This window comes from Cetorhinus maximus, chromosome 1 (assembly GCF_964194155.1).
Source record: "Cetorhinus maximus chromosome 1, sCetMax3.hap1.1, whole genome shotgun sequence".
Taxonomy (NCBI): Eukaryota; Metazoa; Chordata; class Chondrichthyes; order Lamniformes; family Cetorhinidae; genus Cetorhinus; species Cetorhinus maximus.
This window is the reverse complement of record NC_135879.1, coordinates 1,005,784-1,149,962: the sequence shown is the minus strand read 5'-3', so window position 1 is coordinate 1,149,962 and position 144,179 is coordinate 1,005,784. Positions and strand designations below refer to the sequence as shown.

At 44.3% G+C, this 144,179-nt stretch overlaps 3 protein-coding genes and 1 long non-coding RNA gene across 7 annotated transcripts in view; 2 read left to right on the top strand and 2 right to left on the bottom strand.

Annotated features, from left to right (window-relative positions):
• Nucleotides 1–23,438: 23,438 nt before the first annotated feature.
• Nucleotides 23,439–93,568, top strand: bdh2 (3-hydroxybutyrate dehydrogenase, type 2). Of its 3 annotated transcripts, none has more exons than XM_078564255.1 (11): nt 23,439–23,579; nt 39,350–39,429; nt 39,725–39,803; nt 60,484–60,580; nt 66,110–66,218; nt 70,581–70,641; nt 74,032–74,145; nt 75,453–75,511; nt 78,909–79,001; nt 90,057–92,016; nt 92,052–93,568. In XM_078564255.1, exons 2-10 carry the CDS (start codon nt 39,358–39,360, stop codon nt 90,108–90,110), a joined length of 738 nt encoding a protein of 245 aa, XP_078420381.1. In that variant the 5' UTR covers nt 23,439–23,579; nt 39,350–39,357; the 3' UTR covers nt 90,111–92,016; nt 92,052–93,568. The 3 variants fall into 3 exon arrangements, with proteins under 3 accessions (XP_078420381.1, XP_078420294.1, XP_078420467.1); XM_078564168.1 differs by lacking the exon at nt 23,439–23,579 and adding an exon at nt 24,526–24,882; XM_078564341.1 differs by lacking the exons at nt 23,439–23,579; nt 75,453–75,511; nt 92,052–93,568 and adding an exon at nt 24,526–24,882 and having other exon boundaries at nt 90,057–90,822.
• On the bottom strand, nt 79,018–100,435 carry LOC144694231 (uncharacterized). The gene is made up of 3 exons (XR_013579697.1): nt 100,384–100,435; nt 80,284–80,334; nt 79,018–79,506 (listed from the first exon to the last, which is right to left on the bottom strand). It is a non-coding gene; the product is annotated as an uncharacterized LOC144694231 (long non-coding RNA).
• A 7,160-nt stretch (nt 100,436–107,595) lies between these two features.
• nansa (N-acetylneuraminic acid synthase a) lies at nt 107,596–117,939 on the bottom strand. The gene is made up of 6 exons (XM_078562862.1): nt 117,691–117,939; nt 115,608–115,823; nt 113,922–114,021; nt 113,694–113,848; nt 108,768–109,034; nt 107,596–107,986 (listed from the first exon to the last, which is right to left on the bottom strand). The coding sequence occupies exons 1-6, from the start codon at nt 117,820–117,822 to the stop codon at nt 107,798–107,800; spliced, it is 1,059 nt and encodes a 352-aa protein (XP_078418988.1). The 5' UTR covers nt 117,823–117,939; the 3' UTR covers nt 107,596–107,797.
• A 20,612-nt stretch (nt 117,940–138,551) lies between these two features.
• LOC144694060 (clathrin light chain A-like) overlaps nt 138,552–144,179 on the top strand; it is a 49,850-nt gene continuing 44,222 nt past the window's right edge. Inside the window, exons 1-2 of one of the 2 annotated variants that reach the window (XM_078564456.1) lie at nt 138,552–138,765; nt 138,957–139,223. In XM_078564456.1, coding sequence (XP_078420582.1) covers nt 139,055–139,223 — 169 coding nt within the window. In that variant the 5' untranslated portion in view covers nt 138,552–138,765; nt 138,957–139,054. Of the gene's footprint in view, nt 138,766–138,858; nt 139,224–144,179 lie in introns of those variants that run through there. The other variant, XM_078564516.1, reaches the window with a different exon arrangement.

The window sequence follows — 144,179 nt, the reverse complement described above, 5'->3', positions numbered from 1 at the left end:
GTAGCTATATGTGCTTACACTAAAGCTTGCAGTAGAAACATGTTTATCTATTAACCTTACAATAGCCTTACACGATTAACCATATAAAGGAACTGCATGGGCTACTGGAGTTATAGCCAGAGGTTCCCATGGCTCACTCAACCACTGCATGTTCAGCAGCTTTAAATACCTCATCATTAAAGGGTTTATAAGTTCCTTCCTTTGCATTGTTATGACATGGCAGATGATGTGTGCCAAGCAGACCAAATCCACAAGGGAAACTTGGTCGTGCTATCACAACGGCTTTGCAATTTGTATTTATTACAAGAAGATGTGTGCACTGAATTCAGAAGTAATGAGTCCACCAAGACCTTTAGAGATTTTTTTAAAAATTAAATTAAAATATTTATTAACAAAATAAAAGATTTCAAACACATAAAAAGACTACAATTACTTGCTACTATAACAAATCCTAAAATTCCTAATTGACCTGACTCCTAGTTGCAAACTCCCTTTAAGGCCATAGTCCAAAACAGATTTTAGATTTAAAATAAACCCAGCAAGTTAACACAGTAGCCACTTGACAGTGGAATTCCAAATGGCTTTTTGCTAGCTTCAGTTTCGTTACACAGCTGACTTAGACACAAATGGCTGGAGGCTTCTTGAAGGCTGTTTCCCACACTCATGTTAGATCTTATATAGCCTTCTCTTGCATAGCCATTCATTCTCCTTTATATATGTTTCTCTCTCCTTAATATGTAAATTGTATTGCTCCATATGTCTTTGAAACTGTATCTTCCTTATAATATAAAAATTTTCATGTTGTCAATATTGTCAGTAACCTTTGGGAAAAATAAATGCACTCCTTAGCCTTGCTTATCTGGCTAGTTGTAAACAGACTGAGATCCCTTTGAAATCCAAACAATCCCTTCATTTATCTAAAAATGCAAACTCCCTTCACACCTTACAGGCTAAGCCAGCATCCATGTTTACTCATTAGCATGTCAAGCACATTTCTATACCTAGCTTCTTTTGATGATTTCAAGCACGCAGTCTACTTGACTCCAAATGTAACTAAATCACATAGACAGACCCAACTATAATCACACCCATAAACCTACTTCACAATAAACCAGAAAAAATTATGAAAATTATTCTACTTTTGTCAAAGCATAATCGTTCACTGGAAGTCTTTGAGAAGTCTACATAGTCTTGCTTGTGAGTAATATTGGTAACAGTCTCACGAGCGCTGCATTTAATGGGTTGTATTAATGTGATTATCAATAAATGTTATGAATCAGATGCTTCTATGTCTCGAGTCCATGTGTCTGTATCTTAAGAGAAGGACAGTGAATATACAAACCCTTGCCCTGTAGTAATTTGTTCTGATTCTAAATTTTTATGCATGATGCTCACCGAATAGTTATCTTTCTGGCAAGCAAGTGGTTGGTCAGTGCCAATGGGAGGCCATCAAGTGTGTAGCTTTGTTCCAGTCGTTCAGGAACTAATAGTTGCTATTTACAGTCTGAAAGTAAATGACCATACAAAGGAAACACCTTATAAACCCTTTATTGATGAGGTGGCCAAGGAATTCTCTTTGCTCATCTTGATCAAGATGCTCTTCTGTTATTAGAGGCCTCTGCTACCCTTCACCATGAGCTCTTTTGTGCCATTCATGATGTTTCTTCCAGGGAGTTCCATACTTAAACACTGTGGCCATAGTGGAAGGAAGATATTTGTGACAATCTGATAGATGGACTTCCTTTGCTCACCACAACCGCGATCCTGTAAAAAGCAGTTATTGCTCCCCAGCTAAACTTCTACAGAGCCCTGGGAATGAACAAGTTTCTTTGAGGTGGTGTATGCCACAGATCCTTGATAGTGATAATGGTGTAGCATTTGTGGGTCAGGTGATGAAGGAGATGCGTATGATGCCAGGGATAGATGACGAATTCCACATTCTGTATCAAATAGGGTCAGTAAAACAATCTAACTGATCTATGAAAACAATAGTGAAGAAGGTGGTTGTAGAGTTAGGGTAAGATTGAGAGTTGAAAACCATCAAATTAGGCTTTTGCTGATCTATGGAGCCTCCTGCAAGAACCTGCTGCACCAAGCAATGCCACAGTGACCCTGCACTCCATTACCTCCAAATTGTTCCAGGATGCTACTGGGGACATCTCACACACCATAAAAATCAGTGTCCACAAGTGGATCAAGGAGGTCACCAATGCACTATTTGTCCAGGTGAACCACAACATTTCCAATTGATGACATCAGTTAATAGGAGAGTGTCTTAGGTTTGTGGCAATGGCTAGCTTTCCACAATTGCAGGGCTGTTATGACAGCCACTGGGAGACGTCAAAACCAATCAGGAGGTTTTGTAAACTGCAAGGGATTTCATTTAATTAATGTGGAGGACAACAAATGAATCATGCACATCTGTCATGACAAATTCATCTTGTGGCAGTCAAATATTCATGTAGTTTTCTAACCTGCCAGGAATGTTCAATGATAGTTGCTTGGAGGCCATGGTGACCCCATCACACCTGAGCACATTAGGAGAGCCAAATCACCATAAGGAGGATCATTGAGCTCACTAAAGCTAAGGTTCAGGTGCCTTAATAGATCGAGCAGCTCCCTGCAATACGCTCTAGAGAGAGAATCTGCTGTGTAATTGTGGTCTGCCGGGTCTTGGCTTTGGCTATCCAGAGAGGATTGGAGGAGGCAGATGGGCAAAAGAGTTTTTGAATGAGGAACAGATGGGTGAAAGAGAGGAAGTAGCAGAGGAAGGGGACCCACCATCACACCATTCAGGCAGATGTAAGCATTCATTTCTCAATGCTTCAGCTGATATGCTCAGTTGGTCATATGCAAACTGAAACCAAGCCCTTTTGCAGTAAGAGTCTTGGTAACTTCAGTAATCATGCCCTTAATTCTGCATTGTATAACATTGAAACAATTCAGACAATTCACCCCTCTTCCCAACCTCACCCCCTGCAAAAACACCCTCTGGCAATTCAGACAACTCTCACATTAATGACCCACTGACAGGTAGGCACAAGACACAACAGACTAAAATGCTAAAAGTGATGAAGGTTTTAATGTGCACTCAAGCGCAATCAGTTGCATCAATTCGTTAATCACCTGTCTGTAGTGCCAACCCATGGTGTTACTTTTATATATAAAAAAGGTTTGTCCACTTTGCTACTTCTGAGAGATACTTTCCCAGTGGCTTCAGCAGAACTGGGTGCTAGGCTTGAGTTCTGGGGGGAGCCCATGATAGCAAGGCTGCAATCTGTAGTTCCTTGGCTACTGTTGAGGCTGTCTGGCCCAGCAGCTTTTAGGTATATTTGTGGCTATTGGTTAGGGATTGTAAGTGAGCAGATGTGCTAACGTCCTGTAAGAGGCCAACATTTGCCTATCTAGAATATCTATCCAAACCCTAACTACTTGCTGTGTGAATAAGTTTTTTCTCACCTCGCATTTGCTTCTTTTGCAAAACACTTTAAAACTGTGCTTGCACAAGACTTCAAAAGACCCTGCAACACACACACTTCTATCTCCAGGTTCACTCCTGGTGCAGCTGAACTGCTACTGGGGTGATGTTGGTGTGGCATGGAAGTGGTGAGGGGGAAGGTGGTGGGGGTGGGGGTGAAATGCAGGGGGAGGACTCGCAAAGCCTGTAAATGAAGCTGAAAGATAACATTACATGTTATTCAGTGAAAGTGAATATATTTTCAGATTATAAAATGACAAAATGTGTTCACCCATGCAACCACTTGTCATCAAAATTTCTTAACTTTTCTAGCCTACCACTTCTAGGTGCTACCCTGACATCCATAGCAGGGGTGAAGACAGCCTGTGCAATGGTGACAGAGGATGAGGTTGAGGGGGGTCACAGGCAAAAGGGAGTCAGGGAAGTGCAAAGCCTTTGAGATTTCTGAGTGGATGACCCAGGGGCATCCAACTGCCATTCCTCCTCCCCTTGGGTGCCCAAGGACCCTGGCCTGACACCTTGAGAGGAAGGAGCACCTGGAGTGATGAAGGAGCCCTGTTTCCCCCTCGTGTTGCCACTGTAAGAACTCACCCATGGCTATCCAATGGAGTGCACATCTGTGGGCATCTCCACGTTTTGCTGGACCAGGGTCTCCACGGTGTCTGCCATGCTGTCTTTCAGGAAAGACGTCTGCCTACCGAAGTAGTCACGAAGCATGGCATTCACTTTTCCAGGAAGAGTAGGGAGGTCCCTTGGTGTTCTGGCCAATGTTGTCCCCTCAATCAACACAACCAAAACCTGGTTAATCAAGTATATGTTCTCTATGCCTTGCTGTGCACACATTTCCTATGGCATTTACAGCAACTAAATCCTTCATTTATGTAGTGCCTTTAACATAGTAAAATGTCCCAAGGCACTTTACTTCCATAACAACAGTAACTGTACTTAAAAAGTAATTGTACAGAGGCTGTTAAAGAAGCTCTTTCCTTCACAGAGAAATAAGGACAAGTAATATATAAGGAGACAGACATAAATGCAGGGAGTGACATAAGATAAATACAGAGGGATAGAAACAGAAAAACATGAGAAAAAAAGCAGAGAGGGAAATGAATTCAGAAATAAAATCAGCGAAAAGTAGTGGAAGAGAAAGAAAAATTGAGAGATAAATGCAATGGGAGAGAAGCACACATATAGGCCAGGATTTTCAGCTTGGCCCGATACATCCGAGCGTGCGATATTTAGGTCGGGCGCGCGTGAGAGTTGGCAGTGCGCCCACCAACAATTAAGAGGCCTATTAAGGCCCTTAAGCAGCTCATTAAGTAGATTTTTCACTGCCTGTCCAACCTTACGGTTGGCGGTCAGATGAATAAGCCCAGCATTTGCATTTTTTGTGAAACCTCATCCACAGACGGGATGAGGTTTCCAGCAATGAATAATAAAACAATAAAAAAAAATTAAACTCATTATTAACATGTCCCTCTTCATGTGACTGAGTCACATGTAGGGACATGTTTATATTATTTGTGAAATCTTCATTTTTCATTTCAAAAATCTTCAGCTCCCTGGTGCAGCTCTGTGCCTTCAGGGAGCTTTCAGTGCACGCCCCCCCCGCGCATGCACAAACTTCAATGCTCGCACTCCTCCCGCCCGCACCCCAGCAGCACTGAGGCGCTCAGCGCGCGTTTCACGCTGGCTGGCCATTAATTAACCAGCCAGCCTGACATTGCAGTCGGGGCCCAATCATGGGCAGTGGACCATTTCATGGCTGCCCCTGGGCACCCCCCTTGCCGTGCCCGCCTGACAAGGGGAAAATCCTGCCCATAAATACAAAGAGAAGCAAGCAGACTCAGCGCGATAAATATCGAGAAAGATAAGTACCTCAGGCACATTCTGTCACTGTGATCTCACATTAGCGACATCACGTGATTCTGTGTGCAATTAAAAATAGGAGCTGGGCTTACTGGGTATTGTGAGTTCATCTCACAAATAGCATTTAAATAACTTCAAATGAAAGAAAAAAATGCTGGAAATACTCAGCAGGCCTGGCAGCATCACAATGGGTTCTGATGAAAGGTCACAGACCTGAAACATTAACTCTCTTTCTCTCTCCACAGATGCTACCTAACCTGCTGACTATTTCCAGCATTTTCTGTTTTTATTTCAGATTTTCAGAATCCACAGTATTTTGCTTTTGATTTAAATAAACTCCCTACACCACTGATATCTTGCACAAAGAATTTGAAGGAAGGAAATAACATGAACAAGGGGCTCAGTTGGCTAGAGTGTGGTGCAGAACAACATCAACAGCATGGATTCAATCCTTGTACTGACAGTGGTAGTTCAAGGAGGCCTGCCCTCTTGCCTTGCCCCACGCTTGATGTGGAGTGGTGCCCCTCAAGCTATATAACCACTTGTCTCTTACCACTTGAGCAAGATGCCTGTGGTCCCTTGTGGGCTATGGCTAATTACTTTACAGAGTAGACAGGAAGAAATTGTTCCCACTCTTGAAATGATTGAGAATGAGAGGGCAAAAATTTTAAGTAATTGGCAAAATAAGCAAAAACAACATGAGGAAAAACTTTTTCATGCAGCGAGTGGTTAGTGTTTGGAATGCACTGCCTGAATGTGTGGTGGAGGCAGGCTCAATTGAAGCATTCAAAAGGGAATTAGACTCTTATCTGAAAAGGAATAATATGCAGGGTTACAGGGAGAAAGCGGCGAATGGCACTGAGGGAATTGCTCATTTGAACAGCCAGTGCAGACATTGTGGGCCGAGTGACCTCCTTCTGCACTGTAACAATTCTGTGATTCTGTAAACATGGAGCCCCTAAAAGGCTGCTATTCAAAATGAAAGTTAAGTAACTATTTAGAGAGCCAATGCCAATGGTGCTGTTATGCGCTCAGTACAGACTGCAGTGTAGACATTAGTTCAACCTGTCCATGCCACCTTTGACCAATATGAGCTAATTGACATAGATCTGCTTTTCTAACATCCTCCTTTGAAGATCAGTCCTCCATTAAGAACTGTATCTTCATGCACACAGAGCGTGCTGCACCTCTGTACTGTTAAGTGTTGACCATCATCAGCTGCCCTTTGACCGCACGTTCCCTAAACATTCTTAGCCACATTACATCTAATTCTCTCATGTATTTCTGCCTCAGTTGGTTTTTGGTTTGTGATTGAAAAAGCTGTGGTTGCTGGATCAGTTGAAATTTAACAAAGAACAAAGAAAAGTACAGCACAGGAACAGGCCCTTCGGCCCTCCAAGCCTGTGCCGATCATATTGCCCGTCAACTAAAACATTTTGCACTTCCAGGGTCCGTATCCCTCTATTCCCCCATCCTATTCATGTATTTGTCAAGCTGCCTCTTAAACACCACTATTGTACCTGCTTCCACCACTTCCTCTGGCAGCGAATTCCAGACACTCACTACCCTCTGTGTAAAAAACTTGCCCCGCACATCTCCTCTATAGTTTTCTCCTCTCACCGTAAATCTTTGTCCCCTAGTAATTGACTCTTCCACCCTGGGAAAAAGCTTCTGGCTATCTACTCTGTCCATGTCACTCATAATTTTGTAAACTTCTATCAAGTCGCCCCTCAATTTCTGTCGCTCTAGTGAGAGCAATTATTGTGAACAAGATTGTGATCAATAGATTTGTGTTGGGTAATACTATTAAGGGGCATGGAACCAGGTGAGTAAATGGAGTTGAGGTACAGAACAACTTTTTTTTAATTGATTCATGGGATGTGGGCTTCGCTGGCTAGGCCAGCATTTATTGCTCATCCCTAGTTGCCCTTGAGAAGATGGTGGTGAGCTGCCTTCTTGAACTGCTGCATTCCATGTGGTGTAGGTACACCCACAGTGCTGTTAGGAAGGGAGTTCCAGGATTTTGATCCAGCAACAGTGAAGGAACGGCAATATATTTCCAAGTCAGGATGGTGAGTGGCTTGCAGGGGAACTTGTGGTGGTGTTCCCATCTGTCTGTTGCCCTCATCCTTCTAGATGGTAGTTGTCATGGGTTTGGAAGGTGCTGTCGAAGGAGCCTTGGTGAATTTCTGCAGTGCATCTTGTATGTGGTACACACTGCTGATATTGTGCATCGGTGGTGGAGGGAGTGAATGTTTGTGGATGTGGTGCCAATCAAGCAGGCTGCTTTGTCCTGGCAAGTGTCATGCTTCTTGAGTGTTGTAGGAGCTGCATTCCAGGCAAGTAGGGCCTTGTAGCTGGTGAACAGGCTTTGGGGAGTTAGGAGGTTAGTTACTCATCGCAGGATTCCTAGCCTCTGACCTGCTCTTGTAGCCACAGTATTTATATGGCTAGTCTAGTTCAGATTCCGGTCAATGATACCCCTAGAATGTTGATAGTGGGGAATTCAGTGATGGTATTGCCTTTGAACATCAAAGGATGATGGTTAGATTCTCTCTTATTGGAGATGGTCATTGCCTGGCACTTGTGTGGCACGAATGTTACTTGCCACTTGCCAGCCCAAGCCTGGATATTGTCCGGGTCTTGCTGCATTTGCACATGGACTGCTTCAGTATCTGAGGAGTCGTGAATGGTGCTGAACGTTGTGCAATCATCAGCGAACATCCCCACTTCTGGCCTCATGATGGAAGGAAAGTCATTAATGAAGCAGCTGAAGATGGTTGGGCTGAGGACACTACCCTGAGGAACTCCTGCAGTGATATCCTGGAGCTGAGAAGACTGACCTCCAACAACCACAACCATCTTCCCTTGTGCTAGGTATGACTCCAAGCAGAGAAGAATTTTCCCCCTGATTCCCATTGATTCCAGTTTTGCTAGGGCTCCTTGATGCCACACTCGGTCAAATGCGGCCTTGATGCCAAGGACAGTCACTCTCACCTCACCTCAGGAGTTCAGCTCTTTTGTCCATGTTTGAAACAAGGCTGTAACAAGGTCAGGAGCTGATTGACCCTGGCGGAACCCAAACTGGGCGTCAGTGAGTAGATTATTGCTAAGCAAGTGCTACTTGATAGCACTGTTGATGACCCCTTCCATTACTTTACTGATGATCGAGGGTAGACTGATGGGGCGGTAATTGGCCGGGTTGGATTTGTCCTGCTTTTTGTGTCATTTTGGGCAATTTTCCACATACCTGGGTAGATGCCAGTGTTGTAGCTGTACTGGAACAGCTTGGCTAGGGGCACAGCAAGTTGTGGAGCACAAGTCTTCAGTATTATTGCCAGAATATTGTCAGGGCCCATAGCCTTTGCAGTATCCAGTGCCTTCAGCTGTTTCTTGATATCACATGGAGTGAATCAAATTGGCTGAAGACTGGCACCTGTGATGCTGGGGACCTCTGGACGAGGCCATGAAGGATCATCCAACCGGCATCCTCTTCAGTCTATCTAACTGAATGATGGAAATGGCTCAAAGAGTTAGTGATCTATTCCTGTTCCATGTTCCTAAGTGTGTATAGTAACAGTTGATGCTGTGATGCTCTTCCTCTTCTTGTTCTGTGTAAAGAGTAGGTTAGGACATTATCTGGAAGATAATGTGGTGTGATGGACCCAGAGCATACCAAGACCTTGGGCTGTGGAACCCTAGAATCAAAGAATGTTTACAGCACAGAAAGACACCATTTGACTCATTGTGCCCATGCCAGCTCAGCTAGCCCCAGTCCTCTTCCTTTCTCCATAGGCCTGCAAACATTTTCTCTTCAGATAATTATCCAATACCCTTTTAAAAGTCACAATCGACCTCACTCTCAGGCAGTGCATTCCAGATCCTAACCGGTCAGTGCTTTTGGTTCTTTTGCCATCCACCTTAAATCTGTGTTCTCTGTTTCTCAATCTTTTTACCAATGGGTAGAGTTTCTCCCTATTTATTCTGTCCAGTCCTTTATGATTTTGAAAACCTCTATCAAATCTCTTCTAAGGAGAGAAGCCTGAGCTTCACCAATTTATTCTCTTAACTGAAGTCCCTCAACCCTGGAGCCATTCTTGCAAATCTTTTCTACCCTCTCTAGTGCCTCCACATCCAAATAGTTAAAATGCAGTACCCAGAATTGGACATGATACTCCGGTTGAGACCAAACCAATGTTTTATAAAGGTTCACTATAGCATCCTTGCTTTAGTACTGTATGTCTTTCTTTATAAAACCCAGGATGTAACACTTTATCAAAGGGCGTTGATAAGTGTAATGCGGTTGATGTGGTGTACATGGACTTCCAAAAGGTGTTTGATAAAGTGCCTCATCAAAAATTGAATCAGATTAGATAAACATGATTTGCTCCTAACAAATCCCTGCTGACTTTCCTTAATTAACCTACATTTGTCCATGTGACTGTTAATTTTGTCCTGAATTATCCCTTCTAAAAACTTTCCCACCACTGTGGTTGAATTGGCAAGCCTGTAAACACTGGGCTTTATACACTTTTCTGAACAAATGTGTAACATTTGCAATTCTCCAGTCCTCTATCACCACCCTTCTATCTAAGGAAAATTGCAAAATTATGGCCAGTAATATCAGACATAAAAATGACTCTACAATGAAAATAAAAAGTATTACAATCCTTTCTCACCCTGGGATCAGGTGACAGTTTCCGTTCTCCCCAGGTAAAGGTGATGAGAGAAAGTATGGGAGACAAACAATGAATAAATGTAAAAAAAAGCGATTATGTGCATAAAAAAGGAGAATTACAGAATAAGAATGTGAATCAGTAAGAGGTTGGGATTGTGAGCGAATGAGGGAAAATGTAATTGAGTAAAAAACTGAGGAGTATAAGTAGAATGTGAATGTGAGTGATCACCTGAGTATCAAGTGAGTGAGCTCAGGAGAGTACTGAATAGTTGTATGTAAGGCAGTAATTGAGCATGGGAGAAGGTGTGCGAGTGAGTGATAAGCGGAGTAAACCAGGGGCCTGCTTGGATTCAAAGTTCAAGCATCCCACCCACCCGCCTCATCAAACACTACCTGCCCCACCTGCGGCAGAGTGAGCGGATCCAGCATTGGACTTTTAAGTCACCTCAGGATACACAACCCCTGAGTGGAAGAAAATCATCATCAGTCCCAAGGGACCACCTAAGAAGAAGATGAAATCAGGAGGCATGAAGCAGTCTGCAGCAGGCTCTGAACTCAGAATATACAAGATTTCATTGCACCTAAAGCATGAAAAGATTGTTTACAATTTATCATGCATAGATGATTCAATATCTTTCTATTTGTTCAGTGGTATTCCCTTGTATTATCTGCTGATTGTATGTTATCTGTTGCATAGGAGGATGAGTGAGTCGGGGCCTGCGCTCTTTTGCACATGTGCGCGAGGGAGTGCAGAAATCTCCCCGAGGCACAGAGCTGCCTCAGGGAGATTAGTTTGATTTTGAAAACTTGAAAAAAAGAATTAAAAAATTATTCAGACATGTCCCCTCATGTAACAGTGTCACATGAACTGGGACATGTTAATGAATTTTAATAAAAAATGTTATTACAGTTATAAACCCTTCATGAAACTTCATCCCACCCATGGATGAGGTTCCATGAAAAATGCGAAGGCCGCCTGGGCTCTCCGCCTGTCCCCCGCCAACCTTAAGGTTGGACAGGCAGCCCTGACAACTACTTCAATGGGTTAATGGCCTTAATAGGCCTTTGACAGTTCAGTGGGCGCGCAGCCGACTCCAGTGGGCGCCCGCTGAACTGAAGGTTGGAATGACACGCGGTAACGTCGGGATGCACGCCCGATGTCTCTGCGCATCAGTTTACGTGTCGGCGTGTGGGGCCCGCCCCTGCACGTCGACCAGAAGATTTTGCCCTAAGAACTATAGTAGATTTTCCAATGGTCCTTCTAATGGTAAATAGGAAAATTGGCACTTGCTGATCACAGCAGGTACCTGCTCATAATGTGCATTGGTATTTCTGTTCTTCACATTGTCCACTGAACAAGGACCTTCAATATGGATACACAAGCAATATTAACTAGGGCACGGAGTTGCAGCCCGTGATTTTCTGGGTTTCAGGTGGAGACTGACCCAGTACTCACCCAGCCATTGAAAATAGCCATTAAAAATTAGGAGGAGGAAGGTCTTAAAGCTCCAGAGCAATTGTTTTAAATGCCTATTTTATTTTTACAAACATAGAGTTTGATTTGAAAGTGCCCCGACCACAGAGTTTCAACTTTAAGAATAAGGAAACTCCAAGCAGGCATGCAAGGAAGAGAAATTGGTGCCAGAGCTGGAGTGTTGTAGCCACTATTGCACCATCAATCATACCAACTTACTGAGTTATAAGGGATATGATCCACAGGTCCCAGGACAGTACAGAAACAGAGTTTGTACAAAGTCCTGTAAGAAAAAGTGAAGTTATTCTCAACCATAGAGATGTTTAAGCCAAGTCACCTCCTTTCTCAGTTGAACCTGACCTCACCCAAAACTCTATTTTGCCTTTACCGAAACTTTCACCAAGTCCTGTTCACCCATTGCCCCTCCAATTTCAAATCTTTCCATGGCCTTGACCCTCCTTATCTTTTTAACTTCCTCCAGCCTTACAACCCTCAAGATCTTTGTGCTCCTGAAATTCTGGCCTCTGGCACATCTTTGATTTTAATTGCTCAATAATTTGTGGCCATGTCTTCAACTGCCTGGACCCTAAGCTCTAGAATCCCTTCCCTAGACCTCAACTTCTCTCTTACTCTCTTTCCTTCTTTAAGACCCACTTCAAAACCTACCTGTTGACCAAGCCTTTGGTTGTTACCTGGCCTAATATCTTCTTATAAAGCTTTGTGTCAAATTTTGTTTGATATCTGCAATGTTAGCCATCATGCTCATTGCAGCCTTGGTTCAAACATGGTCAAAAGAGCTGAACTCCAGAGGTGAGGTGAGAATGACTGCCCTTGACATCAAGCAGCATTTGACCAAGTGTGGCATCAAGGAACCCTAGCAAATCTGGAGTCAATAGGAATCGGGGGAAAACTCTCCTCTGGTTGGAGTCATACCTAGCATAAAGGAAGATGGTTGTGGTTGTTGGAGGTCAATCATCTCAGTTCCGGAATATCACTGCAGTAGTTAGTCAGGGTAGTGCCCTAGGCCCAACCATCTTCAGCTGCTTCATCAATGACCTTCCTTCCATCATAAGGTCAGAAGTGGGGATATTTGCTGATGATTGCACAATGCTCAGCACCACTCGTGACTCCTCAGTTACAGAAGCAGTCCATGTTCAAATGCAGCAAGACACGGACAATATCCGGGCTTGGGCTGACAAATGACAAGTAACATTTGCACCACACAAGTGCCAGGCAATGACCTTCTCCAACAAGAGAGAAGCTAACCATCGCCCCTTGACATTCAATGGCGTTACCGTCGCTGAATCCCCCACTATCAACATCCTGGGGATTACCATTGATCAGAATCTGAACTGGACTAACCATATAAATACTATGGCTAAAAGAGCAGATCAGAGGCTAGGAATCCTGCAGCAGTAACTCATCTCCTGACTTCCTAAAGCCTGTCCACCATCTACAAGGCACAAATCAGAAGTGTGATGGAATACTCCCCACTTGCTTGGATGAGTGCAGCTCCAACAACACTCAGGAAACTTGACACTATCCAGGACAAAGCAGTCTGCTTGATTGGCATCTTATCCACAAACATTCACTCCCTCCACCACTAACGCACAGTGGCAGCAGTGTACACCATCTACAAGATGCACTGCAGGAACTCACCAAGGCTCTTAGACAGCACCTTCCAAACCCATAACAAAAACAGAATTACCTGGAAAAACTCAGCAGGTCTGGCAGCATCGGCGGAGAAGAAAAGAGTTGACGTTTCAAGTCCTCATGACCCTTCAGTAGAACTGAGTAAAGTTAGGAGAGGGGTGAAATATAAGCTGGTTTAAGGTGGGGTGGGGGGGGGAGTTGGGGGGAGATGGGTGGGTGGTTGTAGGGACAAGCAAGCAGTGATAGGAGCAGATAATCAAAAGATGTCACAGACAAAAGAACAAAGACGTGTAAAAGGTGGTGATATTATCTAAGAGAATGTGCTAATTAAGAATGGATGGCAGGACACTCAAGGTACAGCTCTAGTGGGGGTGGGGTGGAAAGACTGACAGGGCATTACAGTTATAAATTTAAAAATAATGGAAATAGGTGGGAAAATAAAAATCTATATAAATTATTGGAAAAAACAAAAGGGAGGGGGAGGAAACGGAAAGGGGGTGGGGATGGGGGAGGGAGTTCAAGATCTAAAGTTGTTGAATTCAATATTCAGTCCGGAAGGCTGTAAAGTGCCTAGTCGGAAGATGAGGTGCTGTTCCTCCAGTTTGCGTTGAGCTTCACTGGAATGATGCAGCAAGCCAAGGACAGACATGTGGGCAAGAGAGCAGGGTGGAGTGTTAAAATGGCAAGCGACAGGGAGGTTTGGGTCTTTCTTGCGGACAGACCGCAGGTGTTCTGCAAAGCGGTCGCCCAGTTTACCTTTGGTCTCTCCAATTTCTCCTCTACATTGGAGTTTTTCCAGGTAATTCTGTTTTTGTTTTGGATTTCCGGCATCCGCAGTAGTTTTTTGTTTTTATCCTTCCAAACCCATGATCATTACCATCTAGAAGGACAAGAGCAGCAGATACATGGGAACATCAGCACCTGGAAATTCCCCTTCAAGCCACTCACCATCCTTACTTGGAAATATATCGCCGTTCCCTCACTGTCGCTGGGTCAAAATCCTGGAGATCCCTCCCTAACAGAACTGTGGGTGTACCTACACCACATGGACTGCAGTAGTTCAAGAAGGCAGCTCACCACCACTTTCTCAAGACCAACTAGGGCTGGGCAATAAATGCTGGCCAAGCCAGCAATGCCCACATCCCATGAATGAATTTTTAAAATGCTGCCCATTGACTTATCAAACAATTGAATGATGTGTTGTTCAACAGGGCTGGTATTTTTATTCCCTTTGACATTACATAGCAATAGCAGTAGAAGTGCTGCCCAAATTCACCACGCTGTTGCTTTCATTAACTTCGGGGAGTGATTACTGGCAGTCATGTGGTTAGTATGGGAACTTAAAGTTGTGAAATGAACTCAAGATCCATATGTTTTCCCAGTCTCTCTGAATTTCAGTAATTTGAAATCCTTTGCTGTGCAAAGTTGTTCTGGGGTCTGCACAATACAAAAATCTATCAAGCCCACAGAGAACAGACCTTTCAATTACAAATTGGTTACTTCTCTTCTGATCTTTTACCTTCATTGCTTTAATGTTTCTCTAGGTTTGTTTACTGCATTTTTCACTGTTTATGTTTTACTGCTGAAGAGTTGCTTCTCACTTGCATTTATATAAGAAATAGGAACAGAGTAAGCCAGCTTCTTAATTTAGTATCCACAAATAAACCCGCACGGCTAATGAATTAAAGCCTAATACTATCTCGTCTATGATCTTGCTGTTCTATCTCTATAAGCTCCTCCATCCCTATAATACCCTCCCAAACCTCCTGTTCCTCTGTCTCTGACCTCTTGTGGATTGCCAGAATTGAATGGCAGAGCAGGCACGAGGGGCCTATTCTTCTGTTTCATATTTTTAAAATCCTGTATCCTAGTGAAATATTCTGTGCTTTCTCTTGTATCTATTTAATTTTACTTCTTAATAAACTTGATTTGTAGTCTGTACAATGAATTCCTTTACTAATGAGATACACATTAGAAATAATAGATTACCACTGCATAGTCTTGATAATGGCTATTGATGAACAAATATAACCATTACAGACTATATCGCTCACAATACAGACCACAAATCAGGTTTATTAAGAAGTAAAATTAAATAGATACAAGAGAAAGCACAGAATATTTCACTAGGATACAGGATTTTAAAAATATGAAACAGAAGAATAGGCCCCTCATGCCTGCTCTGCCATTCAATTCTGGCAATCCACAAGAGGTCAGAGACAGAGGAACAGGAAGTTTGGAAGGGTATTATAGGGATGGAGGAGCTTATAGAGATAGAACAGCAAGATCATAGACGAGGGAGGTACGTAGACAAGGGCAAGAATTTGAGGCATAGTGGGATTGGGAGGCAATTTATCAGTGAGGTTGATGGATGAGCAGGACTTGGTGCAAGATAGGAAAGAGGAGCTTATTTATTCATTCACAGGATATGGGTGTCGCTGGCTAAGCCAGCATTTATTGTCCATACCTAAATGCCCTTGAGAAGGTGGTGGTGAGCCGCCTTCTTAAACGGCTGCAGTCCGTTTGGTGTAGGATACCCACAGTGCTGTTAGGAACAGAGTTCCAGGATTTTGATGTAGCAACAGTGAATGAATGGTAATAAAGTTCCAAATCAAGATGGTGTGTGGCTTGGAGGGGAACTTGCAGGCATGCTGTTCCCATGCATCTGCTGCCCTTGTCCTTCTAGGTGGTAGAGTTTGCTGGTTTGGAAGGTCTGTTAGATGAGCGCATCTTGTAGATGGTACACACTGCTGCCTCTGTATGTCGGTGGTGGAGGGATTGAATGTTTAAGGTGGTGGATAGGGTGCCAATCAAGTGGGCTGCTTTGTCTGGGATGGTGTTGAGCTTCTTGATTATTGTTGGAGCTGCACTCATCCAGGCAAGCGGGGAATATTCCATCACACTCCTGATAAGGAGGATGGGCGACTGGCAAAGAGAGCATTGGAGTAATTGGGGTTTTAAGTGAAGAAGGCATGTAAGAGAATTTCAACAGCAAATTGGCTACAGTAGAAACTGGGGCTAGATGATGTTATGGGGATTTAAGGAGATGGGCTTGAAACTCAGGGTTGAATAAGATGCCAAAGTTGTGAAGAGTCTGATTCAGCATAATACAATGGCCAGTCAAGGAATAGGCTCAGCAGTGAGAGAATGGAATTTGTGTGGGGTCTGCAGATTATTGTTTGAATCTTCCCAAAATTAGGCTAGATTAAGTTAAGATTTAACTAAAACATGATGTCAGACAAACTTTAATTTCCAGGCAACAAATTAGTATTCTGACATTTTCAGAATTGACATTTGCACCTATTCTGTATAACTTGATCAAGCTGCTGGGTGTTTTCAAAGGATTTGGTCTGTGAAATATGCTTAAAATTTCAATAAGATAATCATTTAGAATGAAACATGGTATCCTACCATGGTGCTGTATGGGCATGCATGCTAAGCATTAAATAGAGTGTAATGTTACATTAAAAGTTTGGAGGGCAAGCAATGATAAGTAAGTTCTGAGAACACAATTTCTGGCATGTGTACTGGGGATAGATTCTTGAGTTACAATTCAGGAGGGCTCCAGGTTCTTAATTTAGTAAAATAAACCCATATGATTAATGAACTGAAACCCAACACTGTGGTAAAATCACCTGGAATAGTCACCACAAGTTGTGAAATGAACTCCTTTACTGATGAGATACACATTAGAAGCAATAGATTACCACTGCATAGTCTTAATAACAGTCATTGATTAACAAATAATACTATAACAGACTATATCGCTCAGGATAGAGACTACAAATCAGGTTTTGTAGGTAAAATTAAATAGTTGCAGGAGAAAACACAGAATATTTCACTAAGATACAGAATTTACAAAAGTCCAGAAAAGGTTTAATAGGTTGATCACGGGTATGGAGGGATTTTCTTATGAGGAGAGGCTGAGTAGGTTGGGCCCGTACTCACTGGAGTTTAGAAGAATGAGAGGCGACCTTATTGAAATGTATAAGATTCTTAGGGGGCTTGACAGGGTAGATGCTGAGAGGTTGTTTCCCCTTGTAGGAGGATCTAGGACCAGAGGGCATAATCTCAGAGTAAGGGGATGCCCAGTTAAAACAGAGATGAGGAGGAATTTCTTCTCTAAGAGGGCAGTGAATCTGTGGAATTCTCTACCGCAGAGAGCTGTAGAGGCTGGGTCATTGTATATTCAAGGCTGAGATAGACAGATTTTTAATCAGTCAGGGAATCAAAGGTTATGGGGAAAAGGCAGGAAAGTGAAGTTGAGGATTATCAGCTCAGCCATGATCAAATTGAATGGCGGAGCAGACTCGATGGGCTGAATGGCCTACTTCTGCTCCTTCATCTTATCGTCTAAGAAACATAAGAACAGGAGTAGGTCATAGAACCTCTCGAGCTTGCTATTCAATCAGTTCATGGCTGATCTTTGACTTCCATTCCACTTTCGTGCCCTATCTCCATGTCCCTTGATTCTCCTAGACTCTAAACATCTTTCGATCTCAGCCTCAAATTTGCTCAATGAATGACCCCTAACCAGAACTAACTGCGAAAACCAGAAATTTGAGGCTTTCAACAACTGAATATAGACTAAGACTGCACTCAATACTTTGTGCTATTTCTTGATCTCACACTGATAGGTTTGGTGATGCAGAAGGATGCAAGCTGGTCATCCAACCATCTGGTTCCATTTTGCTATTGCTACCTTCATTTCCTGTTTCTGACTCGTGCTTAGTTCTTCACCAGATGCTGCTTTTCCAACCTGACTTGCTTAATCCCCAAAGCTTGAGCTCATACCAGCACCAGGAGGAATTAATGCTGCTGTAGGTTAAGCGGAGATTTAATGGAGATAACCAGATTTAAAGTGAAAGCAAAATACTGTGGATGTTGGAAATCTGAAATAAAAACAGAAAATGCTGGAAAAACTCAGCAGTTCTGGCAGCATCTATGGAAAGAGAAACAGAGTTAACGTTTCGTGTCCCTATGACTCTTCTTCAGAGTCCTACATGGGCACCCTCTTTCTTCGGTACATCAATGACTGTATCGGTGCTGCTTCATGCTCCCATCTGGACCTGGAAAAGTTTATCAATTTTGCTTCCAATTTCCACCCCCTCTCACCTTCCATGGTCCACCTCTGACACTTCCTTTCCCTTCCTTGACTTCTCTGATTCCATTTCTGGTGATAGACTGTCTACCAATATTCATTATAAGCCCACCAACTCCCAAAGCCACCTCGACTACAGCTCCTCACACCCTGCTTCCTGTAAGGACTCCATCCCATTCTCCCAGTCCTTCCGCCTCCATTGCATCTGTTCAGATGATGCCACCTTCCAAAACGGCGCTTTTGACAAGTCTTCCTTTTTCCTTAACTGATTTTTCCCACACTGTGGTTGATAGGGCCCCTCAACCATGTCTAACCCATTTCCTGCATCTCATAGAAGAGATTTATGAGGATGTTGCCAGGACTGGGAAATTGCAGTTATGAGGAAAGATTGGATAGGCTGGGGTTGTTCTCCTTGGAACAGAGGAGGCTGAGGGGAGATTTGATTGAGATGTACAAAATTGTGAAGGGTCTGGATAGAGTGGATGAGTGTAGTAATTATGGTTTTATTTAGTGTGTAATATACCTTTAAGAATAATACTTGTTAAGGAAGATCACATGACCTGTAGTAACCAATAGGAGAGTAGTGCGGGCTAACTCCACAGTCGGTGTAGAGATAGAGTTGGAGTTGAAAGCACACGTTTAATTGCTGTTGAGTATATTGTAAATAAACATAATGTTTCCACCCAAGAAGTGTCTGCAGATCAACTTTATTACTAATAGTACAACTTGGCAACCTTGCAACAAACTGGTGATGAGAATAAAACAGGATTGAACAGAAGAAATCAAGTTAGAAAGACATCAGTATTGTACCTCACCTAGTGATTGTAAGTAGCAAGCTCTGTTAGAATTGAAGAAGTTATCCTCTCTCAAGATGCCACAATTTGGGAGAATTGATCTTCTTGAAGCAGCCACAGATGATTGGTCTCAATACATAGAACGCCTCACGTTCTTTTTTCCAAGTGAATGAGATTACGGGGGAAGAGAAGAGGCGAGCGATCCTCTTGAGTACTTGTGGGGGCAAAACCTATGGTTTTATTTGAAGTTTGCCAGTACCCAGTGCCCCAGATTCAAAAAATTTAGATGAATTGGTGGACCTCATGAAGGGTCACTTTAAACCCAAGCCCTCAGACATGATGCAGAGGTTCAGGTTTAATTCACAAAATAGATCCCTGGGTGAGACAATTGCATGCCATGTGAAAAGTTTGAAGCAGCTAACAAAACATTGTGAGTTTGGTATGACTCTGAACGACATGCTCAGAGATTGTTTAGTGTGTGGTGTGAAAGAGGATGCTATTCAGAAAAGATTATTGTTGAAGTGAATCTGGATTTCAAGAAGGAGCTAGAGATAGCACTGGCCATGGAAAGCGCAGTAAGAGATTCACAAGCAATACAGGGTGCACAAAATGGCGCCATCCTCCACATTGGGTGGGAATCCTCAGCCGAAATTGGCATGAAAAAGTGAGACTCTGCCAAGAGGCAGGAAACATCCCCTACTAGCTGAAGAATAAAGAAAAATAACTTAGCAGTAAAATCGAAAAATAATTTTAATAGAGGGAAACAATCAGTCTTTTAGCGATTAGCAGTTTAAAAAAAATCAGTGCCACTATGGTCACAGAATGGACATATAATGAGGCAGTGCAAGGAAAGATTCAAGCAGGTTTGTAAACAAAACAAGAAGCCCAATTAAATCTACAATGTAGAAGAGCCTGAAACAACAAATTCTGACATTTACTCATTGTTTAATCTGAAAGTTCGAAAGACTGAACCAATATTTGTCATTGTGAAAGTTAATGGCTAACTTGTTAAAATGAAAGTAGACATGGGAGCTTCCACTACAGTAATCGGGGAACATACCTTCAGATATTTGAATAATGGTGAACATCAATTAAATTTGGAGTGAACAGCAGCCAAGTTAAAAACCTATACAGGTGAAGACATTCAAGTAAAAGGCATAAGCGGAGTAACTGTCCATTATGGAAGCCAATCGGTAAAGCTATCAGTGTTAGTATTGAGAGGCAGAGGACCAAGCCTTCTGGGGCGAAATTGGCTAAGGGGAATTAACCTTGATTGGCCACTGAGATTCCAAAAGGAAGCTGGAAGTGTGCCTGTTCTGAAAAAGAAGTGTGTAAGGACTCAACAACCTGAAGAAATGCAGGCTGTCTTAAGCCAAAACCTGGAAGAACAGCAGAAGAAACTGAAAGAGACCCTGCTTGATGACAGAGTTTGAGACGAGTTGAACAACCTTTGCAAGGAAAAAGAAAACTTGTTGAAAGACCTTCACACACTGCAAGATCCCCTCAGGTCAAAGTTTATACCTCTGGAAAAGTATGAAGAGAAACAGAAAGAATTCAGCACCTCTTTGAACAAACTGAAGAATGAGTTGGCAAAGAAGACACAACAATGCTCAATTTCCCAGGAGGCAGCAAATAAATACAAAAAAGAGATGGAAGAGCTGAAGAATTAGACAAATGAAGCCAAAGTAACTTTGGAAACAAAATTCGCAGAATTTTCCAAGAATCAGACAGGTAATGAAATTTTGGGAGATTCAGCCACTGAGCTCAGACAAGTTGAGCTTGCATCTGAGAGAAATCTGACCAATAATGAAGTCAAAAAGAAGGCTGAGATTAACTGCACTAGAAAGAAGGCACGTAGAAAGAAGATACAGAAATACTAATAGGGCCTTCATTCTGGCAACATGCGAATACGCTTTCATACATAGACCTGGCAATCAAATTGCAAATGCCAACGCCCTTAGTCATTTAGCTTTACAAAAAAATGATGAGCACGTCCCAGTTCCAGAGGAACTGGTTTTATTGTTAAATTTCTTAGATTCCTTGCTGGTATGTGCTCGACAGATCAGAGACTGGATAAGTCGGGACCCAGTCCTATCTCAAATACGAGAACAAGTGCTACGTGGTTGGTCTCAGGAGCCCATATCTGATTAAATGAAACCGTACTTCAACAGAAGACATGAAATAACCAGCCAGGATGGCATCCTATTGTGGGGAGCACAAGTGATAGTTCCTCCAAAGGGAAGGGAGCCACTTTTTATTGAACTACACAGTGCCCACCCAGGAATTTCCTGAATGAAGACCATAGCATGCAGCTGTCTATGGTGGCCTGGGATGGATGGCGAAATAGAGAGTTTAGTAAGGACATGTGTACAATGTCAGCAACTGCAAAAGTTGTCAGTAACAGCTTCATTACACCCATGGGAGTGGCCAGGTAGACCCTGGGTGTGGTTACACTTTGACTACATTGGACCTTTCCTGGGAACAATGTTTCTGCTCATTGTTGATGCCCATTCAAAATAGTTGGATGTATATGAGGTGAAGTCACTAACGTCGGGTGCTACAGTTGAGAGACTACATCAGAGTTTTTCAATTCAGGGGCTACCAGAAGTAGTCGTTTCCGATAACAACCCGGCAATTACGAGCGCTGAGTTTCAACAGTTTATCAGCTTGAACGGTATCACTCATGTGAAAACTGCACCGTACTACCCTTCCTCAAACAGACTGGCCGAAAGGGCATTTCAAATGTTCAAGGCAGGCATGAAAAAGCTAACTGGTGATTCCTTGGCAACCAAGCTAGCACGCTTTCAGGACTACCCCTAATACAGGTTATTAACTGCCAAGCTATTGTTGAAACGCCGTCTCAGAACAAGATTGAGCCTAATAATGCTGAATTTAGAGGGGAAGGTGGAAGGAGTCAGGGAAGCCAGAAAACCAGATACGACTGGCATAGTCGGAAGAGGAAATTTACCGTGGGAGAGCCAGTATACGTGAAAAACTTTGGGGAAGGACTAAAGTGGTTACTGAGTGAAATAAGTGCAGTGACTGGACCCCTAACTTACTATGTGGAGGTGGAAGGCTGGATCATCTGTAAATATGTGACCATTTAAGGAAGAGAGAGACAAATCACCAAGATTTGGTTCCACCAGTGGCCATGACCGGGTCTGTGTTTCCTGTTGAGGATACTGAACGCAGGACAGACATGTCTGATGTTCCTGTAAGAGTTGAGGATACAGAACTGCATGTGCCCACCAAAGCACCTGAAGTTCAAGCAACTCCAGAAAAGGAGATTCCGGACGAAGAATCTGAAGTTGTGGAGCTGCGCCATTCCACACATACCAGGAAACCACCTGAAAGACTGAACTTGTAAGCTCCTTACCCAGTGCAAATACTATGTTGTCTTCAAAAATATGTACCTGTAAATATATGTATAGCCGAGTTAAAAGGTGAGGAATGTAGTAATTATGGTTTTATTTAGTGTAATGTACCTTTAAGAATAATACTTGTTAAGGAAGATCACATGATCTATAGTAACCAATAGGAGAGTAGCACAGGCTACCTCCATAGTCAATGTAGAGATGGAGTTGGAGTTGAAAGCACATGTTTAGTTGCTGTTGAGTATATTGTAAATAAACTTAATGTTTCCCCTCAAGAAGTGTTTGCAGATCAACCCTATCATTAATAGTACAACTCGGCCACCCTACACCAATGGGAAGGCCCATTTACTTTAGTAGAGAGGCCAGCAACTAGGGGGCACAGATTTAAAGTGATTGGGAGAAGGATTAGAGGGGAAATGAAGAAATATTTTTTCACCCAGAGGATTGTGGGGGTCTGGAACTCACTATCTGAAAGGGTAGTAGAGGCAGAAATTGTCAACTCCATTAAAAGGTGTCTGGATTTGCACCTCAAGTGCTGGAACCTCCAGGGCTACAGACCAAGTGCTGGAAAGTGGGATGAGGCTGGGTGGCTTGATTTTTGGCTGATGCAGACATGATGGGCAGAGTGGCCTCTTTCTGTGCTGCAAATTTTTCTACATATTCTAAATATCTGAACAGAAGGAATGTGGGGAGAGGCCTGAGGAGCGTCAGTACGTGAATTGCTTCTTAGGAGAGCCACGGTGGGCCGAATGGCCGCCTCCTGTGCTGTAAGGATTCTATGGAGAGAGAGAGAGATGCTTTTTCAGAGAGCAGATAAGGCCGAATAGCCTCATTCTGTGTTGTATGAGCTGATAACAAAGCTCTCGTCCCATCCAGGGCAGTGGTTCCCCCGCCGCTATTCCAGGTTGTAGCTTCTGCAGGAAGCTAGTTTGAAGAACACAGGCTTTGGCAGCCGAGTAGCGATCTTGGGTCTAATTTTTATAGGATGAAGTTTCAGGGAGCATTACACAGCAACGTCTGGGAGCGGATGCGGGTGCAGGGACTGGTGGGGTCTGTAGTTCGCACAAATCTGCTTCCTCAATAAACCCACAGTACAAATTCCACTTAAGTCCTTGAGGGAAGAAAGTTGGAAAATTGAGTTACCTTTTAGACCGCACGGTAAGGAGTAGGGAATGTTCTTTACCGCACTGGGAACCTCGGCTGCAGCTGAAAAGAGCAGCTACCCTTTTAATTATAATTAAGTGTTGAGAGCAAAATGCTCTCCGCAGCCTATTTTAGCGCCGTGGTGACTTGTAAAGTCTGCCGAGTGTTTTAAATAAGAGTGCAGCATTTATTGATCGATGCTGTCCCTGATGATTTGGCCAATGAGTTACTGTATTACCCTAGGGCGTAGACTGGTCATTTCTTCTGCAATACTTAGTGTTGAACTGACAGAAGGGTGAGACGCGTTGTTTTGCACGGGCACTATCGGTAATAAAAAGAAATAAGACTGTGTCAATGTCCTAACCCAGGAAGTGATTCCGGGGATGTGATAATCCGACATTGCTTTGCTGCTTTCACCTTCAGCCTAGGGGCCTTTCTGATTATTTCCAGTGATGCGAAAGATCTGTGGAAAATGCATACTTCCTTTGTGTTTTATTGCGTATATAAAAAAGGGTTTACAATCTATTTATGTAAAATCAACTTTTCAGTAATCAGATTAAGATAAAATTTGGAGTGTTTGCATTTTACTTATAAGGAATAGGTTATCGGGGTGGGGGGGGGGGGTGGGATGCAGATTTCAGGTTACTATCAGATCAGCCATGATCTTACTAAATGGCGGAGCAGGCTTGAGGGGCTGAATGGCCTACTCCTACTCCTTGTTTGTATAGGAATCCTGTCAAAAATTCACGTGATAAGTGGTTATATATTGAGGTGCATTCCATTGAAGATAACATAAGACTGAAAAACGCGTTGGAGGCAGCTGCAGTGCCTGAGGTTACCAGTCAGGTTACCACTGTGGCACAGGGATTAAGGGTGCAAACTGGAGTATTGTGTCCAGTCCTGGGGACTATGCTTTCGGAAGAATGTGAAGACTTTGTGCAGAAAAGATTCACGAGAATGGCACAGGGGATGAGGAACTTCAGTTAATGGATATATTGGAGGAGCTGGGACTTCTCCTTGGAGAAAAGAAGATTAAGAGGAGATTTGATAGAGGTGTTCAAAATCTTGAGGGGTCTGGGAAGTAGATAGAGAGAAACTATTCCAACTGGTGGTAAGGTTGAGAAACAGAGGTCACCAATTTTAAGGTGATTGGCAAAAGAAGCAACGATGACATGAGGAAAATCTTTCTTACTATGCAAGTGGTTAGGATCTGGAATGGACTGCCTGAATGTGGTTGAGGCGATTCAATCAAGGCCTCAAGGAGAATTGGATAATTATCTGAAAAGAAAAAAAATTGCCAGTCTACAGAGAAAAATGGGTGAGTTGCTCTCACAGAGACACAATGGGCTGAATGGCCTCCTTCTGTGCTGTAAACATTCTATGATTCTATTCTAAAGCTGGGGCTAATTTTAGTTCTGCTTTATGGCCAGTGTACATCAGTTCTAGGCTGTAATCAAAAACAATTTGCATTAAATAGCACCTATAACATAAAACATCCCCAGGGGGTTGACAGAAGCATTATAAAAAAAGCTGCTGAGCTATATAAGGAGATATAACAGGTCATAGTTATTTACGGCACAGAAGGAAGCCATTTGGCCCATTGAGTTCATGCCAGCTCTCCCTAAAACCAACCAGTCAGTTCCATTCCCCCGCTCGATGCCCAATGCCCTGCAAGTTTATTTCCTTCAGTCGCCCATCCAATTTAATTTTGAAACCATTGATGGCCCATGAGGGTGGTGCAAGCAGAAACAGAGAGTTCCAGGTCACCACTCGCTGCATAAAAAAGTTCTTCCTTCACATCCCCCCGCATCTCTTGCTCAAACTCTTAAATCTGCATCTCCTAGCCAGTGTACCATCAGCTAATGGAACGAGCTTTCCTTGTCTACCTGATCTAAGCCTGTCATAATCTTGTAGACCTCTATCAAAACTCCCCTCAATCTCCTTCACTTGAAGGAAAAACCCCAGCTTTTCCAACCTAACCTCGTAACTAAACCCCCCCACCCCCTGCCCATCTCTGGAACCATTCTGGTAAATCTCCTCTGCACCCTCTTAAGGACCCTTACATCTTTCCTAATGTGTGGTGACCAGAACTGGATACAATGCTCTGGTTGGGGCCTAACCCGGAATGGCCAGGAGTCTCCTGGAATCGGCATAAATCTTCTGGTGGCCAGAGAAAACATTGTGGGAGATTGGAATGCTGTTTTCTCAGTACATATATTCTGTATTTTCAGCATTCTCTGTTCTTGGTGTGTGTCACATGGACACATCTTCCAACTCAATTTGTGGCATGCTGCATTTTACTGTGCTTGTGCACAGAAACATGCAAGATTCCCTTCTGGTAGGTCCTGGCTAGAAATCCTTTCTTCACTGAATTTCAGTTACAGGCGTGCATGTGCTCGTGAGTTCTGTCTGCATTATAAAACAAACAGGTTTTAGTTGTGGCTGTTTTAGATTTATTGTGTGAAAAGTAACATCTTTGTCTCGCAAGACTTCATTTCCACTTTTAAAGTTCTCATGGAGCTTTGACTTCAGCAAGGTTTATTTGTGTACAGATGTGAAGGGCTTTTGAGAGTCTGTAAAAGAAACTGAATCATGTAAAAAAAACAAATTAAAAGTAGCTGAGATGATGAGAGATGTCAACATTTATAACATGGAACAGAAATGAGATCAGAAAAGAACAACATGCATCTGCAAGTTTTAATAGTTAAGGTGTTTATCTGTTTAGTGTGGTGAATAGTCATTGTTTTTGCTACTCTTTAAATGTAGCAAGTTGCAAATTCATTCTGTTGAGTGGATAGTTTTCAGATGCTGAATTTATTTCTCAATAAAATGGGTAGGTGACCTGCCCATTTTGAAGAGTTACTCACCGCCACCCCAAAACCGCTCGCACCACACCGCCAGGTTTCCGTGATGATACTGCTGCCAATATTTCCTGGAATGTGTCCAGCCTGGGTTGGCGACCCTAATAAAGGTTCAGGATAATTTCCCCACTTTAGTACTCAGTGCCTCTTTCTATGAAGCCCAAGATCCCATATGCTTTGCTAATCACTCTCAATATGTCCTGCGACCTTCAAAGATTGATGCACATGCACCCCCAGGTCCCTCTGTTCCTGCACACTTTTTAGAATTGTGCCATTAAGTCTACATTGCCTCTCCCGATTCCCTTCTGCCAAAGTGCATCATCTCACACTTCTAAAATGGTCAAAAGCTTGGTCAGAGAGAGACAATTTAAAGAGCAACTTAATTTATTCCCAAAATAGAATGTGCTTCTTATGTTAATGACTTGCTATAATTCTTTCCTTCCTAATGGTCTATGCATGAAGTGCTGTAATACTTAATCTTATGATGCTTTCAGTACTACTCTTGTAATTGAAATCTGTGAGACAGCCACCTCTCTTTGAAGTGGTCCTTAATCTGTCTTAACACCTAAGAACTGAAGTAGGGCATTCAGCCCTCAAGACTATTCCAGCATTCAATTAGATCATGGATGATCCTGTACCTCAACCCCATTTACCCACTTTTGACCCCTTGATGCCTTTAATAAGCAAAAATCTAATAATGAACTCAGTCTTGAAAGCTTCAGCTGACCCCAGCCTTTGGGGGAGAGAGATTTCCACTCGTGTGAAGAAATGCTTCCTGATTTTATGCCTGAACAGTTTAGCGCTAAATTTAAGATTCTGCCCTCTTGTTCTGAATTGCCTCACCAGAGGAAGTAGGATTGATGCAGCGAAACTATCAATCACTTTATGATTTTAAAAACCTCGATTAGAACAGCCTTTTATTCTCAAGGGACTACAAACCCTACAGCAACACAAACAAAATACTGCAGATGCTGGAAATCTGAATTGAAAACAGAAAATGCTGGAAATACTCAGCAGATCTGGCAACACCTGTGGAGAGAGAAATAGAGTTGACATTGCACAGAAGCTTCTAGACCTGCTGAGTATTACCAGCATTTCCTGTTGTTTATCCTAGTTTATGCTACATGTCCTCATAATAAATCCCTTTGAATCCTGGTATCATTCTGGTGGATCTGCACTATAATCCCTCCAAGGTCAGTACATCCTTCTTAAGGTGCAATGCCACATGGGCTTGCTTAGATCCAGTTTCATCTGTTTCCAAGATAGTAAAGTCCCAAAAATATTATTGAGATGAAAGAATTAGAGTGGAAATTGCCCTCCCCCTGCAACCAAACCAACACCCCACCACAAACTCTTAACTCCCATAACCAATCTGGTGGCTAACTCAGTGTTCAGCTATCACTGAGGAAGACCGTGCAATCACTGCAGGAGAGGAATTTGCTTGAAAGGTTTTCTCAGACTGGCTGGTTATGTACTGTTTGTGGGAAATTGTTCTGTGCGCACTGACTGTTACATTGACATCGTCGGCATCCTTCCATCTGTGTGAGATGGATGTGCAGCAAATCAAATCCATGGAGGACTTGCTTCATATGGTGCATTTTTGCTGATGGCTGCAGAGACTAATCCATGAGTGGCAGGTTCTGCCACAAGTTTTGCATATGCAGTGGTTAGTAGGTGCCCTTGTGAGTTGTTTTGGCGTTGTCATGTTGGCACATGCCAGCCCATAGGTGATGTTGCCATTTTCCTCTGTCATCAGCTAGTGTCCCCCAGATGTGAAAATCAGTGTTTAGCGTCTTTGTGTCACACTTGCAAGCATCCTTGAAACGGAGCTTTGGGCATCCTACTGGTCATTTGGCTCCAGCTACTTCTCCATATAGAAAATCCTTAGATATTGCACCATCTTTCATCCTGAGAATGTGCCTGAGCCAACAAAGCTGCTTCTGCTTGCTGAGCGTCAACAAACCTGTGAGCTTTGCCCATGAGAGGACTGCCATATTCAGCTACACAATGATGGTCACTGCACAAATAATTAAATGGATATGAATTGCTTTAGGTTGTCCTGCAGTTATAATGAGGCATTGTATAAATTTGCATTCTGTTATTCTTATATTTCCCATAATTACAAGGTACAGCACTTAATAAATTCAAGACTTTTCGGGGTAAATTTTGATATTGTCCCTGTGCCCAACATAAGTTTGCACGTGTACAATTTGAACCATGCTGAACTAAACTATATTTATGGGTTCAGCTTTTTGCATGATGTGCAATCACAGCTTCAGAAGGTAACTCAGAGCAAGTCCAAGTACAAAGCTGAGGAGTAACAAATAATGGCAGAAGAATTGCTGGCCAGATGGCAGACAGCTATAAGCAATGGTCCTCCCGTTTTGGGGAATGCTGGAGTTACTTTGGGCAGCTTTGTCATGTTGCTGTGGCTGTTTGTTAGGAAGAGAGATTAAAAAGCTGAAATAAAAACAGAACATGCTGGAAATACTCAGCAGGTCAGGCAGCATCTGGGGAGAGAAACAGAGCTAACGTTATTGTAAGGTGTTGGGAGTAGTTTGGTAGATCTTATTAAGGTATTCCTAGGTAATTCAACAGTAAATATTTATTAACTACTAGAAATTATATGCATAGGTAAAGGTCCAAACTAGGAGCTGTCTCCATGCTTGCTCCTACACATGGCTCTGTCCAACACATTAACTCCTAGGTGTGGGTCATATATAGAGACGAGCTCAGAGTTCATCTGCCTCGTAAAGAGCGAGAATAACCAACCCCCATCTATTACTATAATCAGGGAATCAGCAAAGAGCGATTCAATGCCAAAGAATGGAAAGACACCCAGATGCAAAAATAATCTCTGATTCAACAAAGTTTACTTGTGGTGATAGAGCCCATCACTCCTCCTACAGTCGTGAGAACAAGATATGGAAGGGTCATAAGGCCTCCGGACCGCCTGAACCTATGAACTCAGAGACCTGAGGTGGGGTAGATTGGGTAGTAGTAATGATGTAATACATGGGTTAAACTGGGATAACTTGTAAATACATTGGATAAAAACTTGGGGGGGGTGGGTGTATCATAATGGTCTGGCACAAAAGGGTTTACGTGGGACTGAGTACAGTACCTCCCACACGGTGATGTAAGTGAACACATGACCCACACCTAGGAGTCAGTGTCGTATTGGACAGAGCCATGTGCACAAGCATGCATGGAGACAGCTCCTAGTTTGGACCTTTACTGTGCCTATGTATATAGTTTCTAGTAGTTAATAAATATTTACTGTTGAACTACCTAAAACTATGAATACCTTAATAAGACCTACCGAACTTTGCCCAATACCTTACAGTAACCATCACTCTTCACTCTGGTGCTCTTTGGCCACTGTAACTTTCAAAGGATTTTGCCACGGAAAGCCAAAATGCTGGCCTGTTTTGGGGCAGTGCGTCCTTTTAATATGCAAGTCATGGTCCCATGATGCACATTGGACCACAAATGCCATTTTAGGCCAAAACAGGGCGGAGTATGAGCAGCCTGTTTCAGCTGGTAGTCCAATCGAACAAGAGCTCAAAGATGGTCCGAAGTAAATAAGGGGCTAGGAGGAGCCTCTGAGCTGGGTAGTACTAACCTGGGTTGCTGCAGCCTGGAGTTCCCTCTAACCTATTCTGTGAATCAGCGAGACCTTTCTCAGAGCTGATATTGGACCAGCCCAGAGGCGGGGGATGCTCCAGGTGCTCTTTTACTGCCCGCATACTTAGCAGGTATGGTAACGAGGCCCAGATCTCAAATAGACCAAGATTTCCTTTGGCATCTGCTGGTCAATCACTCAATAGTCAGAATCTAACCATTATGATTATTTCCACCTGCACCCACCCCCGCAACCAATGGCATAAATCCACATAACAATGACGTTCTCACTGTAACTGCAACACACACTGGACAATAGTCGATCACCAGTCAATACCATTTTGAGAGCTTTGCTTCACACCATCTTATTAAAATCTGGTTGGTTAAAATGTGGTTTTGCATGAATGTACAAACCCAGAAATATAAGCATAGGCCAGAACAAATCTATATTTTTATTTTGAAAGGTGTTTCATCAGTGACAGATGCAGATTTCAAACACTCTGTCTCAGCACTAAATAGACCTTAATTATAAATGGGACACATCAGCCCAGTACTCTGAAACTAAGGCAGTCTAAGCTAGTTTATAAAGAGAAATGCGTTCTGACTTTGGGTAATTCTGGGTTTAATTTGTTTAGATGCAGCAACATTTCTGCTCAAGTGGCTCTCATTTTCTTCCATTTAATATTTTGATAGTTAAGCTTTTCGAAAAAAATATTTAGCAATTACAATTCCTTCAGAAAGCCAATGTACTGCACACTAAAGGAGAGATTTCCATCATTGGGTTCTTCAGCCTGTAAGATTTTACACTTGCCAAAGCAATATCTCAGAGCAAATTCTGATGTTCCAATGAATGAAGCAATCAAATTACCAGAATTCGATAAAGCTGTCCTCAGCTTTACAAAGTCTATTTAATTCCATTTCTGATTCTAGCATTGCTGGCACAGTGTCAGTAATGATGGCAGTATAGCTTTCTGTAATGATACCTTGGTTTGTTGAATAACAGACATCGGGGTTTTCTTGATCTGCACACCCAGGGCTAAATGGTAGAATGCTAGGCAGTTCTTCATCAGACACCGTGTTTAAAATACAACCGGCTGAGGCTTGTCCGGACCATGCAAGATTTAAATATGCCACCTCCGGACAACTGAATTCAAGATTATTTAGATGAGACCTGCAGATTACTGCATCACAAGACAGATCTGAAATGTACTTTTCCATAGAGCTATAGAGGTCTACAGCACAGAAAAAGGCCCTTCGGCCCATCGAGTCTGCGCCAGTCAATCAAGTACCTAACTATTCTAATCCCATTTTCCAGCACTAGGCCCATAGCCTTGTATGCCATGGCATCGCAAGTGCACATCCAAATACTTCTTAAATGTTATGAGGGTTTCTGCCTCTACCACCCTTTCAGGCAGTGAGTTCCAGATTCCCACCACCCTTGGGTGAAAAAATTCTTCCTCACATCCCCTCTAAACCTCCTGCCCCTTACCTTAAATCTCTGCCCCCTGGTTATTGATCCCTCCACCAAGAGGAAAAGTTCCTTCCTGTCTATCCCATCTATGCCCCTCATAATTTTATACACCTCAATCATGTCCCCCCTCAATCTCCTCTGCTCCAAGGAAAATAGCCCCAGTCTATCCAATCTCTCCTCATAACTAAAACTCTCCAGCCCAGACAACATCCTGGTAAATCTCCTCTGCACTCTCTCTAGTGCAATCACATCCTTCCTATAATGCGGATTCCAGAACTGCACGCAATACTCTAGCTGTGGCCTAACCAGCGTTTTATACAGTTCCGCCGTAACCTCCCTGCTCTTATATTCTATGCCTCGGCTAATAAAGGTAAGTATCTCATATGCCTTCTTAACCACTTATCTACCTATCCTGCTACCTAAGGGACCGGTGGGCACACACACCAAGGTCCCTCTGACCCTCGGTACTTCCCAGGGTCCTACCATTCATCGTGTATTCCCGTGCCTTGTTTGTCCTGCCCAAGTGCATCACCTCACACTTTTCCGGATTAAATTCCATTTGCCACTGATCAGCCCATCTGACCAGCCCGTCTATATCCTCCTGTAATCTAAGGCTATCCTCCTCACTATTTACCACCCCACCAATTTCCGTGTCATCCGCGAACTTACTGATCAACCCTCCTACGTTCAAGTCTAAATCATTTATATATAACACAAACAGCAAGGGACCCAACACCGATCCCTGTGGAACCCCACTGGACACAGGCATCCAGTCACAAAAACACCCCTCAACCACCACCCTTTGCTTCCTGTCACTCAGCCAATTCTGGATCCAATTTGCCAAATTGCCTTGGATCCCATGGGCTCATACCTTCATTATCAGTCTCCCATGCGGGACCTTTATAAAAAGCCTTGCTGAAATCCAAGTGGACTACATCAAATGCATTGGCCTCATCTACACACCTGGTCACCTCTTTGAAAAATTCAATCAAATTGGTCAGACATGACCTCCCCTTAACAAAACATGCTGACTGTCCTTGATTGATCCCTGCTTCTCCAAGTGTAGGTTAATTCTGTCCCTCAGAATTGCTTCCAATAGTTTCCCCACCACTGAGGTTAGATTGACTCGCCTGTAGTTCCCTGGTTTATCCCTTCCTCCCTTCTTGAATAACGGTACCATATTGGTTGTCCTCCAGTCCTCTGGCACCTCTCCTGTGGACAGAGAGGTATTGAAAATTATTGCCAGCACCCCTGCTATCTCCTCCCTTGCCTCACTCAACAGCCTGGGATACATTTCACCCGGGCCTGGAGATTTATCTACTTTTAAGCCTGCCAGACCACTTAGAACCTCTTCCATTTCTATGCTAATTTCTTTAGCTCTCCTGTGAACACAAACTTCATAACTGCACAACTCAAATAACAAGATGGGAGAAATGGAAGAGGAAAATAAAGTTTGAGGATGAGAACATCGATGCATTATCAGTGCGGGAGCTTTTCTAGAGTGTAATGGGAAACGTTTTTGCTTATTTTGTTGAGTTTCTTTTCAGTTCAAGTCTTGCTGTCATTTCCATGCTTGCCTTCAGCCCACTGAGAAAAACTTCCAAAAAATTCTGGAGTTCATTCTTTAAAAGTTAAAGTTTTGAAAATCATTTTGGAAAGCAGATACTTTCAGTAAATTTGTTAACCTCAAGCTGAGACCGTCACTGTAGCTTTGAACAAGGATGTGTGTGCTGCTCCCTGTGCACAAATTGCAAGATTGATTGTTTTCTGAGAATAGAAAATATCATTGATCTACATTTTCACTAAATCACCCTTGGAGTAAAAGCTTTGTGCACAGGGAGCAGCACACACATCCTTGTTCAAAGCTACAGTGACGGTCTCAGCTTGAGGTTAACAAATTTACTGAAAGTATCTGTTTTCCAAAATGATTTTCAAAACTTTAACTTTTAAAGAATGAACTCCAGAATCTTTTGGAAGTCTTTCTCAGTGGGCTGAAGGCAAGCATGGAAATGACAGCAAGACTTGAACTGAAAAGAAACTCAGCAAAATAAGCAAAAACGTTTCCCCTTACACTCTAGAAAAGCTCCCGCACTGATAATGCATCGATGTTCTCATCCTCAAACTTTATTTTCCTCTTCCATTTCTCCCATCTTGTTATTTGAACTGTGCAGTTATAAAGTTTGTGTTCACAGGAGAGCTAATTAGCCCTCTTCTTTGATTGCCAACACAAGCAATTCAGAACCAGGGGGAAAAGCCTTAAAGTTAGATCCAGGTAAATTAGGGGTGACGTCACAAAACACAGAAACCTGGAACCCTGTCACCCCAAAAACTGTTGAGGCTGGGATCAATTGAAAATATTAAAACTGAGAGGGATATATTTTTATTAGGCAGGGGTATTAAGGGTTACAGAAACAAGTCAGGTAGATGGAGGTTAGATACAGATCAGCCATGATCCAATTGGATGATGGAACAAATTCAAGGGGCTAATTGTCCTCCCCTGTTCCTATCTTCCTAGTTCCAGGTAGAAGACTAATTGTAGCTTCCAACTTCAAAGAGAAACATCAACTACAAAAAATATTAATTATGAACATTTCTCACGTATACTGTCATGCTAAAATATAATTCATGACAACATTAATGTGCATCTAAAAACACAACTAAATCAAAATTTTGGTGTGGTGTGGCACTCTTTTTGGACTGCATAAAAGATAAACTTCAATGTAAACTCAGCATTTTTGGGATAGTGAAGTAAATGAGCCTGAGCCCTGAACTACGCAAAGCAGAGACTCCAACATTTTGCTGATTATACATATTGCATAGGGTTGTGAACAGTAGAAAACAGATAAACTAGTTGACTGGTAATTGGGGAAATGACTGGAAATAACATGAGAGAGAGCACAGAGAAGTATCAGGAGAAACAAACATATTAGGATTAAAAAGTAGTCTACTTGGTTTTACATGTTTTAAAAAAAGGTGCTCATCAAACCTAGGCCGTGATTTTTCGGCCGGTCACAGGCGGGACCTGTCGTGGGTGAGGCGGTGCCTCAGCCAGATGTCCATTAACTTGTGGTGGGACCGGAAGATCCAGGTGGTGGGCGGGTGCAGAAAATCCTGCCCCTAGGGTTCTGAGTTACTGAACAGGGGGATCTCAGTAGAATTAATACACCCGGCTGTATTTCCTACCACTGAATTCAGCATCTGGTGATTTTTCTGCTCACTAAAATGAAGGGGGTAAAATTTGTGGGATGGCAAGTTTTAATAAAGTCTCACATAGAAAGCTACAAAGCACAACGGAATAGGAGGGAAGCTTTTTAAATAGATAAGCGTTCTCTGACTTAGTTATTAAGGGAGAAACATCAACAGGGAGCGAGGTGTCTAGAAGAATACCACAAGTATTGGCTCATGTTTTTTGTTGTATATTAATGATTGAGATGAAGTTTGCTATGATATCACATTGCATAAGGTTATGAATAGTAGAGAACAGAAGACCAGTTACATCGAGGGTCAAAAGTGAGAAATGCCACTTTTTAAAAAAATTCATTCATAGGATGTGGGCGTCACTGGCTGGGCCAGAATTTATTGTCCATCCCTAATTGCCCTTGAGAAGGTGGTGGTGAGCTGCCTTCTTGAGCCGCTGCAGTCCATGTGGTGTAGGTACACACACAGTGCTGTTAGGGAGGGAGTTCCAGGATTTTGACCCAGCGACAGTGAAGGGACGGCGATATATTTCCAAGTCAGGATGGTGAATGACTTGGAGGGAAACTTCCAGGTGGTGGTGTTCCCATGTGTCTGCTGCTCTTGTCGTGGGTTTGGAAGGTGCTGTTCAAGGAACCTTGGTGGGTTCCTGCAATGCATCTTGTAAATGGTACACACTGCTGCCACTGTGCATCGGTGGTAGAGGAAGTGAAATGAATGTTTGTGGAAGGGGTGCCAATCAAGTGGGCTCCTTTGTCCTGGACGGTGTCAAGCTTTTTGAGTGTTGTTGGAGCTGCACTCACCTAGGCAAGTGGAGAGTATTCCATCATGCTCCTGACTTGTGCCTTGTAGTTGGTGCACAGGCTTTACGGAGTCAGGAGGTGAGTTACTCACCACAAGATCCCGAGCCTCTGACCTGCTCTCATAGCCACAGTATTTATATGCCTAGTCCAGTTCAGTTTATGGTCAGTGGCAACCCCCAGGATGTTGAAAGTAGGGGATTTCCCCCTGATTCCCATTGGCTCCAGTTTTGCTAGGATTCCTGGATGCCACACTTGGTCAAATGCGGCCTTGGTGTCAAGGGCAGTCACTCTCACCTCGCTTTGGGAGTTCAGCTCTTTTGTCCGTGTTTGAAACAAGGCTGTAATGAGGTCAGGACCTGAGTGACCCAAACTGAGTGCCGGTGAGCAGATTATTTCTAAGCAAGTGCCACTTGATAGCATGTTGATGACCCCTTCCATCACTTTACTGATGATGGAGAGTAGACTGATGGGGCGGTAATTGGCTGGATTGGATTTGTCCAGCTTTTTGTGGACGGAACATACTTGGGCAATTTTCCACATTGCTGGGTAGATGCCAGTGTTGTAGCTGAACCGCAACAGCTTGGCTAGGGGCATGGCAATTTCTGGGGCACAGAAGTCTTCAGTACTATTGCCAGAATATTGTCAGGGCCTATAGTCCTTGCCGTATGAAGTGCCTTCAGCCATTTCTTGATATCACGTGGACTGAATAGAATTGACTGATGACTGGCACCTGTGATGCTGGGGACCTCAGGTGGAGGCTGAGATGGATCATCCACTCGGCACTTCTGGCTGAAGATTTTTGCAAATGCTTTAGCTTTATCTTTTGCACTGCTGTGCTAGGCTGCTCCATCATTGAGATTGGGGGTATTTGTGGAGCCTCTTCCTCCAGTGAGCTGTTTAATTGTCCACCACTATTCACAACTGAGTGTGGCAGGACTGCAGAGCTTAGATCTGACCCATTGGATGTGGGATCGCTTAGCTCTGTCTATTGCATGCTGCTTATGCTGTTTGGCACGCAAGTAGTCTTGTGTTGTAGCTTCACCAAGTTGACACCTAATTTTTCGGTATGCCTGGTGTTACTCCTGGCAAGTTGTCCTGCACTCTTCATTGAACCAGGGTTGATCCCCTGGCTTGATGGTAATGATAGAGTGGGGGATATGCCAGGCCGTGAGGTTACAGCTTCTGGTTGAGTACAATTCTGCTGCTGCTGCTGATGGCACACAGTGCCTCATAGATGCTCAGTGTTGAGTTGCTAGATCTGCTTGAAATCTATCCCATTTAGCACGGTGGTAGTGTCACACAACATGATGGAGAGTATACTCAATGTGGAGACGGGACTTTGTATCCACAAGGACTATGTGGTTGTCACTCCTATCGATACTGCCATGGACAGATGCAGGCAGGTTGGTGAGGTAGAGGTCAAATATGTTTTTCCCTCTTGTTGGTTCCCTCACCACCTGCTGCAGACGCAATCGAGCAGCTATGTCCTTTAGGGCTCGGCCAGCTCGGTCAGTAGTGGTGCTACTGAGCCATTCTTGGCGAGGGACATTGAAGTCCCCCACCCAGATTACATTCGGTGCCCTTGCCACCCTCAGTGCTTCCTCCAAGTGATGTTCAACACGGAGGAGCACTGATTCATCAGCTGAAGGAGGGAGGTACATGGTAATCAGCAGGAGGTTTCCTTGCTCATGTTTGACCTGATGCCATGAAACTTCATGGGGTCCGGATTCGATGTTGAGGACCCCCAGGGCAACTCCCTCCCGGCTGTATACCACTGTGCCACCACCTCTGCTGGGTCTGTCCTGCCCATGGGACAGAACATACCCATGGATGGTGATGGTGGTGTCTGGGACATTGTCTGTAAGGTATTATGACTATAGGAGTATGACCATCTCAGGCTGTTGCTTGACTAGTCTGTGAGACAGCTCTCCCAATTTTGGCACTAGCCCCCAGATGTTAGTAAGGAGGACTTTGCAGGGTCGACAGAGCTGGGTTTGCTGTTGTTGTTTCCAGTGCCTAGGTCAATGCTGAGTGGTCTGTCCGGTTTCATTCCTTATAGACTTTGTAGCAGTTTGGTACAACTGGGTGGCTTGTTAGGCTATTTCAGAGGGCAGTTGAATGTCAACCATGTGCTTTAGGGCTGGAGTCACATGTGGGCCAGACCAGGTAAGGACGGTAGATTTCCTTCTCTAAAGGACATTGGAGAACCAGGTGGGTTTTTACAACAATTGACAATGGTTTCATAGACATCATTGAACTTTTAATTCCAGATTTTTATTGAATTCAAATTCCACCATCTGCTGTGGTGGGATTTGAACCTGGGTCCCCAGAGCATTAACCTGGGTCTCTGGATTACTAGTCCAGTTACAATACCATAATGCCAGTGCCTCCCCTTTAATATAGAAAAGTGCATGGTTAGAAAGCCAGGAAAGGGAAATGAAATAGCAGAAATACAACATAAATGGAAATAGATGGACAAGAAACTACACAGGAGCAGCATCTGGCAGTTTAACTGGAAAACACTCTTAAAACTGTCAGCACAGTGTGCACTTGCCATGAAGAGTGAAATAGGGGCTTCAAATGTATTGTTGGAGAGAGAGAACACAAGTCCCAATGAACACACCCCTCTGCTCCCTGACCTACACTGGCTTCATCAGTTTTAAAATTCACGGCCTTGCTTTCAAATCCCTCCATGGCCTAGCCCCACCCCCACCCCCCCAACTCTGTAACCTCCTCCAGCCCTACAACCCTCCGAAAAATCTACACTTCTTTAATTCTGGCCTCTTTAGCATTCCTGATATTAATTACTTCACCATTGGTGGTCATACCTTCAGCTGCCTGGACTCCAAGCTCTGGAATTCCCTCCCTCAGTCTTTCTGCCTCTCTACCTCTCTTTCCTCCTTTTTAAGATGCTCCTTAAAACCTACCGCTTTGACTAAGCTTGTTCATGTTATGCAGGTTATAAAGTTTGTGTTCATGGGAGAGCCTATTTGTTCTCATTTTCAGTTTGCTAATGCAAGCAACATCTTGTGGGGGAATTCAAAACCAGGGGGTCACCTGCCCTAATATCTCTCTATGTGGCTTGGTGTCAAATTTTGTTTTATAATGCCTCTATGAAACACTGTGGGACATTTTATTATGTGAAACTAACTATAAATACAAGCTGTTGCTGTCCTAGAAAATAACGTTTGTAGAAAGCACTGGGTCATCACCTTGAGTAGTTGCTTACATTACAATGATTGCGTTTCAAAATACTTCATTGGCTGTAAAGTGCTTTGGAACGTCCTGAGGTCATCCAAGGTGCTACATAAAAACAGGTTCTTTCTTAAGTATGTAAAATACTGGGTACCATACCAGCAGGGAGACATCCAGGCCTTGGAAAGTAAATAAAGAAGAGTGATTAAGTTGATGGATCAGGCAGCTAGCCTCATGTATGAGGAAGGAATAGGAGCACTTCAGATATTTACAATGGAAAAATGATGGCTTAGAGGCATTTAAGATCCTAAAGGGATAGATAAACTGGATCTCAGTCAGATGTTCAGTATTAACGCAGAGTACAGTGAAAAGAAACATGGATTCAAACTTGAACAAATACGCTGAAAACATAATTAAGAAGTAATTCCTTCACACAGAGGGTGGTAGAAATGTGAAACATCCAACACATGGGGGGAGTGTAAGTGCAAGAAATTAAGGTGCAAGATTTTAAAATGGCTTATTTTGGTCAAAGACTAAGCGTTCACTTTAGACAGAATACATTGTTGTACAAAGGTACAGTGTTCCATTGACAAGAAGAGAAGTTTTGCTGCGTATATAATTTCTTGTTTTCTTTAGCCATTGTGATGGGTCGACTTGACGGAAAAGTGATCGTTGTCTCAGCCGCAGCACAAGGCATTGGGCGGGCATGTGCAATTGTAAGTTTTCAGTTTTAATGTGTACAATGTTGGAAGTTGTCCTGCTGATTTCAGATTTGAATACCCATGCTGAGATCAATATAATGTATTCTTAGTGACAGGTGATGTCCATTAAATAAGAACCAGGGCGCATATGGATCAAATGATAGAGCTGCTATCTTTTAGAAGTCATATTCATACATTTTAAAAATTGCTTGTGATTTTAGGACAACATCAGGTAGAAAATAAAGTAACTTGTAATTCATGTAAAACTCACGTCAAAATGACTTTCCTGTTTTCTGTCTTTAATTTTGAGGCATTTGGAAAAGAAGGTGCTAAGGTAATTGCTACCGACATAAATGAAGAGAAGCTAAAGGAATTGGAGCAGTATCCAGGTAATGAATCTGTTTGCTATTTACTGTGTTGTTACATAGAATCTACTTTCAAAACTACTTTGAAGTAGAAATATTTTTTTCTTTCTTTTCTGGTACCTTGGATTACTCACCAAGATAAACTCTGACTGTTTTATTTCTTTATGGGATGTGGGCGTTGCTGCATTTATTGCCCTTGCTGCTGCAGTCCATGTAGCATAGGTTCACCCACAGTGCTGTTAGGGAGGGAGTTCCATGCTTATGACCCAACAACAATGATGGAACTGTGATATGTTTCCAAGTCAGGAGGGGAGTGGCTTGGAGTGGAACTTGCAGGTGGTTCTGTCCCCTTGTATCTACTGCCCTTGATCTTCTAGGTGGTAGAGGTTGCAGCTTTGGAAGCTGCTGTCAAAGGAGCCTTGTGGAGTTGCTGCAGTGCATCTTGTAAATGATGCTGCTGTGCATTGGTGGTGGAGGGAGTGATGTTGAAGGCGGTGCCAATCAAGTGAGCTGTTTTGTTTTGGACGGTGTCAGGCTGAAGTGTTGCTGAAGCTGCACTTATCCAGGCAAGTGGGGAGTATTCCATCACACTCCTGACTTGTGCCTTATAGATGGTGGACAGGCTTTGGGGAGTTAGGAGGTGAGTTACTCTCTGCAGAATTCCCAGCCGCTGACTTGCTCTTGTAGCCGCAGTATTTATATGGCTGGTCCAGTTCAGTTTCTGGTCAATGGTAACCCCAGGATATTGATAGTGGGGAATTCAGTGATGGTAATGCCATTGAATGTCAAGGGGAGATGGTTAGATTCTTTCTTGTTGGAGATGGTCATTGCCTGGTACTCGTATGGCACGAATGTTACTTGCCACTTGTCAGCCTAAGCCTGGATATTGTCCAGGTCTTGCTGCATTTGGACATGGATTTCTTCAGTATCTTCAGCAAATAGTGCTGAACATTGTGCAATCATCAGCAAACATACCCACTTCTGACCTTATGATGGAGGGAAGATGAAGCAGCTGAAGATGGTTGGGCCGAGGACACTACCCTGAGGAACTCCTGCAGTGATGATTGACCTCCAGCAACCACAACCATCTTCCTTTGTTCTAGGTATGATTCCAGCCAGAGGAGAGATTTCCCCCTGATTCCCATTGACTCCAGTTTTGTTAGGGCTTCTTGATGCCACACTCAGTCAAATGCGGTCTTGATGTCAAGGGCAGTCACTCTCACCTTACCTCTGGAGTTTAGCTCTTTTGTCCATGTTTGGACCAAGGCTGTAATGAGGTCAGGAGCCGAGTGTCCTGGCGGAACCCAGTCTAAGCGTCAGTGAGCAGGTTATTGCTAAGCAAGTGCTGCTTGACAGCACTGTTGACGACCCCTTCCATCACTTTACTGATTGAACGGGTTGGATTTGTCCTGCTTTTTGTGGATGGGCAATTTTCCACATTGCCGGGTAGTGCCAGTGTTGTAGCTGTACTGGAACAGCTTGGCTAGGGGCTGGCAAGTTGTGGAGCACAAGTCTTCAGTGCTGTTGCCGGAATATCGTCAGGGCCCATAGCCTTTGCAGTATCCAGTGCCTTCAGCCATTTCCTGATATCATGTGGCATGAATTGAATTGGTGAAGACTAGCATCTGTGATGCTGGGGACTTCAGGAGGAGGCTGAGATGGATCATCCACTTGGCACTTGTGGATGAAGTTGGCTGAAGAAGTTCTTCAGCCTTATCAATTGCACAGATGTGCTGGGCTCCTCCATCATTGAGGATGTGGATATTTGTGGAGCCTTCTCCTCTAGTGAGCTGTTTCATTGTCTACCACCATTCACAACCGGATGTTGCAGGACTGCAGAGCTTAGATCTGAGCCATTGTTTGTGAGATCGCTTAGCTCTGTCTATCACATGCTGCTTCTGCTGTTTGGCACGCAAGTAGTCCTGTGTTGTAGCTTCACCAGGTTGACGCTTCATTTTTAGTTATGCCTGGTGCTGCTCTTGGCATGCCCTCCTAAACTCTTCACTGAACCAGGGTTGATCCCCTGGTGGGACAGGACATACCCAGGGATGGTGATGGTGGAGTTTGGGACATTATCTGTAAGGTATGATTCCATGAGTATGATTATGTCAGGCTGTTGCTTGACTAGTCTGTGGGACAGCTCTCCCAATTTTGGCACAAAAATTGATGTTACTCAGGAGGACTTTGTAGGGTCGACAGTGTTGAGTTTGCTGTTGTTGATCCTGGTGCCTTTTAGATCATTGCTTTTAGACTTTATAGCAGTTTGATACAACTGAGTAGTTTGCTGGGCCATTCAGAGGACAGTTGTGAGTCAACCGCATTGCTGTGGGTTTGGAGTCACATGTAGGCCAGACCAGGTAAGGATGGCAGATTTCCTTCCCTGAAGGACAATGGTTTCTTGGCCACCCTTAGACTAGCTTTTAGTTCCAGATTTATTCATTGAATTAAAATTCCTCCAGCTGCTGTGGTGGGATTCAAAACAGGTCCCCAGAGCATAACCCTGGATCTCTGGATTACCAGCCCAGTGACAATACCGCTATGCCACTGCCTCCCCCTTTACTGGCTGCTGCTCTTTAAGTGCAGCCTCCACTCGGCCCTTTACTGGCTGCTGCTTTCTCAGTGCAGCTTCCACTCAGCCCTTTACTGGCTGCTGCCGACAGGTTTCAACAAGAAACAGATAAACTTTATTACAGAGAGCTTTTCAGATGCTACATGCTCAATCAGGACTCTCGTCAGGAAGCCCCACCCCTCGGATTGTCCACGCTTAGGATTCATTGGTCGGAGCCTCTCCGAACATCATGGGACCCCTGATAGACAGCAGGAGAAGCTGTACCTTCAAGTTACTACATTTCCTCCCTCTTTACTGTTTTACAATTTCTATTCACAGGGATACATTTGAATATCCAACAACATATACATATATACAACTTGAGGTGATTAAAGATCAAGTATCTGAGGTGCTGTCTTTATACAGCTAGAGCAGTGTAGCTCTACCCCTTGATGTTCCTCAACAGGATCGACAGGATCTGGAAATGCAGCTCGAGACACATCATTAGGAAGTGGCAGTTCTGGGTTTGGCAACTCTACAGAGACATTGGGCATGTCTACTCTAGGTCGACCTGTCACCTCAAGGATTGACAGTTTGACATTAATCACAGGTAGAATAGTTGGTTGTTGGAATGTCTCTCTAGCATGAATATGATCTACGTGCTTATGAACAATTCTATCTTCTACACTTGTACTTGGAAAGATAATGGACCAGTCTCTGAGACAATGGCTCCAGGAACCCAACAAGCTCCACTTCTGAAATTTCACATGAATACTGTGTCACCTACACTGTGTGAGCTTTGCTGTGTATACTGTGTTTCAATTTTTGATTACTTTGATTTGGCTCTGCCTTTCCCTCTAAATTTGGAAACACCAGGCTTAACCGTGTACATAGGTGGCATTTCATCAATAATTCAGATGGTGTTGAATCCGTAATCGAATGTGGCGTTTTACAATAACTGAGAAGAAAGTGGGAAAGTCGAGATTCTAGGTTACCTTCTAATAACCTTTTCATACCAGACTTGAAAGTTTGTACAGCTCTGGGTCATTCTCCTTTCACTATTATCACAGGAAGCTGGGCTGCCTGTTGCCTATAAGACACTGGTACTGTGGCAATGCCCTTTACCTGAATAGATTCTCCAGCGTATGTCTTTAATTTAGCGGTTGTCTGCTCCAGGTTTATTAGCTGTCTACCTTCAGTAAGGTATTTGAAAGTGTGCTCTCCCACCACTGTAGTTGAAGCACCCGTATCCACCCCAATTATTAGTGGCTTCTCATTAACTTGGATTGTGACAGTGATAGGTTCATTTTTTTACAGCAGTGATGTTATACAGGGAATAGATGTCGGTGTCAGCAGCTTCGGGTTCTGCTGTATTTTTCAAGTCGATCATTAGTCATGTTGGTTTGCTGTTTTATGGGCTGTTTCAACTTTGCCCTGCATTGCCTTACTATGTGACCTTTCTTATGGCAGTAATTGCATTCTGCCTCCTTGAATTTACAGCTGTCTGTGGTCACCTCTGCATCTATAAAACTTTTTCTTGGAGTCGCTGCTGAAATGTCTCTACTAGGCCTTTTCGTGTTTCTAAAGGTGGACATTGCATCTTGCTTTGATGCTGTGGGTCTGGTTTTTGCGTCACACTCAGTGGTAAGCTCCCGCCCCACATAAAAAACAGCGCCATGTTGTTTGTGTTGCAAAGTCTGCAAATCTCTCGCAGAACTTTCCATGGCGAGGGAGATTTCTAGGGCATGCTTAAAGTCAATGTTGACCTCAGTGAGTAAATAGCGCTGTGTGGCATTGCCCTGAACTCCACAAACTAATCGGTCCTGCAGCATATCATTTAATGTGCCTCCAAAATCGCAGTGTTCTGTCAACTGCTTTAGGTTCACTACATAGGTTGTGATGGACTCTCCCAGGGCCCTAACTCTGGAATTAAATTTAAAACACTGCATTATTACGGATGGCTTCGGATGGAAATGTGTTTTCACGAGGTCCACTAATTAATTATAGGACTTTGAATTGGGCGCGCTTGGGGCTGTCAGGTTGTGAAGAGATTGTATGTCTTACTGCCACATACACATAGAAGGATGGCTTTCTGCTTTTCCTCTGTGGTAATTTTGTTTGCTACGCAATAAAATCCGAGGCACTGTACATACTGGCTCCAGTCTTCCATAGTCGCATCATAAGGATCAATTCTGCTGAAGAGTGGCATGACTGCTGAGTATACTTTTCTTTTTCTTAAGATTTGATGCACTCAGTAACAAGGTGAGGTGCAACGTCAGAGCTATTTTACCCTTATCGCCAAATGTAATGACTCGATGGAGCAGACAGGTTTCAACAAGAAACAGATAAACTTTATTATAGAGAGCTTTTCAGGTGCTACATGCTTGATCAGGACTCTCATCAGGAAGCCCCACCCCCAGGTTGCCTGCACTTAGGACTCATTGGTTAGAGCCTCTCAGAACATCATGTGAGCCCTGATAGATAGCAGGAGAAGCTAAAAGTTCAGTTACTACACTGCTGCTTCCACTCAGCCCTTTACTGGCTGCTGCTCTTTCACTGCTGCTCCCAATCACCATATTGCTGCTGCTCTCAGCCCTGCAAGAAATGCTGGGCCTCAACCAAATTTCCATTCATGCCTTCCACCCCCACCTTCCCTCTTTCCTGTTGAGCACTAATTACCCCCATCCAGTGCACAGTCTCCTTTGCTCCCAATCACCAGAACTCTAACCTCCCAAATCCCATGTCCTATTCTTCTCTCCCCACAGGCCCCCATCTTTGAAACCCATTCTCCAGTCTTTCTCGTCCTCTATTCACCCTGTGGGAGGATTGGTACCCATTCCGAGTTACTTACTAAGACTGTGCATTAGAAGGGGAGAGAATCCTCATTTTCTAGAAGAAGGAATGGCTGCAATTTATGACCAATGTCTTGATGCAATTTACATTCCCTAGAATGATCACCATATTGTTTGTAAAATCAGGAGATGGTGACATAGGTGTACATGCCTCATTATAAAAGAATGGGTGGGCTTTTAAATGGGGAAGGCAGTGAATATAATGTATAGGAAGTAGATCTGTACTGAGAACCTGGGTAACAGGTTAACACAAAGACTGAACACGCAGAGCAGGTGCATTAGCAACAGGAAGCTGGGTGAACACTTCGGTTGCATCCCTTTATCCAAACATCACACCACAGTGCTGCAGTCACCATGTAGGTGTTCATACAGAAAGTTATGTATATTTAGTATCCTGTAATTAGACAGATTATTTGTCATCTTTAATTATTGAACAGGGTGGATAAAGTGCCACAGTGTGCAGTCATTTGTTCTGTTTCAGCAATCTGACTTTGTTTTGTGAGAACAGGCAGGCTTTGGAAATTCTGAACTGTACATTTTTCTAACATGAAAGTTCAGAATCTAGGAACTAGATTCTAAGGTATACAAATAACTGTTTGGTAGTACAGAACTTGGGTATTGCTGAAAAAAGAGACATGTTGAAGTTTTTCATCTTGCACTCATCAGGACAATTCACAAGAAAATACCAATGTCGGGGAAACAACATATTTATACTGATTTATGAGAAGAGAGTGATGATTGGTTGATAAGTCATAATTGGCAACATCTCCACCAATCAGAGGCCACTTGCTAACCAATCAGCCCTCTTTTCTCATTCAGTATGAATATGTTGTTTCCCCTGACATTGGTATTTTCTTGCGAATTGACCTGATGAGTGCAAGATGGAATACTTTGACAAAGAAGTCTGTCTTTTTCAGCAATAGCTATATTCTCCTTCGATATGCAGGCTGTTTTTGATTGTTTTGGGATGTTGAGCTCTGCTGGATTTTAAAAAAAGAAAGCAGGGGAATTTTTCTCCAGGAACAGCGCTCATCTTCTTTTCCCTCTACAGATGTAGAGCCTAACCTAGCACATTTCAAATAAAACCATTGGGCATGGTTAATACTCCCTGCTCCATCTCCCCAACTTCTGTCCACAACCAACCCTAACTATTCAAAAACAGAAAATGCTGGAAAAACTCAGCAGGTCTGACAGCATCTGTGGAGAGAGAAACAGAGTTGACATTTCGAGTCCTTATGACCCTTCTTCAGAGCCTGACTAGTACCGCAACTAAAAAAATGGGGTGTCCAAGCAGTGCAATGATATCACTGAGGCATTATGGCCATTTTGTTTGCTGAAGCTGAAAGATTATCTTAACTTGCTTCTATATTGATTTTAAATGTTTGATGCTCTTGCAATTCAGTCAAGCCAGTTATTGTTCTGTTTAGTCAACTATGTAGAGACCACAGTTATAGGTGGATTTCCCAGAGAGAATCCCTCTATTACTATGTTTTGAGGGGGATGGGGTTTGGAAACATCTTAGACATCCTACAGACTCTTACAGAAGGGGAGAAATTCCACCTGTCGTTGCCTTTTCTTTGAGTGTAAAATGTTCACTGGGCCTGTAGGTTTTTCAAGTGACAACCTGCCTTGTCTAACCTGACGTGCAGCTGCGCTGGTCACCATGTTGCAAGTGGTCACCTTTGAAGTCTCCATGATACTAGGCCATGGTATGGGTTATAGTTACACTGATGGATGGAATCACCTTGAAAGAGAAGGGGTTATTAAAGAAGATGTTTAAAAAGGTCTTACCCCAACAACTTGCTTGAATTTTTTGAAGAAGTTACCAGGTTGGTGGTTGTTGGAAGCTTGGCTGACATTGTTTATCTTAGACTTCTAAAAACTTTGACAAATTGCTGCACAAAAGGCTAATAAACAATGTTGTTAATTGCATTCCTGTACACAAAGTACTTACTAATAGCCAAAGTTGTGGGAAAGATACCAGCAAGTATGCAGGTCTAAGTGGCTTACATTATAAAAATAAATTTCAGGTGGATCTGGGTGCAATGGGTTAAATAGGCCTTTTTAATTAGTAACGGATTGAAAGGTTATGGGGAGAGGGCGGGAAATTGGAGTTGAGGCTGAAATGAGATCAGCCATGATTGGATTGAATGGCAGGGCAGGCTTGAGGGGCTGATTTGCCTACTCCTGCTCCTAGTTCTTATGTTCTTATGTCTGGCAGATGTCTTTTAATGTAGATAAATCTAGCATTATGTACCCTAGTAAGGGCAACTCCAAGCATGCATACACTAGGTAGGATTGTGTGCTCAAGGCTGCTGAGAAGGATAAGGATCTGGGGGTTATAGTGTATGAAACAGTGAAAACTCATGACTAATGCTGAGTTAAAAATATATTACCTGCACAATTAAATATAAAGCAAGAAATATTATCCTTTACCTATATCCTGAATCAGGCTATATCTAGAATACGGTGTACAAGTTTGTTGTCTTCCTGTGATGCGGTCAGAAAAGGATCAATGGAGAGCCCGTAGATTGATACCTTTGTGAAGGACTCTTAGCTAACAGAACAAACGAACGGCAGGAAAGCTGCCCTTTGGAAAAGCATAGGCTTCGAAGACATTTAATTGAGTTCTTTTAAAATAACAAAAGGAAATAGATTTGGTTCAAGTGGATAGGCTATTCATGCTGGATTGATTGTGGTGGTATAAGAGTGATTAAGTATAAATTATGAATGCAAAAATTAGGATAGATGTTAAAACTTTTCAGAAAATTTCATTAATCTCTGCAAAAGTTGCTACCGCTTAGCAGTGAGTGCAGATCCCTGCAAGTGTTCAGAACAGAACTGGATCAGTTCCTGAATGTGGTCAAGATATTCAAATGTAAAAGTTAGATGGGTCCTTGAGTTGGGGTGGGGTGTGTGGGTGAAGGAGTTGCCTAGTTACCATGATCTCCTGGAATTTGCTTAATTACGTTTTGCTGGGTGGTGGTGGGTAGCGGGGGTGGTAGTTGGAGGGGAAAGTAACAACGTTTTTTTCCTAAATAGGCCTATAGATTTTTTCCTGATGTTTTTGCCTGTCCGCAGAGATTCTTCCCCGCTAGGGCAGGGGGGGGGGGGGGGGGGGGGGGGGGGAGAGAGGAGGAGGGGGGTGGGAGGGTGGGGGGTGGGGGGTGTTACAGTGGAGTACCAGGATGGGACAGGCTTGATAGAATTTTTATCTCTCCTATTTTATATGTTTATATGTTAAAAGCTTATTTTCTGTAGCTATTAGCATAATGTGGGGGTGTAAATCTCAGCAGAGACTTGTCGTTTTTGTAAAGACGATGTAATGTCTGTATCATTGCCACTTCCAGAAGAACCAAAATCAATCAACCTTATCCATTAAAACAACAAAACCTTAGTTTGTACAACACTCTTACTCCTGATGTTTGTCTCTATCAAATTGCTCAATCGTTAATGTCAAGAGTCCATTTGGTTATTTTAACACCTGAGAGTTTGTGGAATTGGAAAGGTCAGAGTGGAATCATATCAAATGGAGTAAGTTAGAAATGGAATCATGTTAGTTGAATACCCTTTGATTTATTCTGAAGGACATTTTAATAAACTGTTTGAAATAGAAATGTCATCCCATTTTACAAAGCTTCAAAGTATTTCCTGCTCTTTGAGTAGCTGTTCATGTTTAATTTGAGCTCAACATTGCCTGGGTCTCCCCTTGTGAAGAGCCTTGGGATGCCCTATAATAAGGGTGCTATAGAAATGCAATTTGTTGCTGATGTGGTACATTTTTTTCATTTATATCTCTTTTAGGGTAGCATTTGATTCAGCAAACGATTAAGTGCCATAAGATTAATCAATGCTTTGTAGTCAATAACAGTACTAACACTAGAGGGTGCAGTTGCTTCATAATCACTCAGCTGTATAGGTGCAGAACCTGAGGCGTTGTTAGAAATCCAAGCAGGAATGCCGGGCTGAAGATCAGGGGGAAGTTCAGAGGGAAAAAGGAAATAAGAGAAGCAAAATAAGAAAATGAGAAGAGAAGGGTAACCCCAAAGCCTTTTAGAGGCATATAAATAGTCTTTTCTCCTTCTTAGGCAGTCCCTCGGGTTCACAGATGACTTGCTTGCCCTTCAGTTTGGGGTCTGGTGAATGTTTATAAAACACTGGTTGGGCTTCAACTAGAGTACTGTGTCCAGTTCCGGGAACCATAATTTAAGAAGGATGTAAAGGCTTTAGAGAGGATGCACGAAAGGTTCCATGGATGAGGAACTTCAGTTAGATGGGTAGATTGGAGAAGCTGGGACTATTTTCCTTGGAGAAGAAAAGGTTGAGAGGAGAATAGAAGGTTGAGGTGTTCAAAATCATGAGGGTCTACATAGGGAGAGACTATTCCCTTTGGTGGAAGAATCAAGAAGCAGAGAGCACAGATTTAATTTGATTAGCAAAAGATCCAAAGGTGGCATTAGGAAATACTTTCTTGCACAGCGAGCAATTAGGATCTGAAATGCAGAGCCTGAGTGTGTGAAGGAGGCAGATACAATCGAGGCTTTTGAAAGGGAATTGGATAAGCACCTAAAGGTAAAAAAAAAAATTGCAGGGCTACAGGGAAAAGGCAGGGAAACAGGACTAGCTGAATTGCTTTTGCAGAGAGCTGGCACAGATATCATGGGCCAAACAACCTCCTCCTGTAACTATTCTATAATTAAATGAGGCTAGCAACAAGGAAATGCTCAGTACAATAGAATAAACTACTATCATTTTACCTTTAGTACTTGTGTTTAAACACAGCCTAAATTGGTTGATAACTTTCACCTTCTCTTGTGTATTCACTTTCTCTTCCTTTTGTTTCTCTCTCTCTCTCTCTCTCCCTTGGCCTCTTTCTCTGGTTCTCTCTCTCTCTCTCTCTGTCTCTCACTCCAGTGCAGGTGTTGTGAGATGAGCTTGGGTAGTCCCACCCCAATTCCTCTTAGTGTGTCTGAGCCCATAGCTGCATGCACCACTTAAGGCCTTCCTATTTCAATCACATGCATGAAAAAACTCTGCTTCCTTGGGAGGCCAAAGACAAATTGTTTGCTCTCCATATCTCGACATTGAGCATGATGGTAAAGGTAACTGCCCTCCTTTCGGAGTTATTTCCGGCTATATCAGGGAACAGTTGATATCAGTCAATTTGCTGTCCTAATGGACATTAGTCATCAGCAAGAGAGGAGGTTCATTTTTACCAAATGTCAAGCTTTCCAAGCAGGCCACAGATCACAGATAGCGCTCACTCTGCCACAGAACCCCATTTCCAGTATCAACCTCCTGAAAAGATAAGGCTTTGATCAATAAGCTGTCAATGTCTTATTAATTACATTGTTCAGGTTTAATGGCAATCACATTGTTAAACAGGTGATGGGTATTTGTACATCTATAAATGGGGATAGCTGGGACACTGGTGGGCTGGAGTAGTGTTCACTGTGAACTAAGTCAATAAACTCCCTCCAGCAAAGAAAGCTGCTTGTCTTAGCCTTAACTTCACCAACCGGCATGGATCCAGTTAACACATGCAGCTGGTTCATGATCCCCAACACATCACTTTGCAAGTAAATTCTGGGTATGATCTTTCATCCTGAGCTAGTCCACCATTTGACCTTTCTTTTCTGCTGAAAGGCAGGTGTCTGAATGGGAAACATGGGCTAGTCTACAGCGGTGACTCTATTGTGGCTGCTTAAAATCCCCCCTGAACATTGACATAACCAGGGTCATGGTGTTCTTTAGCTTAACCTGAATTAATCAGAACCTCTCACAACATACAAACAATGAGCAGGAGTAGGCCGTTCAGCCCCTCGAGCCTACTCTGCCATTTAATAAGATCATGGCTGATTTTATAGTAACCTGAAATCTGCATCCCACCTACCGCTGATACTCTATCACCTCCTTGCTTACCAAGAGTCCATCCACCTCTGCCTTACAGTGTTTATAGTTGCCAAAATTAGTATCTGCCAGTTTGTTTCAGTGTTGAACGGAGTTTCAATATAAGTCAATGGCAGAGGGAACAGGGCACATTAAATTTAAATTCTGACATTTGTTTATTGGTTCAACAGTGCATGATATTCTGTTGCAGGTATTCGTGTGTGACCATCAACACTCTGCCCCTTCCAACTCCACTAGTTTCCCACACAAACACTGACCCGATCCTTCAGTTCCTTGTCTAAGCTGATTAATCAACCTGGCTTGACATTCCTGGCTTCTCTTGGCTCATATATCATCAGTCTCACCTAACCTTTTGAATTTGTGTACACTAGATCAGCTAGGCACACCTTCAAGGACTTAGCATTTTGATTGGACATTGCTTTGTGGAAGGATAGCTGAGAGTAGGGGAGTTCACGCATATTGCAGGATGGCCAATGACTTGTCCGATTTCTAGATGTGCTGCCATGTTCTGAATCTGTATTCATTCAACTTATGAACTTGAGTTCAGCTCAAATGATGCTATGTTTGCCCAAATAGATGGTGTTGCCATGCGATTCCTTCTAGGCCCAGCTCTCACTAACATTTATGTTGGTTTTGACAAGAAACACGTTTTAGATGGAATGACCCCTAACCTCATACGCCTGCCCATTTCTGTTATGTAGATGATGGGAATAGAGGGATACGGACCCCGGAAGTGCAAAATGTTTTAGTTAGACAGGCAATATGATTGGCGCAGGCTTGGAGGGCTGAAGAGCCTGTTCCTGTGCTGTACTTTTCTTTGTTCTTTGTTCTTTGTTTTTTTGATATGTTTGCTGCATTTGAATCTGCAGCTGCATGTAAGAATTTCCTTACACACCTTAATGCACTCCATCTTGCACTCAAATTCACCTTTGAGATGGAGCTATCTAATAAGCTGCCTTCCCTCGATGCGCTGGTTGAGCAATCCACTAATGGGTTCTCTATTACTGTCTACCACAAGCCTACCTTCACTGGTCAGTATACGCATTGGGATTCCTACAACTCCATGGGTAGAAGCTGGCCTTATCAGCAATCTCGTCAATGGGGGTCAAGCAATTTTCTCATTGTGCAAACATAGCACTGAAGTAGGGCACATCCTGTGGGATAATGGCTACTCTCATCAAATCATTAATCCTAATTGAAATGGAAAATACGGAAATGGCAGATGCATTGAACAGATATTTTGTGTCTGTCTTCAGTGTAGAAGATGCAAATAACATCCCAGAAATAATTGTAAATCAAAACGTTAAAGGGAGGGAGGAACTCAAAACAATTACAATCACCGGGGGAAGGGTACTGGGAAAATTATTAGAACTAAAAGCTGACAAGTGTCCTGATGGACTTCATTCTCAGGTCTTAAAAAAGTAGCTGTTGAGATAGTAGATGCATTGGTTTTAATTTTCCAAAATTCCCTAGATTCTGGAAAGTCCCATCAGATTGGAAAATAGTAAATTTAGCAGATGGAGTATAATGTGGGAAATATGAACTTAGCCACTTTGGCAGGAAGAATAGAGAAGCAGCATATTATTTAAATGGAGAGAGATTGCAGAACTCTTGGTACAGCGGGATCTGGGTGTCCTGTTACATGAATCACAAAAAGTTAGTATGCAGGTACAGCAATGATTAGGAAGGCATTTGGAATGTTGTCATTTATTTCAAGGGGAATGGAATATATAAGTAGGGAAGATTTGCTACAGTTATACAGGACTTTGGTGAGGCCACATTTGGAGTACTGTGTACAGTTTTGGTCTCCTTATTTAAGAAAGGATATAATTACATTAGTAGCAGTTCAGAGAAGGTTCACTTGACTGATTCCTGGGATGAAGGGGTTGTCTTATGAGAAAAGGTTGAACAGGTTGGGCCTGTATCAATTGGAGTTTAGAAGATTAAGAGGTGATCTTATTGAAAATATGTTTCAATACTGACTGATATCCCGTCAGTATCCTGAGGGTACTTGACAGGATAGATGCTGAAAGGATGTTTCCCCTTGTGGGAGAGACTAGAACTAGGGGACACAGTTTAAAAATAAGGGGTCTCCCATTTAAGACAGAGATGAGAATTTTTTTCTCTCAGAGAGCCATTAGTCTATGGAATTCTCTTCCCCTTAGAGCAGTGGAGGTTGGGTCATTGATTATTTTTAGGGCTGAGTTAGATAGAGTTTTGACTGACACGGGAGTCAAGGGGTATGGGGGCTAGGCAGGAAAGTAGAGGCCTCAATCAAATCAGCCATTATCTTAACAAATGGCGGAGCAGGCTTGAGGCGCTGAATGACCTACTCCTGTTCCTAATTCATACATTCGTATTGCTCACTGTGTATCATGCATATTCACAAATGGGCCTAAGGCAACCACTTTCGGACCTGAAAAGTCCCCAGTTTACCTCTCATTACTATGGAAGAGTAAGGTACCTCAAAAATTGGAGCAACATGTGAAGCTAGCCATTTCACGCTGCTATTATACATTAGCAACATGACTGCACTGACAGGATTCTGCTGTCAAGCCAAAAAGATGTCCTAAATAAAAACAGAAAATGCTGGAAAAACTTAGCAGGTCTGACAGTATCAATGGGGAGAGAAACAGAGTTAACGTTTCGAGTCCGTTTGACTCTTCCTCAGAGCTAAAGAGAAGTAGAAAGTAATGGAATTTATATTGTTTAAGGGGGTTGGAGCAGGTAAAGCAGGAGAGAATGTCAGCGATATGTGGGGGCTAAGGAGAGATCGACAAAGATGTCATGGACACAAGACAAAGGGAGTGTTAATGGGAGTGGTAAAGATTAAAGAAGGTAATAGTAGTGGAATGAAGGTAAGAAAGCAGAATGTGTTAATAGGAGGACAAGGATCACCACTCTGAAAGAACAACATAGAGCAAGTGACAGATAGCCCTTTTGGGGTGGAGTGCGAGGAGGGGGCAGTGGTTGGGGGAAAAAGATAGAAAAAGGGATAAAAAGGGCTAAAAAAGATGTTCTGCCGTTCACACAAATGAATAATGTGGTGTATGAATTTCAGTGCTGGTGCAATGCTAGGTACATAGACCGTGCATCCCACCAACTGGTGGATCGTATCAAGCAGCACGTCCCCTTGGCTGTCCACAATAGGTAGTGTACTAACTGTATTCAACCAGCCCGTGCTTACAAAACTCAAGATAGAGCGGAATTTTCCCATCCCTACCGGATTTCGAGGCAGGTGGGAGCAGAGAACCCAGCAGGAGCCAAAAAGTCAAAAACCCACTGGTGTAATAACAGTTTGTGATCCTACCGATGGCTGGTCAATGGCGAGTCGGTTATCCCACTGACTGGGGCATGACCGCTATTTGCATTCATTAACATCTCATGAATGCTCATTAAAACAGCTGTTCGCCAGAATCTCCTCACGCATTCCAATCTTGCCAGTGGGAAATTACATTGGCCTCAAACCCATTTGAAAATGAGTGGCGTGCAGAAGTCAAGACTTAAATTTAGGCCTTGCTCAGCTTGTGGACATCTGACGAGACGGGGATGATGGAGGACTACAGCTACCGGACCCTGGAGGAAGACATACATCACATGGGGAAGTGAAGCCTCATCCACATGGTTCCTCCGCAAAGCAGCTTTCGGAAGGTGGGAGGTCTCCACGCTGCAGCTTTGACTTCACTGAGGTTTCGGACTTTCAGGGACCTCACTGAGGTTTCGGACCACCTTCCATGGACTTGAGCTTGGAGGATGGAGCCTCAAACTGTGGGATGGAAGGCAGCAGGCGGTGCTGATGGGCGGTGAAGCGGGGGAGGGGAATATCTAGGTCTGAAAGTGGGGAGGTGGGGGATGTTCAGGTAAATGTGCTCACAGGGAAGGGTCAGTGGAGTCTACTTCTGACTCCTGGGGTGCAAACTCAGGATGGGTGTGATAGGAAGGGATGGTTAAGGTAGTGGGGCAGAGGGAGTCGGTAGGCTGGGAGGGTGAGAGTTCAACACTGTCGGGTGAAGGGGTGGAAAAGGCTGTTAGTTGGGAAACGAAGATAGACACAGACACGGGGCGGGTGGGAAGAATGAGGTCGGCGAGGTCAATGTGAATGGGGGCGGGATGCTCTGGAAAGAAGGGGATGTGCACATTCACTTGGACATCTTGGAAGGAGAAAGGTGATGGTGGGGAGGTTGAAGGTGATGCCGGGGGGGGTCAGTGGTGCTGCATGAAAGTTGGGTCAGTGCATGGGCGGAGATGCAGGTCATCTCAGCTGGACAACAGGAAGGGATCCACAGCAGGCATTATTGAATATGCTAGGGACCAGTGACATGAGTCTGAAGGATGAAGGGTCTGCATGTGAGGGAGAGTGCTTGCGATAGAACCTTCTCCCTATAGACATCAGTCGGGGGGCCAGCTGAGTGCAGGAGAACTGCTTGGTGGTTGGGGGTGGGGGCGGTGGGTGTGTGCCCCACAAAGCCTTTAAAAGGATGCTGAAAGAAAACAGTACACCATATGCGTTGAAAATGAATACCTTTGCAGACGTTCAATTAGTGACAATTATTGTCTTCATACGTGCTGTGATAAAAACTTTTTGATTTTTCTCCCCAGTCCTCCCCAGCAATTTGGGCTGCAGCCTCCTCAAACTCTGTGAGTTCAATGGTGTCGGCTGTGCCCTCCCACCCTCCCCTGTCTGGGAACTTTCCCGCCTGTTGTTGGCAAGCTTGGCCTGGGTGAAGACACAAGAAAGGCATGTGATGAGAAGGGATGGAGTATAGGTTAGTAAAGATTCATGCCCCCTGTGTGGTGTGCCCTCCCCAGCAGGTCTGAGGGTGGCTGTGATGCAAAAGATTCCTTTAGTCTATCAGTCCTGATATGTGTCCGCTGGTAATGGTTGTGTGAGACCCCTGAAGAGAGTAGCCATTTAAGGACATGATGCCACGCTGAGAGTTTGATATTAGAGGATGTTGAAGGATGACTTACCCAGGCCGAGCGGATGAGATCGTTCATCCTGCACTGGATCTTGTTCTGGTGCGACTGGCAGCCCCACTGACCTCCTTGGTGATGGCCTTCCAGGCCTGAGAGGTGAGGCTGGTGTGCTTCCTGGAACATTCCCTGGCATAGACACATCCCTATGTGCCCATACTCCTCTGATCATTGCCTGAAGCGTGGTGCAGCCTTCTTGTTGTGCGTGGAAGATATCTGTAACAGTCTCCTGGAGACTGGTAGGCTGCAGAGAGTGAGATGTATGTGTTTGACTGGTGTTTAAATGTGGTGCCTGGACCTTCGACCCCGCCAGCTGATGGCGGGGGAGACTAATCATCCGCCAGGTGATTCGGCCCGATACTCACCTGTACATAATTAGTGAGTTCTAAGTGCAGAATTGGGCGCGAGTTCCCGCCATTCCGGCCAGCGGGGTGGGCGCTACCAAAACTGACCGCCACCACACTTAGTCTCATAAAAAGAAAATTCAGCCCAAAATGTCTCATGATAGGTGTGATTATACGATTGGACAGCACTTGCTGAATAATCCTGAGTGTGCTAAGAATTACGCAAAAAACAATTTAAGATTATCAGTCGGGCTCACAATGTGGCTCTCATATGCTTTACAAAAGTCACGTACATTCATACGCAGGGACCTGTCCCCTGTAGGCATAAGGAATGTATTCAAGCCTTGTACCTTTTTAAAATTACCCGGGAAGTTTGGGGAGCCTATAGTTCCCTGTTGCTTTCTCCATTGCAATGCCTCGGCCAATTAGAGTTGACTTGCCAACCAATCAGCATCCTTTTCTCCTGCAGTATAAATTGTTGTGATCATTTAAAATTTGGCATTCTTGTGTTTGTCCTGATGAGTGCAAGATAAAAAGCTTCGGCAACATGTCTCCCTTTTCAGTAATAATTAAAGTACCCCATTATAATTCCCTTACAAATTTGTTTCTCTATATCTTTCTCACTAGTTAGTGGCCTATTGAATGCACTTGAATTGAACCTTGGTTAATTCACACTTGGAGTATTGTGTACAGTTCTGGTTGCTAAATTATAAAAAAGGTATGGAGGCATTGGATCCAAAAGAATTCTATAGGTATTGTCAAGAAAATGTGCAATATGGAATTAATTTGATATCTTGTCAGCTGGTTTCATATATTAAACTTTTTAAAAAAGGACATTTCACTGAAAAACAAAGGCACTAATTTAAAATGGCTGCCAATTTGTATCTGTGTAACCACATTCCATTTCATGGAGATGGAGGGTCTATAGATGCTCCAACAGATGATGACCTCTCTGGAGGCTTGAAAAGCTTCCTTCCCATCTCATCCAAATGGAGAATGAATCGTTCAAGAGTTAATTGCTGGAACATTTAAAATTAATCACTCCAGCTATTACAATGGCTAAGATGAGCTGTGCTCGACACAAGCTGATCAACTTCCTTTTAGAATATACAACTGATATGGGGAGCAGTCATGTCATAACTTTTTGTGTGGATGTTTGAATTTGGGATTTGGTAGAGATATCTAGCTGTCGGAGTGAGCGGCTGTCTTTCGCCCTCCCTCTCTACAATATTCCATCTAAGCTTTGAACCCTATTTGGCTGAGTGAAAAGTGTGACTACATTCCTACAGCAGACAGAGACTTTCTACTAAAAGCCATTGGATTTCTAAAATGTTTCCAGGAGAAAAGGGACATACCAGCCATGTCTTTGAACCAATGGCCTCAGCGGAAGAACCAACACCTCTGGATACAATCACTGAATCTTTATTGACTTTTCTTTTTTAATCTTCACTTTAACTTGGCTACGTTTAACCTTGATACTGTGTAAAGTTGCATTTTTTTCTACATGCTTGGAGTTTAAATATGTGTTTGCACGCATTAGTGGGAAGTAGGACATATTTATACATTTTTAATATTTTTACTTGGGTGGGTTTTAGCAAATAAAACTAACCCCTTATATGTTTAACTCAAGTGTGGCTTAATTCTTACAAACTGTATATAGTCAAGTACATACTGAATTGGCAATCCAGCATCTTATTTAAAATTAAAAATCTCTGGTATAACCAAACAGAGAGTGGGAAAAGAGGAAAACCAGTCTATCCTTCCTCACTTGGTTGCAGCAGCATATAAATAGTAAATAGGTGGCAAAAGGAGGAGTAGGGTTGATTCATGACCAAAAAGGCGATTTCCACATCCAAGTGGAGGGGGCACAGGTACTAAATGAATACTTTGCATCTGTCTTTGCCAGGGAAGAAAATATTGCCAAAGTCATAGTGAAAGAAGAGGTAGTTGAGACACTTGATTGGCTAAAAATTGACAAAAAGGAGGTATTAGAAAGATTGGCTGTACTTAAAGTTGATAAGTCACCAAGACGGTGCGAAAAGGATTTGAGGGAACTGTGAGGTCAAACCTATCAGGATTGGATTGACAGGTTTGGGTCTCTTCTCTCTTGAAAATAGAGGGCTGGAGGGTGACCTAATAAAAGTTTTTAAAATTATGTAAGGTTCTGAGAGAGTAGATAGAGAAATCCATTTGTGACAAGAGAAAGCCTAAAGACCATCAATATAAGAGTCATCAAGAAATCCAATAGGGAATTTAGAAGAAACTTCTTTACCCAGAGAGTGGTGAGTTTGTGGAACTTGCTACCACAGGGAATGGCTGTAATGGGAAGCTGGAAAAGCATATGAGGGAGAAAAGAACAGAGGATTCTGCTGATAGGGTGTGACAAGGAAGGACTGGAGGAGGCTTGAGTGGACCATAAACTCCAGCATGGATTGGGTGGCCTGAATGATTTGTTTCTGGTGCACCTCCTTCAATTTAGTCTACTGCATTCGCTGCTCTCAGTGCGGTCTCCTCTACATTGGAGAGACCAAACGCAGACTGGGTGACCACTTTGCAGAACACCTTCAGTCTGTCCGCAAGCATGACCCAGACCTCCCTGTCGCTTGCCATTTCAACACTCCACTCTGCTCTCATGCCCACATGTCCGTCCTTGGCCTGCTGCAATGTTCCAGTGAAGCTCAACGCAAACTGGAGGAACAGCACCTCATCTTCTGACTAGGCACTTTACAGCCTCCCGGACTGAATATTGAGTTCAACAATTTTAGATCATGAACTCTCTCCTCCATCCTCATCCCTTTTTTGAATATTCATTTTCACTTTTTAATTTTTACTCTTTATCCACATTTTTATTTCATTTTTATTCATTGTTTTATCCCCACCTTTTATCCTATTTTCAATCTTCTTTCCCACCACCATCCCCTCCCCCCGCCCCACCCCCACAAGGGCCATCTGTCACTTGTTCATGTTGTTCTTTCCAGAGTGCTTACCCTCGTCCTGCTATTATCACATTCTGCTTTCTTACCTTAATGCCACCATCAGCACCTCCTTTAGCCAGCACCACCACCATTAACACCCCTTTGTCCTTTTGTTCATGACATCTTTGGCAATCTCTCCTTTGACCCCACCTATCGCTGGCCTTCTATCCAGCTTCACCTGCTTCACCCCCTTAAACAGTGTATATTTCACCACATTTTTACATCTCTTTAGCTCTGAAGAAGAGTCATACAGACTCGAAATGTTAATCTGTTTTTGTCTCCACAGATGCTGTTAGACCTGCTGAGTTTTTCCAGCATTTTCTGTTTTTGTTTCAGTTTTCCAGCATCTGCAGTATTTTGCTTTTATGATTTGTTTCTGTGCCATATATCTTATGTAATTGTCGCGGAAAAACGGAGTGAACACTCAGAACCTGGAGGTTTGTCTAGGAAGTCTTTATTAAAGCCGTGATATCACGGAGAGCCTAGTCGCATACAACGGAGCGAACCAGTCTCTGTCTAACACCTCTTTACACACATAGATATAGCAAAAGGTTCGTGACAGAAACTTGGGCAATTGCAATAGTTTCAAATGGTTTCAAAAAGATAGCGATCAGTGTTAATGGTTTAATGATTAGACAGGACAATGTCAATGGTTCAGCAAATAGACAGGACAATGTCAATGGTTTAGCAAATAGACAGTGATAATTGGTTACATATCCCGGGCAATGCACACACACAATAGTTTTTTCCCTTAGGTTTTGCCACCGTATATGACATCCGGAGCCCCTTAGTCTGGGAAGGTAGCTCTGGCCCTTTGATTTACTAATTTATGTGCTGGATGCGTGACTGTTAGGGGACAGTCTACAGTAAATTACATTATACATGTATTTTAAGTTTATTTCTCTCTTAAATAAAGGTGTATTTTATTTCATTCACAATTACGTGTATTTTATTTCATTCCCAATTACACATGTATTTTATTCCTCCACAGTAATTCATTGTTATATGAACGGTGTGTTTGTGAATCAACCATTATTGCCCTCCTGTTGTTAAACAATAAATTAACCTGAATCTCTGTTAAATGTTTTTGCTTCCCAACAGGTATTGAAACTAAAGTGTTAGATGTGACTCAGAAAGAACAAGTCGAAAAGTTGGCCAAGGAAATTGAGAAAATTGACATCCTGTTCAATTGTGCAGGGTAATAAAGATATTAAATTTAAATACATTTTGGAGTAAAGCTTCTGTTGACCAAAGAATGGATGTTTGCCTTTTGTTGGCCTTTATAGTATCACTTATTTATAGCTTATGTCACTTTCAGAGACTGTATGGGTAGAATTTTATGTTTCATGGGCGAGTGCTTGCATGACCCAAATGGGCGTAAAATCGTGCGAGATGACGTCGGGCGAGCATCCCGGAGTCATTGTGCACTTGTGTGATATTTCGCTCGGCAGGCGTGCGCAGCAGTCGGAAGAGTGCCTGCTGACAATTAGGTGGGCAATTAAACCCATTAACGGTGCAACTGTCAGCGATTTTTCATGGCCTGCCCAATGTTATGGTTGGCGGACGGGCCAATCGGCCAGGCAGCCTTTACGTTTTTGATGAAACCTCATCCAAGAGTGGGATAAAATCTCCATTAGGAAATAAAACAAAAATAAGTATCTGGGGACAGCATTTTTATGAGGTATGCTTTCATTTGCTTGATTATGCTGCATAGACATTTTTTTGCAGCTTTTTGTGCTTCATTTTATTATTTGGAGGTCTGCAGCTCCCTGAGTGAGGCAGCTGTCTGCCTCCAGGGAGCTCACTGGAAGCATTCACCCACCCTCTTCCCACCCCCTCCCCGGCAGCGCTGAGCTTTTCAGCGCGCTTTTCATGCTGGCTGGCCATTAATTGGCCAGCCAGTGTGAAATCACGTCGGGGCCAATTGCGGTTGGGGGCCTGTTTCCTGACCACTCCCGGGCCTGCCGATCACGCGTGCCCGATGAGGGAAAAATTCAGGCCTTTGACCCCGCTTTCAAAGTGAAATGAGTATCTGTAAGATAATGCAGTAAGTTATTGATAGGTTGTTGATGAAAAATTGAAAATCCCGTCAATGGAACACTACAAATGAGACCCACGGTCAAAGTGTTAAGGATCGCGGGAAATAATTTAGTGTTTGCTCTTTGAAAGTAGATGTCATTTGCTGAAAGTGTTCTTTTATTTGAAGGAGTTAGTTCTTCTTGACATTAAGTCTTTAAACTGGTAGGCCTATATTGCAATGCATTATCATTTGTGTAAATACTGATGGTATTTAAGTCACAACTGTGTATCAACGAGTGGAGCTAGGAGTTTTTTTGAGGTGAGGTCATTCACATCAAAGGTTGTTTATTCATTTACATTGTCCAAGCTGTCACACTATACTGTGCTCGAACCATTGTTGTTCATTATCTGAAAGTTCTTTATCATCAGTTGGCAGTTCCTTTCACTGGTCTTTCAGAAATTGTTTGGTGCATACTGTTCCTTGCTGTTGGAAATCAGCCATCATCATTCCGGTTGCTAAGAAGTTGTGGCCTGCTGAGCTGAATGGTTACCAATCAGTTGTATTTGCATCGATAGTCATGAAGTGTTTTGAGCACATAGGCCTTAACTTCTGGGCTTTGGGGCGTCATAACTGGGGGTACCCCAAGGATGCACTTGGGAACTGCCCTCCTCAATCCCCAGTAGTCCCCAGGTAAGGATTGCATGGCAATTGCCCGGGGAGTTCAAATATCCCCTGGGCGATTGCCCTGCACTGGGAACCATCCAACCCCCCCAATCCTACCCACTTACATTACAAATTTATCTTCTCCCTGGCTTCTCAAAATGGATGGACCTTTAAACCTATTTGCTTTACGGCAGCTAGTGCTGTAAAAAGCGGGCGTGGCTTCCTTACTCCAGCTCTGCTGCCCTCGACACAAGGTCTTGGGAATCCACTGCACTGCACTGTTCTCGCACTGTTCCAACTCAGATTGCTTCTCCGTGGAAGTTACGGCCATTGTGTCAAAGCATCTTTTAGATCTTGTTCCACATATTGTTCAGTTACAAATTGCCTATTAACCTCATAAGTCAGTGGACAATGCTGTTCTGACCTTGGTACATCTGATCCAACAGTACACGGATAGATTAAGCAAATATGCTCGCGCTACCTTGGTTGATTTCTCTTCAGATTTGAATACCATGCAGCCATTCAAGCTTATTGAGCAATTGAAAAATCTTGATGTCAGTCCTACTTTGGATCAGTGATTCCCTTCGCAACAGGACCCAACGAGTGTAAATTTTCAGGATTTATTTGGAGCCCATGTTAATGATTGCTGGATTCCTGTGTGCTGTCACCGTTATTTTTCATCCTCTACACAAATGGTGGTCAATCAGGGCACAACGACATAACGATCCTGAAGTATGCTGATGATGTGGTACGTGTGGGTCTCTTCAGGAATAACAAAGGAAACTATAGCAACTCCGTACAGAAGTTGATCAAATGGTGCAATAGCAATTCTCTTAAACTGAACGAAAACAAGACTAAAGAACTAGTTATAGACTTTAGGAAAAAGGTAGTCAATTATATTTTTCCCATGATTATTCATGATGTGGACATTGAAATAGCTACTAACTGCAATTATCTAAATAGATGATAAGTTGAACTGGAGGGAACAATGTACAGATACAGTGGCTAAGGGACATATACTACCTCAGAAAATTAAAATTCTTTCAAGTAGATCCCACACTTGCGAAACTCTTCCAAAAAGCTGTAGTTGAGATTTTCGAATGTCTCTCCTGGTACTGTTGTCTTTTGAAAGTGCAGAGATTATTGAACCAGGAACAGTATTTATGAGCAATCTTTTGTTGAAATCTGGTCTCGAAGAATTTTGATGAAAGTAAAGAGTGTCACAAACAATGAGAATCACCCCTTGTCCTCATATTACTGGATGTGCTCAGGGAAAAGGCTACAATCCCTCAGGTGCAGGACAAATCGGTTCCTGAACCCATTTGTGTCCTTCTCTATAAGAACCTTTAACAGGAGTTTGATGTATGGATGAGGATGTGCACTCACTTACTGACTGATTATTTTGATGCATTAAATTAGTTTTTAATACATATTTTATTTAAGGTTAAACCTCTGTAATAAGGTAACTTTTTTCTTTTTATTGTTATTATTCAATTATATGTAATTTTTTAATGAACGAGAAATGTACCCGAAATTAATTCTGTATGGATAATAAAGTGAAATTGATTTGAACTGAAAGATCTTAACACCATCAGTGGATGAGAGACTTTGGTCCTATGTGTAATAGGTATTGAAACTTTCTGTTCTTCAAACAACTTTCAATACAATAGCTCTCCCTCCTTGAGCAGAAACCAGGAACATTGTGTTTATTCATTATCACCAACAGGATATGAAACTGGCTTTGTTCTGTAACGTAAAGTTAGTATATTTAAACAATTAGTTGACACTTCCAGTTCACATTAAAGACCTAAATAAATGAGAGGAAAGAGTTAATGTTCCAGCTGTGGCAGAATAGCACTCAGAAACTCCGAACCCGTTTTGGACAGGTGCTGCCAGGGATCTTCAGGTTGGCACTAGGCCAGGTACAGGCACTGCAGGTGAACTGTCATGAATATTCAGTGCAAAAACAGAATTACCTGGAAAAACTCAGCAGGTCTGGCAGCATCGGCGGAGAAGAAATCAGTTAACGTTTCGAGCCTTCATGGCCCTTCGGCAGAACTGAAGCATAGTTAGAAGAAGGGAGAAATATAAATTGGTTTAAGGTGGGGGGGGAGGTGGGGGGGGGTGGTGGGGGGAGAGAGAGACACATTGAGGGTGTGGTGATTGTGGAGATGAGCAGATAATCAAAAGATGTCACAGACAAAAGGGTCAAAGAGGTGTTTTGTCTGAGAAAAGTGCTAATTAAGAATGGAGGACAGGATATTCAAAGTACAGCTCTAGTGGGGGTGGGGTGGAAAGGCTAACAAGGTTTTAGTTTTGGATTTAAAAATAATGGAAATAGGTGGGGAAAGAAGAATCTATATAAATTATTGAAAAAAAAGCGGGGCGGGGAGGGGGAAAGAAACAGGGTGGGGATGGGGGGAGGGGGAGTTTAAGATCTAAAGTTGTTGAATTCAATATTCAGCCCGGAAGGCTGTAAAGTGCCTAGTCGGAAGATGAGGTGCTGTTCCTCCAGTTTGCGTTGGGCTTCACTGGAACAATGCAGCAAGCCAAGGTCAGACATGTGGGCAAGAGAACAGGGTGGAGTGTTAAAATGGCAAGCGACAGGGAGGTTTGGGTCTTTCTTGCGGACAGACCGCAGGATTATCTGCTCATCTGCACAATCACCACACCCTCAATGTGTCTCTCTCTCCCCCCACCACCCCACCACCCCCCCCCACCTTAAACCAATTTATATTTCTCCCTTCTTCTAACTATGCTTCAGTTCTGCCAAAGGGCCATGAAGGCTCGAAACGTTAACTGATTTCTTCTCCGCCGATGCTGCCAGACCTGCTGAGTTTTTCCAGGTAATTCTGTTTTTGTTTTGGATTTCCAGCATCCGCAGTAGCTTTTAGCTTTTTGTTTTTATGAATATTCAGTGTCCTGTTATCACTCAAATGGAAATTTTAAGATGTACCATTCAGAATTGCTCAAAGAACAAAAACATTCTATATTAAATGGCACAGAGTCCATTATTGGCACCATTGTGTTCTTTAGGTATGTGTATAATTGACAGAGGTAGGAAGGAAAGGGGAGTTGAGGTTACAATCAGATCAGCCATGTTCTTATTGAATGGTGAAACAGGCTTTAGGGGCCGAATGGCCTACTCCAACTCCTATTTTGTATGTTTGTATGTTTGACAGGTATGCTAGTACCAGCAAAAGATAATTCTGGATAAATGCTTGGGGATATATTAACTCTTAAGTACTGAATCAATTTTTTGTCACTTTAGTTACCATTTAATGTCTTCAGCTTGTTCAACTTAGAGAGTTTACTGTACTAAAGGAGAATGGACAGTGCTGTCACACTTTGTTCTTCGTGAACATTATAGTCGTGCAGAGTCAGTCTACTCATTTTGCAAGGAGCTGTTAGTGAAGGGTTGAAGGTAGGCAGAGGTAATGTTTCCCCCTTGATTGTTAGTCTGTTTGTTTGTAAACTGTATAGATCAAAAACTAAAGGATAGATTTCAGTGAAACTTGGTACATAGGTATGATATGGCCCAAAGAAGAACTGATTAGTTTTTGGCGAAGATGGAGATCTGATTCCGGAATTTTTTAAAGGATCCATGAATTGACTTTTTTCTAGAATGTTGTGAGTTGTTTTATTTAGAATGTTGTTGATTGTTTTAGAATGTTGTGGATTGTCACAGCTGTCTAAATGTGAGCAGAGTTTTCAGAGCAGATTGTTGGATGTGGATAACCATGAAGCGTCCTTAGTAAGATGGGAGAGATTAATAAAAAGATTTCTTTTTCAGATTTGTAATTGCAGAGTATCAACCAGGCAGGGAAAAGCCTCAAAGAAGAACTGTGTAATTGGAATACCTCGAGTTAACATGGCATTGCAGAGGTATGCACTCCATTGAGTGCCCTCTTCACTTGTTTCTTGCTGTATCTGCTTGTTTATTTGTTAGTGTATTTTTGTTGGTTATTTATTTTGTTACCGTAGAGATCAACTAAAAACTGTTTTGTTTTTACTGCCTTTCATTCTGTGTTATTTTTTCCCTAGTTTTGTCCATCATGGCACAATTTTGGAATGTGAAGACAAAGACTGGGACTTTACCATGAACCTTAACGTTCGCAGCATGTATTTGATGATCAGAACCTTTTTACCTAAGGTAAGCCTCTCTGGAACCCAGTGAATGGCAGACCTTACTATTCTAGCACTGGCAACACGTAGTGATACCATTCAATTGTTTGCATAAATTAATATAAAGATCCTGACTACCAGGGTATTTTACTGAGAAGACAGAGAAATTTCCATCTTAGTAACAATAACCAGTTGGGCAAATAAGCAGCTGATGTGGCAGCAGTATCATGGTAATAAAGTGAGAGTCCTGTATAAGAAGAACATAGAATTATACAGTTACTACATCACAGAAACCGGTCATTCAGCCCAACCAGTCTGTATTGCTATTTATTCTCCACACAAGCAGGGTATATGTCATGTTCACAATGAATGTAAGTTGTGAACTTTCTTGGAGCTATTCCTTCACCACCACCTTAACTGCGCCATGGGAGAGGGGCTATGCTCATAAACATGGTTATAACTAAACCATAAGTGTTAACTCTCTCACTGCAGCTCATCCCATTAATATCCTAATTTTCCCATTGAATCTTATCAATTAGTCCCATATCTTATTTATTATAGTAATCAGTTTCAATGGCTGCTGTAGCATTGTGGTTATGTACTGGCCCTAGTCATACAGAGGCCTGGACTAATGATCTGGAGGTGAAAGTTCAAATCCCACCAAGGCAGCTGGGGAATTTAAGTTCAATTAAATAAATCTGGTAGTAATGGTGATGATACTGCTGGACTGTCATAAAAACTCATCTGGTTCACTAGTGCCCCTTAGCAGGGCTCAAACGGCGGGGGGTGAATTCGCCATCGAGAACCCCCAGAAGCCCTGGAAAGTTCAAACATGGGGGCAACCTGTGTGGGAAAGGTCATGCCTGTATGTGGAAGTGACAGAAACTGTGAGGAGCTGCTCCTCCAATCACAGGCTGTTTCTCTCCTACACTTGCTGTTGATAGGCTCAACTGCAGCTCACTAGTTAGCCTATCAACAGCAAGCATGGGAGAGAAACAGCCTGTGATTGGAGGAGCAGCGGGAAAGTGAGTGGTGGTAAATCAGCCTGAGCACCGGCATGGCAGCGGCTCCAATCTGTCATGTTGCCAGCCACCACGATTTTTATATCATGAACTGTGCCAACAATGAGGGTCCCGTTAAAGATGGGGGCTGACATACTATTCAGTAGTTACGCCTGATGACACTTTTGGCACCATGACACTATGTTGACTTCTCGTCAAGGAGAGTCTCGCATCCAGGCAGCAGAATCATGTCGAGAGGCACCAACTGCTGGAAAAGGCTACAATTTGCTTCTTTTACTACCTTTTGTGGGCCAGGGGTAGCAGGTGTGCTTCCCCCGAGCCCTGTAAGGAACCCTTGGGCTTGTCCAGCTCCAGCCTCAATCTCTGATCACATTCAGAGCTGTCCCCTCACCCCATCCTATTGACTGTCAGGAACCATCCCCACAGGCCCTGCCGCAAAATTCCCGCTCCCATTCACCAGCCAGGCGGTAAATGAGGCTCTGATGTTAAAATTGGCAGGGCATCTATCGACCTGAACAGTCCTGGTCTGCAATCCACTATCAGGCTCGCACACACTGTTCCTGACTCCCAATAAAATTTGAGGCCGGTGTCCTTGAGCTAAAGAACAGCCACCATCCAGTTAAAAAAAGTGTGGAGACGATGGGTAAGGACAGGATGGAATTTAACTTTAGTGCTGATAATGAGGAGCATCCATCTGGTCTTACACACACACAGAGGTCAATTCAATGGCATGCCAAATGAGTCGGGGGGAGGGGGATGGTGGCGGGTAGGAGGGCTGGGAAATGGGGTAGCTTGTATCTTTACTCTGCTCCTGACTAATAGATCTTTTAGGTTTTTGCCTCTTTTAAAAGCTAATGTTATGGTATATTGGTTTATTGAACTGACACCACCTTTTAACTTTGCAAAATGATTCTTATCCACTTTATTTATTAGTGGGGTTATTGTGGAGTATGTTGTAATTAAATGGTGGCACGATGGTCTTGATGTTAACTATTATGAGAATGGATTTTTAAAATATTTTTGGGGAATATTGTTTATTCTGTGAAGAAGGTTGTGTGTGTGTAAGTGATTTAATTAAGGTGGGGAAAGGTTACTAGAGACAGATTGTCTGGGAGGTTTAAGACATGGAAGGATAGAATTGTTAGGTATGCATTTGTAATGAGATATTATGGTGGGTTTGAGGTACAAGTAAATAGGTTGGATCTAATATTTGCATTTTTAGATAAGTTGAGAGTTCATTTGAATATCAAAGGGAGGTCAGAGGTATCAAGAAACATGTTTGCATCTCAAAGGAGTTCCATGGGTAAACAGAAGAGGGTGTATTACATTTTTATTGACCCGAAAGCAAAGACAAAATAGAAACATGGAAGTTCTTACATTTGGAAGGATTTGAGTTTCAAAGAGGTGTGAGAACAATGGAACCTGAGATGAAATGGGGAAATAGGTCTTTTAGAGGTACTAAGGGCTGTTGGCTATGTGAGGAAGATCTCCTAGAAACAGCTCTAGACTGGGAAAAGATGCAGTTTGATACAACCATCCAGTCAATCCAGAAAAGTCTTGAGCTGCAAAAAGCAGTCTTGGGCTGCAAAAAGCAGCCTTGTTCTGAAGTCTTGGATTTCCACAGCAGAGCGGAAGAGAGTTTAAGAGGTCATGTGGTATGCTTTTATTAAAGCTACAACAGTTTGCCTTGGGTAATACTAGTGGATTTTTATAGTTAAACATCTATAAGGCAGTGTTGCCTGGAAGGTATTTTCTTATGGTCTGACCAAGTAGGGAGTCTTTTGGAGCAATGTTTTGTAAGACTAATTTTAACTGTGAAACTGTAATCTTGTGGTCTTAAGTTTTCTTCTTGTTAATAAAACTTCTACTTTTAATTTTTAAAATCCCAAATACCAGAAACTAAACTATACCAGTAGCCACAGTATTTATATGGCTGGTCCAGTTCAAGGAGCCTTAACAAAATTGTGAGGAGCCTTAACAATTGCTTGGCAATTATGTGCATAATAGATAAGAAGATTGATGAAGCAGCTGAAGACAGTTGGGCCTAGAACACTACCCTGAGGAATTCCTACAGTCATATCCTGAGACTGAGATGTTTGACCTCCAACAACCACCTTCCTTTGTGCTAGATATGACTCTAATCCAGTGGAGAGTATTCCCCTGATTCCCATTTACACAATTTTGTTAAGGCTCCTTGAACTGGACCAGCCATATAAATACTGTGGCTACAAGAGCAAGTCACAGGTTGGGAATTCTGCAGCAAGTAACTCCCCAAAGTCTGTCTACCATCTATAAGGCACAAGTCAGGAATGTGATGGAATACTCCCCAATTTTTTTTATTCATTCATGGGATGTAGGCATCACTGGCTATGCCAGCATTTATCACCCATCCCTAATTGCCCTTGAGAAGGTGGTGGTGAGTTGCCTTCTTCAACTGCTGCAGTCCCTGTGGTATAGGTACACCCACAGTGCTGTTAGGGAAGGAGTTTCAGGATTTTGACCCAGCCTGGATGAGTGTAGCTCCAACACACTCAAGAAGCTCAACATTATCCAGGACAAAGTAGCTGCTTGGCACCCCATCCACCACTTTAAACATTCACTTCCTCCACCACCAATGCACACAGTGGCAATAATGTTGACCATATTTAAGATGCATTGCAGCAACTTGTCAAACTTCCTTAAACAGCATCTTCTGAATCCATGACCTCTGCCACCTAGAAGGACAAGGGCAGCAGATAGATGGGGACACCACCACCTGCAAGTTCCCCTCCAAATCACTCACCATCCTGACTTGGAAATATATCACCGTTCCTTCACTGTCACTGGGTCAAAATCCTGAAACTCCCTCCCTAACAACACTGTGGGTGTACCTACACCACATGGACTGCAGAGGTTCAAGAAAGTGGCTCACTACCACCACCTCAAGGACAATTAGAGATGGGCAATAAATCCTGGCCTAGCCAGTATTGCTCATATTCCATGAACAAATGAAAAAGAAAGGCCAACCTTCATTCTCCCATTGAGTGAGGCTGTTTTGTTTCAGTAAATGTTGCCTTTTCCTTCCTTTAAGGATCATTTGCATTTGGGCTTCAGCTACTGGCGTATTTTTAAACTTGTCATAGTTAAGTATGCTTTGATGACAGTCACAGATATTTTGTTTAAATCAATTTACAATTTTTTATCAAGGAAGGCTTTAGGTAAAAAAAGTCTGTCAATTTACTTGGAATTTATTCCTATTCTATATAACAGCTGTAATTGAGATTGAAATTTGGTCTGGAGATGAATTTTGCCAGTTAAGTCTGTACCAATCACTATCTGAATCAGTATGCTTATCCTGTTTCTTTCATCGGTTTTCTTTTTAAATGCAGATGCTTGCTCGGAAGTCTGGCAACATCATCAATATGTCCTCTGTCGTATCCAGCATCAAAGGTGAATGATTTGGCACTGTCACCACATATCTCACATTCTGACAGAAAAGCAGGACAGGCTGCCTTTCTGATTAGTTCTCACTTCATCTTTTCTTCAAATGCATCATTTCCAGTGCGCACAATCTGATTTGGCTGCTTATTTCCTCTTAATACTGCAACAACAGACCATTGAACTTTCTGCTGCCCTTATCCAATCACAAACCTAGTCCTGATCACCCAATTTGCTGACCTACATTGGCTCCCAATCCCCTAGAGCATTAAATTTAAAATTCTGATTTTGGTGTTTAAATCTCTTCATGGCCCTCTTCTTCCCTAATCTATAACCTCCTAGAACATCCCAAATCACTCCAGTCTTCTGATTCTGACTTTACTGCAATCCCTCTCTGTACAGCCTGCCTTTGGCAGAATACTTTCTGTCACCTTAGATCTTTCACCTAATCCAAGACACTCCTTTAAAACTTACTTCATTGAGCCAGCTTTTAATCAACCCTACTGGTATCTTCTTGTTTGGCTTGTAGTCCATTTCCTTGCTTGTACTTCAGTGAAATGCCTTGGGATATTTTTCTACATTAATTGCATTATATATATAAATATAAACTTTTCTGAAATGACACTGTATGTGTGAGATATGTGTCTATCTCATTGAAACCTACAAAATACTTAAATAGCCAGGGATAGACAGAGTAGATACAGGTAAGATGTTTCCCCTGGTTTAGTCTAGAACCAGGGGATGCAGTTACAATATGCATGTATGCATAAATAGGTCTTTTTGTGATTGGCAGGATGTGACCATAAGACCATAAGACATAGGAGCAGAAATTAGGCCATTCGGCCCATCGAGTCTGCTCCGCCATACAATCATGGCTGATAAGTTTTTCAACACCATTCTCCCGCCTTCTCCCCATAACCTTTGATCCCCTTACCAATCAAGAACCTATCTATCTCGGTCTTAAATACACTCAATGACCTGGCCTCCACAGCCTTCTGTGGCAATGAATTAACAGACGAATAGAGTCCGCAGGGGTCTGAGCTGGGGCCTCAACTTTTTACAATTTATATCAATGACTTAGATGAGGGGAGCGAAGACATGGGAGCTAAATTTACAGATGACACAGAGATAGGTAGGAAAATATGTTGTGAAGAGGACATAAGGAGGTTGCAGATGGATATAAATAGGTTGAGTGAGTGAGCAAAAATCTGGCAGATGGAATATGTAACGTGGGAAAATGTGAAGTTGTTCACTTTGGAAAGAAGAATAAAAAGGCAGAGTATTACTTAAACGGAGAACAGTTGCAGAACTCCGAGGTGCAGAGGGATCTAGGTGTTCTAGTACATGAGTCACAAAAAGTTAGTATGCAGGTACAGCAGGTTAATGGGAATGTTATCCTTTATTATGAGAGGAATTGAACATAAAAGTAAGGATATTATACTTCAGTTATACAGGACGTTGGTGAGACCACACCTTGAATACTGTGTGCAGTTTTGGACTCCTTATTTAAGGAAGGATGTAAATGCATTGGAGGTGGTTCAGGGGAGATTTACTAGATTGACACCAGGAATGAGTTGGTTGTCTTATCAAGAAAGGTTGGACAGACTGGGCTTGTTTCCACTGGAGTTTAGAAGAGTGAGGGATGACTTGATTGAAGTATATAAGATCCTGAACAGTCTTGACAAAGTGGACATGGAAAGGATGTTTCCCCTTTTGGGTGAGTCCAGAACTAGGGGGTGCTGGTTTAAAGCTAGGCATCACCCTTTTAGGACAGAGATGAAGAGAAATTTTTCTCTTGGAGGGTTGTGGGACTTTGGAACTCCCTGCCTCAGAAGGTGGTGGAGGCAGGGTCATTGAATATTTTTAAGGCAGAGGTATATAGATTCTTGTTAGGTGTCATGAAGTTATTAATGTATATATTATTGGAAAATATGTTTCTTTTAAAATAGAGGTTTAGTCTGTGGGTGTGTCTTAATTGGATTAAAGCCAGCTAGTCTGGGTGCTTTGATGTGTACTAGTTTTGAAATGTAAGAGAGGTAGAGGGCATTTGCATTTTTTGAATAGAGCATTCAAGAAGTGGGGTGAAAACTATCACCTAGCTAGCAGATACCAAGCAATATGTTTATATTACTAATAAAATTGGTACTATGAAAGGGGTTTTATTGTTAAAAGATGGAGCTTAAAGAGGCTGGTGATACAATGAGAATTTACATTCAATGGGGCTGGTAGGTATAACTTCAGCAGTTTTGTGTGTGCAGGGCAGAGGCAATGTGAGATCAAAAGCAGCTGTAAACCTCCAGCTGTTTCCACAGGAACCAAAGTGAAAAGAACCTCAATTTGAATTTGTAAGGTGAAAATACTTTGTCTGGTGTCTGGTTAAATCTATGGGTTGCAGTTGCCTTAATGGAGATTAGTTTGGGAATTTGTTAAAAGTTATGATAGTAGTAATTTGTAGCCATGTGTATATATATTTTAACCTGTGTAAAATAATAAAATGGTTTTTAGTTTAATGTAATACCTCGAGAACTGGTGGTCTGATTCCTGAATTTAGAGTCGCATCTCAAAAAACACTTAAAATTATAGGTTATGAAAGTTGTTTAGAGTTTCCCTCTGGGATTTTTAAATAACTCAGCTTTACCAACTGCTTGGTCATAACATTAGGTAAGGGAATCAAAGGTTACCAGTGGTAAATGGGAATGTGGAGTTTGAAACACAAGATCAGCCACGATCTTATTGAATGGTGGAGCAGGCTCGATGGGCTGAATGACCTACTCCTGCTCCTATGTTCCTATGTTTAACCATTGAGAATGAACAGTATCAATTCTCCTCCTACATTCTCCCAATCTTTTTTCATTTTCCAAAATGATCCTGCTGAATGAAAGAGCCTATGTTTACTAGATTACTAAAATAATTTGTATTTTAGAGAGGTGTGCTGGATGAAAAAATTGTTTTATCTGTGAACTGTAGTTTAATTGTATATCCAACACTTCATTGTCTGTATGATTTTAGAAAATATTATTGCTTAGATGGCACATTTTGACCCAGTGTGGAGAGTGTAACTGGAAGGTCCCAAGCTTTCCACATTCTTTGTCTTTTTATTTGGCAAAATCAGTTTTCTGTTGTTCAGTGCAGTTGATATCAATGGATTGCTTAAGTCTAGCAAAATATATACAGAATGTTAAATAAACAAGATGGCAAACTAGATTTCACACCACTGGCAGTCGGAATGTGCATTAGTGTTTGAGGGATTTTTCACTATAAATTTAGATAGAACTGACTGTTCAGATTATGTTTTTTGATATTCAATGCCTGGTGTTTCATTGTTTATTTCTGTAAGAGGTTTTGTGGATTTTTTTGGAAAGAGAATTATTCTGTTAATGGCTCTTCATATATTCCTTACAGGCGTTGTAAACAGATGTGTGTACGGTACCTCCAAGGCAGCTGTTATTGGACTGACTAAGTCTGTTGCTGCAGACTTCATTGAACAAGGCATAAGATGCAACTGTGTATGCCCTGGTAAACGTGAAACTTTCTTTCTCATTTTATCAGGACTTTCCTGGTTGTATGAACATTGCCTGTCTCCATGGCAAATCTCTTGTACCCTTTCATTCGCATCATTATGACATTTCCGTTCCTCACATTTGCATTATCTTACCTATAACACCCCACATCTTAGAATCATAGAATCGTCACAGCATAGAAGGCAGCTATTCGGCCCATTGTGTTGGTGTTGGCTCTTGTAAGGAGCAATTCATGTACTGGTGCTCCCCTGCTCTCTCCATATCCCTGCACCTTCCTGCTTTTCAGAAATTTAGAAAATGTAGAAAAATTTACGGCACAGGAGGCCACTCTGCCCATCGTATCTGTGCTGGCTGACATGAAGGATGAGGCAAGCTTGAGTAGAATCAGCTTCATGTGTCGTGGCTCCATTGGGATGTAGAAAATGAATCATGAAGGATAACTGGACAGGAGTGGACCACAAATAGAGAAAGAAGAGGAGGATGAACTGGAGGTCAAGGAAGAAAAACCTGTGCTGTCACAGCTGATGCTCTTACCTTCCTCCTCTGAAAGTAATGATCTTCCCTTTCCCTTGAAAAATGTCTTTGCTCTGCTGGTGCCTCCTGGCTACCTAGCTAATGTGATTCCTATATATAAAAAGAGAGATAGAACAACACCAAGGTACTATACCCAGTTAACCTAACATCGGCAATAGAAAAGATAATGGAATCCTTACTCCAAGATGTAATAGAGAAACATCCAAGAATAGTCAGTACAGATTTCAAAGAGAATGCTTTAGTTGCTTGATGAATGCTCATGTTTGACCAACCTTTTTCAATACTTTCAAGAAATAACAGAAAAAGTAGATGAGGGTAGTGCAGTAGTCATAATATATTTGGATTTTCAAAAGGCTTTCGATAAATTACAGCATCGCAGGCTCTTGACTAAAGTCAGAACATGTGGAATCAGGGATAAGGGGAAACTTCCATACCCAGAGGATGGTGAGAATGTGGAACTTGACACCACAAGGACTAGTTGAGGTGAATAGCAAAGAAGCTTTTAAGGGAAAGTTGGATAAACACATGATGGAGATGTTGATGGGGTGAGATGGGGAAATGTGGGAGGGATCTCATGTAGAGCATAAACACCACCACAGACTAGTTCAGCCAAATTTCTGTGTAATTCTATGTAGTAAGTAGTGTGTTGTTTACCATCTGTCAGTACAGCCTTTGTTTTCAGCACAACATGAAGTGTTTCTTATCACAAGAAATATGTTACAATTATATGGTGATGTCATACAATATTTTATTGTTTTTATTTCCAAGGTACTGTAGACACGCCATCCCTGAGAGAGAGAATCCAAGCTCAGCCAAATCCACAACAGGTAGATGTATAAGGGTTATTAACACCATATCACACTCCGAGCTTCAATGGGCTTTAATTGTGTAGCCCTATCTTTGCTATTTTAGAAGGTAGTTTACCCATTGAGAAGTTGGAATTGTGGAATTAGTGTTAGAGTAAATGATGAACAGTGGCTTACTAATAAATAGATGTAGTTGACAGATTCATATAGGCAGATTCATGCGGTTTTAATTTTTGGAGGCAGGTGATTGCTAGTTATAAAAACAGAAAATGCTCGAAATACTCAGCAGGTCAGGCAGATCTAAAATTGTTGAACTCAATGATCATAACCTCTGCTTCCATTTTGTTTTTGTGCTTTTTTTACATCTGGTTTGTATTTTCTTGTTTCTTTATTTTAAGTCATAAGATCACAAGAAATAGGAGCAGGAGTAGGCCATTTGGCCCCTTGAACCTGTTCCGTCATTCAATAAGATCTTGGCTGATCTGATTGTGGCCTTAACTCCACTTCCCTGTCTGCCCCCCATAATCCTGGACTCCCTTGAGATCAAAAACCTGTCCAACTCAGCTTTGAACATATTCACTGTCCCAGCCTCCACTGATCTCTGGGGAAGATAATTCCAAAGAATGACCCTTTGGGAGAAGAAATTCCTCCTCGCCTATTATTTTGCTTTGCATTTAGACAGCTGCTATCCAGCCATTCACACCTCATCTAGACACATCTTTTGTTTCTTCACTATACCCATTGCCACTGCCTTTGGATTTTGCACCATGAAGCCTTTTATCATTTAATCTCTCCTACCTTCCACCCTATCACAGACCTTCCCTTTTGTTCTTCCTCCCCCCTCCCCACTTTCATTTGCTCAAAACCTATTACATTTCTGTCTTTCCCAGTTCTGATGAAAGGTCATCGACCTGAAATGCTAACTCTATTTCTCTCTCCACAGATGCTAGCTGACCTGCTGAGTATTTCCAGTATTTTCTGTTTTTGTTTCAGATTTCCAGAATCTGCAGTATTTTGCTGCTGTATATGAACCTGTTGCCAGCTCTGAACGTTGACACATGCTTGCCTCATCGACTCTTACAATGTGCACACCTGTAATGCTCGGCCACTCTGTGGAACTGGCAGCATGAAACACAAGAGAAACATAAGCATTGGTTGATCCGACCAGAAACCAACCCGCTTCTGGAAGGTCAGCCAGGAGATTAAAGTTCACCTCGTAAAACAAGACTGCATTCCTTGGTGGCTTCTTTCCAGCATGCTAGAAGGAGAATTTCTTTTATGAAACGAATGACAGGCAAGCTCCTGAAAGATGCTTCCCTCCCTAACAGCACTGTGGGTGTACCTACACCACATGGACTGCAGCAGCTCACCACCACCTTCTCAAGGGAAATTAAGGATGGGCAATAAATGCTGGTCCAGCCAGCGACGCCCACATCCCAAGAGCGAATAAATTTTTTAAAAGGTGGGAATGAAAAAGGAAAAGCTGTTCCTCAGCAGTGCCTGGGCGTTGCAAAAGATGCTGCCAGGTATGGAGAGGCAGGACCTGGAGACAGTGCAGAAAGTACTTCACTGACACCCCGAGATAACAATTCATTATTCTCTCTTTCTCTACAATACATGGTAGGTGTTGTTCCCAGCAACTACAGGCCAGTCAGCTTAACTTTGGTGGATATTAATATATATCTCATGGCAACCCTGGCCAACATTAATCTTCTGATCAATGCCACCCAAAATAGTTTAGCTGGTCATTCACCTATGTTTGTGAGAGCTTGCTATATGCCAGTTGGCTGCTGCAATTGCCACTTAAAACACTGACTACACACACCATGAGTAAGGGGGTATTATATGAATGCAGTCTTTATTTTGTTGCTTTTACATTATCAGTTTCGTTATGTATTAATGGCTCATACCATTTGTAGGGATAAAATTTTTGACCTTCCTTGCTAGGCTGAGAATAAAAATGCAATTTTTGTTAATTATTCATCACATAATTTCCATCATTTGGTTGATGCAATCTTTGAACCATAGAATCATGAATGTTTGTAGCACAGGAGGAGGCCATTTGGCCCATCATGGCTCTGTCAGTTATTTGTTCAAATACTGAAAAACTGGACCACTGTCCTGCCTTCTCCCCATTGTCCTGCGACTTCCGATGTTTGACTTATCCTTTTTTCCCATAAAAGTTGTAGTAGTCTTTTCAACTATCTCCGTGATGAGGCATTCTTGGCCCCTAGCAAGTTGCTGTTTATATTAAAGTCTGCTTTATTTCGATAAGTTTGTTGATTAGTTTTGTATATTCATTCTCACTGAACATGTTCCCATTTTGAGTAAATCTATCCAGAGACTTTAGCAAGACTATGGTAACAAAACCTGTTAGGACAATTATCTCTGTATGTTTTTTGTATATAACACTGTTACAGACAGAATTTGTGTGGTCTATTCTGGTCTGTAATCAGGATGTTTGTGTGTAAGGCGTGTGAATTCCTTACCCACAGAATGATTTTTTCTAATTTAAAATAAATTCCAGCAGCAGGCTTTTTGGTGATTTTTAAAAATAAAGGTGGTTATTTATTATCACACACTTGCCCTGGATATTTAAACCGTGAAATCTCAATCACTTGTCTCACTCACACTATCACACGCAAAGATTAAATATAGATGAAGTTAAAACCGTAATTATAAAACAAAAAGCCAAGTTTCTGTATCAATGCAGGCCTGATAATGCCTTAGTTGGAGTAAAGATCTTTTAGAAACAAAGAATTCTCATGAAGCTGCAAAACCTCTTGGAGACAAATAGCCAGGACATTGGTTCTCAGGTGGACTTGGAGACTGAAACAAGTACAGTACTTTGGCTCTATTAGAAGACTTTCAGCTATGATGGTTCAGATATTTCAGATGTTTCTGTTGTTTCAGATGTTTCTTGCTGTCAGATTTGCTTTGTTCAGGTTGTATTATACTGCAGTTCCCGAAAGTTAGTTTCAGACTGCTGGGTTAACACTTCTGGGGTCCAGACCACCACGATACAAAAGCAGTTAACAATAGTCATTCACTCTTATCTGTGCTCCAATTTCAGCTCAAATATTCTTCTTTGTCCAATGTGACACTCTGAGACCAACAGTTTAGAGATCCCATTTTCCTCAAACACTGGTTCATCTTTAAACAATGGGATGTTTAAACTTCACAGGTGGTTGCAAATTTCCTTTATTCAGGTCCATGTTTAACTAAATATTGGCCACAGAATAAAATCCTGTTCAGAGTTTAAATATCCATAGTCACATGTTATGTTGCAGCCATCTTAACAAGTTTTGTGGCCACTTTCATAAAGTATGATCTCACAGTCCATAATATCCAAAATCTTCATATTTGTACTAAGCACGACAACTGTATATTTAAACAACTGGTATTTCCTCCCATCCAGGCTTTGCAACAATTCCTGGAGAGACAGAAGACTGGTAGAATGGCCACTGCTGAGGAGGTGGCCCACCTTTGTGTGTACCTGGCATCTGATGAAGTATGTAGCAAATCAATTACTTAAAAAGCTGTTCATGGTATAGATCTATAACCTAAAATTGTAAATTCTGTAATGTGGCAGGAATGCAGAGAGTGGCTGTGATTTTCCTCTTTCAGAAGAAATTAGAAAGTTCCATCTTCCAATGTTCAGGAAATTATCAGCTGGAAGCCCAGAATCTTTGAATGCTGTCCTGGTGGACAATCCACCCGCCCCCAACAAAGTAATTTCTAGTTGAAGATCATTCCCAGCAATCATTTAGCCTTTGTGAAACCCACAATACAACGCACAGGAGCATTTGCACTCTACCATGAGTTGTCAATGCTAACAGATCTTGGAGTTTTTAATTAGGATTTATCAACCAGTGAGGCAACAGCACTAAGAACAGCCCTTTCCAAATGTTCAGATCCACACATTCAAACCAGGAAATAGGAAGTGTAGGAACAAAACTGGCCTGTGCTTTGAGGGCTGGATTGATTGAGGTCATTGGACCACATGCTGGATGCGCCTTGATAAAAGCAATGCAAATGAAACAATTTATATGACTAGACGATATCTCAACGTTAAGCAGAGAAAGTCAAGACCAAGTGCAACATTCAGATCATGCAGGGTTAAAGGGTGAGGTGGCAATTAGACCTTGGGGGGGGGGGGGTGGAAACAGACAAGTACAGGGCAGGGGGTGGGGAACAGGTGGGAAATGAGGAGAGAGGGAATAGGAGCCAGAGAGGGGAAAAGAGAGGGGATGGAGATACATGGAGGAAACTCCTTGATGGGTTTGCTTTGTGAGGAAATGAGCTCATTGCATCCTAGAGGACCAGGATTATCTGGACACCCAAGATTCTCCATCCGTGGGTGATTTTTGACATGAGTAGTGATTGGGGAGGTGATAGGGGCACCGGAGGGCAGGAGATAATGGTTGGGGGGGTGGGCGGTGAGAGGGGAAGAAAGTGTAGTGAAGGTAGAGAGTTGGCATTCAGGGGAAAGAGATGGTGATCGTGGTGGGAGAGCGTGGTTGGGAGGGTACAGCATGGTCAGTGGTTGGGGGAGAAGATGGTGATCAAGAGGAAAGCATTGTTAGGGTCAGGGCAATGGTGGACGGGGGCAGAGATGATGGGCAGGGAGGAGAGTGTGGCCGGGGTTGGGAAGATGGTGATGGGGAGAGAGTGTGGTTGGTGGGGGGGAGAGTGTTGTCAAAGGAGGGCTGGGAGAACTGGTCAATCATGGGAAGGGGAGCAGGTAAGCTTGTTGGTCTTTGGCCCACAAGCAGTGCTGGAAAGGCACTTACTGCATAGATCCTGCTCTTCTCACCCCCTTTTGCCGCCTTGGCTTTCTGATCCTCTGAAATAGGTAAAAATGAAAAACTTGTAAAAACGGAAGCATTCAGCTTCCTTAAAAGATTTTACCGACCCACCTTCGTCCTGAGACCCTATTTGTCTCCTCCCTCTCATCCCACCTCCATTAAAATCAAATGTGGACAAGGTGGGTTTTTTTTTAACCATTTTTACTTCTCAACACCCCCTCCCTCCAAACCCACCATTCTTGGGGGTTAATAATGTTCCCTGCCCTGCCTCTCCTACCCAGTTATAAAGTTAACTAAAACAAAAACAGAAAATGCTGGAAGAACTCAGCAAGTCTAGCAGCATCTGTGAAGAGAGAAACAGAGTTAACGTTTCGAGTTCACTCTGAAGAAGGGTCATGCGGACTCGAAACGTTAACACTGTTTCTCTCCACAGATGTTGTTAGATCTGCTGAGTTTTTCCAATATTTTCTGTTTTTGTTTCAGATTTCAAGAATCCGCAGTATTTTGCATCTATCTTAGTGTTTAATTCACTGCTGCTTCTCTCCCAGGAATGCCGACCTTGAAGGAGTACCTGCTCTTCTATCCAACAGGATTTCCGTTTGGCTCTTTTGCCTTGTTCACCCTCATTGCTTTCCATTTCCCTCCTGGTGTTTGACAAGATGTTTACCAAAACTCGCTTTCACAGCCATAGAGTCATGGAGTCATAGAGGTCTATAGCACAGAAAAAGGCCCTTTGGCCCATCGAGTCTGAGCCGGTCAAACAAGTACCTAACTATTCTAATCCCATTTTCCAGCACTAGGCCCATAGCCTTGTATGCCATGGCATCGCAAGTGCACATCCAAATACTTCTTAAATGTTATGAGGGTTTCTGCCTCTACCACCCTTTCAGACAGTGAGTTCCAGATCCCCACCACCCTCTGGGTGAAAAAATTCTTCCTCACATCCCCTCTAAACCTCCTGCCCCTTACCTTAAATCTATGCCCCCTGGTTATTGATCCCTCCACCAAAGGAAAAAGTTCCTTCCTGTCTCTCTGCCTCTCATAATTTTATACACCTCAATCATATCCCCCCTTAATCTCCTCTGCTCAAGGGAAAATAACCCCAGTCTATCCAATCTCTCCTCATAACTAAAACTCTCCAGCCCAGGCAACATCCTGGTAAATCTCCTCTGCACCCTCTCTAGTGCAATCACATCCTTCCTATAATGCAGATTCCAGAACTGCACGCAATACTCTAGCTGTGGCCTAACCAGCGTTTTATACAGTTCCAGCATAATCCTCCTGTCCTTGTATTCTATGCCTCGGCTAATAAAGGCAAGTATCTCATATGCCTTCTTAACCACCTTATCTACCTGTTCTGCTACCTTAAGGGACCGGTGGACATGCACACCTAGATCCTCGGTACTTCCCAGGGTCCTACCATACATTGTGTATTCCCGTGCCTTGTTTGTCCTGCCCAAGTGCATCACCTCACACTTATCCAGATTAAACTCCATTTGGAACTGATCAGCCCATCTGACCAGCCCGTCTATATCCTCCTGTAATCTAAAGCTATCCTCCTCACTATTTATCACCCCACCAATTTTCGTGTCATCCGCAAACTTACTGATCAACCCTCCTACATTCAAGTCTAAATTGTTTATATATAGCACAAACAGCAAAGGACCCAACACCGATCCCTGTGGAACCCCACTGGACACAGGCATCCAGTCACAAAAACACCCCTCGACCATCACCCTCTGCTTCCTGCCTCTCAGTCAATTCTGGATCCAATTTGCCAAATTGCCTTGGATCCCATGGGCTCTTACCTACCTTATCAGTCTCCCATGCGGGACCTTATCAAAAGCCTTGCTGAGGTCCAAGTAGACTACGTCAAATACATTGTCCTCATCTACATACCTGGTCAGCCTTTGAAAAATTCAATCAAATTGGTCAGACATGACCTCCCCTTAACAAAACCATGCTGACTGTCCTTGATTAATCCCTGCCTCTCCAAGTGTAGATTAATTCTGTCCCTCAGAATTGCTTCCAATAGTTTCCCCACCACTGAGGTTAGACTGACTGGCCTGTAGTTCCCTGGTTTATCCCTTCCTCCCTTCTTGAATAACGGTACCATATTGGTTGTCCTCCAGTCCTCTGGCACCTCTCCCGTGGCCAGAGAGGTATTGAAAATTATTGCCAGTGCCCCTGCTATCTCCTCCCTTGCCTCACTCAACAGCCTGGGATACATTTCATCCGGGCCTGGAGATTTAGCTACTTTTAAGTCTGCCAGACCACTTAGAACCTTCTCCCTTTCTATGCTAATTTATTTAATTATATCACAGTCCTTCTGCCTGGTTTGCATACCCACGTCGTCCCCCTCACTTGTGAACACCGACACAAAGTATTCATTTAGAACCCTAACTACATCTTCCGGCTCCACACACAAATTACCATTATGGTCCTTAATGGGCCATAATCTTTCTCTAGTTATCCTCTTACTCTTCATGTACTTGTAAAATAACTTTGGATTTTCCTTTATTATTGCCCCCCCCTCCCAACTTTGCCCCTTGATTATTTAGTATTTCTGGAATGCTATTCGTGTTTTCTACCGTGAAGACTGATGCAAGACTGATTATTATTTCCCCAGCCTCATCTCTAAGGGGCCTATGTTTACTTTGGCCTCTCTCTTCCTTTTTATATATTTAAAGAAGCTCTTAATGTCCGTCTTTATATTACTTGCTAGTTTACCCTCAAAGTTTATTTTCTCCCTCTTTATTTATTTTTTGGTCGTCTTCTGTTGGTTTATAAAACTTTCCCAATCCTCTAGTTTACCACTAATCTTTGCCACATTGTATGTTTTTTCTTTCAACTTGATACTATCCTTAACTTCCTTGGTTAACCAGGGTTGGTTTACCCCCTTCCTACAATCCTTCTTCCTCACTGGGGTATATCTTTGTTGTGAGTCATGAACTATTTTCTTAAACGTCTGCCATTGTTCATCAACCATCTTTTCTGCTAAACTCCTTCCCCAGTCCACTATAGCCAACTCTGCCCTCATTCCTTTGTAATTACCCTTATTTAAGTTTAGCACAGTTGCTTCCAACCAAAGTTTCTCATTCGCAAACTGAATGCCAAATTCTACCACTGTTCCCTAGGGGATCTTTCACTCAGATCATTTATTAAGCCATATTTCTTTCCTCAGTGACTGTCTCCGTCTGACTTACCCCACGTGGATTCCAACTGTAGTTCCATCCCTCATGTTTTGAATCCACCCAGGATTACAGGTATCTCCGGGACATACAACGCTCCTCGGACTGTTGTTCTCACCACATCGTGAGATCCACACTCAGTGCCATACGCTGCCATATGTATACACTCGACCTCTCCCTCCAGCAGCACCGACTCAGCCTATCTCAAAGCTTCCTTGTCCCCAGTTTCATTTTATTCTTCGTCTCATCCAACACTTTAACGAGAACCTTTTTCTCTTCCTTTCAGGTGCTGAGGAACGCAAAATTTTCAAGCTCTGACGAAGAGTCATACGGACACAAAATGTTAACTGTTTCTCTCTCCACAGATGCTGCCAGACCTGCTGAGTTTTTCCAGCATTTTCTGGGTTTTTTTTTCAGATTTCCAGCATCTGCAGTGTTTTGGTTTTATAAACTTAACTAAATTGTTTCCAACACGACTTCACACAATTCAAATTTTTGGATAAACTCAATTGTGTTTTGCCTCACCCTCATCACAGAACATGTGGACAGTCCAGCTGAATTGTGGTCTGATTTCTCCCTTCCTCACTTCCACATACACCCCCAGCTTCCACATTCACCCCTCACTTCCACATTCACCCCCCACTTCCACATTCACCCCTCACTTCCACATTCACCCCCCACTTCCACATTCACCCCTCACTTCCACATTCACCCCTCACTTCCACATTCACCCCTCACTTCCACATTCACCCCCCACTTCCACATTCACCCCTCACTTCCACATTCACCCCTCACTTCCACATTCACCCCCCACTTCCACATTCACCCCCCACTTCCACATTCACCCCCAGCTTCCACATTCACCCCCCACTTCCACATTCACCCCTCACTTCCACATTCACCCCTCACTTCCACATTCACCCCTCACTTCCACATTCACCCCCCACTTCCACATTCACCCCCCACTTCCACATTCACCCCCAGCTTCCACATTCACCCCTCACTTCCACATTCACCCCTCACTTCCACATTCACCCCCCACTTCCACATTCACCCCCAGCTTCCACATTCACCCCTCACTTCCACATTCACCCCTCACTTCCACATTCACCCCCCACTTCCACATTCACCCCTCACTTCCACATTCACCCCTCACTTCCACATTCACCCCCCACTTCCACATTCACCCCTCACTTCCACATTCACCCCCCACTTCCACATTCACCCCCCACTTCCACATTCACAACCAGTTTCCACATTCACCCCCCACTTCCACATTCACCCCCCACTTCCACATTCACCCCTCACTTCCACATTCACCCCCCACTTCCACATTCACCCCCCACTTCCACATTCACCCCCCACTTCCACATTCACCCCTCACTTCCACATTCACCCCTCACTTCCACATTCACCCCCCACTTCCACATTCACCCCCCACTTCCACATTCACAACCAGTTTCCACATTCACCCCTCATTTCCACATTCACCCCCCACTTCCACATTCACCCTCCCACTTCCACATTCACCCCCCCACTTCCACATTCACAACCAGTTTCCACATTCACCCCCCACTTCCACATTCACCCCCCACTTCCACATTCACCCCCCCACTTCCACATTCACAACCAGTTTCCACATTCACCCCCCACTTCCACATTCACCCCCCACTTCCACATTCACCCCCCACTTCCACATTCACCCCTCACTTCCACATTCACCCCCCACTTCCACATTCACCCCCCACTTCCACATTCACCCCCCACTTCCACATTCACCCCTCACTTCCACATTCACCCCTCACTTCCACATTCACCCCCCACTTCCACATTCACCCCCCACTTCCACATTCACCCCCCCACTTCCACATTCACCCCCCACTTCCACATTCACCCCCAGCTTCCACATTCACCCCCCACTTCCACATTCACCCCCCACTTCCACATTCACCCCCCACTTCCACATTCACCCCCCACTTCCACATTCACCCCCCACTTCCACATTCACCCCCCACTTCCACATTCACCCCCAGCTTCCACATTCACCCCCCACTTCCACATTCACCCCTCACTTCCACATTCACCCCCCACTTCCACATTCACCCCTCACTTCCACATTCACCCCTCACTTCCACATTCACCCCCCACTTCCACATTCACCCCTCACTTCCACATTCACCCCCAGCTTCCACATTCACCCCCAGCTTCCACATTCACCCCCAGCTTCCACATTCACCCCTCACTTCCACATTCACCCCCCACTTCCACATTCACCCCTCACTTCCACAGACACACATTAAAAGCAAAATACCGCAAATGCTGGAAATCTGAATTAAAAACAGAAAATGCTGGAAAATCTCAGCAGGTCTGGCAGCATCTGTGGAGAGAGAAACAGAGTTAATGTTTTGAGTCCGTATGACTCTTCCTCAGAACACACTGAATCCCAGTGAGGAAGCACACTGGATTCAAAACGTTAACTCTGTTTCTCTCTCCACAGATGCTGCCAGACCAGCTGAGATTTTCCAGCTGATTCTGCCATGGTCTGCTCCGTCTGAAGTTCTGACAGTCATACTTAAGATGGCGCCAGGTTCTCATTCATGAGGTTGTCATGTTAAAGCTACTTTTTTCTATTGGAATGCATCCTTTGGGTTCTCTTAAACAAAAATAAAGATAAAAATACCTGGAAAAACTCAGCAGGTCTGGCAGCATCTGCGGAGAGGAACACAGTTAACGTTTCGAGTCCATATGACTCTTCAACAGAACTAAGTAAAAATAGAAAAGAGGTGAAATATAAGCTGGTTTAAGGAGGGGTGTGACGAGTAGAGCTGGACAGAGGGCCAGTGATAGGTGGAGATAACCAAAATATGTCATAGACAAAAGGACAAAGAGGTGTTGAAGGTGGTGATATTATCTAAGGAATGTGCTAATTAAGGGTAGAAAGCAGGACGAGCAAGGTACAGATAGCCCTAGTGGGGGTGGGGTGAAGGGAAGGAATCAAAAAAGGCTAAAAGGTAGAGATGAAACAATGGATGGAAATACATTTAAAAATAATGGAAATAGGTGGGAAAAGAAAAATCTATATAAATTAATGTAAAAAAAAGGGGGGGATCGGAAACAGGGTGGGGATGGGGGACAGAGTTCATGATCTAAAATTGTTGAACTCAATATTCAGTCCGGAAGGCTGTAAAGTGCCTAGTCGGAAGATGAGGTGCTGTTTCTCCAGTTTGCGTTGAGCTTCACTGGAACAATGCAGCAGGCCAAGGACAGACATGTGGGCAAGAGAGCAGGGTGGAGTGTTAAAATGGCAAGCGACAGGGAGGTCTGGGTCATGCTTGCGGACAGACCGAAGGTGTTCCGCAAAGCGGTCACCCAGCCTGCGTTTGGTCTCTCCAATGTAGAGGAAACCGCATTGGGAGCAACGAATGCATTAGACTAAATTGAGGGAAGTGCAAGTGAAATGCTGCTTCACTTGAAAGGAGTCTTTGGGCCCTTGAACAGTGAGGAGAGGGGAAGTAAAGGGGCAGGTGTTGTACCTTCTGCGGTTGCATGGGAAGGTGCCGTGGGAGGGGGTTGAGGTGTAGGGGGTGATGGAGGAGTGGACCAGGGTGTCCCGGAGGGAACGATCCCTGCGGAATGCCGCCAGGGGGGGTGAAGGGAAGATGTGTTTGGTGGTGGCATCATGCTGGAGTTGGCGGAAATGGCGGAGGATGATCCTTTGAATATGGAGGCTGGTGGGGTGATAAGTGAGGACAAGGTGGACCTTATCATGGTTCTGGGAGGGAGGAGAAGGCGTGAGTGCGGATGCGCGGGAGATGGGCCGGACACGGTTGAGGGCCCTGTCAACTACCGTGGGTGGAAAACCTCGATTAAGGAAGAAGGAGGACACTGTTTTTGAAAGTGGCATCATCAGAACAGATGCAACGGAGGCGAAGGAACTGAGAGAATGGGATAGAGTCCTTACAGGAAGCAGGGTGTGAGGAGCTGTAGTCGAGGTAGCTGTGGGAGTCGGTAGGCTTGTAATGGATATTGGTGGACAGTCTATCACCAGAAATTGAGACAGAGAGGTCAAGGAAGGGAAGTGTCAGAAATGGACCATGGGAAAATGATGGAGGGGTGGAAATTGGAAGCAAAATTAATAAATTTTTCCAGGTCCAGACAAGGAAGCAGCACCGAAGCAATCATCGATGTACCGGAGAAAGAGTTGTGGGAGGGGGCTGGAGTAGGACTGGAACAAGGAATGTTCCACATACCCCATAAAGAGACAGGCATAACTGGGGCCCATGCGGGTACCCATAGCCACACCTTTTATTTGGAGGAAGTGAGAGGAGTTAAAGGAGAAATTGTTCAATGTGAGAACAAGTTCAGCCAGACGGAGGAGATAGTGGTTGATAGGGATTGTTTGGGCCTCAGTTCGAGGAAGAAGCGGAGAGCCATCAGACCATCCCGGTGGGGGATGGAAGTGTAGAGGGATTGGACGTTTTGTTTAAGAGAAACCAAAGGATGCATTCCAATAGAAAAAAGTAGCTTTAACATGACAACCTCATGAATGAGGACCTGGCGCCATCTTAAGTATGACTGTCAGAACTTCAGAGAGAGCAGACCATGGCAGAGTAAGGAAGGCTTTTTGTTCATGAAAGAGTTGTGTCTGGTGGATAAAAACTAAGTGCTGGAAAATCTCAGCTGGTCTGGCAGCATCTGTGGAGAGAGAAACAGAGTTCACATTTCTCCTTAAACTCCTCTCACTTCCTCCAAATAAAAGGTGTGGCTATAGATACCCGCATGGGCCCCAGTTATGCCTGTCTCTTTATGGGGTATGTGGACATTCCTTGTTCCAGTCCTACTCCGGCCCCCTCCCACAACTCTTTCTCTGGTACATCGATGATTGCTTCGGTGCTGCTTCATGCTCTCGTCTGGACCTGGAAAAATTTATTAATTTTGCTTCCAAACTCCACCCCTCCATCATTTTCACATGGTCCATCTCTGACACTTCCCTTCCCTTCCTTGACCTCTCTGTCTCAATTTCTGGTGATAGACTGTCCACCAATATTCATTACAAGCCTACCGACTCCCACAGCGACCTCGACTACAGCTCCTCACACCCCGCTTCCTGTAAGGACTCTATCCCATTCTCTCAGTTCCTTCGCCTCCGTCGCATCAGTTCTGATGATGCTACCTTCAAAAACAGTCCCTCTGACATGTCCTCTTTCTTCCTTAACCGAGGTTTTCCACCCACGGTGGTTGACAGGGCCCTCAACCGTGTCCGGCCCATCTCCCGCGCATCCGCCCTCACACCTTCCTCTCCCTCCCAGAAACATGATAGGGTCCCCCTTGTCCTCACTTATGACCCCACCAGCCTCCGCATTCAAAGGATCATCCTCCGCCATTTCCGCCAACTCCAGCATGATGCCACCACCAAACACATCTTCCCTTCACCCCCCCCGGCGTCATTCTGCAGGGATCGTTCCCTCCGGGACACCCTGGTCCACTCCTCCATCACCCCCTACACCTCAACCCCCTCCAACGGCACCTTCCCATGCAACCGCAGAAGGTGCAACACCTGCCCCTTTACTTCTCCTCTCCTCACCGATCAAGGGCCCAAACACTCATTTCAAGTGAAGCAGCATTTCACTTGCACTTCCCTCAATTTAGTCTACTGCATTCGTTGCTCCCAATGTGGTTTTTTCTACATTGGAGAGACCAAACGCAGACTGGGTGACCGCTTTGCAGAACACCTTCGGTCTGTCTGCAAGCATGACCCAGACCTCCATGTCGCTTGCCATTTCAACACTCCACCCTGCTCTCACGCCCACATGTCTGTCCTTGGCCTGCTGCATTGTTCCAGTGAAGCTTAACGCAAACTGGAGGAACAGCACCTCATCTTCCGACTAGGCACTTTACAGCCTTCCGGACTGAATATTGAGTTCAACAATTTTAGATCATGAACTCTCTCCCCCATCCCCACCCCCTTTCCGAGTCCCCCCCCCTTTTTTCCAATAATTTATATAGATTTTTCTTTTCCCACCTATTTCCATTATTTTTAAATGTATTTCCATCCATTGTTTTAACTCTACCTTTTAGCCTATTTCGATCCCTTCCCTTCACCCCACCCCCACTAGGGCTATCTGTACCTTGCTCGTCCTGCTTTCTACCCTTAATTAGCACATTCCTTAGATAATATCACCACCTTCAACACCTCTTTGACCTTTTGTCTATGACATATTTTGGTTATCTCCACCTATCACTGGCCCTCTGTCCAGCTCTACTTGTCCCACCCCTCCTTAAACCAGCTTATATTTCACCTCTTTTCTATTTTTACTTAGTTCTGTTGAAGAGTCATACGGACTCGAAACGTTAACTGTGTTCCTCTCCGCAGATGCTGCCAGACCTGTTGGGTTTTTCCAGGTATTTTTATTTTTGTTTTGGATTTCCAGCATCCGCAGTTTTTTGCTTTTATCTTTGGGCTCTCTTTGTGTTTATTTTGAGCTACTATAATTTGACTGTTGTAAGCTAAATTTTAATATTAATTCTAAATTACAAGATGATTTTTATGTTTGTTTGTATTTGCAGTCAGCCTATGTGACTGGAAAAGAATTTATCATCGATGGAGGATGGAGCTTGTGATTATTATATGGCACAGATGGTGAACAATACAAATTACCTGAATCAACTAAGCCAGCTGGAGATGGTATTCTTGCACTTATGAATGGATGACTTGTCATTTTTCAGTTCTTTACAGTTGAAACTGATTTTTTTCAATGTGACTCTCCAGACAGGGGCTCACCCAGCAGGACTTCAGTTCAGCATATCGTTTAACTACTTGCCACATATTTATCTCCCTAATGAAATTCCCAAAAAGTCTGTGCAGAAAATCATCCATTTAGATAATGATACAGCACAGAAGGAGACCAGTCAGCCCATTGTGCCTGTGCCAGCTCTTTGAAACAGCTATTCAATTGATTCCACTCCCCTGCCCTTTCCCCTTAACCCTCCAAATTCTCTCATTTCAAATAGTTATCCAATCTCCTTTTGAAGTTGCTGTTGAATCTGCTTTCATCACTCTTTCAGGCAGTGCATTCCAGATCTTAACAACTCGCTGCTTTAAAAAAAATTGTTTGTTCCTCATTCTGCACTGCCCCTGGTTCCATTTACCAGTCACGTTAAATCTTTGTTCTCTGGTTATTGACCCTTATTTACTTAATGATTTTGAACCCGTCCATCAAATTTTCCCTTTCTCTGATCTAAGGACAGCAACTCCAGTTTCTCAAGATTTTCCACATAACTGTAACCAATCTACTAAATTTCCTTAATAAAAACAGAAAATGCTGGAAAAACTCAGCAGATCTGGCAGCATCTGTGGAGAGAAACAGAGTTAACGTTTTGAGTCTGTATGACTCTGCTTCAGAGTGACACGGACTTGAAATGTTAACCGTTTCTCTCTCCACAGATGCTGCCAGACCTGCTGAGTTTTTCCAGCATTTTCTGTTTTTATTTCAGATTTCCAGCATCTGCAGAATTTTGCTTTTACTAAATTTCCTTTGTGTCCTCACTAAGACCTTGACCTCCTTTCTAAGGTGTGGAGCCCAGAATTGAGCTAATTATATCATTCCCATCTCTAAGAGAGAAAAGCAAAGATTTGCATTTATATAGTGCCTTTCATGATCACAGGACATCCCAGAGCTCTTTATAGCCCATGGCGTAGTCACTGTTGTCATGTAGAAAATATGGCAACCAATTTGTGGAAAGCAAGCTCCCGTAAACAGCAATGTGGTAATGACCAGATAATTTTTTTGTGCTTTTGATTGAGGGATAAATATTGGCCATGACACCAGGGACACTACTCTTCTTCGAAATAGTACCATGAGATCTGAGAGGACAAGTTGAGCCTCAGTTTAACATCTTGTCCGAAATATGGCATCTCCCAACAGTGCAGGACTGCAGGACTCCCTCGGTACTCCACTGGAGCATCAGCTTTGCTTTTTGTGCTCAAGAACTGGAATGGAATTTGAACCCACAGTCTTCAGAGGCAAGAGTGCTTCCAACTAAGCCACAACTGACATTTAAGGAGGATTGTAAGATTGTGTCTGGAGTTTCCACAATTCCCACTTGTATTTCCATCAATAGCCTAGGATGCATCCCATCAAGGCCAAGTGGCTTTTCTACTTTGAGCACTGTCAACCAAATCTCTATCTATTTTTATCCTGTCCAATTTCTCTCCTCCCTCTTATATTGTGACCTTGGCAACATTCTCTTATTTAGTGAATACAAATGAAAAGTACTGACTTCAGCCACACCTTCCATCACGCAAGATCTCCTTTTTCATCTCCAATCGGCCTCCCTTTGACTATCCTTTTTATATGCCTATGGAAGATTTTTTGATTCCCTTTTTATGTTATCTGCTAATCTATTCTCAGACACTCTCTTTGGTCCTCATTTCCTTTCTCAGTTCTCCTCCATTCCTCTACTGCATTATGAGCCTGTCTCATTTTCTATTTCAGTTTAATCTCTATATCTTTAATCATCCGGCGGGGTGGTGGGGGGTGGGGGGGGGGGGGGGGGGGTGAGGTCTAGCTTTGGATGTCCTTCCTTTTCTCCTGAAGGGAATGGGGCTCCTTCATGTCCAAACTATCTCCTGTTCGAAGGTTTTCCATTGCTCATTTACTCGTTTTACCCACCAATCTTTGATTTCAGACCACCTGGGGCAGATCCCTTTACAAGTCACTGAAATTAACTCTCCTCTAATTGTCCTTTGGTAGTGCAGAACTTCAGTATTGCCGAAAAAAAAGAGACGTGTTGAAGCTTTTCATTTTGCACTCATCAGGACACCACAAGAATACCAAAATAAGGGGAAAACACAATTTATTCCATCTGTGAAGAGAGTACTGGTAGGTTGGCAAGTGGACTCTGATTGGTAGAGGCATTGCCATGGAGAATGCACCAGTGACAGTGATTGACAGTTAACTGCCAAGCATTGTTTGAACTTTAAACCAGGTAGCCTGACCCTGATTGGTCAAGGCATTGCCCTGAGGAATGAGTCAACAAATTACTCCTCCACTGAAACATGTTCCATTTGCCCCACTTCATTCCCCAGAACTAGATCCAGCACCGCTTCCTTCTTTGTCAGACTGGAAAGATATAATCAGGAAAGTTCTCTTGTACATATCTCAGGAATTGCTTCCCTTCTTTTCCCTTTACATTGTTATTTTCCCAATCTATATCAGGACAATTGAAGTTCCTCATTATCATTACCCTAAGATTTTGACATCTTTCTGCAATTTAATCCTTTATCACTGTCTCACTATTGGGTGGTCTACAGTATATACCCAGCAGTCTAAGCTTTTCTATTGTTCCTTCATTCTAATCAATTCTGTCTTTGACCTCAAGTGCATCATCACTTTCAAGTGCTGTACCAGACCCCTCCTTTTTTTCCTTTATCTTTTCTGCATACGTTATCGCCAAAAGATTAAGTACCCATTCCTCCTCTTATCTGAGTCAGATCTCTGTTTATAATCCTACTTGGCTAGATGCACCTGCAGTTCGCCAAGCTTATTTACCATACTCCGTGCTTTTACGCACCTGCTCTCCAAATCTATCTTAGTCTGCTTCCTCTTTGCCCCAGGTCTCATTCATCCTATTCTTTATTCTATTACTGTTTGCCTCTCCCACTCATTGGTGTGTATCTCCTTTCTAATACTTCAGCTTGGTGCCCCTCTCCCTGCCTATTTACAGTAAATCTCCATCACCACATGTGGACATTGATCCGGTCCGGTTGTGGTACAACCCGTTCCCACTGCTCCAGACTGGTTCCAATCCCCCAGGAATCTGAAGTTCTCCCTCCTCCGCCATTTCTCCAGCCATGTATTAACCTGTTGTAATTTACTGTTACCATACACACGAGCTGTAACAGTTTTTTTCTACATGCCATTGGTTGCAATATGAGCCATGATTTCTGGACGTTCCCCTTCTGCTTCCCCTTGCCACCTTTGGAAAATTTGATTTGTTAATGATTTCCTTCGAAATAAACTTGTAACTTCACCAAGAGAAAGTGTTACAGGCTGCAAATAAAATATAATTATCAGATACATCTGTTTCCAGTTCTGTGTAAAAGATAATTAAAAAACACCTTGGAAACATGTCAATTACCAGGAGAAATTTAGCAGACTGGGGCTCTCTGGAGGAGAGAAGACCAAGATGAGAATGACAGAGATCTTTAAAATTATGAAGTGCCTTTGAAAAGGGCAGTGTGTGGAAACTGTTTCTGCTTGTGGGTGAATCCAGAACAAGAGGAAATAAGTATAAGACGGCCACTACTACCTTTGAGATCCTGTTTGCTAATTTCCTACTTTTTTCTTCTGTGAGCATCACTGGCAAGGCCAGCATTTGTTGCCCATCCCTAATTGCCCTTGAACTGAGTGGCTTGCTAGGCAATTTCAGAGGGAAGACCAGGTAAGAATGGCAGATTACCTTCCCTGAAGGACATTAACGAACTAGATGAGTTTCTACAACAATCGATAGTTGCCATAGTCACCATTACTGGGACTAGTTTTATATTCCAGACTTAATTAATTGAATTTAAATTCCACCAGCTGCTGTGGTGGGATTTGAACCCATGTCCTCAGAGGATTAGCCTGGACCTCTGGATTACGAGTCCAGTGACATTACCACTACGCCACCTTCCCCTGAACTCTGACTGCAGGACCACGTCCCTCTTTCTACCTATGTTGTTGGTATTGATGTGGACCATGACCTCTGGCCTTTCATCCTCCCCCCTCAGGGTGTCCTGAAGCTATTCAGTGACGTCCTTGACCCTGGCACTGGGGGAGGCCAACATACCATCCTAGATTAACGTCAGCAACCGCAGAAATGCCTGTCTGTTCTCCTAACTATCGAATCTCCTATTACTACTGCTCTCCTGGTCTTTTTTGTGCCCCCTGTGCAGCTGAGCCAGCCATGGACTTGGCTCTGGCTGCACTCCCCAGGTGAACCATCACTCTCATCATTATTCAGAACTGAATGCTGGTTGGAGAGAAGAATGCACTCAGGGCACTCCTGCACTACCTGCCTGTTTCTTTTTGACTGTCTGGTGATTACCCATTCCCTCCCTCTCTCGGCATACTCTAAAGTTGCAGCATGACCGCATCTACAAAAGGTGTTATCTATGAAGTTCTCAAACTCAGGATGTACTGCAGTGATACCAGCTGCTGCTCAAGTTCCGAAACCCAGAGCTCAAGCTGCTGCAACTGATGATACTTCCTGCACAAATGGTCATCCAGGACACAGGAAGTATCCTGGAGTTCCCATATTGCACTAGAGATGTACTCTAGGGGTCAAAGCTGCCCTGTAATTCCTCTGTCTAATAGATAATAAACATTGCTATGACTAATAAACCATGCTACTTAAAAAAGAGACTCACCAGCTACTTCATTGATGTCACTTAAATATAGGAAAACTGAATGCTTTAAATAATCCTGATTTAATTTTTAAAAAAATTTCCCAGCTGCTTAGACTAACTCCCTGACTTTAGGGAAAGGGAAACACAATAGTAAAACACACCAGCCAATCAAGTCACAACCTTCCTGTGATGTCATGGTTTAATTTTATTCAAATTTTCAAATCCACCCCACCCTGGCCTGACCACGCCCCCTGACCCCACACCCCCAACCCAACCCTGGCCTGACCAGTCCCCTGACCCCACCCCCCCAACCCAACCCTGGCCTGACCACGCCCCCGAACCCCAACCCCCCACCCAACCCTGGCCTGACCACACCCCCTGACCCCACCCCCCCAACCCAACCCTGGCCTGACCACGGCCCATGACCCCACCCCCTGGCCTGACCACGGCCCCTGAACCCACCCCCTGCCCCCTGGCCTGACCACGCCCCCTGACCCCACCCCCCAACCCAACCCTGGCCTGACTATGCCCCCTGGCCCCACCCCCCCACCCCAACACTGACCACGCCCCCTGACCCCACCCACCCTGACCACGCCCCCTGACCCCACCCTGGCCTGATGATGCCCCCTGACCCCACCCCCAACCCAACCCTGGCCTGACCACGCCCCCAACTCAGTCCTGGCCTGTCCCCACCCCCAACCCCACCCCGTCCCCAACTCAGCCCTGGCGTGACCCTGCCTATGACGCCACCCATGACTCCACCCCAGCTTGGCCCTGACACTGCCGCCGACTTTACCCCAGTCCTAACTCCACTCCTGCTGTATCTCTAACTCCATCCTAGTCTGCACACAGCCCCGCATCCTCGACTCCATCGCGGCCTGTCTCTGTCCACGACGCCACTCCTGACTTCATGCCGACTCGGCATCAATTCCGACACTGCCCTGGTCCCAACCCAGCTCCCTGCCCGAGAGCCAACTCCATGGCCTGACCGTCTCAGTCCCTGACCCCATCCCGATCCCCAGCTCCGCCTACACTACCCCACCCCCCCCCCAGGCCCCTACCCTCTCCAGTCCCTACTGCACCTCCGACCTCCGACTCTGCACCTGGTCCCCAATCTACCTCAATGGCATTTTCCCACACTCTCCTCATATCCCTGCATGTCTTTAATATCTAGAAATTTATTAATCTCCGTCTTCAACATACTCAATGACTAAGAATTCCAAAGATTCACTACTCTGACTGTAAACATTCCTCCTCCTCTCATTCCTAAATGGCCTGTCTCTTATTCTGAGACTGTCACCTGGTTCTAGACCCCTGCCCCCACCTGGCCCAGGGGGGACATCCTGCATGCATCTACTCTGTCGAGCTCTGTAAGAATTTTCTCATTTTCAATGAGATCATCTCTCATTCTTCTGAACTCTTAGAGTATACAGACCCAGTCTCCTCAATCTCGCCATCCCAGGCCTCAGTCTGGTGAACCTCCATTGCACTCCCTCTTTGGCAAACATGGAGACCAAAACTACACACAATACTCTAGGTGAGGTCTCACCAAGACTCTATATAATTACACCAAGACTTCCTTGCTCCTGTACTCAATTTGCCTTCTTAATCGCTTGCTGTACCTGTATTTTAGCTTTCAGTGACTCATGAACAAGGACACCCAAGTCCCTTTGAAGTTCAACACTTCCCAGCCTCTCACCATTTAAGAAATGCTCTCCATTTCTGATTTTCCTACCAAAGTGGATAACCTCACATTTTTCCATATTATATTCCATCTGCCATGTTCTTGCCCACTCATTTAGCCTGTCCGAATCCCCTTGAAGCCTCTTTGTATCCTCCTCACAACTCACATTTCCACCTAGCTTTGTGTCATCAGCAAATCTGGAAACAGTACATTTAATCCCCACATCCAAATCATTGATATAGATTGTGAATAGCTGTGGCCAAAGCACTGATCCTTGTGGTACCCCACAAGTAACAGCCTGTCATCCTGAGAATGACATTCCTACTCTCTGTTTTCTGTACATTAACCATTTCTCAATCCATGCCAGTATATTCCTCCCAATCCCATGTGCTCTAATTTTGTTTGCTAGCCTCCTGTGTGGGATCTTATCAAAAGCCTTCTGAGAATCCAAATAGAGGGGCACAGTGGTATTGTCACTAGACTAGTATTCCAGAGACGCAGGGTAATGCTCTGGGGACCTGGATTTAAATCCCACCATGCGAGATGGTGAAATATGAATTCAATACAAATCTGAAATTAAAAGTCTAATGATGACCATGAAATCATTGTCGATTGTTGTAAAAACCCATCTGGTTCACTAATGTCCTTTAGGGAAAGGAATCTGCCGTCCTTACCTGGTCTGGCCTACATCTGACTCCAGGCCCACAGCAATGTGGTTGATTCTTAAATGCCCTCTGAAATGGCCTAGCAAGCCACTCAAGGGCAATTAGGGATGGGCAATAGATGCTGGCCCAGCCAGCGATATCCCCATCCCACAAATGAATTTTTAAAAAATTCACTGGCTCCCCATTATCTATTCTGCTAGTTACATCCATGTTGACCCTGCCCAATCCTACCTTTATTTTCTAAGTGTCCTCTTGTCACATCCTTTATAATAAATTCTAGCATTTTCCCTACTACTGATGTCAGACTAACAGGTCTGTCGTTCCCCCATTTTCTTTCTCTCTCCTTTCTTAAATAGTGGGGTTAGATGTGTTACCTTCCAATCTGCAGGAACTGTTCCAGTATCTATAGAATTTTGGAAGATGATCACCAATGTATCCATTATCGCTACAGCCATCTCTTTCAACACACTGACATGTAGATCATCAGGTCCTGGGGAGTTATCAACTTTCAGTCCCATTAATTTCTCTAGTACTTTTGCACTAATACTAACTTCTTTCAGTTCCTCATTTTTGCTAGTCCCTTGATTCTCTAAGGTTTCTGAGAAGTTTTTTGTATCTTCCTTTGTGAAGACAGACACAAAGTATTTGTTTAGTTTCTCCGCCATTTCCCTATTCCCCATTGTAAATTTTGTCTCTACCTGTAATGGGCCCTACGTTTGACTTTGCTTATCTTTTCCTTTTTACTTATAGAAGCTTTACATTTGGTTTTTACGTTTCTCACTCATTTAATTTTATATTCCATTTCTTCTTTATCAGTTTCTTGGCCCTCCTTTGCTGAATTCTAAAATATTCCCAATCCTCAGACTTGCTTTTTTTTGGGCAACTTTATAGGCCTCTTCCTTTGACCTAATGCAATCTTTAACTTGTCTTGTTACCCACGGTTGGATCACTTTTCCTGTTGGATTTTTGTGCCTCAAAGGGAATATATTTGTTGCAAGCTATGTATTAATTCTTTAAATGCTAGCCATTGCCAGTCTATTGTCATACCTTTTAAATATGGATTCCCAATCTACCACAGCCAACTCACCTCTTATAACTTTGAAGTTTCCTTTGTTTAAATTTAAGGTCCTAGTTTCGGATTGAAGTACATCACTTTCAAACTTAATGTAAAATTCTATTGTATTATGGTCACTCTTTTCTAAAGGCTCCTTTACAACAAGATTTTTAATTAGCCCTTTCTCATTGCATCCCTCACCTCCAATTAAAGTCACGTAAGCTCTTTTGGACCCATGCACACAACCTCAGGAAATGCAATTTCAGAAGCTTCGAAAAATGAATGGTCCTCACAAGGAGTCATGAAAAAATACCTCGTGAAAGACCCAACACAGAAGGTCCCTGGTTTTGACCTCCCACAAAGCTCATGGGTATCCCTGAACCACATCTGTACAAACCATGGCAGATGTGGATACCGAATGCACAAATAGAAAATTAAAAACTCTCCTGTGTGGGACTGTGGCCACGCAGAACAGACCGTGGAACACAAACCCGAATTCCTGACTCAAGTACGAAGGAGGTATTACAGTGATACAGACTGCCACTCCTGATATAATATCCTGGCTTGACTGCCTTGATGTAAAATTACAATTGTTGCTCTATACCTGGCCAAACAAAAAAAATTGCATAATACAACATCTAAACTAACCCCTTTCCTAGACCATCTCATATAGATTCCAGGAATTTGTCCTCCACATCATTACTGCTAATTTGGTTTACCCGGTCTAAATGTAGATTGAGGTCCCCCATGATTACTGTATTACCCTTGTTACATGCACCTCCTGATTTATACTATGCTCTACATTACCACTACAGTTTGGTGGCCTATGAACAAATCCCACCAGTGTTGGCTTCCTCTTGCTCCACCCAAACAGATTCGACATCTTGATCCTTCGATCTAAGATCCTCTCTTACCAATGTACTGATCCCATCCTTTATTAACAGCACTACCCCACTTTCTGTTTGCCTATCCTTCCTAAATATTGCATACCCTTGAATATTCAGTTCTCAGCCATGGTCATCCTGCAGCCATGGCTCCATAATGGCAATTAGATCATACCCATTCACTTCTATTTGTGTCGCTAATTCATTTACCTTGTTGCAATTGCTGCATGCATTCAGTTAGAGTGCCTTTAATTTTGCCTTAATATTTTTCTATATTTTGGCACCATTTGATGCTGGCCATTTTTCCGCTGCCTTCTAATTTTGTTTATTACTTTTCTTCCTACCATTACTAGCTTTGCTTCTCTTCTATCTGAATTCTCTCTCTGGTTCCCATCCCCCAACAAGCTAGTTTAAACCCTCCCCAAAAGTCACATCCACAGTCGCAGAAACACCTGTCTGTTCCTCTAACTATTGAATCCCCTACCACCATTCCTCTTCCACTCTTCTTCCTCCCCTCCTGTGCAGCTGGGCCACCCGTGGTGCCACAGATTTGACTCTGATTGCACTCCTCTGAGGAACCATCGCCCAAATTGGAAAACCGGTTATTGAGTGAGATGTATTCAGGGAACTCCTCACTACCTGCCTGGACCTCCTACGCTCTGGCGGTCACCCATTCCCTCTCTGCTAGTACTCTCTTAACCGGTGCTGTGACCACCTCCCTAAATGTGCTATCCAATATAGTTCTCAGCCTTGCGTATGCGCTACAGTAAATCACTCAAGTTCCAAAACCTGGAGCTCAAGATTCTGCAGTTGGTTCACTTCCTTCACATGTGGTCATCCAGGCCATAAGAAACATCCATGATTTCCCACATGTCACAGGATGCACATTCCACATGGCTGAGCTTCTCTTTCATGTCTTTATTTAACGGATTAATTATTATAAACTGGAGACTAGAAAGTAGAAATTCTCACCAGTTACTCACCAATCAGTTCCTTCCCCTGTGCAAATGTCACTTGTTATTCCTGACATCACATTTGGATCTCTGCCTGTGCTCGCTGGCTGCTTTTTATGCCCCACCCAGCTCCCACTCCTTCCCACTGGTCTCCAAGTGAAGTCTCACTCCCTCCACTGCTTTTTATGCCCAGCTGAGCTCTCACCCTTTTCTTCTGCTCTCCAAGATACGATAAATAAGAAATATTCATCAGCCAATCACCTACCTGCTTCCCTGTGATGTCACATATTCATTTCTCTTTTAGAACGTGGGTTCTGACTGGCTCCTGGTTAGATAGCCCACTGCTATTTCACGCTCTCTGCCTTGGCGGTAGCATTGAGCAGATATTGTGTCGGTCTTCACTGTAGAAGATTTGGAAAACTTTACAAAGGTACTTGAAAATCGAGGTGAAAGAGAGGGAGGAACTTAAAACAAGCACCACCACTAGGGAAAAGATACTAAGAAAACTATTAGACATAAAGGCCGACAAGGCTCCAAGACCAGATGATCTACATCCTAGTGACTTCAGAGATTCCTAGATGCATTGGTTATAATCGTCCAAAATTCCTCAGATCCTGGAAGGGTTCCAGTGGATTGGAAAATAGCTAATGTAACACCTTTATTCAACAAAGGAGGGAGACGGAAAGCAGTAAACTATAGGCCAGTTAGCCTAACATCGCTCACAGGGAAATTGCTACAACCCATTATTATAGCAGGATACTTAGAAATGATAATATTATCAGGCAGAGTCAACATAGGTTTGTGAAATGGAAATTGTGTTTAACTAATTTATTAGAGGTTTTTTGAGGAAGTAACAAGCAAGTCGGATAAAAGGGAGCCTGCAGATGTCGTGTACTTGTATTTTCAGAAGGCATTTGATAAGGTGATGAATCAAAGGTTACTTACTAAACAAGGTAAGAGCACATGGTGTAGGGGTAATATATTAACATGGACAAAGGATTGGTTAGCTAACAGGAAGCAGAGAGTAGGGATAAATGGGTCTTTTTGAGGCTGGCAAGATGTAACGAGTGGGTTGCTACAGCGATCAGTGCTGGGCCTCAACTAGTTGCAATCTATATCAATGATTTGGAGGAAGGGACTGAATGCATGGTTGCTAAATTTGCCAATGATATCAAGATAGTGCATCTAGATGCACTAAGTTGTCAAGAGGAAGTGGAGAGTCTGAAAAGGGATACGGACATGTTGTGAGTGGGAAAAAATTTGGCAGATGGAGTATAATGTGGGAAAATGTGAACTTGTCCACTTTGGCAGAAATAGAAAAGCAGCAAATTATTTAAATGGAGAGAGATTGCAGAACTCAGTGGTAGAGAGAGATCTGGCTGTCCTAGTACATGAATCACAAAAAGTTAGTGTGCAGGTACAGCAAGAGATTAGGAAGGCAAATGGAATGTTGGTGTTTATTGCAAGGAGAATGGAATATAAAAGTGGGGAGGTTTCACTGCAGATGTACACGGCCTTGGTGAGACCACATCTGGAATCCTGTGTTCACTTTTGGTCTCATTTGAAAAAATATATAATTGCATTAGAAGCAGTTCAGAGAAGGTTCACTCAGCTCATTCCTGGGATGAAGGAGTTATCTTATGAAAAAAGGTTGAGCAGGTTGGGCCTGTATCCATTGGAGTTTGAAATGAGGGGTGATTTTATTGAAACATCTTGAAGGGACGATAGTATGGATACTGGGTGGATGTTTCCTCTTGTGGGAGGAGACTAGAACTAGGGGACATAGATCAAGAATAAGAGGTCTCCCTTTTAAAACGGAGATGAGGAGAATTATTTTCTCTGGGGACCATTATTATGTGGAGTTCTCTTCCCCAGAGAGCAGTGGAGACTGGATCATTGAACCTACCGACCACCATTCACCAAAACTATTAACTACAGATTGGTTGTTTTACTTTCCCCATACTTGCAATCTCATGTCATTTAAAACCTCATATGGAAAATATATAGAGTTATACAGTCATTTACAGCACAGGTGGAGGCCATTTGGCTCATCAAGTCCGTGCTAGCCATCCGTAGATCAATCCAGTCAGTCCGACTCCCCTGCTTGATCCCTGTAGCCTTATATAAGAAACAGCAGCTCCAACAACACTCAAAAAGCTTGACATCATCCAGGGCAAAGCAGCCCACTTGATTGGCACACCATCCACAAACATTCACTCCCTCAGCCACCGACGAACAGTGGCAGTAGTGTGTACCATCTACAAGATGTACTGCAGAGAATTACCAAGGCTCCTTAGACAGCACCTTTCAAACCAACAACCACTACCATCTAGAAGAACAAGGGCAGCAGCTACACGGGAACACCACCACCTGGAAGTTCCCCTCCCTCCAAGTCATTCACCATCCTGACTTGAAAATATACTGTCGTTACTGTCACTGGGTCAAAATCCTGGTACTCCCACCCTAACAGCACTGTGGGTGTACCTACACCACATGGACTGCAGCGATTCAAGAAGGCAGCTCACCACCATCTTCTCAAGGGCAGCTAGGGATGGGCAATAAATGCTGGCCCAGCCAGCGACGCCCACATCCTGTAAAATAAATTTTAAAAAGCACCTCATCTTTTGATTGGGCACTTTCAAGACTCAATATTTTTGGTTGCTGTTGATACAAAATTAGGGGGCAGAGTTAGCAGTGAGGAAGAGTCTGCAGACAGGTTGGGTGAGTGGGCAAGAACTAGCAGATTCAGAATTATGTGGAAAAGAGTGAAGTTATCCATTTTGATAGGAAAAACAGAAAAAAAATGTTTTAAACTGGTGAGAAACTGGGAAATTTTGCTATTCATGGGAATTTTGTAGTCCTTGTAAATTACAAAGTTAACACACAAGTACAATATCCTGACTCAAGGTACCCACCTCAGTAGCAAACATCCAGCCCATAAGATTCTTAAGGGGCTTTGACAGTGTCGATTCTGGGAGAATGTTTCCCCTGACTGGGGACTCAAGAACATGGGGTCAGTCTTAGAATAAGGGGTCAGTCTTAGAATAAGGAGTCAGTCTAATAAGGGGTCAGTCTTAGAATAAGGGGTCAGTCATTTAGGATAGAGATGAGGAGAAATTTCTTCACTCAAAGTGCAATGAATCGTTGTAATTCCCAACCCCATAGGAACTTAAATGTTCTAGTATGTATATTCAAAACAGATGGATTGAGTTTTGGCTACCAAGTGAATGAAGGAATATGGGGTTAGTGCATGAAGGTGGAGTTGAGGTTGATGATCAACCATAAACTTATTGAATGATGAAGCAGGCTGAAAGGGCCAAATGACCTCCACCTGCTCCTATTTCTTATGTTCTTAAATACAATCTAGCTAATTACCACATCAGTCTTTTCCCCAAAGTGATGGAAGATGTCATGGACAGTGCTATTGAGCCACACTTGCTAATAACCATCTAACTTCAGCAAAACAACTGCACTCACTGCTGATCTCAAAAGAGAGCTGCTCACAAAGATCTATGTGACATGGATTTTCCCTTTCCTGACATCAGTTTGAATCTGGCTTCAAGCATCCAGAAATATTGGTGTCATCAAGCAGGGTAAGCAACCAATCACACTGAAGAATTCTCACAGTCAACAAACCAGAAAGTAAAGACCACTAATTATCTTTTATCTTCAATATTTGAGTGAAAACTGGGATTAAGGTAGAAGCTAAAACATCGTAAACAAGCTTATAAAAAAAGATTAATATATTTAATTTTTTTTTCCTAATCGGAAAATTCAACATTCCACAAATATGAAAATTAGTTTTCCAGGCACAGGGGTTTTTCAGCAGTAATTATGAACTTAGTACACTGTTAAAAGTCCAAATATACGTCATTCAATAAGATGCAACTTTATCAAGGGTTTTTACAGCATGACTAAGTGTAAAAAGGCGTTCATCAGTTTAATGTTTCCTAATTACTTCAACAACACACTTTATAGAGAAATGTAGAATAATTGACAATAATTTCTGGACATCTGTATTTAACTGGATTCCAGAAGTTGCTGGCAACTTCAAAGGAGTAATGACAGCGAACTGAGTTTTGTTGTCATTTTTATTGCAAAATCTGGGTTACGTTGACTTTTCTTTATACTATTATGATCCCTGTAGAGGCAGAGAACTTTAAAAAAAATAATTTCCAAGTGACTGATGGAAAGTGGAGAAATATTGCACATTTTAAAACCTTTACTGTAACAAACATCCAAAATCACACATCAAACATTATTTAACAGGTAACTAATACATCAAACTAAAGAATAGGTACTTTTGCATTAACTGAAATGTGTCTTGCAAAGCATTTTTACACAATGCCTGGCCTCTGAGGTTTGCCTTCCTGGTTATAATTGGAGCCAGGATATTCTAGCTGAGTGGAATGATTGTTGGCAAACACTGAGTTTCGACCTAGCATGGCAGGGAGAAGTGAAGCTGCTTCAGAGCTGGGAGTGACTGTGGGACTGTTCCTGTAATGCTGCATATCTGCCAGAGGCCAGGCGTTGTGTAAAAATGCTTTGTAAGGCACATTTTAGTTAGTTAGTTAATGCAAAAGAGTGCCAGTTTGTTCTGTTCCCTTTTTATACAGATACCAAACTCTCACCACCATCCTGCTTGGTTGTTAATCATAAGACATAGGAGCAGAAATTAGGCCATTCAGCCCATCGAGTCTGCTCCGCCATTCAATCATGGCTGATAAGTTTCTCAACCCCATTCTCCCGCCTTCTCCCCGTAACCTTTGATCCCCTTACCAATCAAGAACCTATCTATCTCGGTCTTAAATACACTCAATGACCTGGCCTTCACAGCCTTCTGTGGCAATGAATTCCATAGATTCACCACTCTCTGGCTAAAGAAGTTGCTCCTCATCTCTGTTCGAAAAGGTCTTCCCTTTTACTCTGAGGTTGTGCCCTCGGGTCCTAGTCTCTCCTACTAATGGAAACATCTTCCCCATGTCCACTCTATCCAGGCCTTTCAGTATTCTGTAAGTTTCAATCAAATCCCCCCTCATCCTTCTAAACTCCATTGACTATAGACCCAGAGTCCTCAAACGTTCCTCATATGTTAAGCCTTTCATTCCTGGGATCGTTCTTGTGAACCTCCTCTCGACCCTCTCCAGGGCCAGAACATCCTTCCTGAGATACAGGGCCCAAAATTGCTCACAATATTCTAAATGTGGTCTGACCAGAGCCTTATAAAGCCTCAGCAGCACATCCCTGCTTTTATATTCTAGTCCTATCAAAATAAATGCCAACATTGCATTTGCCTTCCTAACTACCGACTCAACCTGCAAGTTAACCTTAACAGAATCCTGGACTAGGACTCCCAAGTCCCTTTGCACTCCAGATTTCTGAATTCTCTCCCCATTTAGAAAATAGTCTATGCCTCTATTCTTCCTACCAAAGTGCATGACCTCACACTTCCCCACGTTGTTTTCCATCTGCCACTTCTTTGCCCATTTTCCTAACCTGTCTAAATCCTTCTGCAGCCTCCCCGCCTCCTCAATACTACCTGTCCCTCCACCTATCTTTGTATCATCTAACACAAAAGTTCACCTTGATTACAGCATTAGATCTCTTACCTTTTTTGCAACAGCTTTTCTGTGAAAGGTGTTAAAACTGGCACCCAACACTTGTGGGTTTCTGTTTGTGTTACTCTCCCCACAACAACCAGATCACGTAGGCAAGCGCCGAGCTGAGGTGTTTTATCCTAACTTTACCATTCCCCCACCACCCCCCACTACTTTCAGAATGTTCTGTTTCATCTTAAATTAAAGGGTAGAATTTAAAACATAACCGTGTTGTAAAGTTGTGTTCATGACAATACAATAATCTTCAATAGCTAGAATCTATTATTATACTGTGATCGCCACTCACCTTGGAGACATATGCCAGAGGACTATGCTAACTCTGTTGGGGTGCAGCAATGTTAGTGTCAGTAAGCGGATTAATGAGACTGTGCAGCTTACCCAAGTTTGGAAATTTCACTGCATTCATTTGAATGTCATAGAAGCTGATTTTGAAGCACATGTTGATGATTCTTTTACAGAATTACAGGCGTTCCAATATCAACAATGAAGATGTCATTGATGGAAAACTGCCCTCATACCTTATGCATTGGAGGAACAGTTTCTGCAAGAAAAGGGATTGCCCTTTTTGGTCTCCACCAACAACCCCCACCTCACTCACCCAAAAGCTCAATGCTGTGGTTACATGAAAAGGGCAAAGTATATCCTGACCTCTACCGCTCTACTGGGGTTTTAGGGTAATTTTGCTCCACAATTTAAAGATTTGGGTATCAATTTTAACCTTTCGTCTACCCAAGTTTCATTACCATGTCACCAATGATCTACTTGCCACAGTTGGGGACCTTGCTATGTGAAGAAGGCCCATCAACCCCAGTTATTTAACAAGAGGTAAATTAAACAGACCAGAAGTAGGAGAAGTAGAAACAAAATCTAAATAATTTTGGGACAGCTGTGTTACCAGTACTGAAATATACACCTACTGCTCTTTGTTAGATTTGTATTTTCAGTTCTACAGAATTAAGCAAATCTTGTTTTCTACCATCCAGTTTATAAAATCCTAGTTCAAATCTGTTGACTTGACACTCACATTTCTGAGTTATGTTCATGAACAATCACATATGAAGCATATTTCAGGAAAATGGTACAGCCCATCCAAAGTGGCATTTACTAATATGCATGATTGTCCTAGTGCAATTCACAGTTAGAATGAGGAGTTCAGACTCACTGCTAATGGGGCTGCGATGATTATTTACTAGAATACTAGAATTCGTTCTCATTCTTGGAATAGTAGACCTACTGTCTTTGAATTAGTATTTAGCTGTCCTTAACCACCCTTCCTGCCTACTTGTTCCAGTTAAAAGATTACTGACAGAGACCATACAGCTCATCCTACCTTGCATTCTCTTCGCCTCCTCTAACACTGAACATCCCTTTCTTGTTCCACCATCTGTTTGGCTTTTTCTGCCACCATGCTTTTAACTCAAACTCTCTACTAGATCTTCCCTTTTTATCTCCACTCCCATGCTTTCAAAATCCCTCCCCTCATCTTTGCACTTTTATTTGGTTGCCTCAGCTGCTCCATTCCTTTCCCTTTTCTCCAAACTCAGTTTCTACCAAATACTTTCCTCATCATTTTAATATACTCGATGGCATCTTCCTGCACAGCAGCAGCAGCATGCAAACACAAGTTGTTACTGAGTAGGGACTGATGTATATCTGGAATTAGACGTGGGACATGGAGAGGGTGTATTGTAAATTATGGTAGGGTTATGTGAAGGTTTGCTTCATTTCAAACAGCTAGGTCAACAAAGCAAAATAGGTTTGATCATTGCCCCCTTATCTTCCAGGTAATAGCTGATCTAAGGAGTTCATAGCTACAAGTCTTTCTTAAAGAATATTGAATGGAATTTAACAACATATCATTTGATGCAGCAGTTAAGTTTTTATTTAATTGATTTGGTACAGTAGTTCCAGATGTGTAAAAGTGACATTTTCCCCAATTAAAGTCAGATATAAAATTAAAATGCTTGATTTGGTACATCCAACAAGGCTAATTTTATTGGCAATTTAAATTAAGATATTTCATTCATTCACCACCTTTGTATAAACTTAGGTCTTCTTTCTTTAATTTTCAATCATGTCACCTGAGATTGTTTCATCTGCATCTATGTGGACTTTAACTTGCTTCCCCACCAGTTTAAAGATGTCATCTGGCTCAATACCTTTGGGTTCTGCCACCTTCACAGTCATCATGTCCAGGGTCAGTTTTGTTCCTACTGGAATTGTCACTTTGGCGACTAATGATTTTCCCAGCTATAAAAGATTTTTAAAAAGATAAATATTTTAACTGCTTTAATGAAACATGCAATATGTTATGGCTTCCCTACACATTATACTAACTGGATTTATGTAGGAGATGATGGCATGGTGGTAATGTCACTGGACTAGTACTCCAGAGATGGATGCTCTGGGGACCTGAGAACCTGGAATTGAAAGCTACTCTCAGTAATGGTGACCATGAAACTATAATCGATTGTTGTAAAAAATCCATCTGGCTCATATCCTTTTGGAAAGGAAAACTGCCATCCTTACCCACTATGGCTTACATGTGACTCCAGACCCACAGCAATGTGGGTGACTCACAACTGCCCTAGCAAGCCCTTTCAAGGGCAGTCAGGGATAGGCAACAAATGCTGGCCTTGCCAGCAACACCCACAACCTATGAAAGAATAAAAAAATACTTCTGCGGAAAAATAACTGATCCAAAAGTACAATGTGCTGCCACTAATTTATTCCAATGAGTGTTTCGTCTGTATTCTTGCTAGTTTTACACCAGTCATCTTATTGGGAAAAAGCCAACACATGGAATTGATCATTCTCGTGTGTCTAGAAAGAGTAGCTGAGTGCTTTTGAAAAGATTATAATCTTAAAAAAAATCCATTTTGAACACAGGCTAAACTTTCTTTCCTTGTCTTTGCACGATGGCACTGAATAATTATTAAAGTGCTGGCACAGAAAGAGAAAAGCTTTAAGCACTTGTTTAGGATTGATTTTGTTCTTCAATACTCTGCACAAACCATTGAAGAAAGGTTACCTTGTTGTGGCAGGCTATCTCACATGGCAACATGTGTTTGATGGGAGATCCAAATGCCTTTTCTACAGTACGGATGGAGTGAACCAGTTCCCGTAGCTCACTAGGCTCCAGAGATGCTTGGTGGTCGTTGCCCTTCCAGGTTTTGTCCATGGTCACGTGACGTTCCAAAACCTTAGCTCCCAATGCGACTGCTGCTATGCTTATAGCAATTCCAGTTTCATGGCCAGAGTATCCAATAGGAATATCTGGAAATTCCTTTTTATATTCCTGGAAGTAGAAAGAAAAAAAAACATCTCAACAGAAAACAAGTGAAAATTGGGTAAGCAATTGGCAAAACAATTAGTTAAGAGATTGGGTCAAATCCTGTTTGTTCCCGAATTAATGGATATGTGGAAGAGACTCCCATGAACAATCGTTAAGTTATATCCTCTAACTTACTTTGAGAAAAACTGATGCAGATCCACAGGAGGAGATATTAGGACAAATGATCAAAGAGCTTTAAGAAACATCTTAAAGGAGAAAAGAAAGGTAGAGAGGCTGAGAGGGAATTCCTAAGCTCAGGGCCTTTGCAGCTGAAGGCATGGCTGCCAACTGTGGAGTGATTGAAATCAGGGATGCACAAGAGGCCAGAACTGGAGGAGCGGAGGTATCTTGGAGGGTTGTGGGGCTGGAGGAGATAATAAAGATGGGGAGGAGCCAAGCCATGCAGGGATTTTATAAAAAAATCAAAGTTTTGGTGAACTGGAAGCCAAGAAAGGTCAGCAAACACAATGATGTTGGATAACGGGACTTGGTGCAAATTAGGACATATGCAACAGTGTTAGATGATCTCAAGTTTACAACATGAGAGGCCAGCCAGGAGTCAGTTAGAATAGTTAACTCTAGAGGCAAAAAAAGCACAAGGGTTTCAGCTGTAGATGAGCTGAGACAAGGGCAGAGTTTGGAGATGTTACAGAGATAGAAACAGACAGTTTTGGTGGATGTGGTCAGAAGCTCATTGAGAGCCAAATATGACACCGAGATTGCAAACAGCCTGGCTCAGTCTCAGACAGCTCCTAGTCAGAGGGATGGAATTTGTCGCAAATACATTGGTCTTCCCAATATTTAGTTGGAGGAAATTACTCCTTATTCAGTACTGGATTTCAGGCAAACAGTGACAATTTAGAGATAGTGGAGAGTCAAGAAAGGTTGTGGTGTGTCAGAGCTGGGTCAGTGTCAGTGGGGAAACTAATACTGTGTTTTCAGATGTCATTGAGGGGCAACAGGTAGAAGGGAAATAGGAGGGGACCAAGGGTAGGTCCTTGGGGGACACCAACACACAATGGTACAGATGTGGAAACAAAGAAACATAGAAAATAGGAGGAGTAGGTAATTCGGCCCTTCGAGCCTGCTCTGCCATTCAATATGATTATGGCTGATCCTCTATCTCAATGCCGTACTCCTGAGCTCCCCTGTCACCCCACCCCGCACCCCCAAATACGCCTTGCCGTCTTTAAGAGTCCAGAAATCTATTTCCTTCTTAAAAATGTTCAGTGACTTGACCTCCACAGCCTTCTGTGGTAGAGAATTCCACAGGTTCACCACCCTCTGAATGAAGAGGTTTCTCCTCATCTCCGTCCTAAATGCTCTACCCTGTATCCTGGGACTGTGACCCCTCGTTCTAGAACCCCCCCAACCAGAGGAAACATCATCCCTGCATCCAGTCTGTCCATCCCTGTCAGAATTTTATATGTTTCAATGAGATCTTCTCTCATTCTTCTAAACTCCAGTGAATACAGGCCTAGTCAGCCCAATCTCTCCTCATATGACAATCCTGCCATCCCAGGAATCAGTCTGGTGAACCTTCGCTGCTCCCTCTATGGCAAGTATATCCTTTCTTTGGTTAGGAGACCGAAACTGCACACAATACTCTAGGCCCTGTACAGCTGCAGTAAGACATCCTTGCTCCTGTACTCAAGTCCTCTCGCAATGAAGGCCAACATACCATTTGCCGCACTAACTGCTTGCTGCACCTGTATGCTTGTTCTCAGTGATTGGTGTACAAGGACACCCAGGTCCCTTTGTACATCAGCATTTCCCAATATATCACTATTTAAATAATACTCTGCCATTCTGTTTTTCACACCGAAGTGGTAACTTCACACTTATCCACGTTATACTGCATCTGCCACATATTTGCCAATTCACTCAACCTGTCTAAATCGCCTTGAAGCCTGTTTTTTTTTTCATTCACGGGATGTGGGCTTTGCTGGCTGGGCCAGCGTTTATTGCCCATCCCTAGTTGCTCTTGAGAAGGTGGTGGTGAGCTGCATTCTTGAAGCCTCTCGACACCCTCCACATTGCTCGCAGTCCCAAGTTTCATGTCGTCAGCAAACTTGGAAATATTAGGTTTTGTTCCCTCATCCAAATCATTGATACATATTATGAATAGCCGGGGTCCAAGCACTGATCCCTGCGGTACCCCACTAGTCACCACCTGCCACTCCGAAAAGATCCATTTATTCCTACTCTGTTTCCTGCCTCCTAGCCAATTCTCAATTTACCCCCAATCCCATGTGCTTTATGCACACTAACCTCTTATGTGGGACTTTATCAAAAGCTTTCTGAAAATCCAAATACACCACATCCACTGGCTCTGCCTTACCTATTCTGCTAGTTACGTCCTCAAAGAACTCCAGTAAGTTTGTCAAACATGATTGCACTTTCATAAATCCATGCTGACTTTGTCTAATCCCGTTGATATTTTCTACGTGTCCTGTTATCACATCCTTTGTTTTTCCACTTCCCTGGCTTTATTCATTTATGTGATGAGGGTGTCACTGGCAAGGCCAGCATTTATTGCCCCTCCCTAAATGTCCTTGAGAAGGTGATGAGCTATAGCCCTGAACCACTGCAGTCCATAGCACTGTTAGGTAGGGAGTTCCAGGATCGGCACAGCAATGATGAAGGTACTGTGACAAATTTCCACGTCAGGATGTTGCGTGGTGTAGAATCATAGAATGGTTACAGGACAGAAGACCATTCATTCTGTGCCAGTTCTCTGCAAGAGGAACTCAGCTATCCCATTTCCCCACCATTATCCTCCCCAAAGCCCTGCAAATTTTCTCTTTAGATCGTTATCCAATTCTCTTCCGAAAGCCACAACTGACTTTGCCTCAACCACACACTCAGATAGTGCATTTTAAATCCCAGCCATTCACTGTGCAAACAAGTCTTTCCTCATATCACTACAAAAACAGAAACAGAAATACCCGGAAAAACTCAGCAGGTCTGGCAGCATCGGCGGAGAAGAGCATAGTTGACGTTTTGAGTCTTCATGACCCTTCAACAGAACTAAGTAAAAATAGGAAAGGGGTGAAATATAAGCTGGTTTAAGGGGGGGTGGTGTTGTTGGGACAAGCAGCCAGTGATAGGTGGAGATAACCAAAAGATGTCACAGACAAAATAACAAAGAGGTGTTGAAGGTGGTGATATTATCTAAAGGAATGTGCTAATTAAGAGTAGAGAGCAGGACATGAAAGGTACAGATAGCCCTAGTGGGGGTGGGGTGAAATAAGACTAAAAGGGCATAAAAGGTATAGATACACAATGGGTGGAAATACATTTAAAAATAATGGAAATAGGTGGGAAAAGAAAAATCTATATAAATTATTGGAAAAAACAAAAAGGAGGGGGAAGAATCAGAAAGTGGGTGGGGATGGAGGAGAGAGTTCAATATCTAAAATTGTTGAACTCAATATTCAGTCCGGAAGGCTGTAAAGTGCCTAGAAGATGAGGTGCTATTCCTCCAGTTTGCGTTGAGCTTCACTGGAACAATGCAGCAAGCCAAGGACTCCTCATATCACCTTTGGTTCTTTTGCCATTCACTTTAAAAATCAGTGTCCTCTGGTTCTCAACCCTTCTGTCAATAGGGAACAGTTTCTCTTATCTACTCTGTCCAGATGCCCCCTCGTGATTTTGAATATCTCTATCAAAACTCCTCTCAACCAGCTCTTCTCCAAGGAGAGCTCCAGCTTCCCCAATCTATCCATGTAACTAAAGTCCCTTTCTGCACCCTTCCCCAATTCCTTCACATCTTTCCTAAAGTGTAATGCCCAAAATTGGGCACCATACTCCAATGTTTTATGACTAATCTTTATAACTTTCCTGCTTCTGTAATCTATGCTCCTATTTATAAAGCCTAAGTTTTGGTATGTCTTATTAACATCTTTAAGTTCCCACGTCACCTCCAATGATTTATGCACATATACATCCAGGTCCCTCTGCTCCTGCATGCCTTTTAGAATAGTACACTTTACTTAATATTGGCTTTGCTTGTTCTTATCAAAACCCTTCACAAAAACCCATCTCTTCCTTATTGCCAATTCAAAAAGCAGTCCAGTGCAAGGAAACAGGAATAGTTATAAACATTAAAATCTGTAGTGTCTAACTCTAGAGATTAAGACAATACAGCATAAAAGCTACTGATAACTCCAGAACAATGGACTGTTTATTGGTTGGGTCTTCACAGGATGCAGGAGAATGGGGTCACATGCAACTTGGTTGACTATTCCAACACAACTGGCCAGCTTCCTACATTCTGCCCTCCAGAACGATGCTGCTTATGTCCTTACTTGTACCAAACCCTGTTCATCTATCACCTCTGTGCTAACTGAACTATATTGGTTCCCAATTAAGCAGGAGATCCGAAGAGCTATCCCATTAACCCTAAAGAGCCAGCACAGGCATGATGGGCTGAATGGCCCCAATCAATGCTGCCAAGTTCTACAAACTGTGGGCAAGACAGGAAAAGCACAGAATAAACAGGCAATTCTCTGGAAATGGAGAAGAACACAAAGGGAGATTTATTCCAAGTACAGCCAGGCAGATAAGCCCTAAGTTTTAGGAACTCTCAATGAGAATGCTACATTTGGGCATTATACTGACCGTGATGATACGTAGGTGAGTGTCTTCAGGCTGCACTGGGTATGCACTGGTGCATTGGAGAAAGCAAAACTTAGTATTGATGGGTTTCACAGTTTTGTAAACTTCCCTCATTGTTTGCATGCTCTGCATCCCACTAGAGATCACCATTGGCCGACCTGCCAACAGAAAGAAATAATCAGTACAAGTAGAAACTGAATCATATGGTGGGAAATTATGTCGCTTATTTACCTTTCTTGGCAGCTTTTTCCAAATATGGGAAGTTATTTGTGTCTGAAGAGCCAACTTTGAAGAAAGGCACATTCAGTTCATGAAGAAATTCAACTGCCATCTGCAATACAGAGGAACAAACATTCAGTCTGCCCACTGGCACGGGTTTTCATCATTAATCCTTTTATTCTGTCTTTCATTCTAACATTGCTACTTATCTGGATGTTTTGCTGTATCTTTCCATTTATAGACTTCCTTATTGCTCACTAACCTTTTTCCTCAACTCATTTCAACAATCTTGATTCCAGTCTGTGCCTACTGAAAAGATACTCAAATAGTGAAATGACTATTAACTCAAGCTAAGCTTCAATAGGCATAACAACAAAAAGAAAACAGTTTGAATTAACCAGGAAATAAAAGTTTACAGGTGTGTCAGCTGACTGAATAAAACATGAAAAAGGTGCTTCCTGACAGTGCAGCCATGCATATTGCCAGTAGCCTCTGCTAGATAGGAAAGGTGTCAACTATCATTTTACACACCATTATCCTGCTAGTCAGTGCCCCCACCAGCTCTCATCTTAATATGGGGGCTATCATAACAGAGTTTTTTTATTTTTTCACAGGGCGTGGGCGTTGCTGGCTAGGTCAGCGTTCATTGCCTATCCCTAATTGCCCTCTAGAAGGTGGTGGTGAGCAGACTTCTTGAACCGCTGCAGTTCATGTGGTGTAGGTACACCCACAGTGCTGTTGGGAACGGAATTCCAGGATTTTGACTCAGCGACAGTGAAGGTAAGCAGTGTTTCCTGTTGGTACCTTTCTAGAAGCAACAGCCTGGATTTTGCCAGAGTTCCCACCTTGTGCACGCAGGCAGCAGTTGGTCTCCACAAGAACTGGAAAGAAATGACAGCACGTGTGGGAAGGGCACTGTCTGATAAATAAACAGGGCCTTTACTCATGCCAATTGTGTTTTACATTGACAATCAGTATTGTAGTGGTAGACCAATAAAAAAGTACCTGTTTCATGGAAGATTAATAGATGATTTACACGAGGTGTTCGTGGTTAGATGATTTGATAGTTTCTCTCTACACCATTTCATCTGGTGAGGAAGTATAGGATCAGGGGGCATAACCTGAAAGTCAAACTAGGCTATTTGGGGAAAGTCAGGAAGCGCTTCTTCATACAAAGGCTGGTGGAAATCTGGAGCTCTCGCCTTCAAAAATCTGAGGTTAGGGATCAACTGAAAATTTAACAGATGATAGATTTTTGTTGGTTAAGGATATTGATGGTTATGGAACAAGGATGGGTAAACTGAAGTTGATGTACAGATCACCAATAAAAGAGTCATTCTGATCTGAATATTCAGTGGGTAGCATAACTAGAGATTGTGAACGTGTGTGGTCATTACACAACAGCTCCTGCTAACAACACAGACACATCAGCCCTTATGCTGTTAGGAGGAAATGTTGAACATAGCTTGCAGCTAACCATCCCTTTTTGTTAAATGAAATCCATTATTTAGATATCCAAGCACAATGGAGAGATGAAACTTGCAATTATGACCTGAAGTTACTGTCTGATCCTATCAGACTTTTTATGAAACTGGATTTTAAAAACTATGCAAATATAAACGGTATTTACAGGGGACATTATATTTAACCAGAAGTAAAAAAACAAATTGGCATAAATAACCTAAAAATAGGACATACCTCATCCATGCCAGATGCTGTGAAAAAGATACCAACTTCTTGTGCAAATTTGGAGAGCTCCCTATACTGCTCATGACTGAACTCCAGGTAGCGCTTGTGATCTCCATAGGTGGCTCCCCACGAGTGTTTAGATGGGTAAGGCCTTTCTAAAGCTCTCTTGTTAAACTTGTGCTCCAACTCACTCTTTTGGAACTTTGCACAGTCTGCCCCACATTCCTACGAATGAAAAACACAAAGACAGCAGAAATTTACAAAACACTTATTCTTTTCATAACATAGGGGAGGCGGTGGTGGTGGTGGCATTGTAGTATTGTCACTGGTCTAGTATTCCAGAGACCCAGGGTAATGCTCTGGGGACCTGGGTTCGAATCCCACCACGGCAGATAGTGAAATTTTAATTCAATAAAAATCTGGAATTAAAAGTCTGATGATGATCATGAAACCAGTGCTGATTGTCACAAAGACCCATCTGGTTCAACTAACATCCTTTCGGGAAGGAAATCTGCTGCCCTTACCTGGTCTGGCCTACATGTGACTCCAGACCCACAGCAACGTGGTTGACTCTTAAATGCCCTCTGAACAAGGGCAATTAGGGATGGGCAATAAATGCTGGCCTAGCCAGCGACGCCCACATCCCATGAACGAATAAAAAAAAATTTACAAGCCAGCACACAAGTTTATAATTAAACCAAATGAATTTCACTGCGTTTAGGAAAATGAAATGTAAACTATTTCTGCCTTGGCAGCTATCATTTCTAGTGTTGAAAAAAGATTATTTAGAAATTATTCTAAAGAGTCAATTTAACCAAACCCATCCAATAGGAAATAGTTATAACCAGTCATATCAGCCTTACTGACCAAGCTTTTGCTCACTGGTCCTCCTCCAGGTACCATGTCCTAAGAGGGTGTTGGTGACCGTGGACTTCCATTGAAGGGTCCATGATTACGCTTGGTAAAGTACTGCAGTGAGTTGTTGTTGCCTTCTGCAGTGTGGCTGACCAGAAACTCTCCTGCTCTTACTGCCTGCCATCAGGCGTATTGGAAGGATTTACAGGCTGATAATCAACCTGTTTGGACTTGAACCCAGAGCTTCTGCCCCAGAGGCAAGGACACCACCCACTGGGCCACAAGACCTTCACACTCACCTGTCCTAATATCTCCTTTGATGCCTCAGTGTGAGATTCTGTGATTTACACTCCATCGAGGCACCTTGGGATATTTTACTACATTAAAGGCACTGAAGTTATTGTTAAAATCACAATCTGCTCAAACACGTAGATAGGAGCAGATGTCAGAGAACTGATAGCATTGGCAGAATCTTTGTCCCATCACTACACCTCTGCCTCGCACCATTTGATCTCTCCTGCCCTCTATACTATCCCCTGCATCTGCATAAAAAGGTATCACATTTTTAACATCTGTCAATTCTGACAGAAATCCTCATCCTGAGATACTAACTCTGTTTCTGTCTCCAGCGCCTGCCTGACTCAGTGGGGGTGGGGGTGACTTACTGGTTTCTCAGAGTTTTAGCTTCTGTTCATCAAGTTTCTGCTAAAGGTTCTGATGATGCTGCTCGAGCCTTGTCAGCAATTTCAGATTTTATTTTAAAACTGGTTTCAGAATAATCACCCCCCCTTCCGCAGAGCCCCTTCCTCCCTCTGGGTGGGCTGTTCAAACCCCCTCCCCTCCCACCCTGTACCCTCCCCTCCCCCCTCAACCCCCTCCCCCCAACCCCCTCACCCCCAGCCCCCCTCACACCACCCTCCCCTGCCCATCCCCCCCTCACACCACCCTCCACCATCACCCCCTCCCTCACCCTCAACACCCTCCTCTCCCCCCTGTACCCTACCCTCCCCCCTCCCCTCCCCCCAACCCCCTCACCCCCAGCCCCCCTCACCCCCAGCCCCCCTCACCCCCAGCCCCCCTCACACCACCCTCCCCTGCCCATCCCCCCCTCACACCACCCTCCACCATCACCCCCTCCCTCCCCCCTCAACCCCTCCCCCCACACCCACGCCCTCTCCCCCAGCCCCCCTCCCCCCAACCCCCCTCCCCCCGGCCCTCCCCCCGGCCCTGCCGCCACCTTGACCATCCGGATCATCTGTTTGGCGATCTCGATGCTGCCCTGGTGGTTCTGGCCGATTTCGGCGATGATGAAACACGGGTGATCGCCGCCGATCAGCCGCCCGGGGCACAGCTCGAATTCCATCGTCATCTTCACCCCAAGATCCCGGTTCCGGCTCCGGCAAACCTACTGACCGAGCGACTCCGCGCCTGCGCCGTACGGCCCTCCCGCCGGGCCCATCCCCCTCGCGCCGGGCCCCGCCCCCTCGCGCCGGAACCCGCCCCCTCCCGCCGGGCCCATGCGCCTCCCGCCGGGCCCCGCCCCCTGCCGCCGGGCCCATCCCCCTGCCGCCGGAACCCGCCCCCTCCTGCCGGGCCCATCCCCCTCCCGCCGGGACCCGCCCACTCCCGACGGGCCCATCCCCATCATGCTGGGTCCCGCCCCTTCCCACCGTGCCACGCCCCCTCCCGCAGGGCCCCGCCCCCTCCCGCAGGGCCCCGCCCCCTCCCGCCGGGCCCCGCCCCCTCCCGCCGGGACCCGCCCACTCCCGACGGGCCCATCCCCATCATGCTGGGTCCCGCCCCTTCCCACCGTGCCACGCCCCCTCCCGCCGGGCCCCGCCCCCTCCCGCCGGGCCCCGTTCCTCTGGCAGCTGCTGCACGCACCGGTAACCAAGGCAACATCTGCGCTTTTCAACGCCCGGAGGTCCCGCCCCAACATCCGGACCCGGGTGTCCGGGTTCAGTGTCTCTGTGTCTGTCCGGGTTCAGTGTCTCTGTGTCTGTCCGGGTTCAGTGTCTCTGTGTCTGTCCGGGTTCGGTGTCTCTGTCTGTCCGGGTTCAGTGTCTCTGTCTGTCCGGGTTCAGTGTCTCTGTCTGTCCGGGTTCAGTGTCTCTGTGTCTGTCCGGGTTCAGTGTCTCTGTCTGTCCGGGTTCAGTGTCTCTGTCTGTCCGGGTTCGGTGTCTCTGTGTCTGTCCGGGTTCGGTGTCTCTGTGTCTGTCCGGGTTCAGTGTCTCTGTGTCTGTCCGGGTTCAGTGTCTCTGTGTCTGTCCGGGTTCAGTGTCTCTGTGTCTGTCCGGGTTCAGTGTCTCTGTGTCTGTCCGGGTTCGGTGTCTCTGTCTGTCCGGGTTCAGTGTCTCTGTCTGTCCGGGTTCAGTGTCTCTGTCTGTCCGGGTTCAGTGTCTCTGTGTCTGTCCGGGTTCAGTGTCTCTGTCTGTCCGGGTTCAGTGTCTCTGTCTGTCCGGGTTCGGTGTCTCTGTGTCTGTCCGGGTTCGGTGTCTCTGTGTCTGTCCGGGTTCAGTGTCTCTGTGTCTGTCCGGGTTCGGTGTCTCTGTGTCTGTCCGGGTTCGGTGTCTCTGTCTGTCCGGGTTCAGTGTCTCTGTGTCTGTCCGCGTTCGGTGTCTCTGTCTGTCCGGGTTCAGTGTCTCTGTCTGTCCGGGTTCAGTGTCTCTGTCTGTCCGGGTTCAGTGTCTCTGTGTCTGTCCGGGTTCAGTGTCTCTGTCTGTCCGGGTTCAGTGTCTCTGTCCGGGTTCAGTGTCTCTGTGTCTGTCCGGGTTCAGTGTCTCTGTCTGTCCGGGTTCAGTGTCTCTGTCTGTCCGGGTTCAGTGTCTCTGTCTGTCCGGGTTCAGTGTCTCTGTCTGTCCGGGTTCAGTGTCTCTGTGTCTGTCCGGGTTCAGTGTCTCTGTCTGTCCGGGTTCGGTGTCTCTGTCTGTCCGGGTTCGGTGTCTCTGTCTGTCCGGGTTCGGTGTCTCTGTCTGTCCGGGTTCAGTGTTTCTGTGTCTGTCCGGGTTCAGTGTCTCTGTGTCTGTCCGGGCTCAGTGTCTCTGTCTGTCCGGGTTCAGTGTCTCTGTGTCTGTCCGGGTTCAGTGTCTCTGTCTGTCCGGGTTCGGTGTCTCTGTCTGTCCGGGTTCGGTGTCTCTGTCTGTCCGGGTTCAGTGTCTCTGTGTCTGTCCACGTTCAGTGTCTCTGTCTGTCCGGGTTCAGTGTCTCTCTGTCTGTCCGGGTTCAGTGTCTCTGTCTGTCCGGGTTCAGTGTCTCTGTGTCTGTCCGGGTTCGGTGTCTCTGTCTGTCCGGGTTCAGTGTCTCTGTCTGTCCGGGTTCAGTGTCTCTGTCTGTCCGGGCTCAGTGTCTCTGTGTCTGTCCGGGTTCAGTGTCTCTGTGTCTGTCCGGGTTCAGTGTCTCAGTGTCTGTCCGGGTTCAGTGTCTCTGTCTGTCCGGGTTCAGTGTCTCTGTGTCTGTCCGGGTTCAGTGTCTCTGTCTGTCCGCGTTCAGTGTCTCTGTGTCTGTCCGGGTTCAGTGTCTCAGTGTCTGTCCGGGTTCAGTGTCTCTGTGTCTGTCCATGTTCGGTGTCTCTGTGTCTGTCCGCGTTCAGTGTCTCTGTGTCTGTCCGGGTTCAGTGTCTCTGTCTGTCCGGGTTCAGTGTCTCTGTCTGTCCGGGTTCAGTGTCTCTGTCTGTCCGGGTTCAGTGTCTCTGTCTGTCCGGGTTCAGTGTCTCTGTGTCTGTCCGCGTTCGGTGTCTCCGTCTGTCCGGGTTCAGTGTCTCCGTCTGTCCGGGTTCAGTGTCTCTGTGTCTGTCCGGGTTCAGTGTCTCTGTCTGTCCGGGTTCAGTGTCTCTGTCTGTCCGGGTTCAGTGTCTCTGTGTCTGTCCGGGTTCAGTGTCTCTGTCTGTCCGGGTTCAGTGTCTCTGTGTCTGTCCGGGTTCAGTGTCTCTGTGTCTGTCCGGGTTCAGTGTCTCTGTCTGTCTGGGTTCAGTGTCTCTGTGTCTGTCCGGGTTCAGTGTCTCTGTGTCTGTCCGGGTTCAGTCTCTTTCTCTGTCTGTCCGGATTCAGTGTCTCTGTCTGTCCGGGTTCAGTGTCTCTGTCTGTCCGGGTTCAGTGTCTCTGTGTCTGTCCGGGTTCAGTCTCTTTCTCTGTCTGTCTGGATTCAGTGTCTCTGTCTGTCCGGGTTCAGTGTCTCTGTGTCTGTCCGGGTTCAGTGTCTCTGTGTCTGTCCGGGTTCAGTGTCTCTGTGTCTGTCCGGGTTCAGTGTCTCTGTGTCTGTCCGGGTTCAGTGTCTCTGTGTCTGTCCGCGTTCAGTGTCTCTGTGTCTGTCCGGGTTCGGTCTCTTTCTCTGTCTGTCCGGATTCAGTGTCTCTGTCTGTCCGGGTTCAGTGTCTCTGTCTGTCCGCGTTCAGTGTCTCTGTGTCTGTCCGGGTTCAGTCTCTTTCTCTGTCTGTCCGGATTCAGTGTCTCTGTCTGTCCGGGTTCAGTGTCTCTGTGTCTGTCCGCGTTCAGTGTCTCTGTGTCTGTCCGGGTTCAGTGTCTCTGTGTCTGTCCGCGTTCAGTGTCTCTGTCTGTCCGGGTTCAGTGTCTCTGTGTCTGTCCGGGTTCAGTGTCTCTGTCTGTCCGCGTTCAGTGTCTCTGTCTGTCCGGGTTCAGTGTCTCTGTGTCTGTCCGGGTTCAGTGTCTCTGTGTCTGTCCGGGTTCAGTGTCTCTGTGTCTGTCCGGGTTCAGTCTCTTTCTCTGTCTGTCCGGATTCAGTGTCTCTGTCTGTCCGGGTTCAGTGTCTCTGTCTGTCCGCGTTCAGTGTCTCTGTGTCTGTCCGGGTTCAGTCTCTTTCTCTGTCTGTCCGGATTCAGTGTCTCTGTCTGTCCGGGTTCAGTGTCTCTGTGTCTGTCCGCGTTCAGTGTCTCTGTGTCTGTCCGGGTTCAGTGTCTCTGTGTCTGTCCGCGTTCAGTGTCTCTGTCTGTCCGGGTTCAGTGTCTCTGTGTCTGTCCGGGTTCAGTGTCTCTGTCTGTGCGCGTTCAGTGTCTCTGTCTGTCCGGGTTCAGTGTCTCTGTGTCTGTCCGGGTTCAGTGTCTCTGTGTCTGTCCGGGTTCAGTGTCTCTGTGTCTGTCCGGGTTCAGTGTCTCTGTGTCTGTCCGGGTTCAGTCTCTTTCTCTGTCTGTCCGGATTCAGTGTCTCTGTCTGTCCGGGTTCAGTGTCTCTGTGTCTGTCCGCGTTCAGTGTCTCTGTCTGTCCGGGTTCAGTGTCTCTGTGTCTGTCCGGGTTCAGTGTCTCTGTGTCTGCCCGGGTTCAGTCTCTTTATCTGTCTGTCCGGATTCAGTGTCTCTGTCTGTCCGGGTTCAGTGTCTCCGTGTCTGTCCGCGTTCAGTGTCTCCGTGTCTGTCCGGGTTCAGTGTCTCCGTGCCTGTCCGGGTTCAGTGTCTCCGTGCCTGTCCGGGTTCAGTGTCTCCGTGCCTGTCCGGGTTCAGTGTCTCCGTGCCTGTCCGGGTTCAGTGTCTCCGTGCCTGTCCGGGTTCAGTGTCTCCGTGCCTGTCCGGGTTCAGTGTCTCCGTGCCTGTCCGGGTTCAGTGTCTCCGTGCCTGTCCGGGTTCAGTGTCTCCGTGCCTGTCCGGGTTCAGTGTCTCCGTGCCTGTCCGGGTTCAGTGTCTCCGTGCCTGTCCGGGTTCAGTGTCTCAGTCTGTCCGGGTTCAGTGTCTCAGTGTCTGTCCGGGTTCAGTGTCTCAGTGTCTGTCCGGGTTCAGTGTCTCTGTGTCTGTCCGGGTTCAGTGTCTCTGTGTCTGTCCGGGTTCAGTGTCTCTGTGTCTGTCCGGGTTCAGTGTCTCTGTGTCTGTCCGGGTTCAGTGTCTCTGTGTCTGTCCGGGTTCAGTGTCTCTGTGTCTGTCCGGGTTCAGTCTCTTTCTCTGTCTGTCCGGGTTCAGTGTCTCTGTGTCTGTCCGGGTTCAGTGTCTCTGTGTCTGTCCGGGTTCAGTCTCTTTCTCTGTCTGTCCGGATTCAGTGTCTCTGTGTCTGTCCGCGTTCAGTGTCTCTGTGTCTGTCCGGGTTCAGTGTCTCTGTGTCTGTCCGGGTTCAGTCTCTTTCTCTGTCTGTCTGGATTCAGTGTCTCTGTCTGTCCGGGTTCAGTGTCTCTGTGTCTGTCCGCGTTCAGTGTCTCCGTGTCTGTCCGGGTTCAGTGTCTCCGTGCCTGTCCGGGTTCAGTGTCTCCGTGCCTGTCCGGGTTCAGTGTCTCCGTGTCTGTCCGGGTTCAGTGTCTCTGTCTGTCCGGGTTCAGTGTCTCAGTGTCTGTCCGGGTTCAGTGTCTCTGTGTATGTCCGGGTTCAGTGTCTCTGTGTATGTCCGGGTTCAGTGTCTCTGTGTCTGTCCGGATTCAGTGTCTCTGTGTCTGTCCGGGTTCAGTGTCTCTGTGTCTGTCCGGGGTTCAGTGTCTCTGTGTCTGTCCGGGTTCAGTGTCTCTGTGTCTGTCCGGGTTCAGTGTCTCTGTGTATGTCCGGGTTCAGTGTCTCTGTGTCTGTCCGGGTTCAGTGATACCTTTATTTACCATAAATTTTAAAAATGATCTACGCTTCAGAATTGTGGGAATGTTATAAAAATCTGCTGATGGTAGAAAATTATGTCAGAGATTATGAAACATATTTGGGGGTCAAAGATAGTCTGGCAGGATGGGATAAACCGGTGGCCAATGCAGTTTAGTGTAGGTAAATATGAAAGAACGTATTTGCAAGCAGGATTAAGGAAATGGCACAGAATGATAAAATGGTGTTTAGATACATTTATCTAAGTGTATCAGTGTATGACCTCACACTTCTCTACGTTAAGATCCATCTGCCACTTTACCGCCCACTCCACTAACCCATCTATATCATTTTGGAGATTATGGCTATCCTCTACACCATCCACTACTCAGACAATTTTTGTATCATCTGCAAATTTCCCAATCGTGCCACCCACGTTCATGTCCAAATCGTTAATATATTACACAAACAGCAAGGGTCCCAACATTGAGCCCTGTGGAACACCACTTGAGACAACTTTCCATTCGCAAGGGCATCCATCGACCATTACCCCTCTTTCCTGTTACAAAGCCAACCTTTTATCCAGTTTGCCACAATACCCTGAATCCCATGGGCTTTTACTTTCCTGACCAATCTGCCATGTGGGACCTTGTCAAATGCCTTGCTAAAATCCATGTACACATCATCTACTGCACTACCTTCATCAACCCTTCTTGTCACTTCCTCAAAGAATTCAATCAAATTTGTGAGGCAAGATCTTCCTTTAACAAATCCATGCTGACTATCCCTGACTAGTCCTTTCCACATGACAGTTAATCCTATCTCTCAGGATTGATTCTACTAATTTGCTCACCAGCAATGTAAGACTAACTGGCCTATAATTGTTTGGCATTTCCTTTGAACCCTTTTTAAAGAATGGAACTACGTTTGCATTTCTCCAGTCCTCCGGTACCTCCCCTGTATCTAGTGAAGATTGGAAAATCATCCTCAGAGCATCTGCTATCTCCTCCCTGACTTCCTTCAGCAGCCTCGGAAACAATCCATCTGGCCCTGGTGACTTATCGACCTGCCACCTCTCGTCTCCTGAGTGAATGGTGTTTAACTAACTTGATTGAGATTTTTCATGATGCAACAGCAAGGGTTGATGAGGATAATGCAGATGATGTGGTGTACATGAACTTCCAAAATGCCACACAATAGGCTTATTAACAAAGTTAAAGCCCATGGGATAAAAGGGACAGCGGCAGCATGGATACAAAATTGACAGAGTGACAGAAACAGAGGGTAGTGGTGAACCTGTATTATTTGGACTGGAGGAAGATATACAGTGGGCTTCCCCAGAGTCAGTGTTAGGGTACTGCTTTTCTTGAAATATATGAATCACCTAGACTTGGGTGTCCAGGGCACAATTTCAAAATTTGCAGATGACACAAAGCTTGGAAGTATTGTGAACCATGTGGGGGACAGTAGACAGGCTGGTGGAATGAGTGGACAAGTGGCAGATGAAATTTAATGGAGAGAAATGTGAAGTGATTCATTTTGGTAGGTAGAATGAGGAAAGGCAAATGAAGAGTACAATTCTAAAGGGAGTGCAGGAGCAGAGGGACCTGGCTGTATACATGTACAAAGCATTGAAAGTGGTAAAGCAGGTTGCGAAAGCGGTTAATAAAGCATATGGGATTCTGGGCTTTGTAACTAGGACATAGAGTACAAGACCAAGGAACGGACACTGGTTCAGCCTCACCTGGAGTATTGTGACCAGTTCTGGGCACCACACTTTAGGAAGGATGTGAAGGCATTAGAGAGCGTGTAAAAAATATTCACAAGAATGGATCCAGGGATGAGGAACTTTAAGTGCATGGATAAATTGGAGAAGCTGAGACTGTTCTCCTTGGAGATTTGATAGCGCTCTCCTAATGTGACCACGAGTGGCCCAGACGGAGTTGATCAGGAGAAACTGTTCCCATTGGCAGAAGGATCTAAAACCAGGGGGCACCGATTTAAGGTGAATGACAAAAGACGCATTGGCCGTGTGAGGAATTTTTTTTAAGCAACGAGTGGTTGGGATCTGGAATACACTGCCTGAGAATATGGTGGAGACAGACTCATTCAATTGTAACTTTTGAAAGGGAATTAGATAATTATCTGAAGGCAAGGCAGTGGGACTCGGCGTGTTTCCCTTGCAGAGAGTAGACATGGACATGATGGGCTGAATAGCCTCCTGTGCTGTAACCATTCTATGATGTATATCAATCTTCCTTGTATCATTCTCTAACCACTTTTCCCTTCCTCTGCCCAATCTTACTTCTTTCTGCTTCTGCCCCTGCTAAGAACTCTCCTATTTCATTATGACTGCACTTTCTAAATTCAAAGTGTCTGGCCTTTGGCCCACCAGTCACCACATTTATGCAGCTACCGATCAACTTAACCACATCTTCACCTCCACCTTTGAAGACCTAGTCCCCATTAAAATTATTCACTGGAGGGAATGGTTGAGCAATTAAATTAATACTTAAACCTGTCTTCACTAGAGAACAGGATGCTGCCAATATCAGAGTAAATGAGAAGGAAGTAAAGACACTGGATAGGATAAAAAGAAAGAGGAGGTGCTTAAAAGGCTGGCAATGCTCAAAATAGAAAAGTCACTGGGAGGTATCCTAGGCAACAGAGGAAAGTGAGGGTGGAAATTACGGAGGTTCTGGCCACAGTTCTAAATAATGTTCAAAACTGATTCAATAAATACTTTCAAAAGAAAACCAGATAAGTACTTGAAGGGGAAAAAAATTGCATTACGATAGTGAAATGACAAAGCAATAGGACTAATTGGACACGAACATATGAATTAGGAACAGGAGGAGGCCACTCGGCCCCTCGAACCTGCTCCACCATTCAATAAGATCATGGCTGATCTGAATGTAACCTCAACCCCACATTCCTGCCTACCCCCGATAACCTTTCACCTCCTTGTTAATCAAGAATCTATCTAGCTCTGCCTCAAAAATATTCAAAGATTCTGCTTCTGCCACCTTTTGAGGAAGAGAGTTCCAAAGACCCACAACCCTCTGGGGGAAAAAAATTCTCCTCATCTCTGTCTTAAATGAGCGACCCCTTATTTTTAAACAGTGACCCCTAGTTCTAGATTCTCCCACAAGAGGAAACATCCTCTCCACATCCACCATAGTTCTTTCAACAAACTGGCACAGGCACAATAGGCCAAATGGCCTCCTTCTGTGCTGTATCATTCTATGATTCTATGAAAGAAATAGAGGAATGTAATAGGCTGGTGGAAAGTAAAATGAAGGTTGCTTACATTCTGGGCCATAATTTTTGCACATCATTTCACTAGTTCTTTGATTGATGAAATGTTAAAAATATATACAAGAATGATACAGTCCAGAAGGAGATCATTCTGCCCTTTGTCACTGTGCCAATGCTCTGACAGAGATACGCAATTAGTCCCACTGCCCTGCTTTTTTTTCATAGTCCTGAAGATTTTCCCCTTGGAGTATATATCCAATCCTTTTTGAATGTTACTATTGAATCTGCTTTCACCACTTTTTCAGTGCATTATAAATCGTAACTTGCTGTGTAAAAAAATTATCTCAAATTTGATTTTTCACCAATTATTCTTAATCTGCATCCTCTGGTTACTGACCATCCCACCAGAGGAAACAGTTTCTCCCTATATATCCTATCAAAACCCTATAATTTTGAACACCTCTTTCAAATCTTCCTTAACCTTTAGAGTTTTAAGAATTAAAGAGTAGTTATAATGGGGGATTTTAATTATCCGAATATAAGCAGGGATAATAGTAATGTAAAAGGCAAGAGTTCCTAGAGTGGGTTCACAAAAGTTTTCTTCAGCAGTATATTTCCAATCCAATGAGAAGGGAGGCACTACTGGACCTGGTTCTTGGGAATGAGGTGGGCCAAGTGAATCAAGTGTCAGCAGGAGAACATTTAAGAGACAGTGATCATTGTATCATATGTTTTAGGTTGGTTATGGAAAAGGACAAAGAACAATCCAGAGTGAGGATAATTAACTGTGGGGAGAACCAACTTTAGTGCGGTAAGAATGGATCTGGGCCGAATAAATTGGAATCAAAGGTTGGCAGGAAAAGTGTTAACTGAACAGTCGGCTACATTCAAAGATGAGATAGTTCAGGCACAGTCAAGGTATATCCCATCGAAATGGAAAAGTGGGGTAAACAAATCCAGAGCTCCCTGGATGACAAAAGAAATAGAAATTAAGAGAAGAAAAAGTGTGCTTATGACAGATGTCAGGTGGATAATACAATAGAGAATCAGACTGAGTATAAAAGATCCAGAGGGAAAGTGAAAAAAAGCAAATAAGAGATGCAAAGAGGGAGTATGAAAACAGACTGGCAGCTAGCATAAAAAGGAATCCAAAAGTCTTCTATAGGCATATAAACAGTAGAAAGGTGGTAAAAGGAGGAGTAGGGCCAATTAGGGACCAGAAAGGGGACTTACACATGGATGGAGCGTGCCGTGGCTGAGGTATTAAATGAATACTTTGAACAAAGAACAAAGAAAAGTACAGCACAGGAACAGGCCCTTCGGCCCTCCAAGCCTGCGCCGATCATATTGCCTGTCAAACTAAAACATTTTGCACTTCCGGGGTCCGTATCCCTCTATTCCCATCCTATTCATGTATTTGTCAAGCTGCCTCTTAAATACCACTATCGTACCTGCTTCCACCACCTCCTCTGGCAGCGAATTCCAGACACTCACTACCTTCTGCGTAAAAAACTTGCCCCGCACATCTCCTCTAAAGTTTTTTCCTCTCACCTTAAATCTATGTCCCCTAGTAATTGACACTTCCACCCTGGGAAAAAGCTTCTGACTATCTACTCTGTCCATGTCACTCATAATTTTGTAAACTTCTATCAAGTCGCCCCTCAATCTCCGTTGCTCTAGTGAGAACAATCCAAGTTTCTCCAACCTCTCCTCATAGCTAATAACCTCCAGACCAGGCAGCATCCTGGTAAACCTCCTCTGCACCCTCTCCAATGCCTCCATATCCTTCTGGTAATGTGGCGACCAGAATTGCATGCAATATTCCAAGTGTGGTCTAACCAAGGTACTATACAGCTGCAGCATGACTTCCCAGCTTTTATACTCAATACCCCTGCCAATGGAGGCAAGCATGCCATATGCCTTCCTGACCACCTTATCCACCTGCGTTGCCACTTTCAGTGACCTGTGGACCTGTACACCCAGATCCCTCTGCCCGTCGATGCACTTAAGGGTTCTGCCATTTACTGTATAATTCCCACCTGTATTAGACCTTCCAAAATGCATTACCTCGCATTTGTCCGGATTAAACTCCATCTGCCATTTCTCTGCCCAAGTCTCCAACCGATCTATATCCCGTTGTATCCTTTGACAATCCTCTTCACTATCTGCAACTCCTCCAACCTTAGTGTCGTCTGCAAACTTACTAATTAGCCCAGTTACATTTTCCTCCAAATCATTTACATATACTACAAACAGCAAAGGTCCCAGCACTGATCCCTGCGGAACTCCACTAGTCACAGCTCTCCATTCAGGAAAGCACCCTTCCACTGCTACCCTCTGTCTTCTATGACCAAGCCAATTCTGTATCCATCTTGCCAGCTCACCTCTGATCCCGTGCGACTTTACCTTCTGTACCAGTCTGCCATGAGGGACCTTGTCAAAGGCCTTACTGAAATCCATGTATATAACATCCACTGCCCTTCCATCGTCGATCATCTTTGTCACTTCCTCGAAAAACTCGATCACGTTAGTGAGACACGACCTCCCCTTCACAAAACCATGCTGCCTCTCACTAATACGCCCATTTGCTTCCAAATGGTAGTAAATCCTGTCACGAAGAATCTTCTCCAATAATTTCCCTACCACTGACGTAAGGCTCACCGGCCTGTAATTTCCTGGATTATCCCTGCTACCCTTCTTAAACAATGGAACAACATTGGCCATTCTCCAGTCCTCTGGGACCTCACCCGTAGCCAGTGAGGATACAAAGATTTCTGTCAAGGCCCCAGCAATCTCCTCCCTTGCCTCCCTCAGTACTCTGGGGTAGATCCCATCTGGCCTTGGGGACTTATCCACCATAATATTCTTCAAGACGCCTAACACCCCTTTTTTGATCTCAACATGATCCAGGCTATCTTCACACTCTTCCCTAGACACATCGACCGCTAAGTCCTTCTCTTTGGTGAATACTGATGAGAAGTACTCATTTAGTATCTCTCCCATTTCTTCTGGCTCCACACACAGATTCCCACCTCTGTCCCTGAGTGGGCCTACCCTTTCCCTGGCTACCCTCTTGCTTTTTACATATGTATGAAAGGCCTTGGGATTTTCCTTAATCCTGGTTGCCAATGACTTTTCATGACCCCTTTTAGCCCTCCAGACTCCTTGCATCTGTCTTTACTGAGGAAGATGATGCTACCCAGGCCATGGTGAAAGAGGAGGCAATTAATACAACTGGAAGGATTTAAAGTTGATAAGGAGAAGGTATTGGATGAGTTGTCTGTACTAAAAGTGGATAAGGCACCGGAACCAGATGAGATGCATCCAAGGAGACTGAGGGAAGTGAGTGTGGAAATTGCAGAGGCACCGGCCATAATTTTCCAGTCTTCCTTAGACTGAAGGGTGGTTCCAGAATACTGGAGAATTGCAAACATTACACCCTTGTTCGAACAAGAGTGTAAAGATAAGCCCAGCAACTGCAGGTTAGTCAGTTTAACTTTGGTGGTGGGGAAACTTCTAGAAACAATAATTCGGAAAAAAGTAATAGTCAGTTGGACAAATGCAAGTTAATTATGGAAAGCCAGCATGGATTTGTTAAGGGAGAATTGAATCCAATTAACTTGCTGCAGTTTTTTGATGAGGTAACAGAGAGGGTTGATGAGAGCAATTCTATTGATGTGGTGTACAAGCACTTACAAAATGCATTTATTACAGTGCCGTACAACAGACTTGTGAGCAAAGTTATAAGCTCATAGAATAAAAGGGAGAGTAGCAACATGGATATGAAATGGCTGAGTGACAGGAAACAGTGTAGTGGTTAATGGATGGTTTTTGGGCTGGAGGAAGATACAGAACACAATTTCAAAATTTGTGGATGATACAACACTGGGAAGCATTGTGAACTGTGAGGATAGTATAGAACTTCAAGAGGACATAGACAAGTTGTTGGAATGGGCGGACAAGAGGCAGATGAAGTTCAATGTGGAGAAATGTAAAGTGATTCATTTTGATAGGAAGAACATGGAGACTCAATATAAAATAAAAGGTACAATTCTAAAGGGTTTGCAGCAGCAGAGAGACCTGGGTGTATATGCCTATATGTCATGGCAGGACAGGCTGTGAGTGCAATTAATAAATCATACAGTGTCCTAGGCTTTATTAATAAGGGTGTATAGTACAAGAGCAAGGAGGTTATGTTAAACTTGTTTAAGTCACTAATTCAGCCTCAGCTGGAGTATTGCATCCAGGCCTGGGTACCACACTTTAGGAAGTATATGAAGGCATTGGAGAGAGAGCGGAAAAGGTTCATGAGAATGATTCCAGGGATAAGGAACTTCAGTTATGAAGATAGGTTGGAGAAGTTAGGACTGTTTTCCTTGGAGAAAAGAAGGTTGAAAGGAGATTTGATAGAGGTATTCAAAATCATGAGGGGTCTGGACAGAGTAGATAGAGATAAACTGTTTAACAGCCACTGGTGAAAGGATTGAGAATGAGAGGGCACAGATTTAAAGTCATTGGCAAAAGGCGCAGAAGTGATATGACGAAAAGTGTTTTCACATAGCGAATGGTTAGGGTTTGGAATGCACTGCCTGAGAGTGTGGTGGAGGCAAGTTCAGTTGAAGTATTTAAAAGGGAATTAGACTGTTATCTAAAAATGAAGAATGCAGGGTTATGGGGAGAAGGCAGGGGGAATGGCACCAGGTGAATTGTTCATTTGGAGAGCCGACGCAGACAATGAGCCAAATAGCCTCTTCTGTGACATAACAATTCTGTGATTCTTGTGAGGAGGGCAATCTCAGTTTCTCTAGTCTCGACATACAATTGAATTTTCTATTCCCTGGTACCATCCTGGTAAATCTAACATACGAACATAGGGACATGTGAACTTGGAGCAGGAGTAGGCCATTCGGCTCTTCCAGTCTGCTCCGCCATTCTATAAGATCATGGCTGATCTGTTTGTGTTTCGAATTCCACATTCCCATCTACCCCGGATAACCTTTGATTCCCTTGCCTAACATGAATCAATCTACCTCTGCCTTAAAAGTATTCAGTAACCCCGCCTTCACCACCTTCTGAGGCAGGGAGTTCCAAAGTCACACAACCCTCTGAGAGAAAAAAATTCTCCTCATCTCTGCCCCAAAAGGGTGACCCCTAATTTTAAAACAGTGCCCCCTAGTTCTGGACTTACGCACAAGAGGAAACATCCTTTTGACATCCACCTTGTAAATACCGTTCAGGATCTTATATACTTCAATCAAGTCACCCCTCACTCTTCTAAACTCCAGTTTAAAATTTAAACAAGCCCAGTCTGTTCCTCATAAGAGAGCTCGCTCATTCCAGGTATCAATCTAGTAAACCTTTTCTGAACTTCCTCCAAAACAATAACTGCACACAGTATTCAAGATGTAGTCTCACCAATGCCCTGTATTACTGAAGCATAACATTCTTGCTTTTATGGTCAATTCCTCTCTTAATAAAGGATGGTATTCCATTAGCCTTCTTGATTACTTGCTGTACCTGCGTATGAACTTTTTGTGACTCATGCACTAGAACACCTAGATCCCTCTGCACCTTGGAATCCTGCAGTCACTTTCCGTTTAAATAATATTTTGCTTTTTGTTCTTCCTGCCAAAATGACCAACTTCACATTTTCCCACATTAAACTCCATCTGCCAGATTTTTGCCCACTCACTCAACCTATCTATATCCATCTGAAAACGCCTTATGTCTTCTTCACAACATACTTTGCTACCTTTCTTTGTGTCATTTGAAAATTTAGCTACCATACCTTCATTCCTCCAGTCTAAGTTATTAATATAAATTGCAAGAAGTTGAGGCCCCAGCACAGACCCCTGTGGGACTCCACTCATCACATCCTGCCAATCAGACAAAGACCCATTTATGTATACTCTCTGTTTCCTGCCAGCCAGCCAATCTTCTATCCATGCTATCCTACACCATGAGCTTTTATTTTCCACAATAACCTTTGAAGTGACACCTTATCAAATGCCTTCTGGAAATCCAAGTACAGTACATCTACAGGCTCCCCTTTATCCACATCACATGTTACTCCTTCAAAGAACTCTAAGCTCCTCTGCACCCTCTCCAAGAACTTGATATTCTTCCTAAAGTGTGGTGCTGAGAATTGAACACAGCTATGCTACAGCTATGCTCTAATCAGTGATTTATAAAATTTCATCCTAAGTTCTTTGCTCTTGCACTCTATGGGCTGAATTTTAAGTACCCCCGACACCCATGTTTCCTGCTGCTGGTGGGGGCGGGGGGGAGGGTGGGGGTGGAATACGTAAAATAGGCCGGTACCCAATTCACCACCTTCCCACCCATCCCCAATCTCACCCCCATAAAATGACCAGTTAAGGGCAATTAGGCTTGTTATCAAGCCTATTGATCCTAATAATACACTGCCCACAGTGGAAGATCCACTCGGCCCTCGTTAATAAGCGCTTTATTGCTGCAGGGCTGTTTGGCCTCATGCCAGTGTGGTTTGGGGGGGGGTTTGCTGGCATGCATTCCCCATCCTGCCCTATATTTCTGTTTATAAAACCAAGGATCCCATATGCTTTTTTAACAGCCTTATCAGCTTGTCCTGCCACCCCACATCTCTCTGTTCCTGCACCACCTTTTAAATTTCACCATTTGGTTTATACTGTTCCTCCACATCACGCAACACTCATATTGAATTTCATCTGCCATATTATCTACCCATTTCACCAGTGATTTGAAAGTAATTTACTCATTGATTGTTGCTGAACTCCGCTAAATGCTTTATTTGCTCTTCTCTCCATTTGCGTATACCATCAGGTGTAACTGATCAGCTTGTGAAATAGCCAAATATGCATCAGCACCATTCTCCTGTCAAAAGAGGAATCTTTAAAAATGAATCGATTGATTTCTACATTAATTGTGTTAATGAGCAGGCACAATGGGATAGACCAACTGAAATTTCCAGACCTAGGAAGCAGGAAAATTGATCCTGATGGAAGTGGGACTCAAGAACCTTTTTTTTAATGTCCATTGGCCTGAGGCAGCTGCTAGGAAAGACTCAAATCAAAATTCTAGTTGTTCTGATCCGAGCTGATGTTACTACTGGACAAGCCAGATCCCAGGGTGCAAGCCGGCTTGATGGGTCCTAACTTTTATTTTTTTGTTTAGAAACGTGGAGAGTGGTGACTGAACAGAGTCGCAGAAGTCAGCTGATTAACTTTTAACAAAAGAATAAAACATTTATTAAACAAGAAATGATGAACTATATTACAATAGTCCTTCACCCACAACTTTACCTTCACATATATATTCAGATCCATAAGGATTATGCAAGTTACAAAAGCTATTCACAGTAAGTACACAGTCCATGTAAACCAATAGGTGACCTGTGGTCAGGCACACCACACTCTGAAACCAAGTGACAGATGCCACCTCAATAAGATGCCATGGACCCCTCATCTACTTCCCCCCAGACGCTTGTCACATTTCCACTCTCAAAGAACTCACTTTGGAATCTTCTCCGAAACAACACCGTCCCCTCCCCCCACTCCATGCATTCTTTCAGATGCCTTCCACAAGGGCCCATCTCCTGGGTTTCGAGCTTTCCTTCCGATGTTTCTCTCCCCTGGATTGCCATGTGCATTCAAGCTTCCTTCAACCCACTCTCTCTCTGACTCAGCTGTGCCAACAGATCACCACTGCTTCACACACCCATAGTAAAGACTTCCAGAGCTTCAGCTGTCTCTTTGGATCTTCTGGCTTCTTGCAAACCTATTTTGCTTCAAGTCTTTTTCCAAATTCTGTCATAAAAGCAAAATACTATGGATGCTGGAAATCTGAAACAAAAACAGAAAATGTTGGAAAAACTCAGCAGATGACCTTCGGTCTGTCCGCAAGCGTGACCCAGACCTCCCTGTCGCTTGCCATTTCAACACACCACCCTGCTCTCATGCCCACATGTCCGTCCTCGACCTGCTGCATTGTTCCAGTGAAGCTCAACGCAAACTGGAGGAACAGCACCTCATCTTCCGACTAGGCACTTTACAGCCTTCTGGGCTTAACATTGAGTTCAACAACTTCAGATCATGAACTCTCTCCTCTATCCCTACCCCCTTTATTTTCAATATTCATTCTTATTTTTTATTTTTTAATCAACTTATTTTTATTTATTTTCATTTTTATTCACTGTTTTATCCCCACCTTTTATCGTATTTTCGCTCTGTTTTCCCCATCACAGTCCCTTCCCCGCACTAGGGCCACAATCCCTTCCCCGCACTAGGGCCACAGTCCCTTTCCCCCACTAGGGCCACAGTCCCTTTCCCCCACTAGGGCCACAGTCCCTTCCCCCCACTAGGGCCACAGTCCCTCCCCCCAACTAGGGCCACAGTCCCTTCCCCCCACTAGAACCACAGTCCCTTCCCCCCACTAGGACCACAGTCCCTTCCCCCCCACTAAGGCCACAGTCCCTTCCCCCCCACTAGGGCCACAGTCCCTTCCCTCCCACTAGGGCCACAGTCCCTTCCCCCCCACTATGGCCACAGTCCCTTCCCCCCCACTAGGGCCACAGTCCCTTCCCCCCCACTAAGGCCACAGTCCCTTCCCCCCCACTAGGGCCACAGTCCCTTCCCCCCCACTAGGGCCACAGTCCCTCCCCCCCACTAGGACCACAGTCCCTTCCCCCCCACTAGGGCCACAGTCCCTTCCCCCCCACTAGGGCCACAGTCCCTTCCCCCCACTATGGCCACAGTCCCTTCCCCCCACTAGGACCACAGTCCCTTCCCCCCACTAGGGCCACAGTCCCTTCCCCCCCACTAGGACCACAGTCCCTTCCCCCCACTAGGACCACAGTCCCTTCCCCCCACTAGGACCACAGTCCCTTCCCCCCACTAGGACCACAGTCCCTTCCCCCCCACTAGGACCACAGTCCCTTCCCCCCCACTAGGACCACAGTCCCTTCCCCCCACTAGGACCACAGTCCCTTCCCTCCCACTAGGACCACAGTCCCTTCCCCCCACTAGGGCCACAGTCCCTTCCCCCCCACTAGGACCACAGTCCCTTCCCCCCACTACGGCCACAGTCCCTTCCCCCCACTAGGACCACAGTCCCTTCCCTCCCACTAGGACCACAGTCCCTTCCCTCCCACTAGGACCACAGTCCCTTCCCCCCACTAGGGCCACAGTCCCTTCCCCCCCACTAGGACCACAGTCCCTTCCCCCCACTACGGCCACAGTCCCTTCCCCCCACTATGGCCACAGTCCCTTCCCCCCACTAGGACCACAGTCCCTTCCCCCCACTAGGGCCACAGTCCTTCCCCCCCCTCTAGGACCACAGTCCCTTCCCCCCCACTAGGACCACAGTCCCTTCCCCCCCACTAGGACCACAGTCCCTTCCCCCCCACTAGGGCCACAGTCCCTTCCCCCCCACTAGGGTCACAGTCCCTTCCCCCCCACTAGGGCCACAGTCCCTTCCCCCCACTAGGACCACAGTCCCTTCCCCCCACTAGGACCACAGTCCCTTCCCCCCCACTAGGACCACAGTCCCTTCCCCCCACTAGAGCCACAGTCCCTTCCCCCCCACTAGGACCACAGTCCCTTCCCCCCACTAGGACCACAGTCCCTTCCCCCCACTAGAACCACAGTCCCTTCCCCCCCACTAGGACCACAGTCCCTTCCCCCCACTAGGGCCACAGTCCCTTCCCCCCACTAGGACCACAGTCCCTTCCCCCCCACTAAGGCCACAGTCCCTTCCCCCCACTAGGGCCACAGTCCCTTCCCCCCACTAGGGCCACAGTCCCTTCCCTCCCACTAGGGCCACAGTCCCTTCCCCCCCACTAGGGCCACAGTCCCTTCCCCCCACTAGGGCCACAGTCCCTTCCCCCCACTAGGACCACAGTCCCTTCCCCCCCACTAGGACCACAGTCCCTTCCCCCCACTAGGGCCACAGTCCCTTCCCCCCCACTAAGGCCACAGTCCCTTCCCCCCACTAGGGCCACAGTCCCTTCCCCCCCACTAGGACCACAGTCCCTTCCCCCCACTAGGGCCACAGTCCCTTCCCCCCACTAGGACCACAGTCCCTTCCCCCCCACTAAGGCCACAGTCCCTTCCCCCCCAACTAGGGCCACAGTCCCTTCCCCCCACTAGGGCCACAGTCCCTTCCCCCCCCACTAAGGCCACAGTCCCTTCCCCCCCACTAGGGCCACAGTCCCTCCCCCCCACTAGGACCACAGTCCCTTCCCCCCACTAGGGCCACAGTCCCTTCCCCCCACTAGGACCACAGTCCCTTCCCCCCACTAGGACCACAGTCCCTTCCCCCCCACTAGGGCCACAGTCCCTTCCCCCCCACTAGGGCCACAGTCCCTTCCCCCCACTAGGGCCACAGTCCTTCCCCCCCAACTAGGACCACAGTCCCTTCCCCCCCACTAGGGCCACAGTCCTTCCCCCCCAACTAGGGCCACAGTCCCTTCCCCCCCACTAGGACCACAGTCCCTTCCCCCCCACTAGGGCCACAGTCCCTTCCCCCCCACTAGGGCCACAGTCCCTTCCCCCCCACTAGGGCCACAGTCCCTTCCCCCCACTAGGACCACAGTCCCTCCCCCCCCACTAGGGCCACAGTCCCTTCCCCCCACTAGGACCACAGTCCCTTCCCCCCCACTAGGACCACAGTCCCTTCCCCCCCACTAGGATCACAGTCCCTTCCCCCCCCACTAGGACCACAGTCCCTTCCCCCCCACTAGGACCACAGTCCCTTCCCCCCACTAGGACCACAGTCCCTTCCCCCCCACTAGGACCACAGTCCCTCCCCCCCCACTAGGACCACAGTCCCTTCCCCCCACTAGGACCACAGTCCCTTCCCCCCACTAGGACCACAGTCCCTTCCCCCCACTAGGACCACAGTCCCTTCCCCCCCACTAGGGCCACAGTCCCTTCCCCCCACTAGGACCACAGTCCCTTCCCCCCCACTAGGACCACAGTCCCTTCCCCCCACTAGGGCCACAGTCCCTTCCCCCCCACTACGGCCACAGTCCCTCCCCCCCCACTACGGCCACAGTCCCTTCCCCCCACTAGGACCACAGTCCCTTCCCCCCACTAGGGCCACAGTCCCTTCCCCCCACTAGGGCCACAGTCCCTTCCCCCCCCACTAGGACCACAGTCCCTTCCCCCCACTAGGGCCACAGTCCCTTCCCCCCACTAGGGCCACAGTCCCTTCCCCCCACTAGGACCACAGTCCCTTCCCCCCACTAGGACCACAGTCCCTTCCCCCCCACTAGGACCACAGTCCCTCCCCCCCACTAGGACCACAGTCCCTTCCCCCCACTAGGACCACAGTCCCTTCCCCCCCACTAGGGCCACAGTCCCTTCCCCCCCACTAGGACCACAGTCCCTTCCCCCCACTAGGGCCACAGTCCCTTCCCCCCCACTAGGGCCACAGTCCCTCCCCCCCCACTACGGCCACAGTCCCTTCCCCCCACTAGGGCCACAGTCCCTTCCCCCCACTAGGACCACAGTCCCTTTCCCCCACTAGGGCCACAGTCCCTTCCCCCCACTAGGGCCACAGTCCCTTCCCCCCCACTAGGACCACAGTCCCTTCCCCCCACTAGGGCCACAGTCCCTTCCCCCCACTAGGACCACAGTCCCTTCCCCCCACTAGGGCCACAGTCCCTTCCCCCCATTAGGGCCACAGTCCCTTCCCCCCCACTAGGACCACAGTCCCTTCCCCCCACTAGGACCACAGTCCCTTCCCCCCCACTAGGACCACAGTCCCTTCCCCCCCACTAGGACCACAGTCCCTTCCCCCCACTAGGACCACAGTCCCTTCCCCCCCACTAGGGCCACAGTCCCTTCCCCCCACTAGGACCACAGTCCCTTCCCCCCCACTAGGACCACAGTCCCTTCCCCCCACTAGGGCCACAGTCCCTTCCCCCCCACTAGGACCACAGTCCCTTCCCCCCACTAGGGCCACAGTCCCTTCCCCCCACTAGGACCACAGTCCCTTCCCCCCCACTAGGACCACAGTCCCTTCCCCCCACTAGGGCCACAGTCCCTTCCCCCCACTAGGGCCACAGTCCCTTCCCCCCATTAGGGCCACAGTCCCTTCCCCCCCACTAGGACCACAGTCCCTTCCCCCCACTAGGACCACAGTCCCTTCCCCCCCACTAGGACCACAGTCCCTTCCCCCCCACTAGGACCACAGTCCCTTCCCCCCACTAGGGCCACAGTCCCTTCCCCCCCACTAGGACCATCTGTCACTTGTTCATAAAAGTAAAATACTGCGGATGCTGGAAATCTGAAACAAGAACAGAAAGTGCTGGACAAACCCAGCAGGTCTGACAGCATCTGTGTGGAGAGGGAGACAGAGTTAACGGTTCGAGTCTGTGAGACTCTGCTTCATAATCACCAACTGGACTGAAACAGCTTTTGGTTTCTCTGTGGGGGTCCCCCTCTCTCTCTCTCTCTCTCTGGACCCCTGTTGCTAGGCAACAGCACAGTTTTTTTCCCGACCTTGTGTTTGTTTTAACTTGTCGGCTGGTGGGTGAGCAGCTGTCGCTGTAACGCTGGGGAGGTGAGTGCCGGTGGGCAGTGGGGGGCTGTCAGGCTGAGCCACCTGGTTTCAGTGTTAATCTCCAGCCAGTCAAGCCCAGCCGAGCTGAGCCGCAGTGTCTGGCGGACTCTGCCTGCGCGGTGACGCTGTCTCTCCCTCTCTCTCTCTCTCTCTCCCTCTGCCTCTGGCATCCTGAGCTTGTTTATTTGCAGTTTATTTGCAGGCTGGCTTGACCGCGGCTTTCGGATCACTTCTGCGGCTCGTGTTCCTGCTTCTTGCTACCTTTAGGTTCGATACAGAGCGAAGGGACATGGATGTTGGGAACGGGTCCGCTCCCGGAGCTGAGGAGGATCCGGCCGCTGCCTTCCTGGTGCAGCATCACAATGAGATCGAGGGCATCGAGAAGGAGCGGGAGGCTGATGGTATCCTGGGCACTGAGGGGCTGCAGAGCCCAGAGATCCAGGGATCCATTACAGGAGGTGAGACCCTCTCTGCCCCAGCAGTACCAGCAGAGACAAGGACATGTCCAGACCACATCTGGGGCATTACCTTGTTGCTGCTGTGTGCTAGGGTAATATCTGTCAATGTTAAATGTAATCTGTAAATATAAATTGCAAGTATTAGATACCAAGCTGCAGGGAGACAGTAAGTGTTTGTTCATCTCAAGCACAGGGGGCTTAGAGAATGGTGGTTGTTTAATTTAAAGGAATGGTCAAACTCAATAAATCGGTGCAAAAAAAAATCTCATTTATTACTTTCTATTTTTCATAACGGGGACCTGCAGTTCTGAATTCCCCAAAGTTAGCTGGTGAAGTTTATTTCTATTCCCCCCCCCTCCCCATTATATCCACTATTAACCGTGCACATTGTAACTCCCGTATCCCCATTGCCCCGGGTCAGGAATAGAGACCGTGTGAATAGAGAAAAGGATTGAAACAAAACAGCAAATGCTGTAAGTACTGAATGCAGAAAGGAAATATTTGTGAAAATATAGAGAGGAATAAAAGACAGGTGAACAATTTTGTAGCAATAATTATCAGATTCTGACTGAGGATTTCTAGCTAAAATAAAGTATTTAAAAAAATTCTCTTGGTAGATGCCAGGATTTTGTTCTCTGTCAGTGACAGATGGAAATGACGAGTTAATCTTTCTGTTTCTGTATCCCATGCTGCCTAGAGAACCAGTTAAAGGCTCCTGGCGGGGGGGGGTCATTTACAGCTGCAGTTCCTTCAGGCTGCTGATGCCAGCCATGGTTTCTGCTTCCCACAGCCCATCATTTCAATTTTGTACTGTTACATTCTGTTCTGAGCAATGGAACATCAAAGTCACAAATCTCCTTTAAAAAGGAAGCTTTTAAATAAATAATTTACATTTTTATGGTGTGGGTATTAATTTACTAGTAGACTTTCCTGTAAAGGTCATCTGACAGGCAATTCCTCTTGTTTCAAAACATGGTAAAGGGGCTGAATTTTCCTGCTGGTGTCAGGAATCAGACGTTGGGACTATTTCTGGTTCCTGAGCCCAAGCATTTCAGTAGCGTGCCCACCGTCTTAATTTTACAGAGAAAAGCAATTAGTAGCGGCCTCTGCATTCACCATCCATTTAGGCATGGTGGGGCATGGGGGGTAGCGCACATTCGGGAGGGCTAATCGGAGGAGCTGAAGGGAGGGCTGGCCGACAGTCCCACTGGGAAGGATGAGTGCTGCTGAGGCAGATGGAGATCGAGAGGGCTTCACAAGGTGGAGGTGTTCACCTAAAGGTCTAAATGGCATTGTTCAAACAGTGGACAGAATCATCTCAGGGACCAGGGGAAGTGGTTCCAAATGTCTACCCATGTGCTGCATACAACCTTTCTGCTTCTTTATTGATGAACCTGCTAAGATCATCAAACGGTGTCTGATCTCCTGCTGTAAAGCCACCTCCGAAGGGTTGCAAGGTTCTTGATGCAGCCGGGGACCTGTGCGACACTGGCAAACTTGCTTTTCCATCAGAAAATCACTGGTAATTAAGGCCTTAACATCCTTAATTGGTTTCCCACCACAGACAGGCAGGCTGCCAACATCAACCGCAGCTTTTCTTGAAGAAATCATTCAGAGGTGGGAAATCATCATGGATGCGGCCAGCTGTTTTTCCACAATTTTCCCACTTCAAAGGGCCAGGAAAATTCGCCATAATCTGCATATTAAAGTCTATTGAAATTAAAATGACTAAATCTCACAATTTGAGATGGCATGTAATTGTAATGCTGAGGGCATGCTGTGTTTCACAGGTGAAGTGTTGTTTGTATTGATGTGGTTCTGGTGGATGTAAACAGCAGCCCCAAGAAAACATTGATGACCTAAACCTGGTGCAGGAAGCAGCATTATAAATTTTGCAGATGATATGAAACTTGGAAAAGTAATAAATCATGATGCGGTAGATGTCAGTATGACATCAATAGGCTGGTGAAATGGGCAGATGGGGAAGTGTGATGAGACACACCATAATGGCATGATTTTGAAAAGTGTAGTGGAGCAGGGGAATCTTGATGTCCAAACACAGTAGTAGTGATGTGCCTAAGGTCCTCGACTCATTTCTCTACACCTCACGGGTCTTGAGTTTCTTCTGCTTGTAAGAGTCTCCCATTTTAAATTTCAATGAGCAATATGACTAGGGAAAAGAATACACGGTTTGTATACAGTGGTTTCCCATTGCCTTCCTCACATGTGCTTACAGGAAATACGAGTCCTCTTCCTGAAGGATCCTGTAAGCGGTCATTGCCCCTTGAGGTTCCAGCTCTTCCACCATCATCACCAAAAAAACATCACTGGTTCTGTCATGGCATGAAGCCTCATGAAGAGATGTGGCTAAGTGTCAATTTCTGTGATAACGCTCCTGTGAAGCACCTTGTGACATTGTGCTATGTTAGAGGTGCTATATAAATACGTTGTTAATCACAGCACAAGTAAAGGAATTAGCTCTTGGTGAAATCAGAAATCTCTTTGTGAGGCTTCACTTTTTTAAATTTATTTGTTCATGGGATGTGGGTGTCATTGGCTAGGCCAGCATTTATTGCCCATCCTTAATTGTCCTTGTAGGCCAGACCAGGTAAGGACAGCAGATTTCCTTCCCTAAAGAACATTAGTGAACCAGATGGGTTTTTACAACAATCGGCAATGGTTTCACGGCCATCATCAGACTTTTAATTCCAGATTTTTATTGAATTCAAATTTCACCATCTGCTGTGGTGGGATTCGAACCCAGGTCCCCAGAGTATTATAAAAGCAAAAAGCTGCGGATGCTGGAAACCCAAAATAAAAATACCTGGAAAAACTCAGCAGGTCTGGCAGCATCTGCGGAGAGGAACACAGTTAATATTTCAAGTCCGTATGACTCTTCAACAGAACTAAGTAAAAATAGAAAAGAGATGAAATATAAGCTGGTTTAAGGGGGGGGTGGGACAGGTAGAGCTGGATAGAGGGTCAGTGATAGGTGGAGATAACCAAAAGATGCCATAGACAAAAGAACAAAGAGGTGTTGAAGGTGGTGATATTATCTAAGGAATGTGCTAATTAAGGGTAGAATGTTGAATATTGAGTTCAACAATTTTAGATCATGAACTCTCTCCTCCAGCCCCACCCCCTTTCCGATCCCCCCCTTTTTTTCCAATAATTTATATAGATTTTTCTTTTCCCACCTATTTCCATTATTTTTAAATGTATTTCCATCCATTGTTTTATCTCTGCCTTTTAGCCTATTTTGATCCCTTCCCTTCACCCCACCCCACCCCCACTAGGGCTATCTGTACCTTGCTCGACCTGCTTTCTACCCTTAATTAGCACATTCCTTAGCTAATATCACCACCTTCAACACCTCTTTGTTCTTTTGTCTATGACATATTTTGGCAATCTCCACCTATCACTGGTCCTCTATCCAGCTCTACCTGCCCCCCCCACCTCACCTTAAACCAGCTTATATTTCACCTCTTTTCTATTTTTACTTAGTTCTGTTGAAGAGTCATACGGACTTGAAACATTAACTGTGTTCCTCCATAAGACCACAAGAAAAGCATATAAAGCACTGGGCTTCACTTCTAGAAGGATAGAATTGAAAAGCACAGAAGTTGCGTTTAACCTGTATCAAACCATCATTAGAGCGCACTTGGAGTACTGTGGACAATTCTGGTCTTCATATGATAAAGAGGATATTGAGGCATTGGAGAGGTGCAAAAAAACAATCAGAAGAATGAAACCAGAACTATGAGGAAAATCAGGAAAGATTTAACAGCTGAGCCTTTCTACTTGAGGGGTGACCTGATTGAGGTTTTTAATATTATGAAAGGATAGACCTAGAAAAGATGAACCAGGGGTCATAAATATAAGATAGTCTTTTTTGTCATATTCTCATGTAGCTATTTGTGCTTACAGCTCACCTACATTATTTACCACACTGGTATTAAATAGTAAAATATTTTTCAAACATATCGATGAGAAAGTAAGGCTGAGATGGGAATAGGTCCACCAAGGAATAAAAATAATAATCCCACAGGTAACAATAGAAAAATGGCAGAAATATTAACAGTTATTTTGCATCGGTATTTACCAGGAAGATGGAACAGGCAGACATGACATTGAATGATGCGATGAGCAATGAGATAAATGTATTTAAAATAAAATAGGTCATGTATTGAATAAACTAAACAAACTCAAGATAGGTTGCATCTAAAAGAATTTAAAAAGTAATCTAAGGAAGAGATAGATGAGGCATTACTTCTCATGTTTAATAATTTATTACAAAAAGGTGTAGTGCCAGAGGATTGGCGGATAACCAATGTAATTCTTGTATTGAAGAAGGGGGGGCACATGTCCAGAGAATTATAGATCAATCAGCTTAACATCTCTGTTAGGAAAAAAACAATGAAATCCCTACTAAAGGAGAGATTGAATGAACATCCAGAAATGGATTTTAAAAGGAAAAATCTTACTTGACCACCAACCTTATTGAATTTTTAAGGAGGTGATAGAGAGAGTAGACAATGGTATTGTAATAGATGTAATTTATCCGGATTTTCAAAAGGCCTTTGGTAAGGTGCCCATAATAGACTAATGAATAAGGTCAGAGAATGCGGAGTCAGGAGACAAGTGGCAGAATGGATTCAAACTGGCTTCAAGCCAGAAAGCAGAGAGAGTGGGAGCAAAGGGTAGTTATTCAGAGTGACAGAAGGTGAGAAGTGATGATCCACAGAGATCAGTGCTGGGAGCACTGCTGTTCACAATTTACATTAACCATTTGGAGTTTGGAATCAATAAACACAATTTCTAATTTTGCGGATGACACCAAATTGGGGGGAATATTCAATACTGAGGAGGACTGCAACAAATTACAGGAGGACATTAATAAACTTGGAGAATGGGCAAATAATTGGTAAATGAAGTTCAACACAGGGAGTACGGTGA

Coding starts and splice junctions, on each gene's coding strand:
- bdh2 (XM_078564168.1), top strand. CDS start 24,780: ATGGACTGCCTGAATGTGGTTGAGGCGATTCAATCAAGGCCTCAAGGA. Junction 75,512..78,908: donor CTCAGCCAAATCCACAACAG/GTAGATGTATAA, acceptor CCTCCCATCCAG/GCTTTGCAACAATTCCTGGA. Junction 79,002..90,056: donor TGTACCTGGCATCTGATGAA/GTATGTAGCAAA, acceptor TTGTATTTGCAG/TCAGCCTATGTGACTGGAAA.
- nansa (XM_078562862.1), bottom strand. CDS start 117,822: ATGACGATGGAATTCGAGCTGTGCCCCGGGCGGCTGATCGGCGGCGAT. Junction 113,849..113,921: donor GGAAAAAGCTGCCAAGAAAG/GTAAATAAGCGA, acceptor TTCTGTTGGCAG/GTCGGCCAATGGTGATCTCT. Junction 107,987..108,767: donor AGATAGCCTGCCACAACAAG/GTAACCTTTCTT, acceptor AATCTTTTATAG/CTGGGAAAATCATTAGTCGC.